Source organism: Arvicanthis niloticus, chromosome 9 (genome assembly GCF_011762505.2).
Source record: "Arvicanthis niloticus isolate mArvNil1 chromosome 9, mArvNil1.pat.X, whole genome shotgun sequence".
NCBI lineage: Eukaryota > Metazoa > Chordata > Mammalia > Rodentia > Muridae > Arvicanthis > Arvicanthis niloticus.
In genome coordinates, this window is record NC_047666.1 from 59,952,664 (window position 1) to 60,080,178 (window position 127,515).

Genomic DNA, 127,515 nt, shown 5'->3' on the forward strand with positions numbered 1-127,515 from the left:
CTTTAAGAAAGACATAAATAACACTCTCAAAGAACTTAAGGAGAGCACTGGTAGACAGATAGAAACCCTTAAAGAAGAAACACAAAAATCCCTTAAGGAATTGCAAGAAAATGCAACCAAACCGGAGAAGGAATTAAACAAAACCATGCAGGATCTAAAAATGGAAATAGAAAGAATAAAGAAATCACAAAGGGAGAATACCCTGGAGATAAAAAAAAAAACTAAAAAAAAAATCAGGAGTCATAGACACAAATATTACAAGAGATGGAAGAGAGAATCTCATGTGCAGAAGATACCATGGAAAACATTGACACAACTGTCAAAGAAAATGCAAAATACAAAAAGCTACTAACCCAAAATATACAAGAAATCCAAGACACAATGAGAAGGCCAAACCTAAGGATAATAGGAATAGATGAGGGGGAAGACTCCCAACTTAAAGGACCAGTAAATATCCTCAACAAAATTATAGAGGAAAACTTCCCTAACCTAAAGAAAGAGCTGTCCATAAATATACAAGAAGCCTACAGAACTCCAAATAGTTTAGATCAGAAAAGAAATACTTCCCGCCACATAATAGTCAAAACATCAAATGTACAAAACAAAGAAAAAATACTAAAAGCCGTAAGGGAAAAGGGCAAAGTAACATATAAAGGCAGACCTATAAGAATTACACCAGACTTCTCACCAGACACCATAAAAGCCAGAAGATCCTGGACCGATATCATACAGACCCTAAAAGAACACAAATGCCAGCCCAGACTACTATACCCAGCAAAACTGTCAATCATTATTGATGGAGAAACCAAAATATTCCATGACAAATCCAAATTTACACAGTATCTCAACACAAACCCAGCACTTCAAAGGATAATTGGTGGAAACCTCCATCACAAGGAGGGAAACTACAACCTAGAAAAAGCAGGGAAGTAATCTTCCAAAAACTATAAAAGAAGATAGCTACACAAACATATCTCCACTGCCAATAACAAAAATAACAGGAAACAACACTAATTTTTCCTTAATATCTCTTAATATCAATGGAATCAATTCTCCAGTAAAAAGACATAGACTATCAGACTGGATACATAAACAGGACCCAAAATTTGCTGCATTCAGGAAACGCACCTCTGTGGAAAAGACAGACACTACCTCAGAGTAAAAGGTTGGAAAACAATCTTCCAAGCAAATGGTCCCAGGAAACAAGTGGGAGTAACGATTCTAATATCAAATAAAATCAGTTTTCAACCAGAAGTAATCAAAAAAGATAAAGAAGGACACTTCATATTCATCAAGGGAAAAATGTACCAAGAGGAACTCGCAATTCTCAACATCTATGCCCCAAATGCAAGGGCACCCACATACATAAAAGAAACTTTACTAAAGCTTAAAGCATAAATTGCACCCTACACAATAATAGTGGGAGGTTTCAACACCCCACTCTCAGCTATGGACAGATCATGGAAACAGAAACTAAACCGAGACACAATGAAACTAACAGAAGTTATGAACCAATTGGACTTAACTGACATCTATAGAACATTTCATCCTAAAACAAAAGACTATACCTTCTTCTTAGCACCTCATTGTACCTTCTCGAAAACAGACCATATAATTGGTCACAAAACAGGCCTCAACAGATACAAAAAGATTGAAATAATCCCTAGTACCTTATCAGACCACCATGGACTAAGACTTGTCTTGGACATGGACAAAAACAACAGAAAGCCCACATACACTTGGAAACTGAACAATGCTCTACTCAATGATAACTTGGTCAAGGAAGAAATAAAGAAAGAAATTAAAGACTTTTTAGACTTAAATGAAAATGAGGACACATCATATCAAAACTTGTGGGACTCATTGAAAGCAGTACTAAGAGGAAAAATCATAGCTCTAAGTGCTCACAAAAAGATATTGGAAAGAGCATACATTAACAACTTGACAGCAAACCTGAAAGCATTAGAACAAAAAGAAGCTAGTATACCCAAGAGGAGTAGACGGCAGGAAATAATCAAACTCAGGGCTGAAATCAACCAAGTTGAAACAAAAAGAACTATACAAAATATCAACAAAACCAGGAGCTGGTTCTTTGAGAAAATCAGCAAGATAGACAAACCCTTAGCCAGACTAAACAAAGGGCGCAGAGACAGCATTCAAATTAATAAAATCAGAACTGAAAAGGGAGACATAACAACAGAAACAGAGGAAATTAAAAAAATGATCATATTCTACTAAAAAGGCCTATACTCAACAAACTTGGAAAATCTGGATGAAATGGACAATTTTCTAGACAGATACAAGGTACCAAAGTTAAACGAGGAGCAGATAAACCATCTGAACAGTTGCATAACTCCTAAAGAAATAGACACAGTCATTAAAAATCTTCCCACCAAAAAATGTCCAGGGCCAGATGGTTTCAGTGCAGAATTCTATCAGACCTTCAAGGAAGACCTACCTAATATCAATCCTCTTCAAGCTATTCCATTGAATAGAAACAGAAGGAACACTACCCAATTCGTTCTATGAAGCTACCATTATGCTCATACCTAAACCACAGAAAGACCCAACAAAGAAAGAGAACTACAGACCAATCTCTCTTTATGAATATTGATGCAAAAATACTCAATAAAATTCTTGCAAACCGAATCCAACAACACATCAAAACAATTATCCATCAAGATCAAGTAGGCTTTATCCCAGGAATGCAGGGATGGTTCAATATTTGGAAATCCATCAATGTAATCCACTACATAAATAAACTCAAAGAAAAAAACCACACGGTCATCTCACTAGACGCTGAGAAAGCATTTGACAAAATTCAACATCCCTTCATGTTAAAAATCTTGGAAAGATCAGGAATTTAAGGTCCATTCCTGAACATAGTAAAAGCAATATACAGCAAGCCAGTAGCCAACATCAAACTAAATAGAGAGAAACTTGAAGCAATCCCACTAAGATCAGGGACTAGACAAGGCTGCCTACTCTCACTTACCTAGTCAATATAGCACTGGAAGTCCTAGCTAGAGCAATTAAACAACAAAAGGAAGTCAAAGGAATACAGATAGGAAAGGAAGAAGTCAAAATTTCACTATTTGCTGATGATATGATAGTATACTTAAGTGAACCTAAAAAATTCCACCAGAGAACTCCTAAACCTGATAAAAAAAAAAAAAAAAAAAAAAAAAAACAAACTTTGGCAACATGGCTGGATATAAAATCAACTCAAACAAATCAGTAGCCTTCCTCTATTCAAAGGATAAACAGGCTGAGAAAGAAATTAGGGAAATGACACCCTTCACAATAGCCACAAATAAAATATCTTGGAGTGAATCTAATCAAGCAAGTGAAAGATCTGTATGACAAGAATTTCAAGTCTCTGAAGAAAGAAACTGAAGAAGATCTCAGAAGATGGAAAGATCTCCCATGCTCCTGGATTGGCAGGATTAACTTAGTAAAAATGGCTATCCTGCCAAAAGCAATTTACAGATTCAATGCAATACCCATCAAAATTCCAAATCAATTCTTCATAGAGATAGAAAGAGCAATTTACAAATTCATTTGGAATAACAAAAAACCTAGGATAGCGAGAAGTATTCTCAACAATAAAAGAACTTCTGGGGGAATCACCATCCCTGTCCTCTAACTGTACTACAGAGCAGTAGTGATAAAAAACTGCATGGTATTGGTACAGAGACAGACAGGACGATCAATGAATAGAATTGAAGACCCAGAAATGAACCCGCACACCTATGGTCACTTGATCTTTGACAAGGGAGCTAAATCCATCCAGTGGAAAAAGGACAGCATTTTCAACAAGTGGTGCTGGCTCAACTGAAGGTCAACATGTAGAAGAATGCAAATTAATCCATTCTTATCCCCTTGTACAAAGCTCAACTCCAAGTGGATAAAGGACCTTCACATAAAGCCAGATACACTGAAACTAATAGAAGAGAAGTTGGGGAAGACCCTTGAATACCTAGGCACAGGGGAAAACTTCCTGAACAGAACACCAATGGCTTATGCTCTAAGATCAAGAATTGACAAATGGGATCTCATCAAATTGCAAAGCTTCTGTAAGGCAAAGGACACTGTCAACAAGACAAAACGGCAACCAACCGATTGGGAAAAGATCATTACCAATCCTACATCTGATAGAGGGCTAATATTGAATATATACAAAGAACTCAAGAAATTAGAAGCCAAACAACAAAATAACCCCATTAAAAAATGGGGTACAGAGCTAAACAAAGAATTCTCAACTGAGGAAACTGGAATGGCCAAGAAGCACCTTAAGAAATGCTCAACGTGCTTAGTCATCAGGGAAATGCAAATCAAAACAACACTGAGATACCACCTCACACCAGTCAGAATAGCTAAGATCAAAAATTCAGGTAATAGTAGATGCTGGCAAGGATGTGAAGAAAGAGGCACACTCCTTCATTGTTGGTGGGGTTGCAAACTGGTACAACCACTCTGGAAGTCAGTCTGGCAGTTCCTCAGAAAATTGGACATAGCACTACCTGAGGACCCAGCTATACCACTCCTGGGAATATACCCAGAAAATGCCCCAACAAATAACAAAGACATATGCTCCACTATGTTCATAGCAGCCTTATTTATAATAGCCAAAAGTTGGAAAGATCCCAGATGCCCTTCAACAGAGGAATGGATACAAAAAATGTGGTACATTTACACAATGGAATATTACTCAGCTATTAAAAATAATGAATTTGAGAAATTCTTAGGTAAATGGATGGAACTAGAAATTATCATCCTGAGTGAGGTAACTCAATCACAAAAGAATACACATGGTATTTACTCACTGATAAGTGGAGATTAGCCCAAATTTTGAAACAACAAAGATTCAACTACCAGACGACATGAAACTCATGAAGAAGAAAGAACAAGTGAGGATGTCTAGGTGTTTCTTAGAAGGAGTAACTAAATACTCAAGGGAACAAATATGGAGACAAAGTGTGGGACAGAATCTGAAGGAGAGGTTATATGGAGACCATTCCACCTGGGTATTCATTCCATGTGTGTTACGCGCACCTCTTCTGTGTCCCCTTCGCCCGCGAATAAGGACACGGAGGCAGTAATCAGGTATCACTACAGACGAGGCTTTACTTCTTGTAACAGCAAAAGCGGAAAAGACGGAAGAAACCGGAAGAGGCTCCTTAAATACACCCTAGAGTGACGTATTCACTTCTGAATGGCTGTTCGCTCACCACCCAATATTATGCCTCAGGATTGGCAGTGACTAAGGCACGCCTATCTGCTTAGCAACTGCGCAGATAATTGTTTACATCTGGAGAAGACACGCGGCCAGCGCCATCTAGGAAATGCAAATGTGTAGCCACTGAAACAGCGGCTCACTACATCTCCCCCTGTTTAAATTATTAATATGAAACAGCCTTTTGCCGATTAAATGTAGTACCAAATAAGATTCGAACTCAAACCCGATCAAGCAAACTCCATCTTGGGGGAATAAGCGATCAAGAGCTTATAGCCCGAAGATTTTTCCTTACCCTTCCAGGTACAATGGAAACCAGTCCTCTGGGTGCACGGGCTAAGGAAATATAAAGAGAATTGACACCCATCCCTGTGCAATGGAGTATAGCTCCCAGGAGTGCGAGGGCTGTCAACCTATTATTAGGTACCACAATTATTTAGGCAAGAGCTGACTGGACTTAGACCTCTCATCTTCCCAGTGCAATGGGATGAACCCCTGGAGTGCTTAGACTGAGGGTCGCAGTCATCGGCTACTTTCCAGCCTAGATAGTCAAATTTCAGGGAGGGATGCTTGCTCCAAGGCTTGCGAGTGCTTAGGCTTTAAGCTACCTTGTCACGTTTTTGTTGGGCTTTGAGCTTATAAACCAACCATCTATGAATACTAATTCACATCATAGAGCTGTATCAAGCAGGCCTATTCCCGCTCTTTAGAAAGAAAGAAAGAAAAGAGCAGAAGACATTTAAGAAGTAAAATCTCCACAGGAAACAGGTTCCATCCGCACTCCATCAAGGCTGGAAATCCGGATTTGCAATTGCTGTTGTACCTGGTCCAACTTCCCATTCCACTTTCCTTTTAAATAAGCAGAAAGATTATGGCTTTAAGTAAATGCATCATTCACAAATCTTAGAGGTGTAACACCTGGATGTGAGGCTGTTGACACACAGCTTATTTGAGCCACATCTGTGAGCCCCTTCACATGGGCTTAGAGCCAATCAACTCTCTGATTGACCAAAGTCTTTTTTAAGTCTCCATAACGATGTACTGAGATGGGCACAAAGGTAGGCACATGCACAACCAAGGCTAGGTCTAGTGATCCATTCTAGCCTTGTGCTGAAAAGCATGTAACATTTTTACGATCCAAGGTATCAGAATTATTCTGAAGGTTGAAAAATGAAGGGTCTACACAAACCAACACCGATTGTGTAGATGTATTTCCAAAACACCTTATTAATTTTTAAATGTTATTTAAATGGCTAGAGATATTAAATCTTGTAACCGAAACATTCTGCACTTTATGAAACATATTTAACAAGACAAAGGCGGATATACCCCTTTTAAACATTTTAACAGTGGCTACAACACATAATTTAATTGTGTTGAAGCAGGGTAAATTTAAGAAAATATATATATGATTTAATTTTGGACTTGTATCCCTTTGAAAACATTAAACAGAGGTTTTAAATCCTCTTATGGTAAGCTTAAGATGAGGTTTTAGTCAAATAATATCTCTTAACAACCTTTAAAAATTACTAAGAGCAAATTAAGATTAAAAGTAAACTATTTTTCTTTGCATGTACACTCACAAGCCAGAAGATGGTGTTAGATCCCCACCACAAATGGTTGTGAGACACCACATGGCCGCTGGGAGTTTAGCCTTTATATTTTAAATTAAGTCCAGCCTTTAATGGCTGAGCTATTTCTAAAGCCAAATTGACTCAAACATAGAAAGACACTGTCTTTGAATACTTTTTTGGAGTAACAAGTATTTTAAAAATTTTAAGAGCTCGCTATATTGAAGCAATAGCTTGTAGAAAAAATTTCTTTAGAGAAATCCACTAGTAAAATATCACATATGAATAATACACACCAAAAGATTTAACCTCTTACACTTTTTGTATTAAAGCAACAAAATTTGTATAGTATATGTAAAATATAAAACATTACCCATTTTCTGAAGCAATTATTTTTTAACAAATATCGCTCCATGGGCTCTTAAACATTATGAATAAATTTATTACCTATAAACCTTTTACCTCTACCAGAAATGTAAAGGAATGGTATAAAAATATCTTTTATGTAAACATTTACTGAAATGGCAGCTGGAGAAGACAAGTTAGGCTGTATAAAACTTAAATTTGAACTTTATTTTGAATTAATTTAATAACCGATCTTTTTTGTCCCATGAGAATATCGGATAAGAGCCAATTTTATTTTCTAATAATTGTTACACATATTAAAGGAATCTAAGGCATCTTATTTTTAACAACTTTGATTATAAAGGAATTAAAATAATTTGAACCATACTCTATCAGCAGGCACAGCTATACTTATGGAGGGAAGCAGGCATAAATTTAATTTCTGCAGCATAGTCATAACCTTTAGCCCACAGACTGTTATAAAATCTTTGGGTCTTAGGTTTACCCCTCCTCTCACAAGAAACAATGAGAACAAAAGGCAAATTCCCTTAAGCACATTTCTAGGGCCTGGTCTGAAGACCCAGAACAAAAGGAAATGCTTTGCACCTGGGCTTCTACAGGCAGTCTGCATTGTCTTAATTCAAATGTAAATGCACTTAACCTCCCTCAGGCCTGTTCTCTGAGGCTTGGCTAAGCCGAATTGTGCATTTTGGCTTTTAGCTTAAAACCTTAAATTTAAACTGTAAACCTTAAAAGACACGAGTTGTATCTTTTCTCTATAAACATAGGCAAATCAAAAAATTTTTTAAACTCTCAGCTGAGCTATTGGCCGTTTAACTATGTATCTGACCATGGCCCACGGCGGTATACCCATCACCAAATGGCAGGAGAGTCAGAGCCGAAATCTTGTAATCCAGCTTCCTTCTTTCTGATCCCGCTCCTGCAGCGGTGCCTGCACCAGAGGGGGGGGGGGGGGGGGGGCCAGCGACTCCAGGCCGCGCTCCACCATGGCTCCGCCATTTTGGCTGCAGCAGCCGAGTGGGGACCCAAATTAAATTGTTTCCACCTGTGAAATAAACACAAACAGCTTCCCACCCCGGGCCACAGCAGGCCCTTAGCCAATCTTGTATCCTCTTGTTCTTACGAGGGACAATGGCTGCATGGCACCCAGCCATGACATCCTCAAAGATCATCTTTTCCATCACTGGCATTGCTTGCTCTGAGCCCGCAGGACACTCCCTGTGTGCCCGCAGCTGGAAGGCAGCTTCCCAGAGCAGACTGCCTCCCTCCTCTGTCTGCCTTTCGCGGCACGCTCCCTCGCTCTGCCGGGCTGCAAGCCGCCACACGTAGCAGAGTGCAGACGCCTCTGCAACTGGTCTGACCCAGGCCCCATCGCAGGGACTCTGTTCCCACAGCCCAAGGCGAGAAGCACGGCAGGGGACGCTCCAGCCCGAGCGAGCCGCTGGCGCCGGCCGAGGTCCGTGGGGCTGGGCTGAGTGACTTAAGATCTTTCTTAGTCTTATCTCAGAACGGCTATCCTTTGCACAAGCGGCTACTTCCTCCTCTATGCTCTCCTCCTCGGAGCTGCCCAGTTCTATGGAGTCAGGCTCCTTAATGAAGTACAGTGGGGTCCATTTGACCTCCGTTCTCTCTCCACCATCCGGTGGAGGGTCCTCAAGCTTAATGGACTCTGCAGTAGCCCTTGTTCCTTTTGAGTACTCTATCTCTCCAGGCTCTTTGGCCTGACCTCCAGGCTCCTGGGCCTGACCTCCAGGCTCCTTGGCCTGATGCCGGCTAACACTAACACACTCTGGTTCTGATAGCCTGGAGCGGACCTCTCTTGAAACCTCTTGACTTGCCCTAATAGCTGAAAGCAACGCAAACAAGAGGCTAGCTATTGCTGCGGTGGCAATGGGTGAATATCCACCCACAACGAAGGTTTCTACCCCAAGCATACCTTCCAAAGGTGACCCCGTATCCTGTAGTTTTTTAACCCGCCCCAAAACTTGGGGGGTCTTCCGCGGCACCTTGAAATTCCAGGGTTTCGGCTCCAGTTGTTACGCGCACCTCTTCTGTGTCCCCTTCGCCCACGAATAAGGACACGGAGGCAGTAATCGGGTATCACTACAGACGAGGCTTTACTTCTTGTAACAGCAAAAGCGGAAAAGACGGAAGAAACCGGAAGAGGCTCCTTAAATACACCCTAGAGTGACGTATTCACTTCTGAATGGCTGTTCGCTCACCACCCAATATTATGCCTCGGGATTGGCAGTGACTAAGACACGCCTATCTGCCTAGCAACTGCGCAGATAATTGTTTACATCTGGAGAAGACACTCTGCCAGCGCCATCTAGGAAATGCAAATGTGTAGCCACTGAAACAGCGGCTCACTACACATGTACAGTCACCAAAAATAGACACTGATATGGATGTCAGGAAGGGAAAGCTGACAGCAGCCTGATAAGGCTGTCTCATTAGGGGTCCCCCAGAGTCTGACATACCCAGAGGCAGATACTCATAGCTAACCATTAATCTGATCAAAGGTTCCCAATGGAGAAGTTAGAGAGTAAACTGAAGGAGCTTAAAGAGTTGGTGGCCTCATGAGGAGAGCGGCAATACCAACCAGCCAGAGCTCCCCAGGGTCTAAACCACCAGCCTAGGAGCGCATATGGAGAGCCACATGACTCCAGCTGTACATGTAGGGGAGGATGGCCTTGTTGGGCATAGGTGGGAGATGAGGTCAATGGTACCTTAAAGGCTGAGCACTGAGTGGGGGAGGGGATAATCTGAGGGTGGGGAGGGGGATTGGGGGGGTAGGTGGGTAAACACCCCCATAGAAGCAGGAGGAGGGGGGATGGGATAAGGGGTTCCTGGGAGGTGGGGGGAATGCAGTAAGGGGATAAAATTTGAAATGTAAATATAATATCCAATAAAAGAGGGGGAAAAAAAAGAAAAGCGGTTAGAACCAACATCCTTAATAAAAGGTCAGCCCTCTTAAAAAAAAAACATCTTGATACTAAAATTTGTTTTGAGAATTGTATATTGCAGAATGATCAGCCTTGGTGTATCTACTCAACAAGCAAGCTGGGCAGACCTGCTCAAACCTCTGAGGTCCGGGAATTCCATCTGGAGGCAGTGAAGACACAGCATCAGAGGCTTGTCAATTTGCTCCTCCCCCCACTCTTCTTCTAATATCTCAACATCCATAATCAGCTTGAAGAAGCTAATGAAGAGTCAGCGCCCATATTCCCTGGGCTTGGGGCTAAGGTCGTAAATGTTGGGCTGTCTCTCTAGGGAAAAGTGGTGGTTTTGTCAGAATAGAGAGGATTAGCTAGGGTTTATTGCATAGCCATAACCTATTAGTAGAAATCTGTATAATTAATATCAAGATGAAGATATAAATTCTTAAACTGCACCAATTTACTTTGATTACAAGTTTTATTGGTATGAGCTTCTTATTGATATGAGAGATGAATATTGTTACTCTCATAGGCATTGTACCAGTATAACACATTTAGGAATACAAGGCTTAGACCCAGTCCTTCTTTAACTTTTTTAACTGATTTGAGATGGTCAGCCTGTGAGTTAAGGGACTATAGCAAAATCATGGCTTGGAGTTTATTGTTAGGGTGTTTTCTATGTTTTATTTAGAGATAGCTGAGTGGAGTTAACAGGCAACAGTCCAGATTACCTTACATGGACAGTTGGTTTTCAAAACATCAGAAATCCACAGAATTGACATGACAAACATTTCTGTATTAATGTTCATTTTGATTAGAGACCTGTCTGCTCCTGACAGCTCCATATATTGAATTCTAAGAAGAAATTGAGCATCTTTGAAGTTACTCCAGTTGTGGTGAGACAGCCACTAGGCAAGAATTGCCTCTTCCCATCTGCAGACAAATTACTGTCCAGAAAAGGACACACTCGCAGAATAGTCTACTGATTATATCTACCTAGACAGAGCAATCAGCCCTTAATAATTCTGCAGCACTAAGGTCTGTCAGATGATCCTGGGCCAGAAGGCAGAAGAACAGATGCTCCAACGTTATGTAGTAGAGGGAGTATCCAGGTGTTCAGAGGTCTCTATAAATTGGCTAAGTTTTAGAAGCTATGCTTTGTGCTTCCCACAATTATAGTTAACTCAATCATTCTGGACTTCTGATGGGGTTGAAAACTTATAGCTTCATAGCCAATTCTGGCTATTTACCTTGAGAGAAAAGATTTGAGTGGATGGTCGTCAGCTGACATTCATCCTAAAGCCAAGGAAAAAGCCAGGTTCAGAACTAAGTGTTTTAGTTAGGAGAGAAGGCAGAGGTTCTGGCTAGTCAACAAAATGTTGGACTGGGTATGAGGACTATCTGTACCTCATGGGTACAAATTGGCATAATTATGCTCTAATTGTATTTTGAGAGAAAAGTTTCATTTTAACAGGAAGGGTGATATGTAGGAGGAGCTAAGGTGGGAGGAGTACTGAGAGGGAGAGAAGGAGTAAGAAGAGGAGGAGAAGAAGGAGAGGAGAAGCTAGGTGATGAAAGAGAGAAAGAGGGGGGAGACAGGGAGGCAGATGTTCATGTATCTCCACCAGTCAAAGATAGTTGATATATCTAGGTTGTGTAGTGGGTTACACCTCTGATTGAGCAATACCAAACTTATAAAGCCTATGATAAACATTTTTAAAACAATGTATATGTGCAAAAAGAAAAAGGGGGCATGGGATAGGGGTTTTCTAAGGGGGGAATGGGGAAAGGGGATGGCATCTGAAGTGTAAATAAAATATCTAATAAAAAATTATAAAAAAGAATAAATAAAAAACAAAAAAATAAAAACGAATATAGTTAATATTAAAAAATAAAAAATAAAAAGCTAGATTTAACTGAGATATTTAAATGGATCATAAGGGCTGAGTCTGTGTGAATGGATCACTGCTGGGGAAAGTTTAGTCTTAGATGTAATGCTGTCTTGAGTGATTAACTCAAATTCTGGGCCCCTCTGAGAGACCATTTGAAGACAGAAGGTAGCAGGCAGCTGTCTACCAAGGCTCAGCTCTTCTGTGTGGAAGGTGCTTCTAGGCAGTTACACCCTCTATAGAGAGGGCGTGTTCTGAGCACACAATGTCTTGAACAGAAAACAGAATGTGTGTCTTTCCACAATATCAGGAGTCAATGAGTAACGAATTCACAAGGTGTGGAGCTGTCAAAGGCAGGAAATGGTCAGACATTCCATTGTTAACCTCTGCTGAGGTAAGAAGCTTTGGCTAATCATATAATTTTAATTAGAAATATTAGCACTCAATCACATGTTACACAGTAAATCTGTCATCTTTCTTCCATCTTTCTTTCTTTCTTTGTATCATTTCTGCTTCCTTGCGTGCTACCTACCCATAGGTTTTACAATCACTTTACGTGCACAAGAGGACATAGAAGCCTTGAGGTTTCAGAATCAGAATAACAGAAATGCAAATGAGTCTGCAGTGACAACAGAAGAGACAGAAGCTGAAGGGAAGCTGAACACACTGGGTCTGAGTTCAGAGTTACAAATATGAAATCAAAGAAGTAAGGACAAGGTCCTGGATTAGGCAGATAGACAGACAGCAGGTCCTACAAAGAGAAATATAGGCAGATACCAGTTGATTAGGCCTTGTCAATGGCTAAACTAAACTTGTCAATAACTAAACTAAAATGAAGCCCTAAGAGAGTCAGGAGTTCTCCACCTATCCATCCCCAAAACATACACTGGAAGACAAGGTGAAGCTTTGCAGGAAATCTCTACAATTCTACAATCTTCCTCCAGTTTAACAGCTTTGTCTTCATGCAGGGCAGAGAGGCAGATCAAGCCTGATGCTTTAGATGAAAATTCATATGACAGAATGAACAGAACGTAGGAGAAGGAACTATGGCTCCAGCTTTATATGTAGGGGAGGATGGCTTTGTCAAGCATAGGTGAGAGAGGAGGTCCTTGATCCCATAAAGGCTGGATGCCCCAGTGTGTGGAAATTCTATGGCAGAGTGGTGAAAGTGGGTGGGTGGAGTCACATCCTCATAGAAGCAGGAATAGGGGGATGGGATAGGGGATTTCTGGGTGGAGGGAAATGGGGAAAGGGAATAACATTTATTATCTGAAATGTAAATAAAATATCCAATAAAAAAGAAAGAAAAGAAAATGTAAACTGAATAAACCATTTCCTTCCCCCCACCCAAAAAGAGTAAAAGAATTTTTACATGTGATATGTCCTGTGCTGTCTGATGTTTAAACACTTTGTCCTCTTAGGCAGCATCATTTGAGAAGTTAGGAAACCTTTGGATGTGAGTCTGGCTGGAGGCAGAATGGGTCCTTAGGAAATCTGGGAGACTGTCAGTGCAGTGAAACCAGTTGCCTCAGACTCTGCTGCCAGTGGAAGCAGCTGACCCCACCACCATGCTGTGCCTAGTCCTCTGAAAGCCTGTACAGGATGGTTTTGTACGTCAGCTTGATACAAGTTAGAGGCATCAGAGAAGAAGCCTCAGTTGAGAAAATGACTTCATGAGATCAGTTATTGGGCATTTTCTCAGTTAGAGACCAATGTGGGAGAGCCCAGGTCATTGTGAATGTGCCATCCCTGATCTGGTAGTCCTGGGTTCTACAAGAAAGCAGGATGAGCAAGCCATGGGAAGCAAGCCAGTAAGGAGCACCTCCCACCCCGCCATGGCCTCTGCATCAGCTCCTGCCTCCAGATTCCAGCCCTGCTTGAGTTTCTGTCCTGATAACTCCCTCTAATAATGGACTATAATCTGTAAGTGCAAGCCAAATAAACACTTTCCTTCCAAACTTGCTTTTTGGTCATGGTGTTTTATCATAGCAATAGAAACCCTGACTATGACAAAGTCTGAGCCAAATGGTCTCTACCTCTCTTGAAAAGAACTAGAGTGATAATGGGGTTTTGGTGAGCTGAGAATGTTACATGTATGCCATGTCACAAGTCGAAAGTGTGAGAAATGATAGTGGTCACCCACAGAAGGCACAGCTGGAACTGGAGCTTGTGCGCATGCTGCAGAAAGGCAGTTGATTGGCTGCAGAGGAGTTGAACTCAGACTTTGGTTCTTAGAGAATTTTATTTTTATTGTCCCTCTTTAGAACTGAACAACTGTGATCCCCACTGGCCCGAACATAATGAGTTTGCTTCCTGATGAGTTGGGGGTTTCTTGTTGTTTTGGTTTTGTACTTGGATTTTGAGTTACCGTTTATTATTTGGGTTTAGTTTGTGCATTTGCATCAGGTGTGGTTTTTTTTATTATTATTAGCATCAAGTATTTTCTATTGTTATCTCTTCATTTAATCTTTGACATTTTGGATGTTGACTTATTTCTTTACTGTAAAGCTCTTGTTAGCTGTCAAACATATTAGCTATAAAAAATAAGGACTTCAATTATGCCTTGCACTTGGATCATAACCACAGGCTTGTTCCCTCCAACTTCACCCCCATCCCAAGCCTTTTCCTATAGTGACAAATCCCCCTATCATCTTAAGAGTCCTCCCCTACCACTATGCCACTCAGGAGACAAAACATACCCTGGGGAATATTGAGGGACAGCACATTTCTTTATGGCATCACATTGTCACAGACAAGCTACGATCTTTTTGATGCCTGTAACTAAGAGGTTAAGAAAAAGGAAGTAGGTCTCATGCCTATAGGTAGAGAATAGGAGTCTGCAGTAGTTAAGTCATTGGAGAATTTAAGGGCTGTGCCAAAATGATCTCTGCCTCTCTTGAAAAGAACTAGAGAAAAGGGCCTTAAAGAAGCCTGTAGGTTCACTCTCAAGCTACATCTGGAATCCAAGTCAGCACAGAGCCCACCATTCTTGTTACTGCTGCTCTTATTAAGGTCAAAATGTCCTCCTTGTGGTTTGAATGAGAGAGATCATACCACCTGCTGTCTCTGAATTGCTTGTCTCTTGCAGGGGTGTGTTTGGAGAAGTTAATAAACACCAGAAAAGTGGAACCCAGCAGAAGGAATTGGGTCATTAGAGGCAATGGGACTTGCCAATCTCATGTAAGTAGCTGCTTCAGACCCATCTTTCCAAGTCTCCAGCCATGCCTTCCCTATTCTCTGAGAGCCTGGGAAAAAAAACAAAACCAAAAACCTGTACTATATGTTGCTTCTTCACAGAGCAATAAAAGTAACGGGGTGCTTGGAGACAGAAAGCAAAAAGATTCTTTTTGGTTGTGAAGAACCAAGGCTGGCTCATTTCTTGCTATGATCTCCTTGGCACCATTGTGAGGAAGTTCAGACCCTTCCCACTGAAGGCCAGGAAAGGGGGTGAGGGGGAGATGCTGGATCTTGTCCCCACACTATAGAGAACCTGTTGTTTGGTTGGCTACAGAGAGATTGGACTCAGACATTGGTTCTTGTAGACTTGGATATTATTGATCTCTTGACATCAGGCACTGTTGATCTGATTTGACACATAAAAATGTGTCCGGCAGGCTTCCCGACACTACTGACAACTCTCTACTGAGGAGAGGTTCTTCCGCCTTTGTCTCTAGCTACCCCCTACATTAGCAGATCCTGGCATTCCCAACTCTGATTCACTTGTCTTTGGAGCAGCTAGTTCCTTCATTGTCATAACCCTCCTTGATCTGTGATCCCACATTCCAGTAACCTTCTAGCAAGGTGATCTCATCTCAGCAAACCCTCTGGCCTGGGCCCCCCAAGATGTCTCCACCCAATTCACTAATTTCTCTTGACAGGGTCTACCACATCAGCCCAGTGCTTCAGACCCCCCCCCCGCCCCCCACTGCCTTTGTGGTGCACATCAGGCAAACCCACAATACCTTTCTTTCTTGAATCCAGTTGAATGGCCGTGAGAAGAAAAACACCACACAAACTTAGTTTAGAAACAATGGTAACTCAATCTCTGGGTGCAGCAACTAGAATCCGAATCTTGTATGACATATAAATCTAATTCCTCTGGTGGGAGACATCTACAACGGGAACCAAGAAAAAGTAAACGTCAAAAAGAAAGGCAGGGGGAGAAAATATGGGAAATGAAAGCAGCTGTATTTGTGTGTGTGCATGCAAATGCTTAATGTGCTTCGCTAAAGTATGGCAACAGCAATTACATAGCTTTTTAGATTTTCTAGAGGTTTGTCTTTGGGTTTTCTGGGGAAGGTACAATACATTTAGCAACCAGGAAGAAAGCTGAAGAAAGACTTCAAATTTACTATGATGATGTGTATGGAATAGGTAAAAGTGCCTGTAGATACTTTTAGTCTTTGGATTGTGATTAGGGCTAGGAGGATGGGTTTCATTGAAGCAGTCCTCCCTCCTGTCCAGGGGACAAAGAAAAATGAAAATGAAAGTGAGCATCCCTGAAGGGTGAGCAGGAACTCACTGCCACCCCTCCCTTCTTAGCCAGCTGAGGAGGCAGAGCTGCTGTGCTCTGCATAGGTGAGCTATGATCTAGTAGGTTCATGTCTAAGAAAATGCTTATGGGAAATGTTTGAGATTCATAACTGCAAGCAGAAATAAAAAATGTTTCAGATGAAAGATGTTTTAAAGTTGGTAAATGCAAATAAAGATATTTAAAGTTGGCAATTGCATGTTACAATGTGTAAAGCTGGTAAATGCAAGTTTAAATGTTGGAGGGTCTAAGAAGGTGTCATAATGTATATAAATGCAAATTATAGAGATGCAAGAAATGAGCTAAAGAAAAAAATGGGAAATGTGTCATAATCCCCCACACACATGCTATTGTTATTTCAAAGTTCAGAAATTTAACATTGATCAGTGCAGTTCTGATAAGCTATGGAACACTGGCAGTTTATAATCCAGTCACAAGCTGAAGATTCTAATTTCCCTTTGATTCACTTCTTAATATAAACTTAAAAATGCGTCTCATAATGCTAAAAACATCTCTGTTCAATCTGTATACCTAGCCCTCTGGATAGAGGAAAACCTGTTCTGTGCCTTTAAACCCAAACCTATGGCTTTTACTAGGTCTCAAATTTATGAGTCTACTGTTGTCTAACAGAACCCTGTTAACTATATTTTTAACATATGGATTCAATAGAACGGTGAATACTAATGTATATCCTTTTGGAAACTAAAGTTCACATAAGCTTCAGGGAATCAAGGTCCAAAGACTTGGACCCGCCTGTCACAGATCAAATGAACTCCTGATAAGTATACCTTCCTGTTCTGATCCAATCCGGCAGGTGACCCCAAATATAATTCATATAAACTAACATAAATCATACAAGCTAGAAATTATAAATATTGAAACATATATAATAACTACATGCTGGTTCACACATGCATATACATATATAACTTATTCACATTGAATATAAATTATACAAGTTAAATATGATTTATATATGTTTAATATATATCATATGAGTTATAACTTGTATACAGTAAATATAAATTGTTAGCATTAATTATTAATTATATACGTTAAATGAAAATTATATGCATTAAATATTCATATATGTTAAAACATGTATTAAATAGTTAAATCTATGTAAGTTATAATCTATTAATATACTAATTTAACATGACCTCAAGGACAGGGAATTATGGATCATGTCCATGGAGCTCTAAAAATCAGTTATGAATAAATAAAAAAGAGGAAGTTGTATGCTCCTTCACTACAAAATTTTATTTTGAATTCTTTGACCTTGGATGCCAAGGAAATCGCTGCTGCTGAGTGTCTCTGGCACCCTACAACTTGGCATACTTATGGTCAGGGTAAATAGAAAGATCTAGTTACAGTCACACTACATGGTCCTGATCCAGTATTAATATGGGCAAGAGGGCATGTTTGTGTTTCTTCACAGGATACTGAAGGAGTAGTGGCTGCCAGAGTGATTGGTAAGACATGCTGATGCTGGGACAAAGACTGATGCTGACCTTGATCTTGCAGAGTGTCCTGATGATGACAACAGGGAAGATGTATTAGGCAAAGGTTAATGACCTACCTTTGCTACATCCTTCTGTATGGTCAAGGCCAAAGGTACTTGTGACCTCTAATAATACTCGGCTGTTAGGATTTCCTTGCTGTGAGAGTAAAATGTATTTCAAATTAGTAAATTACACTGCTGTGAGTCAGGGCCTACCTTTTTGTTTTACTAGAAATAGGACCAACGCTGGCTATGTTTCTGTGCACCCTAAGACTTAGAAAAAGAATGTCTCTAAGACTGTAGTGCCAAGCATTAAGATGGGAATGCTTATATCTCAGACTAGACAAGCTGCCTTGCCTCAGGTGTTCAACCATTGCAAGACAGAAATGAGAGAGACTGTGGAACCTGCCTTTGAAAAAAATAAATCAAATGGAGAAGTTGTTTTTTTCTCAAAACACTTTATCAGTATTTGTATATACATATATATACATGTATACATATATACATACATATATGAATAATAATTAAATAATAAGATGTATTTGAAAAGCATGGGGGATTGGGAAGAGTGGGAGGAAGGAGAGAAAGGGAAAATTTATGTAAATACAATGCTCATATATGAAATTCTCAAGAAGAAATCCAGTTTTTTAAAATGTTCAACAGATTAACTAGCATTTTACAATATGAAAATAAATACTTTGAATTATAATACATTATTGTGGTTTTTATTAGTATGCTGGGTAAAATAATTTTTATTGATTTCATTTTAAACTTCAAAGTTTGTAGTGAGTTAAAATGTCCTTCAACATAATTATAGGTCATATTTATTTTCATATTGTAAAATGCAATTTAATCTGTTGAACATTTTAAAAGACTGGATTCCTTTTTGAGAATTTCATATATGAGCACTGTATTTACATAATTTTCCATTTCTCTTCTTCCTCCCACTCTTCCCAAACCCCCATACTTTTCAAATACATCTTATTATTTAATTATTGTTCATATATGTATGTATATATATACATGTATAAGTATATATGTATATACAAATATTGATAAATAAAGTGTTTTGGGAAAAAAAAGAAGTCTCACAGTGGTGAGAAACCTTTCAAATGTAATGAATGTGGAAAGGCTTTTCAACTTCCTGACCTGCTGAAGTACCATAAAACCATTCATACAGGGGAAAACCATTTGAATGCACAGAATGTGGAAAGTCCTTCAAGCTAGGTTTCTACCTTGTTGCACATAGGATTATTTGTGCAGATGTGAAACCATATGAATGTCATGAGTGTGGGAAAGCCTTTAAACATCGCTCATAATATACGCAACATCAGAAAATTTATTACCTATTTCTTGGACATTTTAGAATTCATACTGAAGAACCTAGAGTAACTCCATGTATGGCTCTGCTGCCCCCATTTTACAACAAGCCCTACATTATTTTCAGTTACAATAAAAAAAAACCACCTGGCCTTTTCTAACCCCATGTAAGACCACTGCATTAATTATTGATATAATAATTATTGATATAAGACCACTGCATTAGAGTAGCCTTGGACCTAAATTGTAAACCAAAAAAATCACATCATATTGTCAAAAGTCACATCCTAGGACTGAACCTTCATTTATGAATTCCTTTGTTATGGCCCACTGAATATCTATCTGCTTGTGATTTTGTGCTTCAAAAGGAGACTTGCTCCTGCCTTTTCAGGGTCGTAGCTGTGGGCTCCACGCCTGACCTCCATTGTACATAATCAGAAGCACTTTCCCATGATAAATAAAGTTGCTTTTTTCTTAATCTGAAAAAAAAAAAAGAATTGTAACCTTTGTTTATCTTCTTGCAACTGGTCATGCTTTGTGTTTCTTCCCTTTAAAAGACACTGAGAAAATACACTTGCTCACTGGAATGGTATTAACCAGTGGACATCTCATACCTGTCACTTGCATCTTCTTTTTACCTTTCCTATAATCATCCTCACTCACCCAGTCCTGGTTCTCACTTTGACTGACCAGCTGGCTCCAGTAGCTGTGGGTATCAGCAAGTGCTATGATGTGGAGCCTTGCTAATTAGGAGTCTGCTATGTTCACTTTACTAACTTTCAGGTAGGGAGCAGCTCTCTGAGTCAGCAAAGGCTGCCCAGCTGACAGGAAATGCAGAGGTAAAATTTAGGGAATCACTCAAGCTCATTGAGTTTCAGTCCACCGAGTATCTACTTTTGGTAGAAGATGAATCTCTGAAGCCTGGACTTAGTGTAACACCAGTGTATTTGAGTTATCTCTGCAGACAGCTGGCTATGGTCAATGGGAATATGGACATTTGTGACAGCTTATCAGTTCACATCCTTGGCTACATCTTACATGACCAAGTAAGATGTACGTCTTAGATCTTACATCTTAGCCGTGACCAAGTAGATGAAGCAGTCTGCTCCAGCCAGCCCTTATAAGAATCATGATACAATACTTCATCATAATAAGGATTTGAAACTGGATTCCATGATGCCCTGGATCATGTCCCTTTTCCTATCCACTTACTGATGAGGCCCATTCCTTCTGTTGTAATTTATGATCTGTGGCCAGGTCAAAAATATCATGATCAAGGTAAGTTTTAAGGAAAAACATCAAATTTTGAGGTACCCAGTCAAGAAATATTAGAGTATGCAACCATCATAGAGGAGAACGTGCCCACAAGAAGACATGTATGAGTCTAAAGAAGTGCTGAGACCTCATCTTTGATCCTGAAGGGTGTGTGTGTGTGTGTGTGAGAGAGAGAGAGAGAGAGAGAGAGAGAGAGAGAGAGAGAGAGAGAGAAAGGGAGAATTCACTTGGAATAGCTTTGTCCTTTGAATACTCAGAATTGGCTCATTTCCGACTAACACACCTTTTCAAAGCAGGCAGTACCTTCTAATCCTTCCTAAACAGCTTCACCAACTGGAGATCAAAGTATCAAAATCATGTATGTTAAAGGAAGTCATTTACATTTAACTCCCCCATATTGTCTGGAGACTTAGAAGACAACCCCCTTAAGGAAGCATCATATTAGCTTCTGATGTAGAATTCTCACCCTTTTGTGTGTTGCTGGCATTTACAGAGAGCAGAACTATCTCCCATGTCTCTCTTCTCATGTAGACACTTCAGAAAACCTCTAGAAGAAATGCAGAACGTCTTAGGACAGAGTTCTCAATATTCCTAATGTCGTAGCCCTTTAACACAGTTCCTCAATGTTGTGGCAACCCCCAACTATAAAATTATTTTTGTTGTGACTTCATAACTCTAATGTTGCTATTGTTATGAATCATCATGTAAATATCTATTTTCCATTGGACTTAAGTGACTCCTGTGAAAGGGCCACTGACCCCCCCCAGGGGGTCCATAACTCATAGGTTTAGAAACCCACACTGTCTTAGGAAGATATGAAAAGAGATTCTTGTGCTCCGGTTTCTTCCCAGAGAAGAGTTTTGTGTATCTGCTCCAATAGAGAACCCTTGTTTAGCTTCCCACACCCATGCTGGATGACTCATATCCACATCACAGGCTCAAAAGGGAATAAATCCTGAGCTTACCTATGCCTCAGAAAAAAAAAAAAAGATAAATATCAAGCACACTTCACAATTCTCATTGAGAAATGGAGCACACAAATCAGTGATCCGCCACATGTGACAATAAAAGTCTGACCCATGGTAGCAACCAGTCAATCGTCCCATGCCATAGCCCTTTGTCAACTGGCTCAAACAGGTGGGACCTTCAGTGTCAATGTCTTTCAGCCCCTAACTCTCCCAGACACAGTATGTCAGTGTGAACATATGTTATGGCCCAGTGCAGTGCACCATGGTGTTTAGGGAGTCTTCTGTCCATGAGCAACTTGGCCTGGAAAAGTCTGCTAAGCAAACAATGGAAGGTTTTCAGAGCCTGGCTCACAAAGATTTAGGACATGGAAGTGGAAAAGATGAAGAACTCAGGATGACAATAGTTATAAATTTTCTGTCACAGTGAGTAGTATGTAGGACAAGGTTACTTTGTCTGCTTAGTATGTAAGCAAAAAAGCTGTCATATACCTGCCCAACCCTTCTCAAGACAATGGTTACCTAATTTTATGAAATATGAGAAAAGTTAATCCCTGATATATGAGGTCACAAGACCAACTATGAATGCCCTCCATTTATACTTCCCTTCAATACTTCCTAGGCACAAAGTCTCATATGCTATGTGGCCATTCCTTGGCGCAGGACATGTTCACCCTTGTGTCCATTTCACCCAGAATTTCTATTTTTGCTATGAAAGATACAACTTTTAAAGCTAGACTCCCTGTTTCCCCAGTATTCTAAAATGACTAAAAATCAGTAATAACACATGGTGCTCCTTAGTTTGTAGACTTTTATTAGTCATACACTCTAGACAATGCAGAGACCTTATTCTACCACCAGCTTGTCTGTATCTTGTACAGAGCTGAAAAAGCATTAACCGTGGCACAATGTTTATGAACCAAATACTCCGTGGGTTAATTTAGGCTCATGAGAGAAGGCATGCATTGAGAATATAACCAGCAAAACTACCGTTCTTGTGTCATGGATGAGAGCTCACTAGACAAAACCTTCTGCAAATGGAAGGACATGAACTTAGAATTAGTAACCACATAAAAGCCTTGCATGGAAGTGGTGTGCCTATAATCACATTTCTATGGAGACAGAAGGAGCCAAATCCCTTGGGATTCCTGTGTTAGATGGTCTAACCTAATTTACAACTTTCAGCATCAATAAAAGTATCTCAGTAAGCAAGGTAAAAATGACACAAGACCTCGGTCCTATTCACAAATGAATAAACACATGCAAATGATTGAAACCACGCATAGAAATGCATACACCTGTACACAGGTATACACACACACACACACACACACACACACACCATAAATGGGTGGCATAAAATAGAGGAAAAAGAGAAAACAATTGATTAACATTTCATCTTTCTGAAATAATAGTTTTTACAAGCACCAGATACTCATGCTGCCAGAACTGAACCTGAGAGCACACTCATAAGGGGTTTATAAAGGCAAACCTCACAAGGCTATGTACTTTCTGCTTATGTGCAACCAGCCACACATCTGGCCTACATAGAGAAAAGCACACATCCTTCATGCTGTCAGGGGCAAGCAACCTCGTTTACAGGAGTGAAAACACATGATTTGTTATCTTACATAAAAAAAATCATGTAATTACAAGAATAATTCCCAGCATTTCTGGAAGTCCATCTGTCCTTGGGTAAGTGGGGCTCACAGGTTAGAAGCATTTTGTTTTGTATTTCTCTTAAGCATAATAATTTTAAACTTTTAAACATAATAGTCACCATCACAACAAAATATTCGATATTTTGTTGATAGCTTTTGTTTGTTTTCAGTATTTCTAGGAAATATATGTCTCTTAATCTACATACCTTAGACATAACCAATATTTTTAAGTTAAAATATAAAAGTACCTCATAGTTTTGTGGTGTTTTCTTTTTTCTAAACCAGGGTTTTTCTCTGTGCAAGCCCTGGCTGTCCTGAACTGGCTTGGTAGACCAGGTTGTCCACGAACTCATATGCCTGCCTCTGCCTCCCGAGATTTTGGACTAAAGGGGTGACCCATCATGTTAGGCATAAGTTTTATTTCTTTTTCATCTCTTACTTGCTTACATTACATTCATTTCTAGCATGTTCTTTCTTTTTTACATAATGCCTCAACATTATAATTGATTCAGCTTATGTTATGCCCCTCCTCAAGCCAATGTCACAGGATCTTTGCAAAAATAAACAGCCCCGTGATCTAGACTAGAAATTCTAATGTGGTTCCCAACTCATAGCTTAATATCCTTCCAGCAGAACCCAGCTACATCCCAAATACTGACACCTCCACATTTGAAGCAATCACCTTGAGTTGCACAGGTGATACGTGGCCTCCTAGTAAACTGTAGAGATAGAAGTGAACTTCTAGATGAGGTTTGTGGACTTCTGTTCTAACAATGATGGTTCAGGCACAGTGACTTGTAATGGGTGAGTTTTTGAGCTTGCCCAGTATCCAAAGTCCACTTTTTATACACAAGACCCATAAAAGTAGATACTTGGGCGGTCAGAAAAAGGAGAACTTAAAATCTCCAACCTGAACTACTCTAGTGATTCACAAGTAAGAAAAGAGAGAAACATAGATGCTTCATTCCAGAGAATGCTACTAGATTTTAAGTGAGTAGAAGCAGTGAGGTGGCAAATATCATAGAGTCATAGCATAGCCACCTACTGTGAAGATTTACTGGTCATTGGGACTGAGAGAGTCTGCTCTAATTCACACTAATAAAATTCTGTGGTCTTAATTCTTTACCAACACCATCAACAGCTCCTCTGGCACCTTTCCTGAGACTGTTGAAATTTATCTGAGTTGTTCTTAGGCAACAACTGAACACAGTGATGTTGACAGAGAGCAAATATTCTATGTTGCTATTCGTACACCTTGGGCAGAGCACTCTGTCCACACAGAGGACTCATAAATAAGTTGCTGTGGATTGGAGGACTCTGGACACAGTGCTAAGGAGAAGGACACCATAAGTCCTGTCCTCCTGTCCTCTTACTACACCATGTGGAAGGACAGACAGGCTCAGCTGTGCCTTCTTTCAATTCTTCTTGCCTTCCTGCCTTCTTCTTCCTTGCTCAATGGAGACCTGTGAGTACCTCCAAGGCCCTCTTCCATATTGTCCCTCCTCCAATCAAAAAGCTATTCCTTTCCTTTCATAGTACATTCCCCTGAAAAGTCTCTAAACTCTTTTTGCTTTTTAATTAACAAATTACTGTATATAGTTTCTTCTACTTTAGTATTACATGATTCTATGTAATCAGTTTTTCCAACTCTAAAGCGATCAATGTGTCTAAACTGAAGTGTGGTGTGATTTAGAATAGTGTTCCCTTTATTATTGAATGAGTAGTATCTTAAATACCAATGGTCAGAGACCTTCTCAGGTGTTGAATCTATTTAATCACTTTGAAAATTAGCATTCAAATTGTTAGCATTCTTGGTTGGAAATATGCAGCCTATGGTTTAACCTTGAGACAGATAAGACTTCAAGTACATCAGAACCCTGGGGATGTTTGTGCCCTAAAACAATACTCTTGTTAGGATCAAAGACCTTGGATTAAACTACCAAGAGAACTTGTTATTTGATGTCCAAAATAATCATATGATTAGGATTACATTGTTGAGTGAGGTTTTTCTGTATCTGTACTCTGAAAATACATTTAAGGTTGCAAAAATATAAAGCAAGCTAGTGATGTTTTTGCATGCTGTGATATAGAGTGACAGGCTAGATTTTGGGGGACAAAAATCTCTAATTCTCTAATAGGAAAAGGTAGAGAATTATTTCTACAGACAGCCTTAGGCACTTGCTCAAGTGTAACATAGGTAAATTATGCTAATTGAATTTCACAGTCACATTATAACTCTCAGGTTGAAGAGTACCAGAAAATAAAAACAGAGTATTGTTATTTTTTTGAAAATTTAAAAATGGTAATGAAAAATAATCATGATAAATTTTTTATGAAAAGAATAATTACTCCTCTCATATTTTCATTTAAAAAAATAAAGACATTCTGAAACTTGAGTGCTGGCTGCTTAGTGAAGTAAGGACATGCAATTTGAACCTGCCTTGGCAGTTATCCTGCTGAAGCTGATGATTGGTGAACTGATAACTGTCTTGCCACAATGCTGTGTGGCAAGCTGTGACATGTGCCACAATAACATCCTGCCATCTCAGGCTGTGGAAACACGAATGATAATGGTTACTGTGATGAAACTCCAGTTATAGACAATCAGATCTGCCATCAGCTGGCCGGAACTCCTTCCTTTCCAGGAAGTATATGGTGCTGGCCCCTTCCCAGCTCTACACTGAGACCCCTGAGAAAATCTGCCTCCATCTCTACCATCTGAATGAGACAGTGACTGTCACAGCTTCCTTGATATCTCAGTGGGGAAGGAGACAGCTGTTCGATGATCTTACAGTTGACAAGGACTTGTTCCACTGTGTTTCCTTCACTGTGAGTACTAGACACTTGTCCTGGTTTGTTTTATATACTTATGAACATGTGTGTGAATATGTATGTATCGTATCCATACATATTTCTAGAAAAGGTTAATCTAGAAGCACATTTGTGAACTCAAAACCATAGAAATTTAGAACATTTCCCCAATAAACAAAAATCTTAGATCATCCCACCCCAAAAAGAGAAGAGTCAATACTTGTGTATACACTGCTTTCCCACTGAATTTGCTCAAAAAAAGCCCACTGCGCAGGGAAAGAAAGGGCTCTCCAATCTAGAGTACTTCCTGCTAGTGAGTTAATAAACTTTGAAACAGCTCTCCAGCTAATTAGGACCATATCTCCTATGCCTGATCCTGATATCCTGAATAAGTGCTGGGTTTCTTCCTCAGAACCTATCCTCCAGACATACTTCCTACCACCATTAATGCATTATCTTTCTCTCTGCCTCAGTTTCAGAGTTAGAACTAATTTTCTTTCATTTCTTAGAGCTAACATTCAATCAGATTCTATTTACTCCACAAAAATGACTGGGTATTTTTTGCTCACAAAAACTCACATTGACTTACAGAAAAGGTTGTGCTTTTTTGCATCCTTTTTGTCCTGACACTGTTTTTTCTTCCATGTAATACTTAAACAGAAACTGATGTCCCTCCATCTCTTTCCTGTGAGGTGAAAGGAGAGAAGGTTAATGAGGTGATCTAAGAATTGCAAAAAGTTAGATGGTGAAGGGTCTCATGTTCCTGTTGTTCTCAGATCCCTAGATTCTTCTCTTCTGAAGAGGGGGAGTTTCTTGACCTGGACATCAAAGGGCCAACACATAAATTCAGCAAAAGGAATACCGTGCTTGTGAAGAACAAAGAAAGTGTTGTCTTCGTCCAGACAGATAAGTCTGTGTACAAGCCCGGACAGTCAGGTATGAAGCTCCACAGTGGGAAAAGGAATCAAGACTCCATCCTCAACATGGCATGAAGAAGGCCTGGGTCTTTGGACCTCACTAGAAAATTTCTCTCTTTCTCTTTTTCAGTTAAATTTTGGGTTGTCTCTATGGATGAAAATCTACATCCCCTGAATGAGTTGGTGAGTCTTATACCTGTGGGTATTGATGGGTTCTTCAAGACAAAATGTCAATGCAATATTCTACTTTTCAGCCCCTCTTAGGCATGAGTTGGTCTTTTTTTATATTCTGTTCTTTTGCCAGTTTATACCCGACACCCAGTTACTATTGGCCATCCTATGGCTTCCTTATATGTGAGCGTCTTTATTTTGAAGTCCATTACAGTGTAAGTATTTCTGGGTTTTCTTTATACTTTGTAGAGACTTACACTGAATAGAACCTTTTAGATTGGTCGTGTTTTTCAGTCATTTCTTTTGCAGATTTTGTTACTTTGTGCCATCCTTTAAAAATCCATTTCTAGTGTAACAGTGGTAACACAGTCTCTATTATTTTTATAACTTCATATTTAACACTTGGTTTCTTCCCTATTTTAAGAATAAAATTGCATTTCAGTCTCTTGTTCTCTGTACTTAGGCAAGTTGTGGGTATCTGTGTTAAATACCCTCTACTATGAATAGAGGCTTCTCTGATGAGGAATGTTTTATTCTATAAATATTTTTAAGGATTTTATTTGTTGTATGTATACATGAGTACACTGGTGTGTCAGACACACCACAAGAAGGCATCAGATCCCATTACAGATGGAATTGAACTCAGGACCTCTGTAAGAGCAGTCAGTGCTCTTAACCACTGAGCCATCTCTCCAGACCCTAATCTATAAATATAAAGATAAATCAGTAACAGTTATCTTAATACTAGTGAGCTCTTTTCTGGGACCTCTGATGAATGAAACCATACATTCTTGACTCTACAATGAATCCACGTGTGTGGATTTCATCTTGCACAGTTGTACTTCAGACTGTACAGTCAGACTGTGGTTGCCTACCTCCTTGACATTTGTGCTGCTATTGCACCAATGGGCATGTCTTGCCCAACCAGAGGTTCTCATAGTTTTACAGACTTCACTGCTGAGTGAGATTGACAATTAGTTTCCCCTCTGATATTATGCATAGCATCTTCCAGCTGTATTAAAGCTAGCCAGTAGGGCTGATGGTTCTGTCTGTACTGGCTTGACTGTAGAATATGAAACCCTAAATCAGACATCTAAATCATACCCTTGCCACACAAGGCACAGAGATAATTGTGTCAGGGAGGAAGGAAAAACTGTAAGAGCCAGAGGTGAATACTGTTAGAGGCAGAATAAATGCAAAGGAAAAATCCTATAAACACAGCATAACAGCTGCACATATGAACTTACAGTTGGGTTAGCATGCACAAGCACATGCAATAAATAGAAAAGCAACCTGTCATGGAGAAGGGAAATGGACATGAAATCCCACCCCCAGCTGAGGAGCTATTGTTATAACAGCTACTGGGAGAGAGTCAGTTTCCTTTTAGTGTATAGACTCTGCTAAGTTAACCATACTCACTAGAAGTCCATATATCCAAGAATATATAGATATGGAGCACAAATTGGAAATAATGGATGGAAAAAAAGAGAGAACACTAAATAAGGTATGTAGGGAAGGGAGGTAAATCTGGAAGGGGTGAATATCATCAGAAAATACTGTATAGAATTCTGAAAGAAACGCTTAAACATTACACAAAATATCAATCCACTTTTACTTAATTTCTTCTTCACAAATAAAAAATTACAGTGGACACCATTCATTAAAGATTCTAAAAATTCTGTTTATCACAATAATCTCTTGTATAATTTTATCAAGTATATATTTTTCCTTTTTTCTAAGATTTATTCTTCTCTAATAAAATCATCCTGACCACAGCCTCCCTTCCCCCTGTTCCTCCCAGTCTCCCCACAACCTCCCCTTTCCTCCAAATCTATTTCCCTTCAGAAAAAATATAGCTCTCCCAATGGTAATCAGCTGAACACAGCACAACAAGATAGAATGAGACTAGGCATAAACCCTCATATAAAGGCTGGGCTAGCAAACCCAGTACTGGGGAAAGGGTCACAAGAGCAGGCAAAAGAGTCAAAACACACCCACTTCCACACTTAGGACTCCTACAAACACCCTGAGGTAAACAAGCACAGCATGCATCCAGAGGACCTAGCACAGACCCCAGAAGGCTCCATGATTGTCATTTTGTACACCTATAGGTCACGCTTTATTGATTCTGTGGGCTACTTTCTCCTGATGTCCTTGACCCCTCCGGCTCCTGCAATCCTTCCTCCCACTCTTCTTTGGGGTTTCCCAAGCACTGCCTATTGTTTGGCTGTGGGTCTCTGCATCTGCTCCCATAAGCTTCTGGAGAAGACCTCACTGGTGAAAACTTGGTTTGGGACTGATCCTATAAGTATAGCAGGATACAATTAGGAACCATTTCATTGACTTTTTTCCCTCAGTTAATCATGTTTGGTTCTACACTTGGTCTCTGAGCCCTCTAGCATCTTGTCCCTGGTTATCCAGGCTGTATGGGGCATAGGCTTCTTTTCAAGTCTTCGACTTCAATTTAGACCAGTCATTGGTTGGCCACTTCCACAGGCTCTGAGCCACCATTGCTTCTGCACATCTTGCTGGTAGGCCAGGTGTGGATCAAAGGTTTTGTGGCTGAGTTGCTGTCCCAATCCGATCACTGGATCCTTACCTGGTTATAGAAGATGGCTCCATATCCATCATTACTAGGAGTCCTCACAAAGGTCACCCTCATAAATTCCAGATGTTTCCACTGCACTAAGTTTCCACATCACCCCCTAAATATCTCCTATTCCAGTCATCTTGTACCATATTCTCTGCCTCCTTCCCTCCCTTCCTGACCTGATCCCTCCTGTTTCCATCTCCACTCTCCCTGAGTCTGCCTACAAAATCTGTTCTGTTTTCTCTTCCCAGGGAGATCCATGCATCCTCTAGAGTCCTCCTTGTTACTTAGCCTGTCTGGGTCTGTGGGTTGAAGTATGATTACTTGTTACTTTACAGCTACTGTCTGCTTATAAGTGATATATCATGTTTGCCTTCCTGGGTCTGGATTTCCTCACCTAGGATAATTGTTTCTAGTTCCATCCTTCATTACATATACACATGTATGATTCGGCTACACAATTCCTCAGTCCCTTTACCTATCTCTGTAGATTTATGACACTGTAAGATTTCCAGTGTAGGTTGTTGTCTTAGGGTTTTATTGCTTTGTTGAAACTCCATGACTATGACAACTCTTATAAAAAAATATCTTTAAAAGACAAGAAAAAAACACAAAAGCATAGAAAACCAACATCAAAAACATAGAAAACCAACATCAAAAACATTTTATTGGGCCGGGCAGTGGTGGCGCACGCCTTTAATCCCAGCACTTGGGAGGCAGAGGCAGGTGGATTTCTGAGTTCGAGGTCAGCCTGGTCTACAGAGTGAGTTCCAGGACAGCCAGAGCTACACAGAGAAACCCTGCCTCGAAAAAACTAAAAAAAAAAACAAAAAACAAAAAACAAAAAAACCCCATTTCATTGGGACTGGCTTACAGTTTCATCATGGCATAAAACAGGCAGGCATGGTTGGTACTAGAGGAGCTGAGAGTGCTACATCTTAATCTGAAGACAGGAGACTGACACACTTGGGATAGCTTGAGCATTTGAGACCTCAAATCCCACCCACTCAGTGACACATTTCCACCACCAAGACCACATCTCCTGATAGTGCCACTCCCTATGGGCGAAATACATGAGTCTTTGGGAGACATTTCTTTTTTGGTTTTTGGTTTTTGGTTTTTTGAGACAGGGTTTCTCTGTGTAGCCCTGGCTGTCCTGGAACTCACTCTGTAGACCAGGCTGGCCTCGAACTCAGAAATCCGCCTGCCTCTGCCTCCCAAGTGCTGGGATTAAAGGCGTGCGCCACCACCGCCCGGCTTGTACCTGCTTTTTATGTAGATTCTTGGTTGAAACCTAAGTCCTTATGTCCTAACAGCCAGCACATTGCCAAATGCATCTCCCTTCCTTTGTTCACCTCCCAGGTGTATAAAACTTACAACACTTAGTTTTTAATTAATTAACTAATTAATATCCTAACCCCAGCTTCCTCTCTCCTTCTCCTCTTAGGCGGTGGGGCCTCCCCTGACTATTCTCACAGCATGGCACATCAAGTCTCTACCAGTTTAGGCTCATCCTCTCCCACTGAGGCTAGACAAGGTAGCCATGATAACTGAGCTGCCTGTTTGCTACACACTGGGGGCAGGGAGGGGCTCATTCTAGCCTCTGTATGTTGTTTGGTTCGTGGCTCAGACTCTGAGAGCTCCCAGGGGTCCACGTATGTTGGCTTTGTTGGTATTCTGTGGGGTTTGTATCAGCTTCGGGTCTTCAATCCTTCCCCCAACTCTTCTATAAGTGTTCCTGGCCTCCATCCAATACTTGGCTGTGGGTATCTGCATCTGTTTCAGTCAGATGCTGGGCAGAACCTCTCAGAGGACAGCTTCCATTTTTATTTAGGGTAAATTAGCTTCCATGAATTAATCTTTTCTTCAGAATTTCATCAACTACTCCTGGATTTGTATAAATTTTACTATCAGGTTGCACTTCTACAATCAGCCTTGGATTTGATTGACATATTAATAACATATATCTTGATTTGGAAAGACTATGAATCATTTAATAACATATATATATATATATATATATATATATATATATATATATATTCCTAATAGTTTGCAAAGTTTTTCTTAGGCCTACTGGATTTCTTTTTCTTTTTCTTTTCTTTTTTTTTTTTTTTTTTTTTTTTTTTTTTTTTTTGGTTTTTCGAGACAGGGTTTCTCTGTATAGCCTTGGCTGTCCTGGAACTCACTCGGTAGACCAGGCTGGCCTCGAACTCAGAAATCCACCTGCCTCTGCCTCCCAAGTGCTGGGATTAAAGGCGTGCACCACCACCGCCCGGCAGCCTACTGGATTTCTTAATTGAAATTAACTTATTCCCCAAATCATAGTTTTCATGAATGAATGGAGTTTATAGAATTAATAATTTGTTGCTTGCATTTTCAGTGCAATTAACATTTTTCTAAGTATCCATTACTTTTTATCACATTGATCTTGCTGAATTCACTAGTAAAAATGACTTACCTTGGATTCCAATAGGTTTTTGTGTTCTGGTTATAAAGTGGTCTTGCTACTACTGTTTGAGGTTCATTTCTCTGCCAGTTAAAGAATTAAAAGGCAGGAAAAATCTTGAGCACAGTAGGCAAAATCAGCCAGTGAAGAAGGGCTATTATTAGACGTGAGGAAACACACACACTGCAGGCACATGGGTGGGAAGACTGCAGAAGGGGATTGGGAAGTCCAGTCTCTAAGACTGGGGTCTTTAAGGATCTTTGAGATGTCTTCTTTCTTTAATTTAGCATTGATCAGTTTGATTGAAGACAGAAAGTTTAGAGCAAACTTATCCTGGTCTTGGACTTCAATGTGTCAGCCTGGTCTACTGCAGAGGTGCCCTCATATTAGAAGGCACAAGCCTATGGTAGGCCTTTAGCTATTTGTCTTAGATCAGAAGTGTGAGGAGGGAATCATAATTTCACCATTTTTATTGTTTGTTTGTGGTTCGTCTTTCTGTCAACCTACCAGGAACTGGTCTAATTTCTAGTCCCTCAGTCTGACAGGAATAATTTTACTTCTTCACTCACAGTTTTTATAACTTAGTTTTCTTTACTGGTCATATAGGCAGAGGCCTCCAGGGTTTATGTTAAAAGTTTTTCTTTCTTCACAAATTTGATTGCACTGCAGTGTCAATTGTTTTGTTTTGTTTTGTTTTGTTTTGTTTTGTTTTGTTTTGTTTTGTTTTGTTTGAGGCATGGTTTCACTATGTCATTCTGGCTGGCCTGGAATTCATAGATATTCACCTGCCTCTGCCTCCATCTCTACCTTCACTTCCACTTCTCTCCCAAGATTGCTGGTATTAAAGCATATGCCACCGTGCCAGCCTGGTTCAAGTGATGTTCTTAAAGTATGTTAAGCCAACAAGTACTTCTCTTCTGTTCCCTTGGTTCATCCTAATTTCATAAAATTCAAACTGTAGTTGGCACCTTCCTTCTTCTTCTCTTCCCCCTCGTCCTTCTCCTCTTTCTCCTCCTCACCTTCTCACCCTCCTAATTCTCCTCCTTCTTCCTCTTCTTCCTCCTCTCCCCCCTCCTCTTTTCCTCTTCCTTCTCCTCCTCAGTACTTAAAGGAGAGAATTAGAACAGGAAAGAGGTGTCTGTTCTACATACCAATTAGTTCAGAAGGTCAGGAAATAAGGCACACAGAAAATAGACGATGCCCTCCCCTCTCACTCTCCCACCCTGTCCTTTCAGCTCTCCCACACCACACAATCATCTCAGTTTCAGATTTCTGCCCCTTCCCAGTACACTGTGCTTTCATGTCTCCTACATCATGCTCTCTCCCCTGCGTGAGGGATTTCCCACCCAGGTGGCCCTCTTCTGGTTTCCTTGCTTCCACGGGTACTCCAAATTGAACACATAAATAAATGTGAGGAGCCACATGTGAGAAAGAGCACACGGCAGTTCACTCTCTGAGACTGCTTGATCTGTGTAACTTTTTTAAAGTTTTATCCATGTACCTGCAAGTTTTGTAACTTTGTTTTTTACAGATGAATAAAATTCCATTTTGAACACCTGCAACACATTGTCATCATCCGATTCATGGCTTGTTTTCCTTACTTTTAGAAATGAGTTCAACATCACTAAAATTCCCTTACAACTTCCATTGCTTGTTCCCTTATTCACTGCTAGAAGTGGCTGTGTCTTCTTTAAGCTTATGCTCACCTGAAGTAAGCTTGCCTCATGAGACAGCTGGGTTACTAGAGAACCTTAAATGACTTAGTCACTGTCTGTCTTTACTGCATACACTTCATCTGGTTGATCAGAAACACTTCACCCACCAAAGCTCTGAACATGACCCGTGGCCCTGGTCAGCAGCAACTCTCCTCTGAAGCAAGAGCACCTACTGAGCCCTTTCTTAATATTTCTTGGGCAGAGTTAGGCACTGATTTATTCTGTTGAACTGTGCTCAGGAGGTGAGTACTGACTACACAAGCTGATCCCTTAGTAGCTCATCAGACAAGGAATGGGAAGACACTGCTTGGTGTACACTGGGTGTATATGGCTTGCCCACGACACCCCCAAGTTATACATTTTAATTGGATATTTAACACGAGTAACCCCACTTCACACTAAAAATATTCCTGATTTTGACGTTAAACTTTGTAATCTTCATACTGTAAGGGCTCAGGGCAGGTGGGTCTCCCAGAACAGCAGAGAAATCTTATTGATGATGTCTATCAGAGTTCCCTCTGTGAGTCCCTGTCCATTGAGTGATGTGTATGACTCAGATAGTTCTAGAAAATATACGGAAAAGTTCTCTATGGTAGTGAATTGGCTTACAATTGACTTTGTTACTAGATAATAAGTTCATCACATTTTGGCTGAAACTCCCATCCTAAGACCTATTCTATAAATCTATTGAATTTGTTGTGCATGTGAAATTTCTAAATCAGTGGTTCTTAACCTTCTTAATACTGTGACCCTTTTATGCAGTTCCTCATGTTGTGATGACCCCCCAAACCACATTTTTTGTTATTTATTTTTTGCTACTTTATAAGTGTAATTTTGATAGTTATGAATCACTATATAAATATTTTTGGAAACAAGTTTGCCTGCTGTTCTAATCTAACATCATTTTCTTTGTGTTTCAGTTTCCTCTGGCTTACATTGAGGTAAGAAACTTAAATGTTTCATAATCAGAGAGAAATCCATCTTAAGAAAATAACCTGATATTTAAATGTTGTTAACTGGTTTCTTGTTTCCCAGTTCACCTTTATTTCTTCCTTTCCCAAAAGAATATGACCAAGCTCCCAAATGCTTCCATCACCAACACAGTGATCCTAGATGCACTGCTGTACTTAATACTTTATTGACTTAGAAAATTTACAACCTCTTTCACAGGATCCAAAAATGAACCGAATTATACAGTGGCAGGATATTAAAACAGAGAATGGGCTTAAGCAAATGTCCTTCAGCCTGGCAGCAGAGCCCATTCAGGGCCCTTACAAGATAGTGATGCAGAAACAGTCAGGACGGAAGGAAGAGCACTCATTCACCGTGATGGAATACGGTATGGATTGGGAAGACCAAAAAGAGAGAGTGGGTGTCATAAGTTTCTGGTTACCATAGGATAAATTATTTTTAAACAAACAGAGTTCCAAATGAGAAAGGCTGGGTTTCATCTGACCCTAGCTAAGGCTATCCATGTAGCAACATGGGACTTCCAGAAAGTTCTGGGGTTTTTCAGAAGCAAACTACTTGTTTGTTGTTTGTTTTTCCTATTTAAGTAGATATCTCTGTGATTTTCAGGAAGTGACATAATGTATAATCACTCAGCATTCTAATGTTATTGGGGGGGGGGACATGACTTAGTACTGGGAACTCACTATTTCTGGACAGAGACTGATCACTTAGGCAACTAGACAAGTCACTCTGCACCTGAGTGTTTCCTCTCTCTCCCAACAGTGCTTCCCAGATTTGATGTCGACGTGACAGTCCCAAATGCCATCTCTGTGCATGATGAAATACTCAGTGTGACTGCATGCGGGAAGTGAGTTACCTGCTTCTGTCCTTCTATCCTGAAGAATGTACTCAGACACGAAAAATCCCAGGGATAATGTCTTGTTGTAGAATATTTAGAAATGCTATGGTTGTGTCTTTCTCCCACTAGAATGTTTCCCCTGTGGTGTTCCTTTGTGTCCCTTACTACTCTGCATCGATTACTGTGCAATCACCATTCACTGCACATGTTGCTGATATCGGTGGATAAAATCAATTGTATGAGGCAGTTGCTGCCTCTGGAAATAGGAAGGGACCTAATAAAATCCACTGACCCATGTAAAGAGAACACAGGCACTCAATCTAGGCATCTCGCTGACCTCTTATGAGCTGACAGAAAGAGCAGAGAAACCAGAGCTCCCAGTCTGCCTCCAGAGCAAACCACTGCCACCCAAGTTTAACCTTCAGACACCTCAGTCTTCTGCTTGCATTCTGTGCCTGACAAATGAGGACATTGTACTATCACTAAAATTTCTACTGAAGTCTAGAATCATAAGAGAAGGAACTTGCAATATGTTCCTGAATCAAACAGAAGATACACACTTCAGCTCCTAGTTGCTTGTCATTACAAAGGACTTGCTCAAAAAACAAAAACAAAAAACAAAAACAAAAAAACAAAACAAAACAAAACAAAAACCATAGAACAAAGGCGCTCCCCATTCATCTCAGCCCCATGATGTAGTAGCTGAGGATCCTGGTTTGGTTACTTAATCTTTTTCAGAACCACAAAAGAGAGAAAACCATGTCTTCCATATGTTCTTAACAGTGCTAATTTTTTATTATTAATTAATTAACTTATTTATTTACATTGCAAAATCTTAATATATGCATTTAGAAAGTGTCAGGAGGTAATAATAATAAGCCATGTTTGTGTCATTATGAAACTACACAATCAGTGAGAAGACAATGGATGTCTGCTTTAGAAAGCCCTTTGGTCTCTGTGAATTTATCTTGTGACAGATATGCCTATGGGAAGCCTGTCCCAGGAGATGTAAAGATAAGCATATGCCATGAAAATCAGTACTCTGGCTCTGAGACTGAGTCTGAATGCAAAGAAGTCAACTCCCAGGTGAGTAAATCTGTTCAAAGGCCTGTTTTAAATATCTAAGGTTAACCAACAAAAAGGCAGACAGCAAAGATGAGAGGAAATGAGTACCCAGACATTGAAGGAGGATGTCTGGGACCTTGAGCTGTAGCTCAGCGATGGAACACTAGCCAGGCATCTGTGCAATCCCCAGAAGCTGCTCACTGACAAAAGTGATAATCCTGGGACCCACTACTATTAAAGGCATATCTCAACAACTTCACTTGGCCACCAAATTTATTTTGAGTATATATCTTTTGTAAGAAATAAGTTTATGAGATTTCCATATGAGTGTCATGTATTTTAACCACATTACCATGTCCCATTGCCACTGCTGCTCTTAGGTCCTTACTTTTATACGTCCTTCTCCTCTTCCTATGTTACCTTCACTACTTTTGTGCCTTATAGACTATTCTTTGAGGGTGTATTTTTATTAGCACATATAAAACATAAGTTAAATATGCTTCTTTACGATATATTCAACCACATGTATCATGTATTTGATTACCTCCTTCATTACATACCCCATTCTCTCCATCCCTTGTAGTTGCCTGCAACTATGGAAACTGGGTTCTCCTGAGAGGAAGCCTGGGAATTAATGGGAATGGACGGCGAGAAACATGGGGCCAAGACAAAGTATTCTGATCAAGGCCCGAAGTTTAATAATTTGCTTTCACATATAAAGGGGAAGCCCCACCCCCCAGAGTCTCTTCTTGGTTTAGCCCACGGGCTGGGCAAGGAGATAGCATTCCAGAAGGTGTAAAGGCTAGCTCAGCAGGCAGTCCATTCTTCTTAGCTGGGTAGCAGACTCCAAGGCGCCAGGGCTGGTAATGCAATGCATCTCAGGTCTTACTGTTTCTTGGTCTATTATGGTAAATTACTTGCAGGCCTGCTCAGGCCTGGGGGAAGGGCACAGTTCCCCCCTTAATTTTTTAAGATGGTGGTGCCAATATCTAGACAAGGCACGATATTTTATCCCGTCTAGGGTCTAGAGTGGCCAGGCGACCGTGCCTGGCTTAGGTTGGCATTTATATTACTCCTATATTACCCGTCATTGAGGAAATCATACATAGCATATTGATGTATTCCTCTGTCTTAGGTTTATAGGAGCTAAAAATTACTTCTATAATTACCTGTCATTGAGGAAAACATACATAGCATAATGATGTATTCCTCTGTCTTAGGTTTATAGGAGCTCAAAACACTTTTACCCATCATTGACTAACTGGCCATCATTGGCACACTCTTTAGACCAAGACCACATTCAGACCAAAGGACCTGTGGGCATGCACTAGATGCAGTTCTCCACAGCGATGTGTAACTGCCAGGATTAATAGCTGAGCTTGTTGAGAGCAATCCTATGTGAGGGCAATCAATCTATTTAAAATATAAGGTTCAAAGGTTAAAAGCAACATGATTATTCAAGCAATGTAGAAAATAAGGTTGGAAGTGAAAGTATTTCAGTATCTAATCCAACTGCTAATTAACAGGGATCAGACACAAGTCTAGCCACCAGGTGGGTAGCTTAGTAAAAATTATTTACTCTCCAGTAAGAATGGAGATTATATGTCAAGTTAAATCAACTGGTTGATAAAGATTTTGAGCCATCTTTATCATTAGAATCATAATTATTAGGCTCAAGATCTGTGTCCACTTGACAGACCAGTCTTTCAGGCAGCCATCAGGCTCCATTCTTTTTTTCTGAAAAATGTAGACTGACCCACAACCCCAAATTAGAACAGGATTGGGACCACACCAAGTATTATTAAGGGGTCTCTCCACAAGACCCTGGCAAATGAGTTGGAAGTAACTGGATGCCAGTGGCAATATGCTGCAGACTGACCTTTAGCATCAGTTTGCAGAAAATTTAAAACAAGACAAAATCAAGGTGTGCTTTTGGTGACCTTGTGGGGTATAATTCCCCCTTTCTAGTTTAAAAAGCCAATTTTTCAGAGTTTCTTGTAAAACCAGGGAAGAAATACCATTAGTTGTTTTTTTCACACTCAGAGAATTATGAAGATATTGAGAACAAGTTTTTGCAATTTAATTTGCACACTTTTTAGAGATGACAAATTATTGTCTCAACCTATTATTATTTTGATGCTGTAAAGCATAAGACTGTATGGCCAATTATTTGTGAAAGGCCTAGAATATGTCTAGTATACATATCTGCTCTGGCATTGTCGTGGGGTTCAGACAATCTAAAGAGCTTCTAAATGTCTTGTAAAGTTAACAAACAGTACATGTTTCTTAAATTAAGTTGTATTTTTATAAATAAAATTTGAGAATTAGCTATATCTAAAAAAGAAACAATTTTAAGCAATTATAAATCATGAGCCATATACTGGCCATGAGTATATAAATTGAAAGCTTGATTTCTCAGCATTTCAAATGGTGGCGACAACACATAATTTAATTGTGTTGAAGCAGGGGAAACTCAAGAAAATAAATATATGATTTAATTACATATATTGTCTTCTCAATAGATGAGGCATCTGTAAATATAGTAAATATAGCAAACATCTTTTCTATGGGCTGCATGCATAGTAAATTTTAGGAAATATAAAAGCATGTATAGAGAAAAACTGTAACAAATGATTATCAAATTTGTCTAAAATGTTTGCCATGTAATAGGCCAAATATCATTATTTATTAATAGCCAATTTAATTGCTATTTGGAATAAGGAATAAACCTCTTATCCAAAATGCTTTTAGAATTCTATCATATAATCTTATATTAACACTTTTATAATTTTATAATAATATGTTTAAACTTTACTTGTAGATGAAGAAAGATGATAAATCCACATTAATGGTTTCTTTTTCCAAAGGGCTGTTGTGGGCATATGAGTAGTAATAACACAAACAGCCAACAATTTATCATAGTCTATATAATCTATCTGTTGTTAACTAACAGCTTACTCTATTTTCAGCAAAACTATCTCTCATTTACAGTTAATTGTCAAGGGGAATTAGGACTTGTATCCCTTTGAAAATATCAAACAGAGGTTTAAATCCTCCTATAGTAAGCTTAAGATAAGGTTTTAGCCAATTAATATCTCTTAACAACTTTGAAAAATCATTAAATACAAATCAATTCAAAAGCAAACCATTTTCTTTTTGCATATATACTTGCAAGCCAGAAGAGGGTGCTAGATCCCACCACAAATGGTTGTGAGCCACCATGTGGTTGCTGGGAATTCAATTCTTATATTTTTAATTATAAGTCCAGCCTTTAATGGCTAAGCCATCTCTCTAGCCCCAACTATTATTAGAATTTTCTGTGTCACAATCTGTTTAGGATATAACTGAGGTCTCAAATATTGAAAAGATACTGCCTTTAAATCTTTTCTGGAGCAACAAGTACTCCAAACTTTTAAAGCTCGTTATATTGGAACAAAGGCTTGTAGAAAAACTCTTTTAGAGAAATCCACTAATAAAGTATCACTCAATGAATAATATACACTAAAAGATTTAAACTCTTAATTTTTAGCATCAAAGTAACAAATATATATATGTATATATATGCATATATATACATATATATGCATATGTGTGTGTGTGTGTGTGTGTGTGTGTGTGTACATATATATCCCCGTGGGCCAGGGCAATATATACTGGCTGAGTATATAAATTGAAACCTTGATTTTTCAGCTTTTCAAATGTTGGCTACAACACATAACTTAATTATAGGCCGACAATCTATAACCAAGACAGGTAGAACATATTTGTACCTTTAAAACCAATCAGAAACAAATTTTTCTGGCTGTGATTTCAAGATAAAAGCACCTTGTCATCGAGATTTTTCTAGGACAAACAACTCTTAGCTTCCTTATAGAATCTAAAAAACTGCTGGTCCCTTTAAAAGCAGCTTATACCGACAATCAACTTTTGGAAAGGCTTTTCCAGCTCAGCTCGACTCTTAGCTACAGGTATAAGAAAACTTATCAGCCTCTGCTCTGCATATTAAGACTGCCTTTAAAACCAAGTTAAACTAGACCAAGGGGTGGATGCGTAGCAGCTTTAACCATTTTTGTCTTTTGAACAAGAAACAGAATAACATTCATTCGGACAATGAAACAAAAAATAGACAATTGATACACATGGACATTGGCACGCCAAGGACAAACAATAAACAAAGAAGGGCAGAATTATGGTTTTCTCCTGTAGAAGCCAGAGAAAATTGCAAGACATCTCTTGAATTTTCTCCTATTTCTAGGAGAGCTCTGAAACAGCCTTTTTCTTCTTTTGCTGACACAACCCAGAGAAGACAACTGCTTTTCTGAAGCCCTTTTTCTCTCTCTCTCAAATACAAGATCTAACTCTTCATCTCTTTCCAATTCCTTCTAACCTTGCTCTTCTCACCTAAGGCAGCTCTTGGGCTGTGGGCAGATGCCTATTAGTATTCTCCTATCCCAAAATTCACTGTCACCTCCTAGATGCCCTTGCATCAGGTCAATACTTACTCAACCTAGACCGTATCCACCTTAAACACACTTCCTGCAAACACATCCATAACTTAGCTAGCATCAATGCTGTTTGTTGCTCACCAAGTGCTTGGGATACTTTTCTTCTTCCATTTTCCGTGGAGCTCTACCCAAGACAATGTTCCTCAACTGGTCTTCCATTCTCAGGTCCCAAGTTTCAGGTGCCTAGTTGTAGCTGCCTGCAGCTACAGGTAACTGGTTTCACCTGAAAGGAAGGCTGGGAATGAAAAGGGAATGGAGGGCTAGAGAAAACATGGGGCCAAGACAACGTATTCTGATCGTGGCCCAAAGTTTAATATTTTGTTTTCACATATAAAGGGGAAGCTCCAACACCAGAGTCTCTTCTCCTTTCAGCCCAATGGCTGGGTGAGGGGATAGCAGCTGACCATTAATTTTTTGTTATTGCTGCTTTCGAATTTTATTTTCACAGTTGCTGTAAATTGAACTCAGGACCTTTGGAAGAAAAGACAGTGTTCTTAACGTCTGAACCATCTCTCCAGCCCCCTGATTTTGTTTCTTAACCCAATCAACTATCTTATGTCTTTTGATTGGAGAGTTGAGGCCATTAATATTTAAAGTTATCACTAAAGGTGTATGTTGATTGCTTCCATTTTACTTTTGGTACTATTTGTGTTTAATCCTATTTTAAGTTTCAGTAATTATACTTTAGTTTGTTTTCTTTCTGTAGCCTGTTAGCTTTGCTTATTCCTCTCTTCAGTCCAAAGTAATGTTTTTAGTTTTCTTTGTAATGTTTTTAGTATTCTTTGTAGAGCTGGTTTGATGGACATGAATTTTTTATCCTGTTTATAATCTTACAGTTTTGTCAGTTTTAGGAACTTCTTGAGCCTTATCAGTTGTTTATATCCTGAGCTTTATAAGTCTTGCAAAAGTCTTAGTAAGCCTCCTACCCGGTGGAATGTTTAAATTAAGATGAAATTTCTATACAACATCATAACAATTACTTTTTTACCAGATGATCAATTGATGTGTGTGTAATAGGAAAGTCACCCATTATTATTGTACCTGGACCTATCTATCCTTTGCTCAGTATTGTTTCTTTTATGAAATGTGATATATTGACATTTTTACTCAGGTTTTTGGGGGAGGGCAGTTATTCTTTTTACTAATAGGTAGTGACAATTTTAATTCTTGTAACTAAATTTGGACTAGTCAATTTTATCATATATGAGTATTAATATTTCTATTTCTTCTCAGCTTAGATTTTTTGATTTATCCCTCCCTAGCCTTTCATTATTTGTGTGTGTGTGTGTTTCTTTTAGTCTAAGTAGCTAGCCTTTTTTTTTTTTTTTTTTTTTTTTCCACGAGTTGTATTTTATTTTCATCAATAATACAAATAATTTTCTCTAACACGGTAAACTGAGTACCCAGGTTGGTTCACAGTGAATCTTGTGTCTTCAGTCCATCCATCTTGCAAATGACTCTTCTTTCACATCACAAGGGGGTCTCAGAGATGATGGGGTGGGGAAAACCTCCTAGGCTTCTAGGAGATTTCACACCTCTTTTCTTATTCAAAGTTTCCTTTGGTTGGCAGGGTGTTCTTCTCATGCATCCCAAGTTTCTTCAGCTTGGCCTTATTGAAGCTGGCAATTTCCCCCACTGCTGGCTTGTCTGCCATTTTCTTACAACTCAAGTCTCATTCTGAGCCAGTGCTCAAGGTGCTCCCACTCTCATTGCTGCAGCAAGAGACCTAGCCTGTGTATCTTAATTAAAGTGTTAAAATCATTTATACTTAGGGTTATTGTTGATAATTATGCTTATTCTTCTGACTTCATTGAATGTTCTGGTTGGTTCACATACCATTTATCTTTTATTAACCATCACATCTGTTGCTGATTTTCTCAGTCCTGTTATGACTTGATAGCATTCATATCTTCATCCGCTTGTTTAAATTCTCTTTGAGGTCACTAGTCATTTCCAAACCTAGACTACTGGATTATTTGTCCAACATTATGACAAATTGTGTATCCTAGGATTCAGTTAGTGAAGAGCTATGCACTTTAGTACATGTCATACTACCCTGCTTGGTCATGTTTCCTCTGTTTCTTTAAGTTATTTATTTACTTTATATCCTGTCCACAGCTTCCCCTCCCTTCTCTCTTCCCAGTCCCCCTTTCTCACCTCCTCTCATCCTACCCACCTACCCTTCTTCCCTTCCACCCTGAAAAGGGAAGGCCTCCCATGGATTTCAACCAGCTTTAGCATATCAAGTTGCAGTAAGACTGGGGACATCTTCTATGAAGGCTGGACAGATGAGGCAGCCCAGAAAGGGGAAAGGGATCCAGACAAACTGACATAACAGCAGAAAACCAAAGTTGTTACAGCAATGTGATTTCAATGAAATAATGTATACTACTATGCCAACAATAATTGTAACAATGAAAATGGAGGGGAAATAAGCCGTGAAGCCAATATTTAATTAAGAACGAAATACTGATTCTGGTAACCTTTCACTGTTCAGAATAATGTCAATTCTTTCTTATGAAGACTTTTCTCACTCACAGAACCACATTCTGGCAGCTTCTAAGCACCATTTCACTCTGGAAATGGACCTCACTTTACGTACTGCCACTAAGTACCAAGCCAACAGTTTCATGCCTACTGGTAAAATGTAGCATTGACCTACATCCATGCCTGTGGTTGCTATTTTAATATTAGAAAGTAATTATTAAATCCTAATGGCATGCAAGTTAAGTGTTCCATATATTAAAATTGAGAGTTTACTTAATACTCCTTGGAAGATATCACTTAATGTTTAATTGAAAAAAATCTCTATTTTTATAAGATGATTAAGCCAAGGCAGCACTGTGACTGGTCATGATCATGACATACAACAGCCTAAGCTTATAACCCATGCTTATAACCAGAAAACCAGACACTAAGTGCTCATTTTTCTGAAAGAAGTCCTCATGTGTGGGTTTGAGTAGACCATTAATCTGACAGTGTGCCATGTTACCTTGCCTATCTCACATAGAAGCTAGACAACAATGGCTGCAGAAAAGAAGAAGTGAACATCACAGATCTCCAATTATACAGAACAAACAAAATGTATTGCACATTGCAGCTCTTACGTGTGGAGGCAACTGTTACAGAAGAAGGGACAGGTATGTGAGTAACCTAAGAATATAGAAGATGAAGCTGTGAAAACTGACATCATCTCACATCAAGATGATGCTCAAAGGATGCAGAAAGCAAGCAACTCTTTAACCAGCTTGGGCTTTCAATGTTGTCACTATTTTCTTCTTCAGGATTGGAGTACAGTAGATCCAGAACAATTAAAGTTGAAAGAAGCACAAGCAAGCTCATATTTCTGAAAGCAGATTCACACTTCAGACACAGGATTCCATTCTTTGTGAAAGTAAGGTGCATTTTGGTTCATAGATGGTCAAGCTGTAAGGTGGTACCTCAACCAAGACCATTCTGCTCAATGTTAAACGTGTCTGACATCATTGGTTGCAACACAAGTACAGCTTAGTGGTGGAGTTTGTAAATGACATGCAATTCCCATAACTAAACTGAAGACTTAGAAAGGTTATCAAGAGGCTCCAAATCTAAAACACATGCAGCAAAGTTTTTACTGATAACTATTGTACCTTAAATCCCAAAGTGTCACTGTGTTTCAATGGTCAAGCAACATGTGCTACATATCCATAACAAATCTGCACTCTCCATTAGCCTCTGTGCCCTCACAAGTTGTTCTTGTGATTGTGTCAGAGCATCTACTTCCTGTAGTTTACCCAATGGATTTGTTGATGGTTTCAAATGAATAATAGGAAAGTAGAAAGCATCTATAAAGCATCTGTTATGAAGTTAAGAATATCATACCTTTAGTCCCTATACTTTCACAGCACAGCTAAATCTGCTGGTATAGATTTCTGAAAACCAGTTTTTGCATGCTGAATTAGTTGGTACCTCTTTGGAATCTTTATATAATACTGAAACAGGGTTTTCTCTTACATTCTGTGTTGTATTTATATGCCCAGACTATACTTTTCTCTTTCAATTTAGGTCCGCCTAGTGGATATCAAAGGAGCTCCTATCCCAAATGAGCAAGTCTTCATCAAAGCACAAGAGATTAGATACACCAATGCTACCACCACTGATCAGCATGGCCTGGCAACATTCTCCATAGAGACCAGCGACATCTCAGGCCATTCCCTCAATATCAAAGTAAGTCAGAAACAAGGAGGGCATAAGACACAAGGTGAGGCTTTGCAACACCATGAACTCAACAGTGGCTAGCTTAATAAAAAAAATATTCAATGCCATACTCTCTTATTTTAGGAAAAAACACAAAAAGTTTCTGATCATTAATAAAAGTATGATCATACATTGTAAACACATTCTTAACACAATAGGTTTTTTCCATACTCTCCTTTACTTTATTTATGTTTTAAATATCTCAAGTTTAGTCAAGGATAGTTGTGTATCCTCAAATTCATTACCTCTGTGTGACATCAACACCTTCATGCTTTGTGTCTTAACTGGGTTGCAGGTGCCTTGAAAGTTATGGCTGTGATTTTTTTAGTTTTTCTTTACCACTCATTTTGTGTAACAATAATTTTTTATTATATATTCCATGGTATTTTTCTTACATTTTATCTAATCTATTAGTGAAACCTTCCGCTTCAGTTTTTATTTAGCTTATTGATCTGTTTATTTCTCAGATTTTCATTTTTTTAATGTCTTCAGAATTTTTGTTTGCTGATTTCTTGGGTAAAATCTGTAATCTCTTCCTTACTCTATTAAGCAGTGTTTGTGTGTGTGTGTGTGTGTGTGTGTGTGTGTGTGTGTGTGTGTATGTACGCACATGTGTACAATATTGTCATTAATGATTTTTAAAATTAGACTTGTAAAATTATTTGTATAATATTTTATGTGTTTCGATATTTTGAGTTTATTTATTGGAAAATTAAGAGCTTTGAGGTAAGTTATTTTTTTTTCATATTTCTTCCATTTTAATGTTGTAATTTATACATCTGTAGTGATGGCTATAAAACATCTGCTATTATAAGCAGATTTCCATGAGTAGCCCTCTTTTAAAGGCAAACTCCAGAAACATGGAAGACATTTCAATAAATTCATCAACACCAAAGCAATTCAGATGTATGGATATAATTTTAAAAAACAATAAAAAAAATAGCCACTGTTACCCCAATTCCAATGAATAGAAAATGAAAAATACAATGTAAGTTAAACAGTTAAATTTTTTTAAAGTATAGGTAAAATTTACTACTAAAGTAGAAAAAGGGAAGTCTGAGTAAAAGAAAAAAGAATTTTCACAGTCTATATAAATGAAATTGTACACTAAATAATCAGATAGCTATCAAGTAAATAATGATGTGTTTATAAAAATAGAAAGAAAGAGAATATGTTCTGTAAGTGTGTGGTGAGGTATTAGGGAAGGGGATGTCTCAGCAGGCCCATGCCAAGGCATTCCTTCCCTTGAAGGATCAGACACACTCATAGAATAGAGTTTATTTAGGGCATGGGGAAGGGAGTTAAGAGGGTAGTAGAGGCAGAGAGAGACAGAAAGTAGAGGAGTAGAGGCCAGTCATAAGCACATGGAGAGAGGGGAACTGAAGAGAAGAGAGCAAGAGAGAGAGGAGGGGGCAAGCAGCCCCATTTATAGTGGGCCAGGCCTACCTAGCTGTTGCCACTTAACTGTGGGGATGGAATTTAGACAAAATGCTAATGTTCCTCTATTTTGGTTTAATTAAAAAGAAAAATTAGAAAGAGATGATGGCAAAGCAGGAATGGTCTAACGCGCCCCCCTGAGCCTTGCATCCGTGGGAGAGAAAGCATGAGACGCAGAGATCGGGTAGTTACTGCAAAACGAGGCTTTTAATTTGTCTCACACACGTGGGAAAATGCGGAGAGGCGCGGAAGGGGAGAGCTGAGGAAGGGGTCTCGCTTAAGTACAGTCTAGAGTGACGTATTCACTTCTGATTGGCTGTTCGCTCACCACCCAATATTATGCCTCGGGATAGGCCAGTGACTTGGCGCTCTTTCTGCCTAGCAGCTGCGCAGAATAATTGTTTACTGCTGGGGAAACACGAGGCCAACGCCATCTTGTAAAATGCAAATGTGTAGCCACTGAAACAGTGGCTCACTACAGAATGGGGTTGTCATGATATCTGGCTACTTCCTGCTGGCATTGGGGGCAATGTGTCTCTAGAGAACCTAGAAGAATTGGAATGGGGGATGTTTGTCCAGTCTTGGGAGAATTGGCTGTTTCCTGTTGTCCAGGGTCTGGGGAGTCATCTGAGGATAGGTCATAAAGAACAGGTCCAGTAGAGCATCTGTGTCTGTGACAGGAGATTTGGAGGTTGCTTTTCTGTAGCTGTTCTGGATGTGCCTGGTCTTGACAAAATGTAGAGAATAAGATTAAGTATTTTTGGAAGAAAGAAAATTTTTTCTAAGGAGTACATTTGAAACCCAGAGGGATCCCACCCTTTGGAATAGGTGGTAAGTGGGAACTTCAAGCAGATGTACTTATCTGGATGGAGTCTATTTGGTCCATGAGAGGTAGATCTGAGTGGGTTTCCTGTAGCTTATAAGTTTACAAAAGAGATAACAACGTGAGTTAACAACATGAGCAGTATTTAATATGAGCATGTGTTGGATCGGATAGTGGAATGTTTTATTAGAGTTAGGTAAGTTTATAGGAACTCAGATAATATTAGGACAGTGGCATAGCAAGAAGAGGAAATATGAAGCATTTAATTGATGAAAACTGAGTTTGGGTAATGAGGTAGCAGATTACATCTGTGAAAGTTTAGCTGTCAATGTAGTCAGAAGTCTGACAAAGAGTAAACAACAATCTACTATTATATGTTATTTTAAAAAATGACAGAGTCCACTAGCCAACAGTTCTCGTGGTCTCTATTGTTTCTTGGGTAGAGTCAGTCTGGCTTTCAAGCACAGAAGACACAGAGCTTTTTCTCTGTGGATTGGAGTTGCATGACATGAGAAATGACTTACCTTGGTTTAGCCAAGTCATTTGACTCGGGGCATTTTGTTTTTTTCCACTGTGTTTTTCAGTGATCATATCACAATCCAGGCAGTATCTTCTTCTTGGTGTGTCCACATCTTCTGAGACCATCTTGGGTTAACTGTTAGAGACTTTGGGAATTCTGTCTTTCATGATCTTAAATATATTATTTGCAGACTTTTGACAACATTGAGAGCCATATCGATTGGTTACAACTGCATAATTTAATGGCAGTAGTAGAAATCTATCAAGACAGGATAGGAAAGAAAATCTTAAGTAACTTTGGCAGGTTGTGTAGGTAGAGAAAAGCACATTTTTGTATTAGCAAAGAAACATTTGGCTGAGACCAGAATAAGAAAGCTGGCAGCAGTGGCATAAGGTCATGGTGACAGAAAATGAGTTTGTCTAGGCAGGTTCAGGCCTCTGACACAAACTGAGCATGCAGGCCATGGAAACAGGTCAGGGTAGGAGCATGGATAAATAAGTGCTTGGGAAACCTTTTTCCATTTATCAGACCTCTGGCAGTATTTGTGAAGATCTCTTAAAATATATGTTCAAAGACGTCACAGCACCCATTGAAGGGTTATTGAATTATTCATATCAGGGTCCCAAGAATAGTTCAATAACCAAAAATTCCAGCCAGGCTAGAGGCCTAAGTCATCACTAAGGCCACCTAGAGGCTATACATAGTAAGTCCCAGAACAAGCAGAGTCTCCAGCAGGGGGCAGAGCAAAAACCCCCACTCTTCAGGCAAACTGGCTGAACTAATAGTTTCAGCAAGACTCAAATGAGGGAAAAGAGAAGAACGCTATGAGTCACTGCTGAGAAAGTACCAGTTTAGCAGCCATGTAGAGAGATACTGTTCTCTGTTAACTGTGAACTAGACCAAAACATCCCAATAAGTAGGGACCAGGCAGCAAAAAGGCTGACCCCTGGGCAATACAGGTGAAAACGTGGACTAAACCTTGGAGCTGGTATTCCTGAGAGAGCAGTTTATTCAGGCCTGGCCTAAAATGAGAAAGAGACTGTCTCAAAGAGAAAGAGGAATCTCACCCAAGGGAAGGAGTCCTTGAACAAGGGCCAGTGAAAGACTGAATGTCTCACATCCTCAAGGACAACACAGGAGTAGTTTCGAGCTCAAAAACTCTCCTGCTGCGACCATGAGGACATTTACTCTGTCCAGTGGGAGATTATGGGGTCTTAACAGTTCTAGTGAGCATGAATCTCTTGTGGTAACTGAGGTGGAATGCAAATCTACAAATTTTCTATATCCGAGTCACAACACCAATGATGTGTTTATAAAATGATAAAGAGAATATGTTCTGTGAATGTGTGGAGAGGTATGGGGGAAGGGAATGATGTCTCAGTGGGCCCATGCCAATCATTTCTTCCCTCTGAGGGACCAGACACACAACATAGAATAGTTTACTTAGGGCATGGGCAGGGGAGTTAAGAGGGTAGTAGAGGCAGAGAAAGGAAGAGAGAGAAAGAAAGAGTAGAGGCTAGCCATGAGCATGTGGAGAGATGTGGAAAGAAAGGGGAGAGAACGAGAGAGAGGTGGGGGAAAGGAGCCCCTTTTATAGTGGGACAGGCCTACCAGGCTGTTGCCACAGAACTGTAGGGATGGAGTTTAGACATAATGCTAACAAATAATGTACCTTGTGCTGTACCTCAAAGTGTTAACACAACTAGAACAGGAAAAACGCAAAACTGATGAAAAGAAGGAAATAATAAATATGGCTGAGAGTAATGATGGGGACCAAAGGCAACAGTAAAAACGTCCAGTGGAACCAAGGATGATTCTGAAGTCACAAAGATAAGTGAAATTCATTAGCCTGAATCTAAACCCAAAGAGAGTCAAAACCCAAATTAGCAAATTAGAGATAACTATTACAGCACATACTATGAAATCCATGGGGTTCTTAGAGAATAATCTGAACACTTTCATTCCAATAAATTTAAAAAAAAATCCAAAAAAAAAACCTAATGAATTGCTGGATATTTATATTCTACCAAAAGTGAGCCAGAAGGATATAAAAAGCCCAAATGGATCCTCAATGAGAAAAAGGATTGAAGAAATGATCAAAGGGACCCAGCACAATAAGAGCTGAGACTGGGAAGAACTCATTGCTGAACCAAACCAAACTTCACAAAAGAAATATTGTTGTAAGAAGATTCAAAAGAAAGAATGCCTCCAAAGCCATTCTATGAATCTAGAATAACCCTGAGACCAAAATTAGATGAGAACTCAGTGACAAGAAATCTTCAGACTAATTTACCCAATGGGAGTTAAAGGAAAGTCTGCATTGAAATTCTTCCCTGTCAAATTCAACTACACATTAAGCAAATCATGTACCATGATTAAACTGATTTTATAATAAGAATACACAGATGGTTTCACATTTGTAAGCTGACAACTCTAAGTGGCATATAAATTAGAATCAAGAGTTAAAATCACATGGTCATCTCAGTAGATCCAACAAAGAGTCTATATTTAAGACATCAATGACAAATGGTCAAGAAACACATGTGAAGATGCTCAGCACAGGTGACTCTTAATAAAATGCAGGCTAACACTATGCTGAGAGTTCATCTCACTCATCAAAATGGCTATCAGGAAAGCAAATGTTGGCAAGGTTATGGGAACAAAGGAACCTGTAGGCACAGCAGGGACACAGGTAAATTAGTATGACCACTAAGCTCAGAGCTTCTACATAATCCCAAAGGGAAACCAGTGTACACTACAGGTATGCCACAGTCATATACATGCCCATATGAATGAAAGCTAACATATGTTGGAGACATCTACATCCCATGGTTATCTCAACAGTTCTCAGCACAGTTGGGATATGGAGCCAACTTTAATGTCTATTGGTGGATGAGTGTTTACAGAGAATCTCTTGGTCAATGTATGGAAGCATCACCTGTCAATAAAATACTGTTAAACTATTAGCTTAGGCAGGAAACAAAGAGCTGGAAGTTCCAGTACAAAGAGAATTTCTGGGATAGAGTCAGGTGTGGGAGATTTGCCCAAACAGAGTAGAAGTAACCACAGAAAAAAGTAACAGAATAACTGAATTAGGAGCTAACGGGAGAAGCCAAGCTTTTCGACTAGACAATTATTCATAATTCAGTCATGGAATCATTATTTCTTGAACTTGGGCATAGGTGGAAAAGCCCACCATTACATAAGTAGATAGAGAAAATTAGAAATATGTGCACATTGGACTTTTACTCAGATATTTATGAGAGAATCATCTTGTCTATAGAAAAAGGAATAAATTTAGAAATTGTCAATTTAAGAAAAAAGTATGAGACTAGGAGAAATTATCCCTCATATGTCCTCCATATGTTCCCCATATGTGGAATCTAGGGAAAGAACTGGAATGAAAACAGAGAGGGTCTATGAAGAAAGATGAGAGCCAGCAGGAACATAGGATCAGGTAGTAAGCTGGATCAGTAGGCTCAGAGTACATTATTTTGCACATTCATTATGCACTAAAATCTTTGTATGTAAAAGTATTTTTATTATATAATAAATGTACAATAAATGCTTTCTTTGTCTCATAAAAATAATACACTTCCCTTTTCTCTCTTCCATGGTATAAATATTTGCCTCAATTCTGAAAATTGAGGGTGTCAGACATCAATTTATTTAACAAAATTCCCCTCCATTTTTAATAAGATGTACAAAATATTCAATCATTAAATGAGATAGGAAAATCCTCTGATTGATCACAGAAGAGAGGTTCTGCCAGCTAGACAATCTACAGCACAGTAATTTGATGTTTCTCCAGGTCCACCACAAGCAGGAAAATTCCCATTCCTTTTGCATGGAAGAAAGACATGCAGAGGCAGAGCATGTGGCCTACACTGTTAACTCCCCCAGCAAGAGCTACATCTACCTTGACACAGAGACCAGCAGCATCTTGCCCTGCAACCAGATTCACACAGTTCAGGCACATTTTATTCTGAAGGGGAAGGACTTGGGATTGCTGAGAGAGCTCCTTTTCCACTACCTGGTGAGTTCTGGCTCCACATTGGAGAAAGAAAAACATCTTTTTCTCCTGACCATGTCTCTCCTGATACATTGGATTCTAGGCTGGATATTTCTGCCTGGAATACAATAGATTCTTCCATTTCTTCTAGCACACTTAGAAGAAAGCCTTGTAAAATATAGATGTAAGCTTGGAAAATACTTTCCATTTTAGGTCATGGCCCAGGGCAGCATCATCCAGACTGGAAACCACACTCATCTCGTGGAGTCAGGAGAATGTAAGTGTCTCCCACACAGTAACATTTCTCCAACTGAGAGTCCACATGCTCACCAAGGTAATCTTACACTGAGCAACTAACAGTGCCATCTTGCTTGTGTGTCTCTGTAGACGCTCTCCACAGTAGGAACTCATGGCTGTGCCATCCAATGTATGTTCTCACTCATGACCTTCAGGAAAATGTCTCAGAGTCCCAAACTGAGTATCATTCAACATGGTGAAATATCTATTGTGAATATGTAGCACCTGAATACACACAGTACTCCAAGATACAGTCTACATGAGGAACCTATGCATTCACATACAGATAATCCTCAAGGCAAATGAGTTATCTTAGCATCTTTCCAAAAATAATCTGGAGGGTGCCAGGCTTGGTCCTTAACATTTTAGCTACACTGATTTTCATGTATTTGATTCGTTTTTATTATTTTAAAATTGTGTGTGAGGTGCACATGGATAACTATGTGCATGTCACTACAAGTATTCTGAAAGCCAGAGGTATCATATCTCCTGGATATCCTGGAGCCAGAATTACAGAGTTCTGAGCACCCTGGTGTGGGTGCTGGAAATCAAACCCGGGTCTTCTAGAAAAGCATCAAGTGATCTTAACTTCTGAACTATCTATAGCATATATATATATATATATCCTATTTTTTACTTTTAAAGACATTTTATTTATTCTTTGAAAGTTGCATATATTTATGTAATGTATTTTAATCATATCCTCTTCCCACTAATCCCTCCCCCACTCCTCCCTGCCTACCACACCAGGCCCCTTCCCTATTTTATGTCTTTTTTTTAAACTATTGAGTTCAGTTAGTGCTATCCATGATGAGGTAGTGGGCCAGCCCCTGAAACATGGACAATCTACCAGGGACTTCATCACTGAAGAGGTCTGACACTTCCTCTCCTCAGCAGCTATAAACTGTCAATAGCTCCTCAGCTAAGAGTGGGTCTTCACAAACCCCTCCCCTTCCATGCTGGAATATTGACTGGCTGGCAGTTGGTAAGGTCTTGGGCAGGGAACCATAGCTGCTGTGACTTTGTGAGTGATGTCACCCTTTCATCTTCTGGTGATATTTGCTCAGTTCAAACAAAATGTGACTCACTTGTCACTCCCTTAATGGGGCCTCTTGCACCTGCTTCTATTAAGATCCCAAGTTACCACCAAATCCTGGTAATTTCAATGCTCTGTTTTGCCATTCTTTCCTTCCCAAAGAGCACTTACCACATGCAAACACAGGTTCTATAATTTACCTTTTATTATTCATTTCTTTCCATGGCCATATCGACTTCATGGGACACAATTGAAACCATACCATATTAACAGGAGTCTCATCAAAGCTAGTGACAGTAAAACTCTTTTTTATATTGAATTAGAAACAGGACTTATTAGAAATAATTATTTGAGCACTCTAATAGCTTAAAAATTATTAATGACACTGCCTACTAGGAAGTTTTAGATGTAAACCTGTTTTCTCCATACAGTCAGAGATATCTTTCAAGTAATTTCTAGAAGTGGGAGATACTCACTGGATGCTCAACAAATTTACTGAAAAGGGGTTTCCTTGTCATTGACCAATTATAAGAACTATTTAGCTATTTAATGACATATGCAATTAGTTCTTCAACAGATAATAAGTGGGACTCATAGCACCGATTTGGAGAAGGCTTATGAACCCCTTAGGTTCACCAGAAACAACAAGACAGACTTCAGAAATGCATAAATTTCTATCAAGATATGCAAATACTGTGAAGATTGCATTGAGAAAAAGTTTAATACCAAAGATATGCTTATTATTGCCAAATGTGGCTTGCTCCTCTGAGATGATTATTAAGTTTCAGCTTCCCTAGTACCAAGTTTTCCCTCTCTGTTAGTCTTCCTTTCATCAGAATATTAAATGGGACATAAGCCAAGGTTGTCTCATTCCTTTTTATAACAGGAATATCTAACATGCTGTTTGGGATGCTAAGATGTAAAAGAGATAAGAGGTTAGCATATGACTAGCTATAAATAACCAAGATAACTTTTTACAGTGAACATCTTGGTGGAAGACATCTTTGTGATATCTTCCTGAGATCATTAGCATGCAGACAACTAACCACAGGACAGGAAGACTGTCTTCCACATAAGGACAGTCCTCCAAATCCCTGTGCTCAGTTATGTGGGTTTTCCTGTCAGTAGTCTGACCCATGACCATCTCTTCCTATTCCCTCCAGCTGCAGTAAAAGGCAGCTTTGCCTTGGAGATCCCTGTGGAGTTCAGCATGGTCCCCGTGGCTAAAATGCTCATCTATGCCATCCTGCCTGATGGAGAAGTGATAGCAGATTCTGCAAGCTTTGAAGTGGAAAAGTGTCTTCGCAACAAAGTGAGGGGTTTATTACCTACAATGTCTATTTAAAAGGGGGGAGTCTTAAGGACACAAATTTCAGATGAGGATGCTAAACCCAGTCACTAGTGTGTGCTTCAGAGGCAAAGATGTGAAAAGTACCAGAGTGCCAGATTTCAATTCACAAACCTCACACATGGTTGGAGGTTTAAGAGAGAGGAAGCAGAGAAGAAGTGGAGAGCAAGAGAGGAGAACCAAACCCTTAATAACTAATTTAGTTGTATAACTTACATTTTTATTGTATTTATCTATTTGTGCACATGTGCATGTGAATGTGCACACATGGAGAAAAGAGAACAAGTTTTAGAAGTCTGTGCTCTCCTTCCTCATGAGTCTGAGAGATCAAGCTCAGCTCAACAGGCTTGTCAGCAGGCAGCTTTACCCACTGAGCTATCTCATAGACTCTAATGTCACAGAGTCTTACATGAGACCAGTCATAGGATCCAGACCTATCAATTGTTAGTATATTTGTTTTCCCTCCAGTTCTCCATTATGATTTTTCTGTATGTGTGATAACATAATACCTTTGAATTTTATGACACAGCATATTGAATGTGTTCTGTATCATAGATCTTCAGTACCTGTTCACAAATAGTTGAAAATACATCTGTTGGTGAGCATCTGTGCTTTCCTTACTCTAGAGTAGTTAATGACATCTCTGACCTGCTGTCATCAGCCTCTTTCAATACAACCCAGTGTATGGCAGTTTGCTTCAGTGGCAGAAATGAATAGGAAGCATTGAGAGATGAAGGTGAATGGCAGATGACCTGGTAGCCACAGAGGCAGATGTAGACATATTTCCAATTAGAATGCTGATTTTTCCACCCCAGACATAAGATTCATCATGAAAAAGGTCCTTTAAAATGAGTAACTTTGTTGGGTAGTTGTGGTGTGAACCTTTAATCCCAACACACGGGAAGCAGGCAGATCTCTGAGTTCAAGGCCAGCTTGGTCTACAGAGTGAGTTCCAGGACAGCCAGGGCTACACAAAGAAACATTGTCTCAAAAACCTCACCACAGCAAGAAAGAGAGAGAGAGAGAGAGAGAGAGAGAGAGAGAGAGAGAGAGAGAGAGAGAGAATGAGAGAGTCAGAGACAGCGACACAGAAAGATAGAGACAGAGACAGAAAGACAGAGAGAGACAGAGATGGAGAAAGAGAAAGAGATAGGAAGACAGAAATGGAGAGAGGGAATAAGAAAAGGAGAGAGGCAAAGGAAAAGAAGGGGAGATGGAGAGACGGTGAAGGAGTGTAGCTTCAGGACTGAAGAGACGGCTCAGTCGGCAATAGCACTTGCTGTGCTGAATTCTGATTCCAACACTCATAAAAGCCAAGCATGGCCAGAGGATCCTATGACCCCTGTTTCCTGAGGGTAGAGGCAGAATTACTGGGACTTACCTGCTGTCAGTGTAGCTCCAGGATTATGAGGGATATTCTCAAGAGAATAAGGTAGAGAGTAAGAGCAGGGCACCCATACCCTTCTCTGGCTTCTGCTGGGTGTATGGGTACATGCACCTGCACATACATGTGCATGACAACACAGTCACATACATGAACACACACGCCAAAAATGAGCTATTTGTAAGAATTTCAGGGAGTGGAATTAGTCCTCTGCTGCTTCAGAGTTTGACTGACACATCTCCTGTCTTCCTAAATCAATTCCAGGTGAGAAAGGGGAATCAAGGAACTTCAGTTGTGTTTCTGACTGTATTCATAATCTGGAAAAACAGATGTGTGTGCAGAGTTCCAAGGTGACTCCATGTGTCAGGTTTCAGGGATGCGAGAGCAGGAACCCCACTCCCACCCCACCCCCACTCCCGCTAAGGTTGGTTTTCCATCCTGCAGGTGGACCTGAGCTTCAGCTCATCTCAAAGTCTTCCTGGCTCACAAACCCATCTGCGGGTCACAGCTTCTCCTCAGTCCCTCTGTGGCCTGAGAGCTGTGGACCAAAGTGTGGTGTTCCTGAAGCCTGAGGCTGAGCTCTCCCCTTCCTGGGTGAGTCCCCTTCAGCCTCTGTCCAAAACAGGTCAGCAGAGACCAGAAGTGACCCTGGTTCTGATAAAACAGTGATTGTTTAGCCACTAGGGCTCTGGAATGTAAAAACACTGCATTTAATGCTGACAGTGTCTCTAATGTAAAACACTGCATTTAATGCTGACAGCGTCTCTAACGGAGTTCTTCATTATAAGATCCCGAAGAACAGATGAGAAAACTTTAGCGAATAAACTGAAGACAAAGAAGGAAATAAGGCACTCTGTGAGCTGCAAACTCTGTGTGCTCTTACTGCAGCTGTCCTGCCCTAGGAGTGGCTTGTCCCCTTCAGATGCTTATGATGGAGCTTTTCAGAGTCACACTGCATGTGGGAGCCAAAGGAAACCGTTTACACAAAGAGAATCTTGCACATGTCAATGGTTCCCCAAGTAAGAAAAAATGGATATTAGAAATTTTTAATTTTAAAATGCAAGGTTCTCAACTTGTTTTGAAAATTCTCAGAAGCACAAATGAAACCATACACGATTTACACAGTCTTGCCAAGAAAATGACAGTAAAACTCTTCTTTTTATTGAATTAAAAACAGGACTTATTAGGAATTATTATATGATCACTCTAATAGTGTAAAAATTATTATTGACACTGGCTAATAGAATGTTTTAGGATGTACGGTAGATCTGTAAATTTAAAAACAAATTTTCAGTCTAGATAATGCTGGGAATTTACCAGTCTTACAATAACATGTAAATTAAACCAATATTTAATTTAAGTTTAATGATGAGATTTTATGATGCACATGTAGAAAATGCTATGGAAAGTATCCTGCTAAGATGTTTTTCTTTTTCATCTTCACTTTCCCCAAATCTATTAAACAAGAGATTTCTTGAGCAGTTATTTTTAGCTGGCAAATATATACAATTTGTTTAAAAACACAAGGGTTATTTAAAATGGGGGATGGAGTTCACTTTCTCCCTCCACCCCTCCAGCCCTCCACCCCTCTACCCCTCCACCCCTCCACTCTGCCCTCTCCATGCAATGGGTGCCTGGACTTTTAATGAGAATAGCTATGTCTTGAATATTCAGGTATTTGTAATGATCACAGTGAGTGTGTGTGTGTGTGTGTGTGTGTGTGTGTGTGTGTGTGTGTGTGTATCTTCCATGAAAGAGGGCCCTGCCTGAGCCAACCATTCAGTCAACTCAGGAACCACAATTTCAGCCAAAGCTAACTCAAGGAGAGCTCCCCAAATTACCCCCTCATCTCCTGTCTCTTACAGATATACAATCTGCCAGGTATGCAGCACAACAAATTCATCCCAAGTTCCCACCTGAGTGAAGACCAAGAACATTGTCTGATGCACAAATCAATGGTCACTGATGAGCACCGAGACTCAGTACCATATAAACAAGAGAAAAATGTCTACAGATGTGTGGAGGTAAGCTGTATTATCTATCAGCTTCCTGCTCTTGAATTATTTAGGTTTAATGAAACACTATATTAGTAAAGAATTTAAGGCTTAGACCAAGGATATGAGTCACTGGCAGACCACCCACCTTACATGTAAATCTACATCTTGGAAATTGACCAGTCTAGACTATGTTTTTCTTTTTATTTAGGAAACTGGCACAGAATGGGGGACTGACTGGTTAGTTGTTGTTGTTGTTGTTGTTGTTGATGATGGTTTTTCAAACAAGCTCTCAATATGTAGCTCTGGTTATCCTGGCTCTCTGTCAACCAGGTTGACCTCAAAGTCACAGAGATCTGTCTGCCTCTGACTCTCATGTGCTGAGATTAAAGGTGTGTGCGCCACCATGCATGGCTGTGAGTGACTTCTAAAACTAACAGCCTTGCATCAGAAAGAAGGCCTGCACATATGCCTCACTATAAATTCTATGTTCCTCACTGTACTCACTAATGAGTATGGGACACACAATTTGAGTAGGAAATCTACTTGAACATGTAAAACTATATGTAAAATATTTACTGCAAATTTTATACCTCCTTTTTTGTTTAGAATTTTGAGGTATTTCACTTGATTAATGCTTTTCTTTCTAGGATGTGGGTTTAACAGCATTTACCAACTTGAAGATCAAATATCCTCCATTTTGTTTTGACTATGACATGGTTTCAATGGCAGGTAAAATAACAAATCAGTATTTTCAGAACAAAATAAAATAAATGTAAATTATCTATTGAAGCTGGTAAAATAAAATTGTAGTGCATGTATAGCATCCAAGTAAGAGAAAAAGAATCCAACCTAACCAGAACAAAATGTGCTCAGATGTATGCTGGTACTACAAGAAAGTTAAAGGCTAGAGGTCCTTTCTTCAATGTTAAATCAAGACAAAATGCAACAATTATTGTGATACAGGATCATTGTGTGAAGTGGGAAGAACTTCTGTAGATGTGTCATGAGAGGTGAAGAGGGTTCCCTAAGCATTAGGAAGGAAAGGTAGAAAATCCAGGAACTGCAAATAAAGGTGAGGACAGGAAGAAAAAAATGCACTTATGCCAAAGGGTGTGGCACACTCATATATTAACCAATGAACCATTTAATTTTTTCCTCTTCCTCTCACCTGAGTCTATTTCAGAGTGACTGCACCATTTGCATCCCCACCAACAGTGAATGAGGGCTCCCTTTCCCTGTATCTTCTCCAGCACTTGTGGTCAGTTGTTTTGTTGACTTTAGCCATCCTGACTGGGATGAGATGGAAACTGAGTTGTTTTAATTTATATTTCCCTAATTACTAGTATAACAAACATTTCTTAACCTTTTAAAATTTCTTTGAAACTACTGTTCAGATCCACAACCCATATTTGAAGTTGAGCTGTTTCTTTTCTTGACTCTTTGGTTTTTTTAGTTCTTTATATAGTTATGTGAAAAACATTTCAGTTTTGTGAGGTCCCATTTGTCAAGTATTTACCTTGACTTCTAAGTGAATGGGTCTCATTTAGAGTCCTTGCCTACACATGTATTTTTTAGGGTTGCTGCCTATAGTTCTTCCCCTAGCAGTTTCAGGTTTCATGTTGAGGTCCTTGATGCATTCGGAATTGGTTTTTGTACAGGGTCATAGATATAGGTCTACATTCATTCTTCTGTGTGTGAGCATCCATTTTTTCCAACATTATTTGTGGAAGATGCTGTCTTTCCTCTGGTGTGTGTCTTGGCATCTATGTCAACTACCAGATGCCTGTGGTTACATGAGTGTGTTTGGGTCTTATATTTTGTTCAAGTGATCTACATGTTAATTTTTGTGCCTTTACCATGATGGTTTTATTACTATACCTCTGTAATATAACTTGAAATCATGAAACACTATTTTTATTATTATTTATATCCTAAATACTAAAATTTATTTTTATATCTGTGTTAAAATAAAATAAAACATTATTCTGACTGGACTACTTTAATTTCCCTCATACTGATTTGAAATGAAATTGAAATATCTTCACAAGTTTCTAAACACAACAGGGCCTGAGTGAGGCACTGTGACTACTCTAGACAATGGAATAATTGGACAACTATCCCTGTAGCTGTTAAGGTAATGGGTGATGAACTTAAAACACTAGAAAATACTTAATTCTTGAAGGCAAATAGAAAGACCGAGGTTGGGTTACAGGTTGTGGCTATCAGGGAAGGACCTGTAGAAATGAAGCCCTGTGTGTGTGTGTGTGTGTGTGTGTGTGTGTGTGTGTGTGTGTATGAATTTAAAAATTGGGAGAAATTTTCTATGCTTAGAAATCAGTTTGGAAATACTTAGATAAAGCACTAACTAAATCTGCATGTATACTTGTTCTTGAAACAAAAAAAGCAGAGTACAGACCCTTCATCACCAGCTTTAAATCCTACATTTCTTGTGAGTCTACATTCCTCCTAGGGGGTGCATTATAGCTGTAAGCATTCACTAACTCTCCAATATTCAACCAAAGAAAATATGCATCATGATTCCTTCCAAGTTCAACTACTCTAGGTGAGATTTCTCCTTTAACGAAGATGTTTCCCAGTCTCCTCCACAGTGAGTGATTCAATGCATTATTTCCAGTGTAACCATAATAGTGTTTAACAGTCAAGAAGAAACTGAAAATTAAGCTACACTTACATTGCAACATTATGTCCCATTGTATTCAAGTACAATTCCATTTCTTCCATTGTAACTTCATAGCACCTACTTTGGAATCTGATGATGCACTTCCTCGTGGAAGTTCTGGAAGTTTCAATTTGGTACCAAATAAAGATCCACCATCTGAAGAGCCACCACGTGGAGATCTGCCACTTAAAGATCCAGTTATTGAAACAATTCGAAAATATTTTCCTGAAACATGGATCTGGGATCTAGCCACAGTAAAGTAAGTGATTTCCATTTGAATGATTTGGTCAGGGTATAAAATTTTCATTGCTTTCTTGCATTTTTCTAATTAATTTTTATCATAAACAAAGGAAAATAGTCATTTAGAAAACTATAGCATATCAACCCATCAAATACAAAATACACGATTTTCCATCATTCCGAGAAAATGCACATAAAAGCAATCTAGTACCTTCCTGATAGTTAAAACTATTCAGGATCACCATATTGAGTAGTAAGTAAGGCAGTCTTACATGGAACAGACTATGGGATGCCTATATGGAGTAGACCATATAAGTCATAAAACTGTTCTATGATATTTTGAAGATGGGAATTCAGAGAAAACTTCAAATCTATGTTCAGATTTCCACTAATCTATGAACTTTGAGATGCTGTGGGACTGTGAGTTGAGTTAGTAGAAAGAGACTAGAGAAAGACCTTTTGTCATCTGGAGTTCTGTTTACTCTGTTCTCTTCCTATCATTCCTTTGAAGGACTCAAAGAAATGGTGTCTTGTCACACTCAGAGTTACCATCTCAGAGATAACCAATTCATGTGCTCACTTTCTGTGCTTTACTCTCCTACTCTCCCAGCTCCTCAGGAGTGGCTGAAGTGGAAATGACAGTCCCTGACACCATCACTAAATGGAAGGCTGAAGCCCTCTGCCTGTCCAATGATACTGGCCTTGGCCTCTCCTCTGTGGCACCTCTCCAAGCTTTCCAGCCCTTCTTTGTGGAGCTCTCGTTGCCCTACTCTGTGATCCGTGGAGAAACCTTCATACTCAAAGCCACTGTGATGAACTTCCTCCCTACAAGCATGCGGGTAAACATCTTTCTGAATTAAGCATGACCAGAGGGGAAGAGGGCAATTAGTGTGTGTAAATTATAACTAAGACTTAAAGGAAAAGAAGAAAGTAAGTGGGAAAGAGATTGTATTGGACCACTAAGGAATCAGTTCCAAATGCTTAAACAATTCTCAGAATCTAGCTACATATATACAGAAAAGAGTTGTTTAATAATATGGATACTACATAATATTTGCCAAAGTTTGAACAGCACATACTGTACTGACAGAAATAGGATATTCTGTATAGCCTCTGTATACAATCAAAGGACATGGTCCACATAGATATAGGAGGTTGTTGTCAGGATAAAATGGCATATTGTTTTACAATGGATTTTGCTTTTGTTTGAGGTAGGTGTATACTTCAAAATAGTAGTTAAAAATCTAGTACAGTAAATGGACTTCTGCCATCAAAATAAAACAAATATAAGTAGATACATATGTAATTATCTTCTTAATGGCTTGTGTAGATAATACATAAATGATAGCTAAATAAAGTTCTGGACAGATATGTGTGGATGAAATTTATGCAAACCTTCTGTGTCAACTTACAGGACATTTTAGACATGTTTTCCAAACACATCCTCTTCTGTTCTCTTTCTAAAACTAATTCTCTTCAGACTCTTTTGCCTACCTTCTCCCATGCATAACACCTTGTCCTTCCACAGTGACATTTATTTATTTATTTATTTATTTATTTATTTAGCTATCTACTCTTTCTTTTTCCCTGTGAGGCCACAGATGGTTGTGCAGCTGGAAGCCTCTCCTGATTTCACAGCTGTTCCAGTAGGAAAAGATCACGAGTCTTACTGCCTTGGTGCCAATGGGAGACACACCTCATCCTGGTTGGTAACTCCCAAAACTTTAGGTGAGTGAAAATTTTATAAGGGGATTCTACACAGAAAAGGTGAGTGTAGGAAGTTTCTTCAGTTACTTCCTTCTCACTGGGTCCCCAAGAGGAAGCTCACAGTCATTGCTGCTGCTGGAGTGTGCTTACACCTTCTTAAATACAAGACAGGCTCTTGAACCCTTCCTAGAACAGAGGATACCCTGCAGATCTTGGGGCTTGGTGGATGCCAGGTTCCTGGCAGATCTGAGTGTAAGCCGCCGACCTGATGGCTGACTGAAACGGAGCCGCAGATCTGTCGGCTGAGTAAAGCAGCGCCGCCGACTCAAAGTGGCTGACAGCGCTGCCGCTTTGACTGGCATTCGCACACGCCAACCACTCTGGTGCAGCAATCCAAGATGGGGGCTGCTTAGGCTCTGGTAGTAACTACCAGGCGCAGTGCACTTTGGAATTTGGCTCCAGCCCCTCCCGAACAGGGCATGCAAATGAGGTACCACTAGGGTACCACAAACCTGGCCAATCACCCCCTCCCGGGCGGGGTATGCATATGAGGCACTGCAAATTGACCAATCGTGCAACTCCATGCGCTTTGCCCCGCCCAGGGCTAAGGGTATATAAACAGTCCATTCTGGGCATTCAAGGTCTCTCCCAGAAATCTAAAAGAGTGCTTCCAATAAAGGCTGTTGAGAAGGATCCGGTTTGTCACGTCTTCCTTGCTGATCTAGTGGGGGGCGCGACACTGAGCTCAGCTCCCTGGACCCTTTGTTTCAGGGAATGTGAATTTCTCTGTATCTGCTGAAGCACAACAGTCCCCAGAGCCCTGTGATTCTGAGGTGGCCACAGTTCCTGAAACTGGGAGAAAGGACACAGTAGTCAAAGTCCTGATAGTTAAGGTGAGTAACCCTCCTCAGTCAGCAGTGTGCTGAGTCCAAAAAATGGAGCAATGTTGACTATATGTAGATGAAGAACAAAAGATAATAACACATGGCTTTGGGATAGTTCATAGTTGGCAAGCCCATGCTTTTAAACCAATATGTGTTCTGTTCTTTTATCCCTTCCTAGTCTTAAAACTGAAGCTTTCGGGGCAGGGAAGAGAATCTAAGACAGTTTATCTTCTCAAGGCTATATCTCTTTCTTCAGATTATGCCCCACCCCTTTTCTTTATTATATTTCCCTATTGCCTTCTTTTTTAATTAGCTTGCCCAAATTCTCACATGCTGAAGCCATTCCAGCCCATGGACTCACAAGTAAAGCTGTCTCTCAAAAGACAAAACAAAACAAAAAACTGTCTCCAGCAATTTTGTGTTTGTACACTAGGTATTTGATTTCTCATGTCCGATTTCCTATCTTTTTGTCCAAGCCTGAAGGAATCAAGAAAGAGCATACCCTCAGCTTACTGCTCTGCCCATCAGGTGAGAACCTTTGAAAACATCAATGAGATAGGAACTTAAGTTGCTTACTTAGAGATCATGCAGTATCCCTATCAGAAAATCAGAATAGTGTATACCTTATAACCCCTAAAACACTACAAAACTGAGACTCATAAATTAAGATCATCATTTACATGATTGAGCCCTCAAGAGTATTGTTCACCAGGGGCTTCAAGGTTCACTGTACCTCCTTTGGTTTTTAGAATTCAGAAAGTTATAGAAAAAGAATGAGTGAGAAGAGGTCACAATTGAGGTTTTCTCTAAAAAGAGGGTGTGGGAAGATAGAGAATATCTTGGGGAGTACCATATTTGTTTAGCATTAGATAAAAACAAGATTTATGTGGATAAAAAAATTTCATACATAAGCCAAGCTAAATCATGGTATGTACTTAACATTACATTTTTCTCTAGTGGTTGTCTTTATGACTTGCTCTTTTATCCCTGCTCCTCACTGGAAGCTAACCATTGCAAAGGAAATATAGCACCATACCACACAAGAGGAAACATACTGTCCCCTTTGAGGGACAAGCATAAATTTAGGGAATGTCCACTTATAATAATGACTGCATTGCCGGCACCTCTGTTAACAAGTTATTGTACTATCACTCAAAACATATTTGTCAAAAGACTAAAGAAATTAGAATAATTAATTTAATGTAAAATCCATTATTATATGAAAGTTAGCAAAAGAAATTAAGTAAAGTAAATTTTTTTGTTAAGCAGGCAAACTAATGTAACAGTTCCTAATACAGGGATTGGAAGAAAAAAATCATCTAATAATATTAAAATTCTTTAAATGTTTTTTGTGACAGAAAAAAGCCAGAATGGATGGGGTGGGTCACTGGGGATAAAGTTTTTTAAAGCCAGAGATAGGATAACAAGAGCCCTATTCTTTCCGCTGGTCAGCTCTGCTTCCCCTCATAGTTACTGATTACAATGTAATCCACCCACCATCCCTGCCATAGGAAAGCATCCATGACAGCTGCATGGAAGAGATCAGAGAGCCTCCCAAGCAACTCAGGGAAGCAGGAAGAACAAAAGCCAGCTCAGGATTTCTCCATTCCCTTATTCTGACATATGGAATGTTTAGTCACACATTGCTTTGTCTTGGGGTTCCATCCCTGTGATACAACACCATAACCAAAAGCAACTTGGAGAGCTGATCAGCTTACATGACCACAGTCCATCATGAAGTGAAGTCAGGGCAGGAATCTGGAATCAGGAACTGAAGCAGAGGCTGTGGTGTGGTGCAGCTTCCTAGCTTGCTCTGCCCTTGCTCAGTTTGCTTTCTTATACACCACAGATGGTGCACACTGGGCCAGGACCTGCCACAGCTATTATTTAAAAAGAAAAGCTTCAAGACTGGCTTACAGCCCAGTGTTAGGGAGGCATTTTCTGAATTGAAGTTCCCCATTCCCAGAAAACAATAACTAATGTCAAATTACACACAGACACGCACGCACACAAATACAGACACAGAGGCAGGATTTTCCTAAACCAAAATCTAGTCAATAACACATTTTCATGTGTTTATTAAAATAACTATTAGGGTATTGATAGAAGTGGAGGAATTCATATTACAGAGGCTCATACATTCCATTTTGGACAGATGCTTTGGTTCAAAGCAATGGGTGATGAAAGGAAAAGCTATGGAGATTGACAAGCCTGTGGTGCCAGAAAATGTAGATTTGTGATGCTTACTTCAAGATCATTTTTTCCAGGGAGGGAAGAACTCAAATCTTAAGACACAGTTCTGAAGCCACTGATCTTAGGGCACTTTAGATGTGCAGAGAACAGAGATGATCATCTACCTGTTTGTTTTGCTTATTAAGATGCTGAGGTATCAGAAAAATTGTCCCTGGTGCTCCCACCAACAGTAGTGAAAGATTCAGCCAGAGCCCATTTCTCTGTGATGGGTGAGTCAATCCATCCCTGGGAGACTTGGAACAATAGTCACTAACACTGCCCTGTCCCCACTATAATTCCAAATGTAGAGTCCAAACTACTACAGTTGATCTCTTTAACATCCTCAATACCCACTGGGTTCCAGCACACAGCATGCATAAAATTCCTTCACATCCCTGAGAAGTGATTTTATTAAAGACTTTATTTTGTTCTTGAAGATAATCTCTATTCTGATGTCATGCCTCTCACTTCCAGGTGACATCTTGAGTTCAGCTATAAAAAACACACAAAATCTTCTCCAGATGCCCTATGGCTGTGGAGAGCAGAACATGGTCCTTTTTGCTCCCAACATCTACGTACTGAAATATCTGAATGAAACACAACAGCTGACTCCGAAGATCAAGTCGAAGGCCCTCGGCTTCCTCAGAGCTGGTCAGTAAGGCTCAGAAATTCAACCTTGTTCTTGTAAATATTCTCTCTAGAAATGTCTAGAAATGGGCTTAGCATTGGAGGGGAGAGCTGAGCAATGTTCTAGGTCAGTCCTATAAGCCAGGGTATATGAGGGTCTCTCTGACTTCAGATTTACTGCCTGCCATTCTATGATGTATCCGTGTCTTCAGAACACACCCAAAGCCTTCTATTCCAGGTTATCAGAGGGAGCTGAACTACAAACACAAGGATGGCTCCTACAGTGCCTTCGGGGATCAATCTGGTCAGAGTCAAGGAAACACTTGGTAAGAAGAGTCCATTGTGTGCCAGGCCTTGTTCAACTCTTGTTCTTAACAACATCTATACAAGCATCTTATTTTATGGGAATCTAGCAGATGCCTGGACCTGAGAGGGTCATGTTTGAGGAAACGCAAGTCATAGACTGCAGGAGTAAGATTCCCTTGAGGCTCATCTGCTTGGACTCTGTGTCATGTCTTTACTGGCTTCTCTAAGCTGGGTTTTTCATTTCTCTCCAAGATCATTCATCAATAAATGTCTGCCTACACTTGGCTGAGCATCCAAAGATGCTCATAACTAAGACTTGAAAACCTGTTGCTATTCTTCATGTGACCTTGCATTGCATAAGAGTGTATTATTGACAGCTGGAAAGATGACCCAGCTGTTAACAGCACTGATTGCTCTTCCAAAGGTCCTCATTTCAATTCCCAGCAACCACATGGTGGCTCACAACCATCTATAATGGGCTCTGATGCCCTCTTCTTGTTTGTCTGAAGTAAGCAACAGTATGTTCACACAGGTAAAATGAACAAATAAATCTTTTTTAAAAAATTACCCAGTCACTTAAAAGCAAAAAAAACAGAATAAAAAGACTGTGTTATTGATGTAAATACACACAAACAACCAAGATGTGACAGAGGAAAAAGTGACTGGCATAAACTAGAAATAAACCAAGAAGTGGGACCTAATTTTCGGAGGCAGAAAACATATAGCTGGGGGTTTTTTAGGAAAGAAGATTATTCTTATCTACAAAAGCAAATCATGGGACATAGGGAAAGCCTAGGAAACAATACAAGTGTGTGAGATAAACACCAGAGGGTGCAGAATAGAAGCAGTGAGAAAGGAAAATAGGAAGCATCTGAAACCACACCTAGTGAGTGCCCATCCAAATGGACCAAGGAATGAAACACTTCTTTGGAATGGCCAGAGTCACTCTCCAGCTGTTCTTCTCAAAGACTGATTGCTCACAAGTGTGGATTATACCCCTGGAAAACCATATGTGGAGGAGCTGCCTCAGAACTAAAGCTTCATCCCCTACTCTTCTTCCCTCTCCATCAGGCTCACAGCCTTTGTGTTCAAGTCTTTTGCCCAAGCTCAAGCCTTCATCTTCATTGATGAGTTACACATCACCCAAGCCTTCACCTGGCTCTCCCAGAAGCAGAAGGACAATGGCTGCTTCCAGAGCTCTGGGTCTCTGCTGAACAATGACTTGAAGGTGATCTTTTCTGAACTGCTTATAAGCATGGTGACCTAATAACACCTTAAAGTCAGGTCATACTACCTAGGAATAAGCCTGTAGGTTGGGAATGTACTTTTTCATAATGGAGATATGAATGGGAACTTCCATTGAATACATGGATTGGCCATGAACGGGAAAGGTAGTGTTGATGGATTGTTTGCTGTATATTCTGCTGAACTCACTCCTTATTTGCAGGGAGGAGTAGATGATGAAATGACCCTGTCTGCCTACATAACCATAGCCCTTCTGGAAAGTTCACTTCCAGCCATGGTAGGTGCTATGTTGCTTTTCCAGCATCCCAAACTGGTGTAAAGCCTGTGGCTTCTATCTCTCAAACCCGAGTGGCCCCTCTCTTGTTTTTTACAATGCTTTGCATTTTTCTGATTTCATTAATGAGCATCCACTTGCTCAATGAAATCCTGGATGTGTTACAAAGATCAACCCAAAAACACAGCCTCTGATACTGTCCCTGTTAGTCTGTATCTTAAATAGAATGAAGTTTATAAAAAGGAATGGCTCCCAAAATATAGAGGAGAGGGTATAAAGACAATCAATGACAGGAATAAGATAGGAAAGATAGAAGAAAGAAAGGAAAAAAGGAAAGAAGGAAAACAGAGGGAACAGGGAAAGGATGGAGGGAAGGAGAGAGCAGGGGATGAACAGAAAGGGAGAAAAAGGGAGAGAGGGAAGGAGAGAGGGGGAGAAAGAATGCAAGTAGGAAGGTATGAAGAGGGGAGGGAAGAGGAAGTAAATGAGGGAAAGAGATAGGAAGGGAGGGAAGGAGAGGAAAGAAAGGAGAGGAAAATAAAGAAATGGGAAGAGGGATGGAGAAAGAGTGGGGAAGGAGGAGAAGGTAAGGAGAAGGAGAAGAGGGAGGATTGATTTGAAAAGCATAAACACTGCAGCCTCCATATTTGTCCCGGGATCAGCTAGGACCCTTTTGTCACATAGCTCAGTTTTTCTTGTTCTGCCAACAGCATCCCGTTGTCTCCAAAGCCCTGAGCTGCCTGGAGTCATCCTGGAAGACCATAGAGCAAGGAGGAAATGGCAGCTTTGTGTACACCAAGGCATTGATGGCCTATGCTTTTGCTCTGGCGGGGAACCAGGATAAGAGAAATGAAATCCTGAAGTCACTTGATAAGGAAGCTATAAAGGAAGGTAGGAATGTGTGTTCTCATGTTTGTCTCCATCCAGCTCCAGTGAAGGAAAATAGAAGAGCACATGGAGTGTGGAAAGAGCATTCCATGTCAGTCCCATCTCCATGGCACACTGAGGTTTCTCCTTGGGCTGCCCCATTAAGAAATGAGTCTTCTTTCTATACAAAAGCCTTCTGTTTGGTATTTTCTGATAGTGTGATCAAAATCAACAAATACATTATCACAGTAGGACACTCGCAAGTCTAACTCAGTTACAAAGGTGAATGTAGTTAAAGCCCAGCTTTTCTCTGCTATATATAAACCTAGCAGGAGCAGCAAAGACTATGAAGAACACAAAGAGGAAAGATGTGTTGACAGTTTTCTATTTTAATGGTAACTCTGACCTCACTGGGAAACTTTACTAAGTTATTCATTATGTTTGAATGCTAAACAAGTGACATTTTGTTTGAGGGAGTTAAGGAGTAAAAGAATCATGTCTGCTACTGTCCCTTCATCAGCTCTGCTAGAGCATCATTGAGGATGTAATTTAGTTAATAACTTACACATTTCTGTCCATGGTCCTTCTCAATCATGACCCATAGCAACAACTGAAGAATTTTACTGTGGATTAGTAAATATGGGGGTCTTGTGAGTGAAATTTTTAAAACCTTCTAAAACCATTTATATCTTCTTCTTTCTACATATGGACATGCAGTCATTGCCCACTCAGACTTTTCATTATTTCTCTATTTTTACCCCCAGACAACTCCATCCATTGGGAAAGACCTCAGAAACCTAGGAAATCTGAGGACACTTTGTACAAACCCCAGGCTGCCTCTGCTGAGGTAGAGATGAGCGCCTATGTCGTCCTGGCTCGCCTCACTGCCCAGCCAGCCCCAGCCCCTGAGGACCTGACTTTGTCAATGAACACCATCAAGTGGCTCACAAAGCAGCAGAATTCCCATGGTGGCTTCTCCTCCACACAGGTCAGTGGTTTTCCTTCAAAGTCCCCATGGACTTAGGGGATTTGAACAAGAGATGCAGGAACCATAAAAGGGGGAAGAGGAAAGAACAAGGATACTCTTGGATATTGTGTGTCTTGTGGAAGTGAGGAATCATGTATCCCATATAAATTGCTCTAGTTCCTGTGCCGGGCCACAGGAGTTCTCTTCAGACCTAGTGACACATGCCTATGTTGCTGAGAAATTCTAATGCAGATTTAATAATTAATATAAAACAATGGCAAAAATCCTGGAATATCCAGAATCCTAAACATAGTTCCCTCACCCTAGAACAGCATGTGGAGACCTAAGACCAAACCGATATGTCTATTGTCCTACTGACCTTAGGTACAGCTCTTTCTCTTCTCCTGACAGACTCTTCTAACCTTATTTCCGGAAGGGTAGATCACCCTTAGGTTTTCTCCAAGCTAGCCAGAGGTCCTGCTGCCCTGCTTTACCTCTTGATACTTGAAAACAACCAGGACTGTAAAGTATTCACTTTATCATCTAGACAGTATAACTCTCACAAGGTAGTATCTTCCACCTCCAAAAATATACATCTACCATAATAACTATAATTTATGTACCATGTATTCTGGACATATAAGGCAGAATTAATCTCCAGAGAATTATAGTGAAATACTAGGGTCTTCTAAAGGAAAGATACAATGTATGAAATGAAAACTTTCATGATACTAACCACCCGGCTTTGCAGTTCAGTTCTCTCCCTTTCTCCTTTCAATAGACAGTCATTGTTGTGATTATAAAACACATGCATCTGCTCTTTTTTTGGGCTCTGTTCTCAGGACAGCATCTGGAGCTCTCTGGATAAGGAAGGATCATGTGACAGAGATCCTTCCTGGAGCATGAAGTACACTTGCACAGAGCATGCCACTGAGGAGCAAGGCAGTGAAGGACAACACTAGATCATAGATTTTTGTCTATTTAATAAGACTGAATCAGGACAGGCACTTGGCCATGCTGTTTGTATGTCTTAATGACTCAGCAAGGACAAAAGCAAGTTTGTTAGAAGGAGGGAGTAAACATGGGTACTGAAGAAAGAGGGGAAAAAAAAACAATAAATGTTTGGAGGAAAATCTAATTGTATTTATATTTTCTGCTAGCTGTAGAGGGTTATTTGCATATGCTAGGATACTCTAAGGAGGAAAAACCATGTGAATGTATTTGACTCTCAAATATATTCTATATTGAAGCCTGAAATAAAGTGTAGAGCTCAAATCATTTGAGACGAACTCTCATGACAGTTTGTCACAGCTAGAATGAACTTTAGGAAGAGCTCCAGACCTTCCAAATGGATGCTATCCTAAAAGTTTTTATTCATTCCTGTCAGGACACTGTGGTGGCCCTCAATGCTCTGTCTAAATATGGAGCAGTTACTTTTTCCAGAAGCCAGAAAAATGCTTTGGTGATCATCCAATCTTCAGGGTCATTTTCCCAAAAGTTCCAAGTAGAGAACAGTAATCGCCTGTTACTGCAGCAGGTCCCATTACCAGACATTCCTGGGGGCTACACCATCAGTGTGTCGGGTGAAGGATGTGCTTATGCTCAGGTAAGATGCTGGGAAGTTGTGAGTATGCAACTGTGAGCCTCCTTCCCCAAAATGGAAAGTCTGGCTTTGCCTAACAGCACACATTGTGCTCAAATTGGGAAAATTTGATCCAAGGACACAGTGCAATTGAGGTGAAATATTTCTGTTCACTACTCCTCAGACTATGCTGAGCTACAACATGCATGTGGAGAAGCAGCAGGCTCCATTTGCTCTACGGGTACAGACAACACCTCTAACTTGTAATAATCCCAAAGGCCACGACAGCTTCCAGATCTCACTAGAAATCAGGTATGAGATAGGCATGTGTCTCTGTCTCTGTACGAGCATCTGTCTCTCTCAACTACTATAGGGCTGTCTTCCTAGAACTCTTCATGGAACAGGTTCAAAGATATCTAAAATGGGTCTCTTTATTATCATTTTGCTGTGTCTGTAAAGAAAACAAATAAATAAAAATATTGGACTTCAGCAAAATGAGCAATGAAGAATTGTAGAATTATAATTTCTAATTAATCTACTTTTAGGGTTCCTTCCTTGGCCACTATCATAATAAAATAATACATTATTTTTTCCATGAAACCTTAACATGGGTTATTCTTCTTCACCAAAAAAAAGAAAAGCCTTCCTGATCTTTTAAAATTCCATTTTTTTCTAGAAGAAAAAAGATATTCAGTTCTTCTGACACTCATCAAAAACTTCATACAAAATATAACCAGCAACAGTGTCCAACCGCAGAAACTGAAGGAATCTTGGATGGAAAGTATATATCTATAGCCTGACTTATAGTCATATATACACAAGTTTGTGTGTTTGTGTGTCTGTGTGTGTGTGTGTGTGTGTGTGTGTGTCAGCATGTGTGTATGACAAAGAACAATGTCAGCCATCAGCCCTCAGGTTCCACACATACTTGTTTTTGATATTAGGTCTCTTACCAGCTAAGCAGACTGGCAGATCCAGTGATTTTAATGCACTTTCCAGATGATATTGTTATGCAGTCTACTTATATTGACTACAAAGGCCATATATTTTTAAGATATGGACAAATCAGGCTATATCAGGAATTACTGCTGGACCTCAAAGGGGGCAAGATTCAAACTATTAAAATGACTCCTGTCCACTTCTCTGGTCTGTAGTTACACGGGGAGCCGTCCATCCTCCAACATGGTGATTGCTGATGTGAAGATGGTATCTGGTTTCATCCCATTGAAACCATCAGTGAAAAAGGTAAGCAGAGATGAGATGTTTGGATTCTCTGTATCCTCAGACTAGGAGCCTACCAACACCATCATAATTATGTCAGACCATGTCAAAGCAACGTTAGCACTCATTTAACACACTTGAAGTTGTTAAAATACTGATTGATATCAGTATGGATTGTGATAGCAGCCAGCACAGACACATAAGAAAGGAGTCTGAGTTCGCTGAGTCCACAATCTAGCTAAGATTAACTTTTAAAGTGTAATAACCTGGTCAATAATGATTCAGGGGAAAATATTATTAAATGACAAAATTGTAGATGTAATTTTAGAATTTTAAATAACAATGAAAATTAACAAGGTAAGGTTGATAACAGAGCTCAGAGAATATGGGGTAAGTACTAACAAATGGGTGACATTTTTATGTTCAACCAAAAGTTAAAAAAAAATACCTATTATTACATCAAATCATATTCAGTCAGGCCTTTAGTAGAGTAGCATTCACAAATTCCTAAATATATTTTCTTTCTTACTGGAAAGACTTCTTCCCATTCATTAAGTGAATTCAGTAACATCACCTTTTTATCACCTGCAGTCCTGCAGTTAATTTACTCCTCTCACCACCAAGGCCTTTGCCTTTTCAGTAACACAGGGGTTTTCTTTCATTTTCAGCTTGAAAAATTAGAACACGTGAGCAGAACGGAAGTGAGCAATGACAATGTCTTATTCTATCTGGATCAGGTACAGTTCCTTCTGCCTCCTTAGACATGCCGAGGTGAGCAGTCCTTGCTTGGTCTATGTAGGTCAGGTGAGGGTCCTTTCTGCCTTCTTCTACATGCCGAGGTGGACAGTCTTTCTTGGTGAGTCCATGTGGGAATCCCATAGCAGAAGAAAAGCAATTCTAAAGAAAGCTTTTCGAATTAGAGGCGTGTTCCCTCATACTACATGATACTTTGAGTTCTTTTTCTCTGGCCTGGAGACATGACTCAGCATTAACGGCACTTACTGCCCTTGCAGAAGACCAGAATTTAGTTCCCAGGAGCCATACCAACTCAAAACTGTCTGTAATTCCAGTTCCAGGGGGATCTGATTCCCTCTTCTGGGCTCTAACAGTACACACACAGACACAAACACACACACAGACACACAGACACACACACACACAGACACACACACACACATACACACAGAGAGGGGAAAGTGAGGGAGGGAGGAAGGGAGAGAGAGAAATTTGTGTGTGTGTGTGTGTGTGTGTGTGTGTGTGTGTGTGTGTGTAATTTTTAATTTTAACAAATCTTTAATTTTTTTTCTCATTGCTGGTTTTCCTGGGACTTAGCATAGAGTCCCAAATCAGAAACTCAAAGGGTTTAACCCTCACAATGGACAAAGTCAAATATCATACATTAAGGAGGAATATGGATTTTTGGATTGTTTAATGAACTGGAAGAGTTTCATATATTCTCAGAAGCTTTAACTTCAGTTCTTCAAGTCCCCAGTCTAACATCCATATCACCATATCACCATCCACGTAGGTGGGCAGTTAAGGAAGAGAGTGACTGTGGGGTTAAATGCTATCCAATGGATAACTGAGTCATGCTGAAGAAAAACACTGGCCCCTTTAGTGAGTCTGCATCATTTTTCCTCTGTTTCCCAGGTGACCAATCAGACACTGGCCTTCTCCTTCATCGTTCAACAAGACATCCCAGTAAGGAATCTAAGAAACCTGCAGCCTGCCATCGTGAAAGTCTATGACTACTATGAGACAGGTAAGCAAGAGATGGTAGTGGACCCTAAAGAAACTTGTTGTCCTTTTTGTTGTTTGTTTATTTGTTTGTTTTTTACAGTTCCTCAATACATAGCCCAGGCTGGCATAAATTCTCAGTCCTCCCAAATGCTGATATTACAGGCATATGCCATCATACCCACTATTTAGAACAATTGTTTTTTAGACACTGACCCATTATGTAGGCCAAAAAATCATTTATAAATTTTGAGTTAATTCAGCCACTCATGCCTTGTTCCTGTTTGTCCAAGCAAACATGTCCCAAATAACACAAGGGATCAAACATTTTACAAAGTGGGGTCTATAGGTTGAAAGACACACAAACCTTCTTATGAATACAGCAATGGAAAGATGAAGAGTTGTACAAATAATCACAGAAGGAATAAAAAGATGAGAGAGAATTGTAGCCTGTGTGCTCGACAGTGAAAAAAGAAAGAGAGCAAAGCCAGAGTTGGGGAACTAAATGGAGGGTTTTCTGTCAAGAGAAGAGATACATATCAAATGTTTCAGACTAGAATGATTCAAGAAATATTGAAGGGAAAGCAGAAGCATAGAACAGAATCTGAAAGGATAGATGTCTGCAGGATTGTGGCTAGTGCTCTGCTCAAACACTGTAGGAGAAGCAGACTTTGATTTTTCTCTACAGAGTAAATGATTCCGGTGTTGTTATGCATTTGTTTCTTCATTATGTGAGAAGCTGGCACATGATAGTGCCTGTGGAGGTCAGTGGGCCATTTGGGGAAATGGGTTCTCTGCTTCTGCCATGAGGATCATAAAGACTGAACTCACTGAGGTCATCAGGCATGGCAGCAAGCACCTTTCAACACTGAGCCATCTTACTGGCCCAGGGTAAATGTGTCATCCAGTGGATTCAAGGGGCAAAATTCCCTCCTTTGGTTGGTCTGATGTCCCCAGAGAGGTGACTTTTCAGCAATTATACAGGTCCTGGTTGTAGAAAGTGGTCAGTCCTAACACATCACCTGCCCTCCACAAAATCCTCTCAAAAACTCCCATTCTCAAGTTTGACTCCCATGTCTTTCAGATGACGTGGCTTTTGCTGAATACAGCAGCCCCTGCAGCTCAGGTGAGCACCTGGCATTCCTACCACAAGCCTTCCTCTGACCTCCTTCCCCTCAAAACGACCCACAACTTTTGTGAGATGAGCTCAGACAATTGTCGCTGAGTGACAGAAACACAGAAATGTGTACCTTTGGATTGGTGTACTAACCTGGAAGACTCCTCTGACTCTCTTACCAAAGTGTATGGTAGTTCATGGTAGAAAATCTGAAGGATCCCATTCTCCACCAAGGCCAGTTTGCTTTCCTGCTGAAAACCCTGCTGTCTGTGCCCAGTTAGATTATACTCACCACATGTGCTGTTTTCTTCTCTTCCCATACATTCACAGACAAACAGAATGTTTGAGATTCCTATCTGTGGACAAGGCATTCCTGGAATCCGCAGACCCAGGTGGTGATTTGTTTGTCTCTGAAATACAAATACTGAACAAGCTTGGAAAATAAATGCATAGTTCTCTAGAGTCTCTAGCTGTGATTATTTCTTCACTTAATCCATATTTCAGTTAGTGTTTTTCTCTATACCCTACATTTGAGATGAGCAGAAATGACATTTAAAGAGAAGAGCATGCATTGTGAACACGGGGAAACACTTTACAGTTGCTTCAATAAAACAGTGCTCCAAACATGAGGCATAACATGGTGGCAACCTTACCTCCACAAGAAAATCAAAATGGTGTATTAGTGAAATAGAACTATACCAAAGCAAGAAATGGTGATTCAGGCCTGCATTTAAAGCATTTCCGGGGGATGAGGCAGGAGAGTCACAAATTAAAGAATGACCCAGGCTACTTTGCAAGTGAAAAGTGAGCCAGGGCTTCATACCAAAACTATCTGTCAAAAAAATCAAAAGGCAGAGATTATGGCTTGTATGGCTTGATGGCAAAACACTTGATGACTTTCAAATCTGTGGACTCAGTTTCTAACAAAGGGAAAAGCAAGGTATACATCCAGGTAAAAACACTTTTTACAAAGAAAGAAAAAAAACAGGCCTCTAGTGCCAGGAAAATAGCTATGCTTACCTTACTGACCAGGAGGATGCCATGTTGAAGACTGCAATGATAAATCTATTAACTTATGTAATGAAAGGCATAGTGATTGAAAGCAAAATGTCCAGGATGGGGTCGGGTGTTTGAGCAGTTGTTTGGTCCCAAGCTGGTGCTGATCTACAAGGATGTAAAATCTTTGGAGTATGCGTGCTAGTTGGAAGTAGCGGTGAAGCTTAAGAATTCTAGCCTAGCCAAGTTCTGATTGCTTCCTGACCTATGAAGTATGAGAAATCCATTTCACAAGTTTTTCCATCCTTGAACCTAAACATTGCAAGATGGTGAAACCACTCTGGAAATCAGTCTGGCAGTTCCTCAGAAAACTAGACATAGCATTACCTGAGGACCCAGCTACAGCACTCCTGGGCATATACCCAGTAGATGCTCCAACATATAACAAGGACACATGCTCCACTATGTTCATAGCAGCCTTATTTATAAGAGCCAGAAGCTGGAAAGAACCCAGATGGCCTTCAACAGAGGAATGGATACAAAAAAAATGTGGTACATCTACACAATGGAATATTACTCAGCTATGAAAAACAATAAATTCAAGAAATTCTTAGGTAAATGGATAGAACTAGAAAATAGCATCCTGAGTGAGGTAACACAATCACTAAAGAACACACATGGTATTCACTCACTGATAATTAGATATTAGCCCAGAAGCTTGAAATACCCAAGAGTCAACTCACAGACCACATGAAGCTCATGAAGAAGGAAGACCAAGTGTGGGTGCTTCGGTCCTTCTTAGAAGAAGTAAAATAAAGGAGAAAATATGGAGATAAAGTGTGGGACAGAAACTGAAGGAGGGGCCATCTGCAGACCATTCATCCTGGGTATTCATCCCATGTGCAGTCACCAAAGGTAGATGCTGATGTAGATGTCAGGAAGTGCATGCTGACAGGAGCCTGATATAGCTGTCTCCTTAGAGGTCTGCAAGAGTCTGACATATTCAGAGGCAGATGCTCACAGCTAACCATTGAACTGATCAAGGCATTCCCAATGGAGGAGTTAGAGAGAAGACTGAAGGAGCTGAAAGGGTTTGTGGCTCCATGATGAGAGCAACAATACCAATCAACCAGAGATCCCCAGGGTCTAAACCACCAGCCTGGGAGCACATGGGGAGGAACTGATGGCTCCAGCTGTATATGTAGGGGAAGATGGCCTTGTCGGGCATAGGTGGGAGAGGAGATCCTTGGTCCCATGAAGGCTAGACGCTGAATGTGGGGAAATTCAAAGGTGGGGAGGTCGGAGTGGGGTGGTAGGTAGGGGCACATCGTCATAGAACCAGGAGGAGGGGGGATGGGTTAGAGGGTTCCTGGATGGGAGGGATGGGGTAAGAGGATAACATCTGAAATGTAAATAAAATATCCAATAAAAAAAAATCTGGCCCAGCCAAGTTCTGTTTGCTTCTTGACCTGTGAAGTATTAGGAATCCATTTCACAAATTTTTCCATCCTTGAACCTAAACACTCCTAGCCATTATGCTTCCATACCATAACAGGCTGGTGTCACGTGGACATTGGAACCATCAGCTGATGACCAGGTGTTTACACACATGAGCCTATGGAGATATTTGAGATTCAAGCCCTAACAGTGAGTTAGCCTGTTATTCTGGAGCCTGTGGCAAGGCAGCATGTCACAGGAGGATCCACCCACTAAAGGGTCAGAATTCAAGAGAGAGAAAGCAGAGGGCAGAATCCCATAATCCCCTCTGTGAATTATCAAGGTTTGGCTGAGGGCCAAACCTTGAACACAAGTATCCAACTGTAAAGGCCATAGTTGTTAATGTGACCTTTTCAGAGGTGATGGGGATTTAAGATCTGAATCATGTCCTCACAGGGTAGTGGGAGCTGGCTCCTCCTCACTGGCTACTGTTTTTCTTTGGTGACCATGAGGTAAGAACTTGACTTACTTTTGCTTTGGTTTGCTGTGTCCTGTGACCTCTGTGCTCCCTCAGCACAGAACCTAAAGGAGCAGGGACCATCAATCCATCAGAATGAAACTTTCCCTTTCTAAGTTCATGTGGCAGATACATGCTCCAGTAAACAAAAGGCTGTTCTAGCAGAAACAAGCAGACAGTGTTTATTCATGTCACTGTGAGACTGGGGAAATGAGTTGAGGGTAATGCATCAAGGGTCTTTATCATAGCTGTGTAATCACCTGTGTTTTTGGAGGGCAACAAATGGTGGGTGGGAAGCTTTCAACAGATCTGTCTCATGGAAACTTTGGAAGACTGGTTGTAAATATGTTCAACTTCTTTAGAACATTTGTTATTTAATTTTTAGGTAAAGCCAAAATGATTTCAGCCAATACAACAAGTTCTAGTTTTGTCTCTTAGGAGACAAAATGAAATTCTCCTAAGAGATTTTAACACTGCATCTTTTCTGAAGCCTAGCTCAGCTTCCTGTGCGAATTTTTTTAGACTCCATTTAGGTAAGAAAACAGGATGGAACACGTGTTTCCAGAGTCATTGCATATCTTTTTATGATTCTTATTAATCATTTTATTCATTCACATTTCAAATGATAACCCCCTTCTCGGTCACCCCTGTCCCATGGCCTTTGCCCTCTCCCCTTTGCCTCTATGAGGGTGTTCCTTCACCTACTCACCCACTCCCGCCTCACTCCTCTACCATCCCACTATGCTGGGGCATCAAGCCTCCCTCCCCTCTCACTGATGTCAGATATGGCCATTCTCTACTACATATGTATCTGGAGCCTTGGATCCCTCCATGTACACTCTTTGGTGGTTGGTTTAGTCCCTGGGAAATCTGAGTGGTCCAGTTAGTTGATATTGTTCTTCAAATGGGGTTTCAATCCTTTTCAGCTCCTTCAGTCCTTCCTAGAGCTCTTCCCTTGGGATCCCTGGCTCAGTCACAGGGTTAATTGTGAGCATCTGCATGTGTATGGGTCAGTTGCTCATAGAATCTTTTAAGGAACAGCCTTATCAACCTCCTGTCAACAAGCACTTCTTGACATTTGGCATCAGCAATAGTGTGGGGGTTTGGTGTCTGCAGATAGAATGGATCCCTAGGTGGGTGAATCTCATTTTGAAGTGGAATTAGGAATGGGAGACTATTCAAATTAATTAGGTTAGGTGCAGATTAGTGGGATTTTAAAGCATAAACACTATTATGAGAGACACATGGCATGTGCTGGATTCATGTCTCATATTCTGTGTGCTGTTGTTTATTATTTAATGAGTGTTCCCTATGTTTGCTCCTGTTCTGCTCAGTAGCTGACACCTCCCACCCCCATCCCCCAGCACAGTAAGGATTCATGTTTTACAATGGATTTTGCTTGTGTTAGAGGTAGGTGTATACCTCAAAATACTAGTTAAAATTCTACTACAGTAAATGTATTTCTGTCATCAAAATATAGCAAATATAAATAGACACATATATAGTCATCTCCTTAATGGTTTGTGTAGATAATACATAGATGACAGTTAAATAAAGTTCTAGACGTGTATGTGTCTAGATTACCACATGGTGGCAGCAAAAGCTAAAAATGTAAGTACTGACATTTTATTAAAACCATGCAAAAAAATAAGAAATTGGGAAAATACTCCAGTGGGTGACCCTATACCCCATGCAGACAGACAGCTCTGACTGGACTCAGTGCATGACAAAAGAGAAAGAAGAGAGAGAAGATGAAGTTTGAAAGGAACATGAGGTGGACAAGGTGATCAAAGAATAAATTAAATAAAATGACCAAAGGAAAAGAGATGGGGGAAAGGAAAATAACCATAAATGTAAAAATGTTAAAATGAAAAAGTAACTTATGAAGCGTAATGTTTTGTTCTCATTAACCCACTAAAGCCACAGTCCCAGCTTCCAGGGCAGATTTTTAAAGATTAAACTCCAATAACCAGGAAGTCTAGAGAAAAGACTAAATTTCTAATCATGTATGTGACTGATAAACTATATTTATTTCTTGGCATACATATGAGTAGACCATATACGTTTCTAGTCCCAGCTTCTAGGGCAGATTTTAAAAGATTAAACTCCAATAACCAGGAAGTCTAGAGAAAAGACTAAATTTCTAATCATGTATGTGACTGATAAACTATATTTATTTCTTGGCATACATGTGAGTAGACCATATACGTTTCTAGACATATGTATGATATAGACCAAGGCAACATCAACAGGAAAAACAGAACTAAAAAACAACAGAAGATAATTATTGGCAACCATGCTGATTAAGCCAATTAAAAATATGTGAATCCTTTTATTAACAAGTGACCAAGAGCAGACTCATGCTTCAAAGTCTCTTGGTGCCACAGCTCAGGGGAACAACATTTTTTAAAGGCAAATACCACAATTACATCAGTGTTTGATGGGGTCACAGCAACATAAGTCTTTTTGCATGTCTTAGTGGTTGTTTCAGACACCACATGACAATTATTTTTGGTGTATACTTCCTCATAGTTATTTTGGGTTTATGTTAAAAACAACACAATCATTAATAATTTTAGTTAACAGGTCTGGACCATTGTTGGGGTCATAGACAGTCTCAAAAGCATTGACAAGGAGGTGGCTACTCAGCAAAGTGGGGAGTGGAAGGCTGAGGAGGGTCAAGGCAGGAACAAAATAGAACCAGAGCAAGATGGTGTCACCTTATTGATTTTGCTAAAATGAGCAATAAAACCAAACCAAGGCCATAGCAATCCCCTCAGAAGAACTGAAGATGTAATAGATACATTTCTGAAGTCTATAGAACCTTTAGAAAAGGACTAACATAAATATCCCTCACATTGTTCCATAACTAGAGAGGGGAGGAATACCTCCTCAACTCACATGAACAGAAGGAAATGCTCAAATTAAACATTTCTACAAGTGGCATTACACTGACACCAAAACCAGATAAGAACACGGTGTAACATGCAAAAACACTTTCTTTGATGAACATCACAGATGATGAACATAGACACAAGAATAATTTTAAAATCGCTAATTTGATTTAACTTTAAAAAGGTCATATGCCAAGAACAAACTGCCTGTCATTCTGGAATGCAAAGATGGCTGACCAGTTAGTGAGTGTGCTGAAGCACATGATCATTGCAATTGGCATAAAAGCCTTTCACCAAATAGGTGTTCTCCATTATAAAAGACGTGAAGAAACTAGGAACAGAAAGAACACACCTCAGCCTCATAAAGACTCCATACATCAGACAGGCAACACTCTGCTAAATAGAGAGACATGAAGCTTTTCCTCTGACATCAAGAATGAGACAAAGACCCCTTCCCCTCCTCACCCTGATCATGATGGCCAGAGCAGACACCCAGAAGGTCTGCTCAGCCTGTGGAAAATGCGTCCCGAGATGTCCAAGTCAGGCCACTCCCCTCAGAACTGCATGTAAGATCAGTAGACCACCGCCCTATGCCCTAGAGGTACAACTGGCAGCAGAAAGTCCCCAGGGAAGACCTGGCACCCAAACCCTGCCTAAGCAGAAAACCACTCCCCTTCCACTCCTCGCCCAGATCACGGTGGCCAGAGCAGACACCCAACTGGTCTGTTCCCCTGTGGAAAACGTGTCTGGAGATATCCTAGACAGACCACTGCTATCAGAGTTGCAGCCTAGAGAAGCCACTGAACTCAGAGCAGCAGAAACCATATCCTGAGACATCTTAAAGGATCGGCTACACTCAGAGCAGCAAATACCTACCTGGCCTACTACCATGGAGACACCATATCCTGAGATATCCTAGAAAAGCCACTGTACCCAAAACAGCTGGAGCTCAGGATCATAGAGACATCTGGACCTGAGGAGCTCTGACACAACCAAGATAACTGGAAAGACAGACTCCAGTCAGAACCAGTGAGTGCAGGTAGCACTAGAGCTTACCAAATGGCGAAAGGCAAGCGTAAGAATGTAAACAACAGAAACCAAAGTTACTTGGCATCACTAGAACCCAGTTCTCCCACCATAGCAAGTCCTGAACACCACATCACACCAGAAAAGCAGGACTCAGAATTAAAATCACTTCTCATGATGATGATAGAGGACTTTAAAAAGCACATAAACAACACTCTCAAAGAATTTGAGGAGAACACATGTAAACAGGTAGAAGACCTTAAAGAAATGCAAGAAAACACAACCAAACAGATGAAGGAATTACACAAAACTATCCAGGATCTGAAAATGAAAGTAGAAACAATAAAGAAATCTCAAAGGGAGACTACACTGGAGGTAGAAAACCTAGGAGAAAGATCAGGAGTCATAGATGTAAACATCACCAACAGAATACAAGAGATAAAAGAGAGAATCTCATGCGCAGAAGATACCATGGAAAACATAGACACAATAGTCAAAGAAAATACAAAATGCAAAAAGCTCCTAACACAACATCCAGGAAATCCAGGACTGTTGTGCTAACTGGAGCCCGATGTTGGACGCCAAACTGTTGCAGCCCGTACTGCCCGTTCCGGTCCGAGGGTCAGGGTCTAGCGAGAGAGAGAGTGGGGATAAAGGGGAAGAGACGCAAAGAATGGAGACAAGACAGAGATTTTGATCAAGTCTCGTTTATTGAAGGGAATTCTGAGCTTTTTATAGGCTTTTGCCACGTGCCTTGTAGGTGCGTGGATACCACGTGCCTTGGTGTTGATATGACGTAAGCCTTACAAGCGTCTATAGCGTGGACAGCACGTGCACCACAATGCCTTGCAGGCTTGGATAGCACATGCGCCTTATAAGCATGTATGGTGTAGATAGCACGTGGACAGCACGTGAACTGCATTGCCTTGCAGGCGTGACTACCACGTGCACCTTGCAGCTGGGGCCAGTAAACAGCAACACAAAATATGTGGGATATCAAAGTGTGCTTTAGCTGTTGTAGGCTATTGAAAACCAAATCTTTCGTCAGGGTACATGGTTCCAGATGGCTGCAAAGTTGATCTAGCCGCTTTCTGCTAAAGTCGGCTCCCAACAGGTCCCCCTTTTTAAATTTTTTTTTTCAAAAGGGAAGGCTGGGAAAACTTACGGAAACCGTGTCTGTCCTAGGTTGGAATAAAGGATCCCAGCCTCCCTTTCCCGTCCTTGGATACTCAACAGCCATTGGTTGAGCTCCTGTCTTAGGATGGTGAGGCCTCCCTTCTTTTAGGGGCAAGGGTCTCGGTATGTTCTCTTATCCGTCACTGACTATCTGGCTTAGCGCGTAAGTTAGGGGTTAATCCTCATCAGTCTTGATGACAGAGGTTTTACAGTCCCCTATTTCCAGCCTGTAATAGTGGACCTGTATGGGTTTCATTTGAATAGTATCTCGTACAAAAGCCATCAGTTTGTTGAACCTTATTAACCCAAGAGACAAGAGACTTAGCAATGCCTGAACAGTCAATATAAAAGTAACACTCTTTTTTAAGGGTAACACATAACTCTCTCTATCAGAGGAGTAAAAAGTGTAAGCCTCTTCTATTCTGTTTATAAATGTTTTATATCAGAATCTAAATCTATATAAATACAAAACTGATCATAGCTTTGATCTAAAGAAAACTAAGGAAATCCCTGTTTCTGCTCTAGTCAATCTCAAACCCAAAAAACAACTATAGTAACTGTGGTAGTGGGTTTTTTCCTAATCTAAATTCCTACTAAATCTAAAATAATCTAGTTCCCCACTAAATCATAAGTCAGGGAATCAAGAGTCTAATAGAGCCACCCTGGAGATATGGGTGGTGATGTCTCCTTCAGCACTGATAACTTCCCAAGTCAGGTTTACTCGTTGATCTGTTCCAATTTGAAGGCAATTGTGAAGCATCTTCATGTTTCCTGTGAAGAAAAAATACGCTTCTCAGGGGGTTTCTCCTCCCTGGATTTGTTATTGTTGTCTATTTGTTTAATCAGTCTCTCTGGCAGCCAACGTGCAGCATCTGCAGTTTGGGAATATATGCAAACAGAACCTCTTCCCCAGATAAGCACTGGGTCTGGCCCATTCCAGGTTCCAGTTAATGGATCTTTCCAGAGGACTGTTGCAAAAATTTTTTTTTGTATCAGGATGCCAGAATCTATCTGTAGCAGATTTTCCTTCAGAATCCAAATTTAAAAAATTTAAAATGAAGAGTGCATGATGAAGGATATTTCTGGGGGATCCCTTGGTAGGGTACCATTCCCCCTTTTTAATTTTTTCAAATTGACATTTAATGGTTTGATGTGCCCTTTCTATTATATCTTGGCCCTGTGGATTATATGGAATATCCGTTTTATGTAGTATTCTCAATCTTTCACAAAATTGGTGAAAACTGGAGCTTGTATAACCTGGGCCATTGTCAGTTTTTATCTGTTTAGGCACACCCATTACAGCGATTGTAGCAAGCATATGAGCAATCACATGCTTGCTTGTTTCTCCAGTTTGTAATGTTGTATAGATGAAACCACTGTATGTGTTTACACATATATGTATATATTTTTGTGTGTCAAATTCATTATAATGAGTAACATCCATTTGTCAGATACTGTTTGGTATCAGTCCCTTTGGATTTACACCCAAATGAGGAACTGGTAAAAGTTTAACACATGATTGACATTGTTTGACAATTTGTCTAGCTTGTTCTCTGGTAATTTTAAACATAACTCTTAAGGTTTTAGAATTAAGGTGATGTAACTCATGAGCCTTTATGGCCTGATCCAAATTAGATTTTTGATCTGATAAAGTCACTGCAGCTATTCGAGTAGCTAGGTCTGTCTTGGTATTTCCTTTAGAGAGAGGAGCTGGTAGCCCAGTGTGGGCTCTCAGGTGTCCTATAAAGAATTTACACTTTCTCTTCAAAATTAATTGTTGGCACTGTAAAAACAAATCAGTTGCTTCTGAGGAATGTTTTATCTGTGCAGCAGTTTCTAACAGAGGGATAGACTGAGCTATGTATGAGCTATCTGTATAAATGTTAATGGGTTGATTTGGAAATGCTTGAAACACAGCAATAACAGCATGTAATTCAATCAATTGAGCTGACACAGATGATGTAGCAAAGGAGATTACTTGATCTTTAAAGGCATAAGCAGCTGTTTCTGATGAGGAACCATCAGTGAAAACTAGCAATGCTTTCTTGATAGGTTTATGTGTTGTATGAGATGAAAAAACAAATTCATGATGATTACAAAACTGAACCAATTTATCTGGTGGATAATGATTATCTATCTGACCAGCAAATGAGGCACATGTAATAGGCCAGACTTTAGAATTCTGCATAAGCCAATCAACCTGATGCCTTGTATAAGGTTGTACTATGACATCAGGATCTTTTCCAAAATATTTTTGACTGTTATCTCTGCCTAACATAATCATATCTGTTACAGCTGTATAGTATGGATTAAGAACCTTCTTGGGGGATGAGGGAAGATGAACCCATAATATGGGTGCAGTTTGCCAAAAAACTGCAGTAGGAGTCAGTTTAGTGTTAAAAATAAGAAAATATAAAGGCTTAGAATAATTAATATGAGTTATAAATTGGGATGAAATAGCACTCTCTACCTTCTGTAAGGCTTTTCTACCCTCCTCTGTTAGAGCCCTGTCAGATTTAGGGTCAGGATCTCCCTTGAGAATATCAAACAGAGGCTTCAATTCTCCTGTTGTAAGTTTCAAATATGGTCGTAGCCAATTAATGTCTCCCAGTAGTTTTTGAAAATCATTAAGTGTCTTAAGGGAATCAGTCCTCAGTGTGGCTTTATTATTAATAATACTTGGACCATTAATCTGAAATCCTAAATAGGTATATGGGTCTTGTAATTGCACCTTTTCTGGTGCTATTTGTAACCCTGTAGTCTGTAAAGCTGTTCTAAGATCATCAAAGCACTGGAGTATCTGTTTTCCATCTTTTCCAGCTATCAAAATATCATCCATGAAATGAATCATGTAAATTTGCTTCCACATAGTTTTAACACCCTCTATGGCAGAAGCCACAAACTTTTGGCACAAGGTAGGACTGTTAGTCATACCCTGAGGCAATATCTTCCATTGATATCTTTTCATAGGTTCTCTAAAGTTTATAGAGGGAATATTGAAAGCAAAACGTTTTTTATCATTAGGATGTAAGGGGATAGTAAAAAAACAGTCTTTTAAATCTATAACTATTTTATAATAACCTAAAGGTATGGCCACCGGTGTGGGCAGCCCAGGTTGTAAGGCTCCCATTTTAATCATGGTTGCATTAACAGCCCTCAAGTCTTGCAACAATCTCCACTTTCCTGATTTTTTCTTAATGACAAATATTGAGGTGTTCCAGGGAGAGTTACTCTCTTCCAAATGCCCTGTCTGTAATTGCTCCTGCACTAGCAACTGGGCAGCTTGTAATTTTTCAGTGGTTAGGGACCACTGATCCACCCAGACAGGCGAGTCCCCTTTCCAGGTGATGGGATCCGCACAACGTCCTAGGGGTGCAGCTGAATCAGTAGCCCCCATCAAAAATACCCCAAGCCTCTTCTTTCATTGTTACCATAAACTTCAGTAGGATGAATAATTTCATCTTCACCTTTTCCTAATCCTTTGTCTGGGAAAAGCTCAGAGTTTACCATTTGAGCCATGATTACTTCATTAGGGCTGTACATAATCAATCCCAACTGGGATAACAGATCTCTGCCCCAGAGATTAATGGGAAGGCCTGAGATGACATAGGGTTGTATATTTCCTGTATTGCCTTCGTTATCTTTCCACGTTAGCACCTTAGAGCTTTGTAGTGGATTTTGACTTTGGCCAATACCCCTTAAATTGGTTAAGGTTGGGGTCAGAGGCCAGGTAGCAGGCCAATCACTTTGTTTTAGGATAGTCACATCAGCTCCTGTGTCAACCAAGCCTTGGAATGCCTTTCCATCTAGCCAAATTGTCATCATAGGTTTTTGTTTAACTATAGGCTGTACCCAGTATGCATTAGAGGAACCAAAACCTTGATCCCCTCTTTTAGGATTTTTATATTTGTGATTAGTAGGGTATAATGGAAGTAACAATAGTTGAGCTATCCTCTTTCCTGTAGGAATGGTGACTATGTTCTGAATTGTCTGCGCCATTACCTTAATCTCACCCTGATAATCATTATCTATAACTCCAGGAAAAATTTGTAATCCCTGTATAGTAGTACTGCTTCTTCCCACTATCAGGCCAAACACATTTGGATAGAGTGGTCCAAACACTCCAGTGGGTAAAGCCTGAGGTCCCATTTCTGGGGTTAATACTGTGTGGGTGGCAGAACTGAGGTCCAGTCCTGTGCTTCCTGGTGTTGCTCGACTAAGTTCAGAAAGGGATTGGTATTTGCTGGTAGGACACTGACTGCTCCATAAGCCTGTTTTGGCTTGTGTCGGTTCGGGGCCTGGAGCTGGCCCCTGTTCCCGTTTCCCTGATCATAGAAAGGGGTGTTACCTTGTGCGTCTCTTTTAGACATACAATGACTAGCCCAATGCCTTCCACATTTGCAACGTGGGCAGAGCCCAGGCTGTTTTCTGGGCTGTCTCTGGCTTAACTCATTTTCTACTTTGCAATCTCTTGCAAAGTGTCCAGGCTTACCATATTTAAAACATGCCTTTCTGTCTTTATTTGCCAAAAAATCTCTTACAGATTTTCCTTGCATAGCAGTTGCCATAGCTAAGCCCTGTTGATAAGAGGGACCTATGTCAGAACAGAGTCTGATATACCCCATAAGGTCTGTCTTTTTCCTATAAGGTCTAATGGCCGCTTGGCAGGCAGGATTAGCATTTTCATATGCAAGTTGTTTCACATAATCTACACCTGCCTCTGCATTGCCAAAAATCCTCCCTGTTGTTGTCATTAATCGATGAACAAAGTCAGAAAATTGTTCATCAGGCCCTTGCCTGACTGCTGTTAAAGATGCACCAGGGTCTCCCTTTACTGGGAGTTTACGCCAAGCCTTCATGGCTGCATTTTGAATTTGAGCATATAAACCTGGGTCATATTGCATCTGGTTATCACTAGAAGCAAATTGCCCTTCTCCTACTAAGGCATCAAAGGACCAACCATTGCCTGCCTGAATGTTTCTCCTAGCTGTCTCTTTACAATTCTCATGATACTCTGATTTCCAAATAAGATAGTCTCCACCACTAAGAACTGTCCTCACTAACATATTCCAATCACTAGGAGTTAGCCACTCCTCTGCAACAGATTCTAAAATTGCAAGAGTAAAGGGAGCAGTGGCACCATATTGAGATACTGCATTTTTTAATTCTTTAATAATTTGAAAATTAAACCCTGTGTGATGTCTCCAAGCAACCCCTTCAGCGTCTCTGGTCTCTGATATAGGGAAAGCCTTAGCGTCTCCCTCCTCTGGCTGATCTGTAGCTGAACTAAAGCTAGAGGATAGGGACTGCCTTTGGACACCAGGTTGAGGAACATGAAAATCCGGGGGATTTTCGCAGTTAGTCTCTTGAGACCTCTTCCCTGTCCTTAATTTCTGTAACTGGTTACTTAAGCCCTGATACTCTTTTTCTAACTCTATCAGTTGTTTAAGGGTAGTAATCTTGCCCTGTAACTCCTTTTTAGGATCTACAACCATTGTCTCCATTGGGGGAGCACTTGGAGGTGGAGGCACATAGAAAGAGGGCATTTCAGCGTCATAAAATTTAACTTTCTCTTCCTCTTGGTCAGCACAGTCTGGCTCTGACAAATTGTCATCAACCTTTGGTTGTATTTTGGATTCTAACTTACGCTTCTTTTTATTTTGAACCAAAATGACAGCATTTAAGAACAAAAGCAGAAAATTAACACATGTGAGCAGCAAACAAAATCAAAACAGAGAGTTGAATTCAAGCTGACAAATTTCTTGTCCCATTTTCATTACCTTTCTCAAAACAAACCAAAACAGAGAGTTGGATTCAGGTTGACTAATTTCTTGTCCCATTTTTCTTACCTTTCTCAATGCGGCAGATTCCTGCGGCAACCAACAGATCCTTCTTCCGTAAAGTCCCTCACTGGGTCTCTCGTTCCCGCTGCCCCACGTTGGGCGCCAAACTGTTGTGCTAACTGGAGCCCGATGTTGGATGCCAAACTGTTGCAGCCCGTACTGCCCGTTCCGGTCCGAGGGTCAGGGTCTAGCGAGAGAGAGAGTGGGGATAAAGGGGAAGAGACGCGAAGAATGGAGACAAGACAGAGATTTTGATCAAGTCTCATTTATTGAAGGAAATTCTGAGCTTTTTATAGGCTTTTGCCACGTGCCTTGTAGGTGCGTGGATACCACGTACCTTATAGGTGTTGATATGACGTAAGCCTTACAAGCGTCTATAGCGTGGACAGCACGTGCACCACAATGCCTTGCAGGCTTGGATAGCACATGCGCCTTATAAGCATGTATGGTGTAGATAGCACGTGGACAGCACGTGAACTACATTGCCTTGCAGGCGTGACTACCACGTACACCTTGCAGCTGGGGCCAATAAACAACAACACAAAATATGTGGGATATCAGAGTGTGCTTTAGCTGTTGTAGGCTATTGAAAACCAAATCTTTCGTCAGGATATATGGTTCCAGATGGCTACAAAGTTGATCTAGCCACTTTCTGCTAAAGTCGGCTCCCAACACAGGACACAATCAGAAGACCAAACCTAAGGATAATAGGTATAGATGAGGGTGAAGACTCCCAACTTAAAGGGCCAGTAAATATCTTCAACAAAATTATAGAGGAAAACTTCCCTAACCTAAAGAAAGAGATGTCCTTAAATATACAGAAGCTTACAGAACCTCAAATAGATGAGACCAGAAAAGAAATACCTCCCATCACATAATAATCAAAACATCAAATATACAAAACAAAGAAAAGATACTAAAAGCAGTAAGGGAAAAAGGCAAAGTAACATATAAAGGCAGACCTATAAGAATTACACCAGACTTCTCACCAGAGACTATAAAAGCCAGAAGATCCTGGACTGATATTATACACACCCTAAGAGATCACAAATGCCAGCCCAGAATACTATACCCAACAAAACTCTCAATCACTATCAATGGAGAAACCAAGATATTCCATGACAAAACCAAATTTACACAATATCTTCTCACAAATCCAGCACTTCAAAGAATAATGGATGGGAAAGTACAACACAAGGAGGGAAACTACAACCAAGAAAGAGCAAGAAAGTAGTCTTCCAACAACCCCAAAAGAAGATAGCTACACAAACATAATTCCACCTCTAATAACAAATATAACAGGAAGCAACAATCATTTTTCCTTAATATCTCTTAATATCAATGGACTTAATTCCCCAATAAAAAGACGAAGACTATCAGACTGGATACATAAACAGGACCCAACATTCTGCTGCATACAGGAAACACACCTCCGTGACAAAGACAGACAGTACCTCAGAGTAAAAGGATGGAAAACAATCTTCAAAGCAAATGGTCCCAAGAAACAAGCAGGAGTAGCAATTCAAATATCAAATAAAATTGATTTTTAACCAGAAGTAATCAAAAAAGATAAGGAAGGACACTAGATACTCATCAAAGAAAAAATGTATCAAGAAGAACTCTCAATTCTGAACATCTATGCCCCAAATGCAAGGGCATACACATACATAAAAGAAACATTACTAAAGTTTAAAGCATACATTGCACCTCACACAATAATAGTGGGGGACTTTAACACCCCACTCTCAGCAATGGACAGATCATGGAAACAAAAACTAAGCTGAGACATAATGAAACTAATAGAAGTTATGAACCAAATGGACTTAACTGACATCTATAGAACATTTCATCCTAAAACAAAAGAATATACCTTTTTCTCAGCACCTCATGGTACCTTCTCCAAAATAGACCATATAATTGGTCACAAAACAGGCCTCAACAGATACAAAAAGATTGAAATAATCCCTTGTACCCTATCAGACCACCATGGACTAAAGCTGGTCTTTAATAATGACAAAAACAACGGAAATCCCACATACATGTGGAAAATGAACAACTCTCTTCTCAATGATGACTTGGTCAAGGAAGAAGTAAAGAAAGAAATTAAAGACTTTTTAGAATTTAATAAAAAGGAGGACACATCAGACCAAAACTTGTGGGACAGTACTAAGAGGAAAACTCATAGTTCTAAGTGCTTACAAAAAAAAAAACTGGAGAGATCATACATTAGCAACTTGACAGCAAACCTGAAAGCATTAGAACAAAAAGAAGCAAATATACCCAAGAGGAGCAGACAGCAGGAAATAATCAAACTCAGAGCTGAAATCAACCAAGTAGAAACAGAAAGAACTATACAAATATCAACAAAACCAGGAGCTGGTTCTTTGAGAAAATCAACAAGATAGACAAACCCTTAGCCAGACTAATAAAAGGGCACAGAGACAGTATCCAAATTAATAAAAATCAGAACTGAAAAGGGAGACATAACAACAGAAACTGAAGAAATTTAAAAAATCATCAGATCCTACTACAAAGGACTATACTCAACAAAATTGGATAATCTGAATGAAATGAACAATTTTCTAAACAGATACCAGGTACCAAAGTTAAACAAGGAACAGATACACCATCTAAACTGTCCTATAACCCCTAAAAAAATAGAAGTAGTCATTAAAAGTCTCCCCACCAAAAAAAGTCTATAACCAGATGGTTTTAGTGCAGAATTCTATCAGACCTTCAAGGAAGACCTAATACCAATTCTCTTCAAACTATTCCATAGAATAGAAATAGAAGGAACAATACCCACTTCGTTCTATGAAGCTACAATTACACTCATACCTAAACCTCACAAAGACCCAACAAAGAAAGAGAACACAGACCAATCTCACTTATGAATATTGATGCAAAAATACTCAATAAAATTCTCACAAACTGAATCCAAGAATACATCAAAACAATCATCCATCATGATCAAGTAGGGGTTATCCCAGGAATGCAGGCATGGTTCAATATATGGAAATCCATCACTGTAATCCACTACATAAATAAACTCAAAGAAAAAAACCACATGATCATCTCACTAGATGCTGAGAAAGCATTTAACAAAATTCAGTATCCTTTCATGTTAAAAGTATTGGAAAGATCAGGAATTCAAGGGACATACCTAAACATAGTAAAAGCAATATACAGCAAGCCAGTAGCCAACATCAAACTAAATGGAGAGAAACTTGAAGCAATCCCACTAAGATCAAGGACTAGACAAGATTGCCCACTCTCACCCTACCTATTCAATATAGTACTGGAAGTCCTAGCCAAAGCAATTAGACAACAAAATAAAGTCAAAGGGATACAAATAGGAAAAAAAAGAAGTCAAAATTTCACTATTTGCAGATGACATGATAGTATACTTAAGTGACCCTAAAACTTCCACCAGAGAACTCCTAAACCTGATAAACAACTTCAGCAAAGTGGCTGGATATAAAATCAACTCAAACAAATCAGTAGTCTTCCTATGCTCAAAAGATAAACAGGCTGAAAAAGAAATTATGGAAATGACACCCTTCACAATAGTCACAAATAATATAAAATATCTTGGAGTGAATCTAACCAAGCAAGTGAAAGATCTGTATGACAAGAACTTCAAGTCTCTGAAGAAAGAAATAGAAGAAGATCTCAGAAGATGGAAAGATCTCCCATGCTCCTGGATTGGCAGGATTAACTTAGTAAAAATGGCCATCTTACCAGAAGCAATCTATAGATTCAATACAATCTCCATCAAAATTCCAAATCAATTCTTCATAGAGACAGAAAGAGCAATTTGCAAATTTATTTGGGATAACAAAAAAAAAACAAAACAAAACAAAACAAAAAAAACAGGATAGCGAGAACTATTCTCAACAATAAAAGAACTTCTGGGGGAATCACCGTCCCTGACCTCAAACTGTACTACAGGGCAATAGTAATAAAAACTACATGGTATTTTTACAAAGACAGGCAGGAAGATCAATGGAATAGAACTGAAGATCCAGAAATGAGCCCACATACCTATGGTCACTTGATCTTTGACAAAGGAGCTAAAACCATCCAGTGGAAAATGGACAGCATTTTCAGCAAATGGTGCTGGTTCAACTAGAGGTCAACATGTAGAAGGATGCAAATCAATCCATTCATATCTCCTTGTACAAAGCTCAAATCCAAGTGGATAAAAGACCTTCACTTAAAAGCATATACACTGAAACCAATAGAAGTGAAGGTCGGAAAAACCCTCGAATACCTAGGCACAGGGGAAAAGTTCCTGAACAGAACACCAATAGCTTATGCTCTGAGATCAAGAATTGACAAATGGGACCTCATAAAACTGCAAAGCTTCTGTAAGGCAAAGGACACTGTCAATAAGACAAAACGGCAACCAACAGATTGGGAAAAGATCTTAACCAATCCTAGATCTGATAGAGGGCTAATATCCAAGATATACAAAGAACTCAAGAAATTATACTCCAGACAACCAATTAACCCTATTAAAAATGGGGTACAGAGCTAAACAAAGAATTCTCTACAGAGGAAACTCGAATGGCTGAGAAGCACCTTAAGAAATGTTCAACATCCTTAGTCATCAGGGAAATGCAAATCTAAACAACCCTGAGATACCTCCTCACACCAGTCAGAATGGCTAAAATCAAAACTCAGGTGATAAGATGCTGCCGAGGATGTGGAGAAAGAGGAACACCCCTCCATTGTTGGTGGGATTGCAAGCTGGTACAACCACTCTGGAAATCAGTCTGGCAGTTTCTCAGAAAACTTGACATAGCATTACCTGAAGATCCAGCTATACCACTCCTGGGCATATACCCAGAAGATGCTCTAATATATAACAAGGACATATGCTCCGCTAAGTTCATAGAAGCCTTATTTATAATAGCCAGAAGCTGGAAAGAACCCAGATGTCCCTCAACAGAGGAATGGATACAAAAAATGTGGTACATCTACACAATGAAGTATTACTCAGCTATTAAAAATAATGAATTTGAGAAATTTTTAGGTAAATGGATGGATCTAGAAATTATCATCCTGAGTGAGTTAACCCAATCACAAAAGAACACACATGGTATTTACTCACTGTTAAGCAGATGTTAGCCCAAAATCTTGGAATAGCAAAGACTCAACCCACAGACCACATGAATCTCATGAAGAAGGAAGACCAAGAGGGGATGCCTCAGTTCTACTTAGAACAAGTAACAAAAATGCTCAAGGGAGCAAATATGGAAACAAAACATGGGACAGAAACTGAAGGAGGGGCCATCTGGAGACCATTCCACCTGGGTATCCATCCCATGTACAGTCACCTAAGCTAGACACTGTTGTGGATGGCTGGAAGTGCATGCTGTCAAGAACATGATATAGCTGTCTCCTTAGAGTTCTGCCAGAAACTGACATATTCAGAGGACAATGCTCACAGCTAACCACCAATATGATCAAGGGTTTCCCAATGGAGAAGTTGGAGAGAAGACTGAAGGAGCAGAAAGGCTTTGTGACCCCAGGAGGAAAGCAACAATACCAACCAACCAGAACCTCCCAGGGTCTAAACCACCAGCCTGGGAGCACATAGGGAGGGACCCATGTCTCCAGTGGTATATGTAGGGGAGGATGGCCTTGTTGGGCATAGGTGTGAGAGAAGATTCTTGGTCCCATGAAAAAGGAACACAGAGTGGGGGGGGGAATGTGATGGTGGAGAGGGGGTAGTGGGAGCAGGGGGTAGGTGGGGGCACAGCTTCATAGAAGCATGAGGAGGGGGGATGGGATAGGAGGTTTCTGGGTGGTGGGAGGAATTGGGGTAAGGGGATAAAATCTGAAATGTTAATATAATACCCAATTTTTTAAAAAAAAATGAAAAAAAGAAAAAAGAAAGAAAAAATTTAAAAAGGAGATTTAATAACACAAATGGAAGGATTTAGAAATTTAGGAGGCAGTTTATGTTAATGGAAACAGCATCATAGAAACAAGAAAATCACACCCTCATAGAAGCACAAGGAGGGGGGATGGGATAAGGGGTTCCTGGGTGGTGAGGGGAATGGGGTAAGGGGATAAAATTTGAAATGTAAATATTATAACCAGTTTTTAAAAGGGGAAAAAAAGAAAAATTGTTAGAACCAACATCTTTGAACAATTCCAAACTTATAAAGCCTATGATTAACATTCTTTTTTTAAAAAATGTATAAATGCAAAAAGGAAAAGGGGGCATGGGATATGGGTTTCCTAAGGGGGGGGGGGGCAATGGGGATAGGGGATGCCATCTGAAGTGTAAATAAAATATCTAATAAAAAAATGAAAAAAAAAAAAGAAAGATAACGAGACTCTATAACACCATGTACTTCAGCTGCCTCTGCAGTTTAAAATATTCTTTGAAAATGGAAGTTATAAAATGATGGACTGGGTATTAGGACTATCTTGTACCTCACTGGTACAATTAGGAATAAGTATGCTCTAACTGTATTCTGAGAGAAAAGTTTTACTTTAACATGAAGAGTGATATGTAGGAGGAGCTAAGTGGGAAGGAGTACTGAGAGGAAGAGATGGAGTAAGGAGAGAAGACAAAGGAGAGGAGAAGCTAGGTGATGAGAGTGAGAAAGAGAGAGGGGGCATGGAGGCAGATGTTCACGTGTCTCCACCAGTCAAAGATAGTTTTTATATCTAGGTTGGGTATTGGGTTACATTTCTGATTGAGCATTACCAAACTTATAAAACCTTTGATTAACATTTAAAAAATTGTATAAAAGTAAAAAGGAAAGGGGGGCATGGGACAGGGGTTTTCTAGGGAGGGGAAATGGGGAAAGGGGATGGCATCTTAAATGTAAATAAAATATAAAATAAAATTTTAAAAAAAGAAAAAAAATAAATACTTTACTCCCTCAAAAAAAAAAGAACCAACATCTTTAATAAAATGTCAGCCCTCTAAAAAAAATTCTCTTGATACTAAAACTTGTTTTGAGAATTGTATATTGCAGAATACACAGCCTTGGTGTATCTACTCATCAAGCAAGCTGGGCAGACCTGCTCAAACCTCTGATGTCCTGGAATTCCATCCGGATTAGCTAGAATTTATTTCATAGCCATAACCTATTGGAAGAAATCTGTATAATTATTATCAAGATGAAGTTATAATTTCTTAAATGGTACAAAATTTACTTTGATTTCAAATTTAAGGTTTTCATTGGTACGAGCTTCTTAGTGATATAAAAGTGAGATGAATATTGATACTCTCATGGGCATTGTGCCTGTATAACACATTTAGGAATACAAGGCTTAGACCCAGTCCTTCTTTAACTTTTGCAACTGACTTGAGATGGTTAGCCTGTGAGTTAAGGGACTATAGCAAATTCATGGCTTGGAATTTATTGTTAGGGTGTTTTCTATATTTTATTTAGAAATAGCTGAGAGGAGTTAACAGACAACAGTCCAAATTACCTTACATAGATAGTTGGTTTTCAAAACGTCAGAAGTCCATAGAATTGACATTACAAACATTTCTATATTAATGTTCATTTTGATTAGAGACCTGTCTGCTCCTGACAGCTTTCTGTCTTGGATTCTAAGAAGAAATTGAGCATCTTTGGAGTTACTCCAGTTGTGGTGAGACAGCCACTAGACAAGAATTGCCTCTTTCCATCTACAGACAAATTACTGTCCAGAAAAGGACACACATGCAGAATAATCGACTGATTATATCTGCCTAGACAGAGTAATCAGCCCTTAATATTTCTGCATCACTAAGGTCTGTCAGATGATTCTGGGCCAGAAGGCTGAAGATTTGATGCTCCAACGTTCTGTAGTATAGGGACTGTTCAGGTGTTCAGAGGTCTCTATAAATTGGCTAAGTTTTAGAAGCTATGCTTAGTGCTTCCCATAATTTCAGTTAACTCAGTCATTCTGGATTTCTGACGGGGTTGAAAACCTATAGTCTCATAGCCAATCCTGGCTATTTATTTTTAGAGAAAAGATCTGAGTGGATGGTTTTCAGCTGACATTCATTCTAAAGCCAAGAAAAAAGCCAGGTTCAAAACTAAGTGTTTTAGTTAGGAGAGATGACAGAGGTTCTGGTTAGTCAACAAAATGATGGACTGGGTATTAGGACTATCTTGTACCTCACTGGTACAAATAGGCATAATTATGCTCTAATTGTATTTTGAGAGAAAAGTTTTATTTTAACAGGAAGGGTGATATGTAGGAGGAGCTAAGGGGGAAGGAGTACCGAGAGGAAGAGATGGAGTAAGGAGAGGAGAAGATGAAGGAGAGGAGAAGCAAGGTGATGAGAGAGAAAAAGAGAGAAAGGGGGGTCATGGAGACAGATGTTCACATGTCTCCACCAGTCAAAGATAGTTTATATATCTAGGTTGGGTATTGGGTTTCACTTCTGATTGAGCATTACCAAACTTATAAAGCTTTTGATTAACATTTTTTTAAAAAATTGTATAAAAGCAAAAATAAAAAGGGGGCATGGGATAGGGGTTTTCTAGGGAGGGGAAAGGGGAAAAGGGGATGGCATCTGAAATGTAAATAAAATATCCAATAAAAAGGGGGAAAAAAGAAAAGTACAACTGGTCCCTGAGATACCAAGGTAGCCTGGAGTCCAGCATGGGCTTTGATACACTGACAGTCACCATGGGTAGATATGAATTGCAGAGCCATATGTCTGATCTGCCAGAGGTAAGGGAAAGATTTCTGTCCCTCTGGGGAACAGAAAATCTGCTTCACAAGTTCCTGCAGGATGCTGGCTTTTATCTGTGCACCAGAAATCCTTCTGTAGTCCAACTTGAGCACAGTTCTGGTTATATGAGCTGCCTGAGACCTGACAAATATGAAGTCTCACAGTAAAGCAAACACAAATATAATTTATAAGAATGAAAATTGTAAGAACTGCAAGTAAATAAATAGGATTTTCTCACAGCAAAGTTTCCACAAAGAACTGATGGAGGGTGGGTGATTTCGGGCTCTGATAATTGAAAGTTTGCTCTGGGTCTCCTGGGTTATGTGCTGCCAAGGCAATGGGTCATTCATGAGCTTTGCACACCAAGTTCTTCCGGCTGTGGAGCCCACTGGGCACTACAGGAGTGACCAGGCAGCAGTTAGGTTTCAGACATGAACAAGAGAGCAGAGAACATGCCAATCCAGACAAGTAATCCCTTGAGAGCTTCTTAGCAAAGCAGGGCAGAGCAGGGGTCTTCCAGATGCCACTGAAAAAAGCAATTGAATCCCAAAGATCTGGGCTGGCAGGAGGGCAGGATTCTCTTCAGTATTGCCCCATAAAACCACAGGCAAGTGCTCTCAAATCCTACCTCCACAACATGCCTTCCAGCTCCACCAGAGGGCATGCTCACACCGCACTGTTTCCAGGGAGCAGTGTCCTCAGTTTTCATTGCCAATAAACCCTCTGAAGATTTTTGTCAAAGTCAACCCTCAAGTCAAGATTAACTCATAAAGACCCAGTGGTTGTCCACAGATACCCAAAGATGGAAATACGCTGAGATCTGCCACAAGAGTACTGAGGACTCAGACAGGAAATATCTGGGCTATGGTGCAGACGCCTCACTGGGGCATCCAGTAAGGATGTGATTGAGAACAGCAGCAGCCATCCCACAGCCTGCTGTTTTTCATCCTGGGAGTCACAGACCGGGACACCTATCATGGACTGTGTTCTGTCACCCCTAAGCAGCTGGCAGGCGTCACTCAGGAACCACAGAGAACGGCAGAAATGCAGCCCAACAACATCCTCTCTCTCCCAAGACTTCCAACACACAACAATGAAGCACCTTGACTTCAGACTGACTTCCTTGGAGAACCACAGCCCAGGCCCTCAGTTCAATCATGAGAAACTGAGGAAAAATGACAACAAATTATTTCTAAATGTATCCTGAGTTCCTCAAGGCTCTGAGCCATGTTAGTGGCTCCTTTTACTGGTCCTGCAGCATCTTGTCCCCTTACCATCTCAGGTTTCTGCTCCCTCCCAAACTTTTTCTCTTCTGAAGGATTCCTTCAAAAAAGCAATCTCAGCGGCTAAGGCTCTTCCTCCAGGGTTTTATTTTGATTACTTATAATTAAAACTAAATTTGTGTGTGCCATATACACAAACTACTTGACTCTCAAGCATCCAGGGAACCTCTTGTCTCTATCTCCTAATCTGATGTAGGAAAGCTGGGATTATAGACAGGTGGTACCATGTGTCTAGCTTTATCTGGGTCTCGGAATTCAGAACCTTTGTCAAAAAAAAAAAAAAAAAAAAAAAAAAAAACCCTATGTCCCATGCTTGTATAAAGAGTAAAGAGTGATTTTACAACTGAGGCATTTCTCAATGGTCCATCAAGAAAATAATTAATAGTCTTTAAAAACATAAAAGAAAAAATAGTTCTTGTCGAGAGAATTTCACTGGTGAGATCTTCCACACATTAAAGAGGAAATAACATCAACTCTCTATTATGTCTTTTAGAAAACATATGCATAGGTAATGCTTTCTAATTCGTGCCATTATTTTAGCATTGACCTGATAAGTTAGGTAAATAAGTAATATGGAAGGAAAACTAATCCATGGAATGAGCACAGATCTTGTTTGTATCAATAACAAAATACGGGCAAATGAAAACCAACATACAGCTTGTTCATCAAGATCAGGATGGATTTGTTGAAGGTGAGTAAGTTTCTTTCATCAGTTTATAACAAATCCTCCTGTTCATAAGACATGGCTTGGCAGTAAAGAGCAAGAGCTTTCTTTTCAGAGGGCATGAGCATAATATGTCTTAGAGTTTTATTGCTGTGAAGAGACAGCATGACCAATGCAACTCTTATAAAGATTTAATTTGGGCTTAAAGTTTCAGAGGTTTAAGTCCGTTATCATCATTGTGGGAAGCATGGCAACATGCAGGCAGACATGGTGCTGGAGGAGCCAGGAGTTCTACATCTTGAACTGAAGGCAGCCAAGAGGAGACTGTTTGCCACACTGAGCAGATTTTGAGCATAGGAGACCCAAAACCCACCTCCACAGTGGCACACTTACTCCAACAAGGCCACACCTACTCCAACAAGGCTACACCTTCTAATAGTGCCACTCCCCATAGGCCAAGCATTCAAACACATGAGTCTATGGGGGCCATACCTATTCTAACCACACAGTATGGTTCCCAGCATCTATATACAGCCACTCTAGCTCCAGGGTATCTGATGCTCTCTCCTGAGTTCCATGAGCACTACACACACACACACACACACACACACACACACCAAAATATGCATAAATATGAATAAAATAAGGGACTGACAAATGTCTCAGAGTTAAGAGCACTTATGGCTCTTGAAAGACCTGGGTTCAGTTCCAGCACCCATGTGGTTGCTCACAATCATCTGTAACTCCAATTCCAGGGTAGCTAATGGCCTCTTTTGTTCTAAGAGTCCACCAAGTATTGCATGTAATACAAATTTGTAATTCAGAGCACACACAAAAATAAAAATCAGCAAGTCTTTGAAAAGATAAAGTAAAACAAAGCAAATCCAAAGTCAATCCATTTAGTCAACTATATTGCTGGAAGTTTTAAAAGAAGTTGATTATAAGAGTTGGTGCAGATCTTAGGCTAGAACAAAGAAGTAATCTCAGGCAGGAATCTAAATATTAGGCTAGAACAAAGAAGTAATCTCAGGCAGGAATCTAATAGATCAAGGAAGTAGGCTTCAGACATGAAATGAACTTGGGCTAGGACAGGGAAGTAGGCTCAGTTACTTTGGTCATGCTGCTAAGCCCTTAGAGACAGTGATAATCTAAGTGTTCACGTAAATGGGTTTAATGCCTTGCTTTTTCTTTGACTATTTGTGTTTATTGTCTTGCTTGTTCCTTGACTATTTGCATCTATTATATTGCTAGACCTTCAACCTAAAAATGACATTAATACATGCATATAATTAAAATGGTATAAAAGCATAAAAGAGGAGGGGGGATGGGATAGGAGGTTCTAGGGAGGGGAAATAGGGAAAGGGTATGACATCTGTATTGTAAATAAATAAAATATCCAATAAGAAAATTTTAAAAAACAATTGCAGAAAAAAATTGAAAAATCCTGAATGTAAATTTGTTGCAAAAACTCTCAACAAGCTGGGACTAGACATTCACAACATCACAAATATCCTAAAGCAACATCATATTTAATGACAGAAACTAGGTGCTTTCTCCCAAAGACTGAGAACAGACAAACACTTTTTTCTCCACTCATACTCAGTCTCCCGTTAGAAGGCTTAGGTAGGTAGCAAGGTAGGAAGAGAAGAGAAGGCATGCACCTTGGGAAGGCAAAGAGTTCTCCCCAGACAGCAAGCTCATGTATGTTGACAGTCTCCAGGATGTATCAGATATGTTTGTGGAACAGCTAAACGATTTGATAAGGTTGTCGAATATATGGCCATATTTTAAAACCCATATTTGTTCATATATATAACAAGAAAGATCTGAAACTAATTTTTATTTTAAAAGCATTATATTTTGTGGACTATATTACATATTCCAAAAATTAGATAAATATGGTACAATAGATAAGGTATTAAGTACAGCAAATGCAAAATTATTGTGACTGAAGTGAAGAAAAGTTTGAATAAATAGAAAATTAATAAATAAAAACCTGGATTTTACTGAGATATTTAGATCGGTCATAAGGGCTGAGTCTGTGTGAATGGATCAATGCTGGGGAAAGTTCAGTCTGAGATGTAATGTTGTCTGGATGTAATGCTGTCTTAAGCGATTAGCTCAAATCCTGGGCCCCTTTGAAAGACCATTTGAAGACAGAGGGTAGCAGGCAGCTGTCTACCAAGGCTCAGCTCTTGTGTGTGGAAGGTGCTCCTAGGCAGTGACACCCTCCTAAAGAGAGGGAATGTTCTGAGCACACCTTGTCCTGAACAGAAAACAGCATTTGTGTCTTTCCACAATGTCGGAAGTTAATGAATAACCAATTCACAAGGTATGAAGGTGTCAGAGGCAGGAAATGATCGGACATTGCATTGTTAACCTCTGCTGAGGTGAGAAGATTTGGCTAATGATACAATTTTAATTAGGAATATTAGTACTCAATCACATATTACAAGTAAATCTATCATCTTTCTTTCTTTCATTCATCTATCTTTCTTTGGATCATTTCTGCTTCCTTGCTGGCTACCTATCCATAGGTTTTATAATCACTTTAAGGGCACAAAAGGACACAGAAGCCTTGAAGTTTCAGAAGCAGGATGACAGAAATGCAAATGAGTCTGCCATGACAACAGAAGAGACAGAAGCTGCAGGTAAACTGAACACACATCCTGGGTCTGAGTTCAGAGCTACAGATATGAGATCAAAGAAGTAAGGACAAGGTCCTGGACAGGCAGATAGACGGCAGGTCCTACAAAGAGGAATACAGGCAGACACAAGTTAATTAGGCCTCATCAATGGCAGGGACTAAACCAAAATGAACCCTAGGAGAGTCAGGAGTTCTCCACCTGTCCATCCCCAAAACTTGCACTGGAAGACAAGGTGAAGCTTTGCAGGAAATCTCTACAATTCTACAATCTTCCTGCAGTTTAACAGCTTTGTCTTCATGCAGGGTAGAGAGGCAGATCAGGCCTGGTGCTTTGGAAGAAAATCATATGACAAAATGAACAGAACGTAGGAGAAAGAACTATGGCTCCAGCTGTATATGCAGGGGAGGATGGCTTTGTCGAGTATGGGTCGGAGAGGAGGTCCTTGGTCCCATGAAGGCTGGATGCCCGAATGTGGCGAATTCGAGGGCAGAGTGGTGGTAATGGGTGGGTGGGTAGTTGGGTGGGGGCACATCCTAGTAAAAGCAGGAGGAGGGGGGGATAGAATAGGGGTTTCTGGTTGGGGGGAAATGGGGAAAGGGGATAACATCTGAAATGTAAATAAAATATCCAATAAAAAAAGAAAGAAGGCTCTCTTCAGTGTCTACAGAACCCTTTCCTTCCTTCGTAGTGAGCCGACTCCCAGATGTTCACCATGTCCATTCTCAAAATCCATGCCAGAGAGATCTTTGATTCCCGTGGGAATCCCACTGTTGAAGTGGATCTGTACACTGCAAAAGGTCTCTTCGGTGCCCAGTGGTGCGTCCACTGGCATCTACGAGGCCCTAGAACTCCGAGACAATAATAAGACCCGCTTCGTGGGGAAGGGTGTCTCACAGGTTGTTGGGCACATCAATAACATTATTGCACCTGCTCTGGTTAGCAAGAAAGTGAATGTTGTGGAGCAGGAGAAGATTGACCAGCTGATGATCGAGATGGATGGCACGGAGAATAAATCTAAATTTGGTGCAAATGCCATCCTGAGAGTGTCCCTGGTTGTCTGCAAAGCTGGTGCAGTAGAAAAAGGGGGTGCCCCTTTACCATCACATTGCTGACTTGGCCGGCAACCCTGAGGTCATCTTGCCATTCCCAGCTTTCAATGTTATCAACAGCGGTTCTTATGCTGGTAACAAGCTGGCCATGCAAGAGTTCATGATCCTGCCTATGGGGGCATCCTCTTTCCGGGAAGACATGCGCATTGGAGCAGAGGTTTACCACAATCTGAAGAACGTCATCAAGGAGAAGTACAGGACACCACCAATATGGGTAATGAGGGTGGATTCGCACCAAACATTCTGGAGAACAAAGAAGCCCTGGAGCTGCTCAAGACTGCAATCACAAAGGCCAGCTACACGGACCAGATTGTTATTGGCATGGATGTGGCCGCCTCTGAGTTCTACAGGTCTGGCAAGTACGACCTGGACTTCAAGTCTCCAGATGACCCCAGCAGGTACATCACACCTGACCAGCTGGCGGACCTGTACAAGTCCTTCATCCAGGACTACCCAGTGGTGTCCATTGAAGACCCCTTTGACTAGGACGACTGGGATACTTGGCAGAAGTTCACAGCTAGTGCAGGCATCCAGGTGGTGGGTGATGACCTCACAATGACCAACCCTAAGCAGATTGCCAAGGCTGCAGGTGAGAAGTCCTGCAACTGCCTCCTGCTCAAAGTGAACCAGATCAGCTCAGTTACTGAGTCTCTGCAGGTATGTAAGCTGGCCCAGTCCAATGGCTAGGGCGTCATGGTGTCCCACCGATCTGGGAGACTGAGGACACTTTCATTGCCAACCTGGTAGTGGGGCTCTGCACTGGACAGACCAAGACTAGTGCCCCTTGCCTATCTGAGAGCCTGGCCAAGTACAATCAGACCCTTAGAATCCAGGAAGAGCTGGGCAGCAAAGCCAAGTTTGCTGGCAGGTACTTCAGGAACCCCTTGGCCAAGTAAAGCATGGACTAGAGATCCTTGAGCCACCAGCTGCTTAGGTCCTCTGACCCTGATGTCATCCAGGCGGCTCAAGGCCAGCCCAGTGCTTGCCCCTCTCATGTCACTGCTTCCTTAGACATCCACACCCGACCACCAGGAACCCTGCTGGGGACCCCAGCTTTGTAATCATGTGATTGGTCTGAATCATTGTTTTTGTCACCTGACTTCCCAGCTAGTGTCTGGAGCCCTTGGAATTCCAGTGTAATCTCTAGGGTGCCTACCATCAAGACTCCCCCAGAGGTTTACATGCAAAAATAAAAGTCGCAGAAGCACATGAAAAAAAAAAAAAGAAAAGAAAGAAAAGAAAATGTAAACTGGATAAACCTTTTCCTGCCTCCCCCCAAAAAGAGTAAAAGAATTTTTACATGTGATATCTCCTGTGCTGTCTGATGTTTGCACACTTTATCCTCTCAGGCAGCATCATTTGAGAAGTTAGGAAACCTTTGGATATGAACCTGGCTGGAGGCAGAATGGGTCCTTAGGAGATCTGGGAGACTGTCAGTGCAGTGAAACCAGTTGCCTCAGACCCTGCTGCCAGTGCAAGCAGCTGAGCCCACCATCATGCTGTGCCTAGTCATCTGAAAGCCTGTACAGGGTGGTTTTGTGTGTCAGCTTGACAAAAGTTAGAGGCATCAGAGAGGAAGAAGCCTCAGTTGAGAAAATGCCTTCATGAGATCAGTTATTGGGTATTTTCTCAATTAGTGATCAATGTGGTCGAGGTTAGACCATTGTGAGTGTGCCATCCCTGATCTGGTAGTCCTGGGTTCTACAAGAAAGCAGGATGAGCAAGCCATGGGAAGCAAGCCAGTAAGGAGCACCTCCCACCCCCCCCATGGCCTCTGCATCAGCTCCTGCGTCCAGATTCCAGCCCTGCTTGAGTTCCTGTCCTGACTGCCTCTAATAATGGTCTATAATCTGGAAGTGCAAGCCAAATAAATACTTTCCTTCCAAACTTGCTTTTTGGTCATGGTATTTTATCATAGGAATAGAAACCTGACTAAGACAAAGTCTGAGCCAAAATGGTCTCCATCTCTCTTAAAAAGAACTAGAGAAAGATAATGGGGTTTTGGTGAACTGCGATTGGCACATGTATCACATGACCTCATAATCTGCCATTGTGAAAAATGATAGTGGCCACCCACAGAAGGCACAGCTGGAACTGGAGCTTGTGCGCATGCTGCAGAAGGGCAGGTGATTGGCTGCAGAGGAGTTGGACTCAGACTTTGGTTCTCAGAGAACTTTATTTTTTACTGTCCCTCTTTAGAACTGAACAACTGTGGTCCCCACTGGCCTGAATATAATGAATTTGTTTCCCAATGAGTTGGGGGTTTTTATTGTTTTGGTTTTATACCTGGATTTTGAGTTACTGTGTATTGTTTGGGAATTAGCTTCTACATTTGCTTCAGGTATTTTTTAATTATTAGCATCACCTATTTTCTATTGGTGTCTTTTCGTTGATCTTTGACATTTTGGATGTTGACTTCTTTCTTTACTTTAAAGTTCTTGTTAGCTGTAAAAAATATTAGCTGTAAAAATAAGTTCAATTATGTCTTGCACTGGATCATAACCACTGGTTTGATACTCTGCCCCACCTCCAACCCTTTCTCTCTACTGATTAATCCCCCTATCATGTTAAGAGTTCTTCCCTACCACCCTGCCACTCAGGAGACAAAACTACCTTGGGTGATCTTGAGGAACAGCATATTTTCTTATGGCATCACATTGTCACAGACAAGCTACCATCTTTTTGATGCCTGTAACTAAGAGGTTAAGAAAAAGGAAGTAGGTCTCATGCCTATAGGTAGAGAATAGGAGGTCTGTAGTAGTTAAGTCATTGGAGAATTTAAGGGCTGAGCCAAAATGATCTCTGCCTCTCTTGAAAAGAACTAGAGAAAAGGGCCTTAACAAATCTCCTGGGTTCACTCTCAAGCTACATCTCGAATCCAAGTCAGCACAGAGCCCACCATTCGTGTTACTGCTGCTCTTATTAAGGTCAAAATGTCCTTCTTAATGTTTGAATATGAGAGTCACACCACCTGCTGTCTCTGAATTGCTTGTCTCTTGCAGGGGTGTGTTTGGAGAAGTTAATAAACACCAGAACATTGGAACCCAGCAGGAGGAATTGGGTCATTAGAGGCAATAGGACTTGCCAATCCCATTTAAGCAGCTGGTTCAGACCCATCTTTCCCGGTCTCCAGCCATGCCTTCCCTGTTCTCTAGGAGCCTGCATCAAAATAATGCCTGTGTACTGTTATGTTACTTTTCTTAGAGATGTTGATTGGCTCATTTCTTGCAATGACCTCATTGGCACCTTTGTGAGGAACTGCAGACCCCTCCTCATTGTAGGCCTGAAAGGGGGAAGGGAAGGTGGATCTTGTCCTCACACTACAGAGAAACTGTTATTTGGTTAGCTGCAGAGAGGTTGGACTCAGACATTGGTTTTTGTAGACTTTGATATTATTGATCTCTTGAAAAAAAGACATTGTTAATCTGATTTGGCATCCAAAGAGTCAGTTTGTATCCTGGTTTGCTGGTTTTGATTTATATCTCAATTGATTTCTGAATTAACTAGTGGTTTTCCTTAAGTTTCTTGTTTTCTAGACCCATAAATCTATTCTTAAATAAGAAAATGAAAACATAATTCTTTGATATTTGTCAATTTAATTCTGATTTTAAATGCTTTATTAGTATGAACAAGAAGTAGACAATAAGGAATCTTATCACAGTATACACTTGGATGCATCCCCTGTACTCTTTTATCCCTAAGCTTTGATGAGATTAGTTTACCTGTCCTGATAACTATCTAGCCATGACCCCTCCTTGAAAAAACAAAAACATGCCAGCTGGGCCCTAGCATTGATCCTGATAAACTTTGGCTTTCCTAATCTCTTGGACCTTGATATGGGCAGGTTTCCTCTTTGTTGGTTTGGTTTTTGTGTTCTGTTTTTTTCTTTGGATTCACTCACTCAATTCTTTTGCCTGAAGCACTGATTTCTGCTTGTGTGGTAAATTTTATTTACTTTTCCTGTTTCAACAGTTTGTGTCTGTGTTTTCCTTTGGTTTCATTTTCTTATTTAAAACCTTATCTGTAAAGAATTTCCTTGTGACACTTCTATACATTTACATAGTGAACTTGGCTCATTATTTGTTCTGTTGGATTGCAGCAGGCCCTGACATGGGCCTGAAAGCCTCTCCTGTTTGTTAAGGTTCCAGCTACACATCCCTGGCTCTAGTTAGACTCACCTTATCTCTGGAACTGGCATGTTGCAGACAAGCAACCCTGAGTCCATTTACATTTCAGAAAAAGATAACATTTCATTTTTTTGTGGCTGAGCATGGGTCTCTTCCCTTGACCTCCTTATATGCTTGCTGTTGTCCATTTTGTGTGTGGAATTGTCCTAGGATTCTGTACTAAATCGAATATGAACATGAAACACCATCTCTATCATGTGTTGAAATTTATCTGAACTACAAAGTAATCTCATAACAGATGTACATGTGAATATTCAAGGATATTGGCACATGCATGTATGCTTGTATATGTGTGTGTGTGTGTGTTTATGGATGTATGTGTGTATATGTGTATGTGTGTGTATGTGTGTGTGTTTATAGATGTATGTGTGTGTATGTGTGTATATGTGTATGTGTGTGTGTGTGTGTTTATGGATGTATGTGTGTATGTGTGTATATGTGTATGTGTGTGTATGTGTGTGTGTTTATAAATGTATTGTATACGTCCATGTGTGCATGCACTTGTGAGCTTATGTGCTTATAGTTCTGACACCAGAGTAATACTGGCTTTGTAGGTTGTTTAGAGTTATCTTTCCTTATCCCTTTGGTGACACAGATTGAGCATTCTTCATGGCACTTTACAGCCAGTAGGTAAGACCCATAAATCTGTTGGTCTAGGCTCTCTTTGTTAGGGGAGATTATATCACCTCTTTCCATCTTGTTCCTATATTGATGTCTTCATATATTTTGTAACATCCTGAATTTGTCATCATGCCCAAAGGTTAGCAGTGGGAAGGCAGCAGGTGGTTCATATTTGATATCTCTTATCAATTCTGGTGTCTGTTTTGTGAAGTGAGAAATATCTTTCTTTCAGGATTGTCAACACTCTGGAGTACAAGTTTGTCTCATAGCCCTTAGTGTACGAATGGATTCTAACTTTTCTCTTCTGTGTCTCTCATTTCAACAATTTGTGTCTTCTGAGTGATTAATGCCAAGAGATTGTCAAATTTGCTTGTCCTATCAACTTTCCAGGTCTTTGATTCTTTGATCTTTGTTTCTGTACCCTTCCCACAGCCTGCCAGCCTGTCAGACTGAGCAGGCTGGAACTAGCTGTTTACCACAAGAGACCAAATAATAAAAGGACCTGGGAAGCTGCCTACCTTGGAGACCTGCAGTCTGCCACAGAAGTTGAGTTGAGTAGATCACCTGCTGAGCTTGCTTGAAACACCTCTGGCCTGTGATTAAGGATGCATACCCCTCACCCATGCTTCTTGTGGGGGTGGGGTCTCCCCCTTTTTATTTGATGGTCATACAATAAACTTTGAACCTTGATCAGAGAACTTTGTCCTGGATTCATCTCTTCCTGCCCTCCCACCCTTCTCCCATCCCCAGCCTCTCTTACAGGTGAACCCGGTTTGACTGTGGCTGCTGGCAGCTACAGAATGGCACCGTGAACAGGGACCTGAGGACAAGAGACCAGCTGAGGGACTTTGTCTTGTGTAGAGTTCTACAGAAAAACGGAACAAAAAGAAGAGTATCCCGCATACTTGGTAAGTAGCAAATGATTTTGATACTAGCACTAGTTATGGTTATTTGTTGAAGGTCGTGTTTGCAGGAAGTGTGTTTGTTAGGGATACAGTCTAGGTGAGATAGGCATTGGCCCAGCGTTGATTTTACCTAGGAGTTGACAACGAATTATGGGCCAGGAGAATTTCAAACGGGCAATTGCCCGCAGCTTACAAGAGCTGTTCCAGGCAGGAGGATCAGGGTTTTCAAATAGTATGTTAGAAAAATTTTTGGCAGAGATAAATTCATACTGCCCATGGTTCCCACAGGAAGGAACCTTGAATAAGAAAACCTGGGAAACAATTGGACAGGTTTTACGAACTACAAAGGCAGATCCTAACACCCTTTGCCTTTGGGAACTTGTAAAAGTTGCTATTGATAATCGAATAGATAAAGAGACCTTGGAGGTGTTAGCCACTGCCCAGGCACAGCTTGAAGAATTCCAAGAACGCCTATCAGAGAGTCCTTCTACAAGAAAGGGCACTCTCAACTCTAAATCAGAGAAGTGTAGACCTAATAAATCTCCTACAGCTCTGATAAAATAAACTGGAGATTCTGATGATGAATCAGATCTAGAGGAAGAAGCCAATTTAAAGGAAAGGGCTTCCAAACATCACGAGGATTGCCGCCCCACCCCCATGCACTTTCCACTCTACCTATGGTCCTTGATGCAGCAGAAGCTGCCCAGATGGACATGAAGGTATATAAATTAGAGATGGAAATTAAGCTGCAGAAATTGACTAATGAGCTACAGGAGTTAAAGTGTCAGTCAGGTGCGAAAAGGAACGATGATTCTGAGATATGTCAATCACTGTTAGAAAGAGCTGTGAATCCGGCCCGTAGGGATGGGCAAGATACATCTGACATGTTAGTGTTTCCTGTAGTTGATGTAATCAATCAGCAGAACAGAAGAACTAGACAATATCAGGCACTGGAGTTTAAAGTGATAAAAGAATTGAACATTTCGGTTTCTCAATACAGGCCTACGGCGCCCTTCACACAAGCTTTATTGGATACTGTGGTAGAATCAAATTTAACACCCCAAGATTGGAAAACTTTATGTCTAACGCACGCACCCTCCCGCGCACCCTCCCGTGTCCTCCCTCACCCGTGGGAGAGAAACACGAGAGACGCAATTCGGGTAGTTACTGCAAAACGAGGCTTTACTCTGAATCAGCAAACGTGGAAAACTTGGAAGGACGCGGAAGGGCTGAGACGCGGAAGGGGCCTAGCTTAAAATACACCCTAGAGTGACGTATTCACTTCTGATTGGCTGTTCGCTCACCACCCAATATTACGCCTCGGGATTGGCAGTGACTTTGGCGCGCCTTTTGCCTTTTGCAACTGCGCAGTTAATTGTTTACTTCTGGAGAAGACACGAGGCCAGCGCCATCTTGGGATGGCAGATTATACCACCGTTAACAGCGGCTTCCTACATCTCTCCCTGTTTAAATTATTAATATGAAACAGCCTATTGCCTATTAAACGCAGTACCAATCAAGATTCGAACTCAAACCCGATCAAGCAAACTCCATCTTGGGGGAATAAGCAATCAAGAGCTTATAGCCCGAAGATTTTCCCTTACCCTTCCAGGTGCGATGGAAACAAGTCCTCTGGGTGCAAGGGCTAAGGGGATGTAAAGAGGAATTGACACCCATCCCTGTGCAATGGAGTACAGCTCCCAGGAGTGCAAGGGCTGTCAACCTACTATTCAGGTACCACAGTTATTTAGGCAAGGGCTGGCTGGACTTAGACCTCTCACCAACCCAGTGCAATGGGCTGAACCCTTGGGGTGCATCGACTGAGGGTCTCAGTCAATCGGCTACTTTCTCAGCCTAAATAGTCAAATTTCAGGGGGAGATCTTTGCTCCAAGACTGCGAGTGCTTGGGCTTAAAGTGGCCTTGTCACGTTTTTGCTGGGCTCTGAGCTTACAGACCAACCCTCCATGAACACGAATCCACATCATAGGGCTGTATCAAAACAGGCCTACCTTCCCTTTTAGAAAGAAAGAAAGAAAAGGCAGAAGAAATTCAAGAAGTAAAATCTCCACAGGAAACAGGTTCCACTCGTGTTCCAACAAGGCTCGAAATCCGGATCTGCAATTGGTGTCGCACCTGGTCCAACTTCCCATTCCACTTTCCTTTTAAATAAGCAGAAAGATTATGGCTTTGAGTAAATGTATCATTCACAAATCTCAGAGGTGTAATACCTGGATGTGGGGTCGCTGACACACAGCTCATTTGAACCACATCCATGAGCTGCTTCACATGGGCTTGGAGTGAATCAACTCTCTGATTGACCAACAGGATGTCTGGAATGCATCCACTTTCTGTGGGAGGGTCAAAGCCTCAGAGGTCTTTTCTGAAATTTGAATAACAACAGTAGCTGTTGTAACTTGATTAACCATGTGTGTGTCAGCTGTCACAGCTGTAGTTGTAGAGATGGTAATAGCAGTGATAAGGGCTGCAGTTATATCAAAATCTCTCTTCTGATGGAATAAAATCAAGGTCCCAGACGTCTGAACGGGGATAGGGATCAGAGTGGTAAACTGGCTATTAGGCCTGCTTATAGAAAAAGTAGACCAGCACTGGGACATAAAGCAAGTTACATTGGTACAAGTTAGCAAAAGCAATGCCTTCTAAGAAGGCAGGGGCATAGGTTTTGGAGAAGCAGATAGGATAGCCATCTAAATTCACTATATATACTAGGAACTCGATTTAGGAGAGTCCAAATGGGAGCTGAGAGCGTCTGCAGATGAATCCTTCGGGGGGGTCTTTTTCAGGAACCACGAGTCGCCGCGTCAGTCGCTCTGGCAGCCAGAATGGATTGTCTTCTTCCTGTGGAAACACACAAACCGCTCCCTGGGATCTTATTAAAACAGGATCCGGGCCTTTCCATTGACCAGTCAAAACATCTTTCCATTTTATCATTTCTTTTGGCCTAGTTGGTTCCAGGCAATGGCGATCAGTCGCTGTATTGCCCTGACTGTCCCAATTCAGAAAGTTGAGGGTAAAAAGTGCCAGAGAAACAGTAGCTCGTGGCACCGTGGGCAGAGCTTCCTCAACTTCTTCTTTTTGTTTTATCAAATAAGTTTTAAGGGTACGGTGAGCACGCTCAATGATGCCCTGTTCCTGAGGGTTATAAGGAAGACCCGTCAGGTGTGTCACCTCCATATGGCGACAAAATTGTTGAAATTTTTGAGAAGTGTAGGCTGGCCCATTGTCAGTTTTAAGGATTTTAGGCTTTCCCCAGGCACTCCAGGCCTCGAGGCAATGTTAAATAACATGGGCCGCCTTTTCTCCAGTCAATGGAGAGGCGAACATAACTCCAAACAGGTATCAATAGAGACATGCAAATATTGTAATTTACCAAAGGATAGGATGTGAGTAACATCCATTTGCCAGATTTGTAATGGCCTGATTCCCCGAGGGTTAATCCCGGTATGGGGAACAGGTAGGAATTGACAACAGTTTTGGCATTGAGTCACGATATCTCTGGCCTCCCTTCTAGAGATGTTAAATCGACATTTTAGTGTCTCAGCTGTCACATGAAACCTTTTGTGAAAAGCTTTAGCCAAATCTAATTTTGGCGAAAGGGAAATTGCAATCAACCTTGTGGCTCGATCTGCCAGGTCATTTCCACAGGACATAGGTCCTGGTAAGCCTGAGTGAGCCCTAATATGAGTTATAAAGACAGGGAATCTACGCTTAGCCAGGGTAAGCTGAATCTTTTGAAAAACTTCTACAAGTCTGCTAGATGTCTTAATTAACCCAGCAACTTCTAATGCTTTTACTGCATTAACCACATAGAAGGAATCTGAAACAATATTTAAGGGACCTGGAAAGATTTCCAGAACCTCTGACACCACTAAGCATTCCACAATTTGAGGTGAGGTTTCATGATATTGTTTGGATGTAACCTTATCATTAACCACATAGGCACCCACTCCTGTTTTTGACCCATCCGTATAAACTACCATTCCATCTGGGAGCGGCTCCTGAGACACAATATGTGGAAATATGATAGCCTGAGTTAAGGCAAATTGTAAGATGGGATGCTTAGGATAATGATTATCTATTTGACCATTGAAGGAAGTAACTAGCACTGCCCAAACATCAGGGGTCACCGTTAATATTTGGACTTGATGGGCAGTATAAGGCACTATCAAAACCTTAGGCTCTCTTCCAAAATGAGTAACGACTGCTTTTAGCCCATGAAGGGCAAGTTGAGCAACTGCATCTGGATACCTTTCAATGATCTTTGCAGGAGAAGCATTGGGATGAACCCATAACAAGGGCCCCTCCTGCCATAATACAACAGTTGGTAAGTGTCTAGTTTTAAAAACACATAAGTCAAAGGTTTTGGTTTCATCTATGCATTTCAACTGGGCATCTTGTAAAGCATTTTCTACTACTTGCAGAGCACGGCTTGCAGCTGGTGTTAAGGCCCTCGGTGAGGAAATATGAGCATCCCCTTCTAAAATATCAAATAAAGGTTTCAGCTCGGCCGAGGGAATTTTTAAAAACGGTCTTAACCAATTTATATCACCTAATAATTTCTGAAAATCATTCAAAGTATGTAAATGGTCTCTACGAATCTCCAATTTCTGAGGAATTATCTTTTCTGGATAGATAACTGTCCCTAAAAAGGAACCAATCTCTGAAAATTGAACTTTCTCAGTAGCAACATGTAGACCCCACTGTTCCAAGGTTTTTAATAATAAGGGGTATGAGGCCTGTAAAGTACTTAAATCCTTATGACACATAATAATGTCATCTGTGTAATGGGCCAGCAACAGCGAAGGAAATTGTTTCTTAATTGGCTCGAGGGCCATTTGTACATACAGCTGACATATAGTAGGGCTGTTGGCCATGCCCTGAGGCAGAACTTTCCACTGATATCTCTTATCCGGTTCAAAACGGTTAATACTAGGTAGTGTAAACGCAAATCTTGGTCTATCTTGTGGACATAAAGAAATAGAGAAAAAACAGTCTTTAATATCTATAATTATAATTCTCCACTGCTTAGGCAAGGCAGAGAGTAAAGGCAAGCCTTGTTGCACAGAGCCAAATAGTCGCATCTGTGCATTGATGGCTCTTAAATCATGTAAAAGTCTCCACTTCCTGGATTTCTTTTTAATAACAAATATGGGTGTATTCCAGGGGGAGGTAGAAGGTTCTAAATGATCGAGCTGCACTTGTTCTTTAATTAGTTTTGTAGCAGCTTCCAATTTTTCAGAGGATAGGGGCCACTGAGGAACCCACACAGCCTCCTCTGTGAGCCAGGGTATGGGCATAGAACCCTCAGTGGCAACTAGGAAAAACCCAGGCCTTGTCTTCCCGCATTTGATTCTTGTGAGACAGGATCTAACCTTCCTTGTTTGTTCCTGCCGAGACCCTTCCCTTCTTTAAATCCCATGCTCTTCATAATGTTTACAGCTTGTGGGGAGTATTCACTAGTCAGAACTAACCCTAGGCCTTGTAAAATGTCCCTTCCCCAGAGATTGACGGGGAGAGGAAGCACATAAGGTATAAAACTTCCTGTTTGACCCTCTGGTGCCTGCCAAGTCAACGAGCGAGAACTGACTGCGGGACTGGCCTCATATCCCAATCCTTGTCGGGAATGGGATGATCTCTTTACAGGCCATGCCTTAGGCCACCAATTAGAGGAAATAATACTTTTATCCGCTCCTGAGTCCAGAATTCCAGTAAATTTCTTCCCCTCTATTGCTAACTGTAAGGTGGGTCTAGTTTTAAAATCAACCACCAGATGAGCGAAGTCAGTTCCTGAGGAACCAAGCCCGTGAGCACCTCTAAGCTTCTCAGTGGATGGAAAGCAATCATGCAAGCTTGGAAGAACAACCAACTGAGCAATCCTGTCCCCAGGGGAGATGGAGAATATACCTTGTGGGCTAGAACAGAGAACTTGAAGTCCTCCGGTATAATCCTGATCTATTACACCGGGGTGTACCACGAGCCCCTTTAAGGTAAGAGAGGATCGGCCTAAAATAAGGCCGACACTTCTCTCTGGCAGGGGGCCTCTATAATCAACCGGGATCGGCTGCACCCCCACGTGTGGCATTAATAAGACTCGGGAGGTGGAGCGGAGGTCCACTCCTGCAGAACCCCTTGTGGCTCTGCAGCGAAAAGAGTCCTCTGAGTGTTCCGAAGTGTCCCATATCTTTTGGGGCCCTGGGATCTTGGGCCCGCATATCCGTTTTTTGAAAAATTTTCTTCCTTAATGGCTGAGAGATTTGGAGGGAGGATCTGACCTTTTATATCCCTAACAGAGCGGCAATCCCGAGCCAGATGATAACCCTAGTGCACAGCTTTGATGGTATTTGATTATTTGGGCACTCTTTTTTCATATGTCCCGCCTTTCCACAGGCATAGCATTGGGCCACATGTTTTGAAGGGAATTTTCCACGATTCTGACCCTTAAGCAGCACTGCTGCCATTTCTAAGTTCGCCACTGCGAGTCCTGCGTTAGTAAGGGGACCCCCCAAACCACGGCAGACTCTTAACCAATCTTGTAGCCCCTTAGCTCTCCGAGGAGCAATGGCTGCACGGCATTCGGCTGTGGCATTTTCAAAGATCATCTGTTCTATCAATGGCATCGCCTGCTCTGGTTCCCCAAAGATTCTACCAGCTGCCTCGGTCATACGAGCCACAAAGTCAGAGAAAGACTCATTAGCTGTCTGAATTATCTTGGACAAATAAAGGTTACTGCCTTCCTTCCTAGGGAGGGACTTCCACGCCTTTACTGCAGCTGATGCTATCTGTGCGTAGACCTGCCAAGGATGAGCGGTCTGGTCATTCTCGTGTACGCCAACTCCTGCCAGCATGTCAAAAGTCCATAATTGTTGTCCCTCAGTATTTGCATTAATCCTAGCTTGTGCTTGCAATGCCTCATGCCACAAGGCCTTCCACTCTAGGTATTGGCCCATATTGTTAAGTACCGCCTTCACAGTCTCCTGGCATCATAGCAGCTGTACCTAACCTCTCCACTTGGGCTACAGTAAAATTAGCTCCAATTCCATATGCACGCACTGCCTCCGCTAATTCTTTGACCTGTCTATAGTCTACGGGGGCATAAACGTGGGCGCCTTCTGCCACTTCAAAGACCGGAAATGCAAGCTGTAGCTGTCTCTGATCTCCTGGGCTGAGAAATGAATTAGGGGCGCCGCCCGAGGCATAGGCTGGAGGCAAGGGTGGGGCTGAGGAATTCAAAGTCTTTCTTAGTCTTATCTCAGAACCGCTACCCTTTGTATAGGCAGCTGCTTCCCGCCCCAGGCTCTCTTCCTCTCCCTGCGTTAAGTCTTCCTCAGAGCTGCTAAGGTTTATGGAAGCAGGCTCCTTAATTGGGTGCGAGGGGCTCCCCCGAACTCCGGTTTCTCTTTAACAGCCAGTGAAGGTTTGTTAGCTTTAATAGGCCCTGCAGTGGCCTCTATTCCTCTTGAATATTCTTTCCTATAACCAAGCTCTCTGGCCTGTCTCTCTTGTCCAGACTTCCTTGTCTGTTTCTCTTTTCCAAACCCTATGGCTGGAGGCCGGTTGCCACATCCTGGTTCTGATAGCTTGGAGCAGACCTTTTTTGAAACCTCTCGGCTTGACCTACTAGCTGTGCTTCGGGCTGGATCCTCACAACAAAAATAGACTAAAAGCGAAAACCACATGAGCAAGAGGCCAGCTGCTGCAGCAGCGGCAGTGAATGAAAATTCAGTCACAATGAAGGTTTCCACCCCAAGCATACCTTCCACTGATATACCTTGACTTCCGCAGTTTTTAACCCATCCCAAAACTTGGGTGGTCTCCGCAGCGCCTTGAAATTCCCAGGTTCTCGACGCCAGATGTTCCGAGCACCTCCCAAATCCCTTTTCACCCTCGAATAAGGACAGGAGGCAATAATCGGGTATACTGCAAACGAGGACTTTACTTCTTGTTATGGTAAAGCGGAAAGACGGAGGAAACCGGAAGTGGCCTAGCTTAAATACACCCTAGAGTGACGTATTCACTCCTGATTGGCTGTTCGCTCACCACCCAATATTACGCCTCGGGATTGGCCAGTGACTTGGCGGTCTTTCTGCCTAGCAGCTGCGCAGTTAATTGTTTACAAGTGGGAAGACATGCGGCCAGCGCCATCTTGAAATGGAACATACTGACTGCGGCTCCCTACATTTATGTAAGGCTACTTTGTCAGGAGGAGACTACTTGCTTTGGAGCTCAGAATAGCATGAAACTTGTAAGAACTGCCATGATGAATGCTCAGGCAGGTAATCCAGACTGGGACCTAAACTTGCTTTTAGGAGAGGGTCCATATGAAGGTAATGCTAATCAGGTTGAGCTGCCTGCAGGTGTGTCCGCACAGATTGCAATGGCTGCTCACCGTACTTGGAATCAACTACCTACTAAAGGGGATCTTAGTGGGAGTTTATCCAGCATCAAGCAGGGTCCTGATGAATTATTCCAGGACTTGGTGGACAGGCTGCTAAAGGCAGCTGGTAGAATTTTCGGGGATGCTCAGTCAGGAAATCCTTTTGTTACACAACTGGCTTATGAGAACGCTAATGCAGCTTGCCGCAAGGCTATCAGGCCTTATAAAGCAAAGACAGATTTGCATGGATACATGCGTCTTTGTGCTGAAATTGGGCCCTCTTACAATCAGGGTCTGGCCATGGCTGCTGCTTTTCAAGGGACCACTATACATGCAATGCTTGCACAAAACCATAAAGAAAAAAGATGTTTTAAATGTGGAAATTCAGGTCATTTTAAAAATGAATGTCCCAAGAGAAAAGATGCAAGCAATCAATCAGGTCCCGAGTCAGAAATCTGTCTGCGAAGCAGGAAGGGTTATCATTGGGTTAAGGAGTGCAGATCTAAAACAGATAATCAGGGCCATCCCTTGTCGGGAAACAAGTTTCAGGGCCAGCCCTAGGTCCCCAAGAATCCACAGCCAACAGCTTATGAGACCATGAAGCTGTTGCCAAACCAGGAAAATCCATTTCAGAACTTATTAGAGCAACTCTTGGAAGTGCAGGACTGGACCTCAGTTCCACTACTTATATGGTGCTGATGCCAGAGTTGGGAGTTCAGATACTTCCCACAGGAGTTTTTGGGCCCTTGCCTCCAGGGACATGGGGATTACTTTTGGGCCAAAGCATGAGTATTGTAAAAAGACTGCAAATTTATCCAGGGGTCATTGATAGTGATTATGAGGGAGAAATTAAGATCATGGCTGCTTCCCCCCAGGGCATTATAATTGTGCCTACTGAGAAGAGAATTGCTCAACTTGTTTTGGTTCCATTGCATCTGTTTCCTTCCAAGTTTGTTAAGAATGAGAGAGGACAGGATTGCTTTGGTTCTTCTGATGTGTATTGGGTTCAATCTATTACTAGCAAGAGACCTAATCTTAAGTTAATAATTGAAGGAAAAACTTTTTGAAGGGCTCATGGACATAGGAGCTGATGTAACGATTATAAGAGGACAAGAGTGGCATTCAGCTTGGCCTTTGTCTGATACTCTCACTCACCTTCAGGAATTGGTTATGCCAATAACCCTAAATGGAGTTCTAAACTTCTAAATTGGAGAAATGAAGAAGGCAATTCAGGACAAATTCAGCCCTATGTCATGCCGAATTTGCCTGTCACCCTCTGGGGAAGAGATCTTTTGTCACAAATGGGTATTATGATGTATAGTCCTAATGAAGTCGTGACAAAACAAATGTTAAAACACGGATTTTTGCCTGGCCAAGGACTAGGAAAAGAAGGGCAAGGTATTAGGACTTTTGAAGCACCTGAGCCTCATTCTGACAATAGAGGTTTGGGGTATTTTCCATAATGGCCCCTGTCTTGCCTGCATCCCATGCTGATAAGATTCAGTGGCTTAATAATGTCCCAGTGTGTGTTGATCAGTGGTCTTTGTCTAAAGAAAAAATAGAAGCTGCTTCATTGCTTGTTCAGGAGCAATTAGAGGCAGGACATATAGTAGAATCTCAGTCACCTTGGAACACTCCAATATTTGTTATAAAGAAAAAATCTGGAAAGTGGCAGTTGTTATAAGATTTAAGAAAGGTTAATGAAACCATGGTACCTATGGGAGCTCTACAATCTGGGCTTCCATCTCCAGTAGCCATTCCTAAAGGGTATCATAAAATAATAGTAGATTTAAAGGATTGTTTTTTCACCATTCCCTTGCATCCTCGGTATTGCAAAAGATTTGCTTTCAGTGTTCCTTCTGTTAATTTTAAAGAGCCAATGCAAAGGCATCAATTTAAAAACAATTAGGGACAAATCAATTTAAAACAAAAGGGACAATTTAAAAACTTTAAATGATTTCCAAAAGTTGTTAGGCGATATCAATTAGCTTCATCCCTATTTAAAGCTTATGACAGGGGAAACCTTTATTTGAAACCTTTATTTGATATCCTCAAAGGGAGTGCTGATCCTACCTCCCCTCGATCCTTAAACCCAGGAGGATTGCTGGCCTTACAACAAGTAGAAAGAGCGATTGAGGAACAGTTTGTCACTTACATAGATTATTCCTTACCTTTACGGTTGTTAATTTTTAATACAACTTATACTCCTACAGGATTGTTGTGGCAAAAGGCTCCCCTCATGTGGATACATTTAAAGATATCCCCTACTATCCTGCCAAAAGCAATTTACAGATTCAATGCAATACCCATCAAAATTCCAAATCAATTCTTCATAGAGATAGAAAGAGCAATTTACAAATTCATTTGGAACAACAAAAAACCTAAGATAGCGAGAACTATTCTCAACAATAAAGGAACCTCTGGGGGAATCACAATTCCGGACCTCAAACTGTACTACAGAGCAGTAGTGATAAAAACTGCATGGTATTGGTACAGAGACAGACAGGATGATCAATGGAATAGAATTGAAGACCCAGAAATGAACCCGCACACCTATGGTCACTTGATCTTTGACAAGGGAGCTAAATCCATCCAGTGGAAAAAGGACAGCATTTTCAGCAAATGGTGCTGGCTCAACTGGAGGTCAACATGTAGAAGAATGAAAATTAATCCATTCTTATCCCCTTGCACAAAGCTCAACTCCAAGTGGATAAAGGACCTTCACATAAAGCCAGATACACTGAAACTATTAGAAGAAAAGTTGGGGAAGACCCTCAAATACCTAGGCACAGGGGGAAAGTTCCTGAACAGAACACCAATGGCTTATGCTCTAAGATCAAGAATCAACAAATGGGACCTCATCGAATTGCAAAGCTTCTGTAAGGCAAAGGACACTGTCAACATGACAAAACGGCAACCAACAGATTGGGAAAAGATCATTACCAATCCTACATCCGATAGGGGGCTAATATCAAATATTTACAAAGAACTCAAGAAATTAGACGCCAAACAACAAAATAACCCCATTAAAAATGGGGTACAGAGCTAAACAAAGAATTCTCAACTGAGGAAACTCGAATGGCTGAGAAGCACCTTAAGAAATGCTCAACATCCTTAGTCATCAGGGAAATGCAAATCAAAACAACACTGAGATACCACCTCACACCAGTCAGAATGGCTAAGATCAAAAACTCAGATGATAGTAGATGCTGGCGAGGATGTGAAGAAAGAGGAACACTCCTGCATTGTTGGTGGGGTTGCAAGCTGGTACAACCACTTTGGAAGTCAGTCTGGCGGTTCCTCAGAAAATTGGATATAGCACTACCTGAGGACCCAGCTATACCACTCCTGGGCATATTCCCAGAAAATGCCCCAACAAATAACAAAGACATATGCTCCACTATGTTCATAGCAGCCTTATTTATAATAGCCAGAAGCTGGAAAGAACCCAGATGCCCTTCAACAGAGGAATGGATACAAAAAATGTGGTACATTTACACAATGGAATATTACTCAACTATTAAAAATAATGAATTTGGGAAATTCTTAGGTAAATGGATGGAACTAGAAAATATCATCCTGAGTGAGTTAACCCAATCACAAAAGAACACACATGGTATTTACTCACTGATAAGCGGAGATTAGCCCAAAAATCTGAAACAACAAAGATTCAACTACCAGACGACATGAAGCTCATGAAGAAGAAAGAACAAGTGAGGATGCCTAGGTCTTTCTTAGAAGGAGTAACTAAATACCCAAGGGAGAAAATATGGAAACAAAGTGTGAGACAGAATCTGAAGGGGGGGTTGTAGGGAGACCATTCCATCTGGGTATTCATTCCATGGGCAGTCACCAAAAATAGACGCTGATAGGGATGTCAGGATGGGAAAGCTGACAGCAGCCTGATAAGGCTGTCTCCTTAGAGGTCCCCCAGAGTCGGACATACCCAGAGACAGATACCCACAGCTATCCATTAATCTGATCAAAGGTTCCCAATGGAGGAGTTAGAGAGTAAATTGAAGGAACCGTAAGGGCTGGTGGCCCCGTGAGGTGAGCAACAATACCAACCAGCCAGAGCTCCCCAGGGTCTAAACCACCAGCCTAGGAGCACATATGGAGAGACACATGACTCCAGCTGTATATGTAGGGGAGGATGGCCTTGTTGGGCATAGGTGGGAGAGAAGATCATTGGTACCCTGAAGGCTGAGCACTGAGGGGGGGAATCTGAGGGTGGGGAGGGGGCTGGGGGTAGGTGGGTAAACACCTTCATAGAGGCAGGAGGAGGGGGGATGGGATAAGGGGTTCCTGGGTGGTGGGGGAAATATGGTAAGGGGATAAAATTTGAAATGTAAATATTATATCCAATAAAAGAGGGGAAAAAATAGAAAAGTGGTTAGAACCAACATTCTTAATAAAATGTCAGCCCTCTTTAAAAAAAAAAAAACTATCTTGATACTAAAATTTGTTTTGAGAATTGTATATTGCAGAATGATCAGCCTTGGTGTATCTACTCAACAAGCAAGCTGGGCAGACCTGCTCAAACCTCTGAGGTCCGGGAATTCCATCTGGATGCAGCGAAGACACAGCATCAGAGGATTGTCAACTTGCTCTCCCCCCCCACTCCTCTTCTAATATCTCAATGCCCATAATCAGCTTGAAGAAGCTAATGATGAGTCAGCGCCCCTATTCCCTGGGCATGGGGACTAAGGTGGTAAATGTTGGGCTGTCTCCTTAGGGAAAAGTAGTGGTTTTGTCGGAATAGAGAGGATTAGCTAGGGTTTATTGCATAGCCATAACCTATTAGTAGAAATCTGTATAATTAATATCAAGATGAAGATATAAATCCTTAAATGGCACCAATTTACTTTGTTTACAAATTTTAAGGTTTTCATTGGCATGAGCTTCTTAGTGATATAAGAGTGAGATGAATATTGTTACTCTCATAGGCATTGTACCAGTATAACACACTTAGGAATACAAAGCTTAGACCCAGTCCTTCTTTAACTTTTTTAACTGATTTGAGATGGTCAGCCTGTGAGTTAAGGGACTATAGCAAATTCATGACTTGGAGTTTATTATAAGGGTGTTCTCTATGTTTTATTTAGAAATAGCTGAGTGGAGTTAACAGGCAACAGTCCAGATTACCTTACATGAATAGCTGGTTTTCAAAACATCAGAAATCCTTAGAATTGACATGACAAACATTTCAGTATTAATGTTCATTTTCATTAGAGACCTGTCTGCTCCTGACAGCTTCCTATATTGAATTCTAAGAAGAAATTGAGCATCCTTGGAGTTACTCCAGTTGTGGTGAGACAGCCACTAGGCAAGAATTGCCACTTTCCTTCTACAGACAAATTACTGTCTATAAAAGGACACACTTGCAGAATAGTCAACTGATTATATCTGCCTAGACAGAGTAATCAGCCCTTAATAATTCTGCAGCACTAAGGTCTGTCAGATGATCCTGGGCCAGAAGGCAGAAGAACAGATGCTTCAACGTTTTGAAGTAGAATGAGTGTCCAGGTGTTCAGAGGTCTCTATAAATTGGCTAAGTTTTAGAAACTACTATTTGTGCTTCCCACAATTATAGTTAACTCAGTCATTCTGGATTTCTGATAGGGTTAAAAACATATAGCTATTGACCTTAAGAGAAAAGATTTGAGTGGATGGTCGTCAGCTGACATTCATCCTAAAGCCAGGTTCAGAACTACATGTTTTAGCTAGAATAGATGACAGAAGAGCTGGTTAGTCAACAAAAGGATGGAGTGGGTATTAGGACTATCCTGTACCTCACTGGTACAAATTGGCATAAGTATGTTCTAATTGTATTTTGAGAGAAAAGTTTCATTTTAACAGGAAGGGTGATGTGTAGGAGGAGCTAAGGTAGGAGGAGTACTGAGAGGAAGAAAAGGAGTAAGAAGAGGAGAAGAAAGAGTGGAGAAGCTAGGTGATGAAAGAGAGAAAGAGGGGGGAGACAGGGAGGCAGATGTTCAAGTATCTCCACCAGTCAAAGATAGTTGTTATATCTAGGTTGGTCAGTGGGTTACACCTCTGACTGAACAATTCCAAACTTATAAAGCCTATGATTAATATTATTTTTTAAAAAATGTATAAATGCAAAAAGGAAAAGGGGGCATGGGATAGGGGTTTCCTAAGGGGGGTGGGGGGGCATGGGGAAAGGGGATGCCATCTGAAGTGTAAATAAAATATCTAATAAAAAAAAAGAAAAGAAAAAAATAGAAAAAATTAAAAAATAAAAAATAAAGATATCCCCTAAGCGTAACATTCTACCATATTATGAAGTGGTAGCCCATATGATTGTACTTGGAAGAAAACAGGCATTGGCATATTTTGGCAAAGAGCCAGATGTCATTATTCAGCCTTTTAATGCAGATCAGAATACTTGGTTAAAACAGCACAGTACAAATTGGTTGCTTGCTCAAATAGGATTTAATGGCATTATAGATAATCATTATCCTCCAGATAAATTGATACAGTTTTTAAATGTACATGAGGTTATATTTTCTAACATGACTTCTTTGCAGCCTCTACATGATTGTCTTTTAATCTTTACTGATGGGTCCTCTAAAGGACGAGCAGAGTATCTCTTAAATAATCAACAGGTAGTCATAGAGACACCTGGACTCTCTGCTCAAGTAGCAGAACTGACAGCAGTTCTAAATGTTTTTCAATCTGTAAATGATGCTTTTAATCTTTTTACTGATAGCTTATATGTGGCTCAGTCTGTCCCCTTGTTAGAAACTTGTGGTGTATTGCAATTCAATACTCCAGCCGGATCTTTGTTTTCACAACTACAAAACCTCATTCTTACCAGGAAAAATCCCTTTTATATTGGCCATATAAGAGCTCATTCTGGCCTTCCTGGACCTTTAGCTGCAGGCAATGATTGTATTGACAGAGCTTTAATAGGAGAAGCCTTAATTTTGGATCCTGTTGCTTTGGCTAGATGAGATCATAATAAATTTCATCTCTCTATTCACACTTTAAGGCTCCAACATAAGATCACTAAGGAGCAGGCTAGAATAATTGTAAAACAGTGTCCTAACTGCCTTACTTTATCTCTGGCTCCCCATTTAGGTGTTAATCCAAGAGGCCTTGAAAGACCCCCGAAAGGGGACCCTCACCCAAGTCCGGACCTGCACGCCCCAAGGACACATGAGAGACCTTCTTGATGCAATTGCAGAGGAGGTTTAATGATGAGGGCCCTCGGGCCAGAACATATCTCATGCAGGAGATAGAGGTTCCGACCCAGAACCCAGAAACTTGGGATATTTATGGGTAGGGGTTGGGGAGAGTGGGAAAATTTGGCGCGGTTACATATGATTGGATATTTCAAACATCAGCAACTTGCAGAAGTGGCTACGTGTGAGCTGCCAGAATGACTAGTTATTTTTGACCATGAAACCTTGGACTTCTCGAAAAGGGGGAGAGAAAAGTAAACACCAGGTAGCCCACTACTCACTTGGGCTTGTTTGGACTTGTCTGGGCACGTCCTTGCATGCCTTTTCATTTTTGGTCACCCTGCCCCTGGAAGGACTTAATATTTTATTATGACTATATTTAACAAATTGTTGGTGGTCTTTGCTGACCATGAATTTTTGTTATTGTTACAATGCTGCTTTCAAATTTTGTTCTCACAGCCTTATGCCTAATCATATTTGGCAAATGGATGTAACTCATTATGCAGAATTTGGAAAATTGAAATATATACATGTCTGTATTGACACTTGCTCAGGATTTCTTTTTGCTTCTCTATATTCAGGAGAAGCCTCTAGAAATGTAATTGATCATTGTTTACAAGTCTTTAATGCTATGGGATTACCTAAAGTCCTCAAAATGGACAATGGGCCAGCCTATACTAGAAACAACTTTATATCATTTTGTCAGGAATTTGACATTGAACATAAAACTTCAATTCCTTATAACCCAATGGGACAAGGAATTGTTGAACGTGCACATCACACTTTGAAAAACTGGCTTGTTCCCAGCGGGTCTGCACCCTTATAGAAACTGTATCCTGAGACATCCCAGAGAAGCCAGTGTCCTCAGGGAGGCAGGTAAGATCAGTCGCTCACTGCCCTACACACCAGAGCCACAGCTGGGAGTAGGAAACTCGCAGGACCCCCCAGTTACCCAAACCCCACCCCTGCAGAATTCTACTCCCCTTCTGCCCCTCTCTGGATCGCAGTAGCAGGAGCAGACACCCAGCGGGTATGCACCCTTGTGGAAACTATATCCTGAGACATCTCAGAGAGGGCAGTGTCCTCAGGGAGGCAAGTAAGGTCAGTCACGTACCGCCCTACACACCAGAGCCACAGCTGGGAGTAGGAAACTCGAAGGACCCCCCAGTTACCCAAACCCCACCCCTGCAGAATTCTACTCCCATTCTGCCCCTCTCCAGATCCCGGTGGTGAGAGCAGACACCCAGCGGGTCTGCACCCTTGTGGAAACCATATCCTGAGACATCCTAGAAAGGCCACTGACCTCAGAGCAGGGGACACCACAACCAGAGACATCCTAGAGGAGCCACGGAACACAGAGCAGCAGACACCATATCCTGAGGCATTCTAGAGGAACCACTGAACTCAGAGCAGTGAACACCTAGCTGGTCTGCTCTCAGGAAGACATCTTACCCTGAGACATCCTAGAGGAAACACTACACTCAGAGCAGCTGGAGCTCAGGATTACAGGATCACAGAGACATCTGGACCCTGAGGAGTTCTGACAAAAGCAAGATAAGTGGAAAGACAGTCTCCAGTCAGAACCAGTGAGTGAGGGTAGCACTAGAGTTAACCAAATGGTGAAAGGCAAGTGCAAGAATGTAAACAACAGTCAACACTCCTCTGCCCCTATGTGGGTCATGAGTCTCAGCCTCAGTCGACTGATCCCAAAATATACCTCTTGCTGTTGCATCAAGAATGATGTCTTGTGAGTTATTGGGGTGGCCGCGAATTCCTGAGGCTAGAGGGAGGTCCTCCCTTCATGGGGTGGGGGGGTCTTACATTTTGGTGCATGGGCCAGGAAGTTG

General features: G+C 40.6%; 2 protein-coding genes and 2 pseudogenes across 2 annotated transcripts; 3 read left to right on the forward strand and 1 right to left on the reverse strand.

Moving 5' to 3' along the window:
- Positions 1-24,577: 24,577 nt before the first annotated feature.
- On the forward strand, positions 24,578-45,827 carry LOC143433741 (murinoglobulin-2-like). Its single transcript, XM_076940956.1, has 12 exons — positions 24,578-24,719; positions 25,900-26,083; positions 26,842-27,001; positions 27,113-27,165; positions 34,828-34,848; positions 35,078-35,246; positions 35,642-35,726; positions 36,695-36,803; positions 44,301-44,427; positions 44,572-44,681; positions 45,332-45,493; positions 45,819-45,827. Exons 1-12 carry the CDS (start codon positions 24,634-24,636, stop codon positions 45,825-45,827), a joined length of 1,275 nt encoding a protein of 424 aa, XP_076797071.1. The 5' UTR covers positions 24,578-24,633.
- LOC117715148 (thymosin beta-10 pseudogene) lies at positions 42,831-42,941 on the reverse strand (annotated as a pseudogene).
- Positions 45,828-50,923: 5,096 nt separating the features above from the next.
- Positions 50,924-76,153, forward strand: LOC117715147 (murinoglobulin-1-like). The gene is made up of 25 exons (XM_076940957.1): positions 50,924-50,995; positions 52,115-52,339; positions 52,529-52,592; positions 54,812-54,960; positions 56,825-56,974; positions 58,246-58,404; positions 59,025-59,106; positions 61,133-61,316; positions 61,908-62,136; positions 62,899-63,025; positions 63,776-63,897; positions 64,365-64,416; positions 66,267-66,350; positions 66,595-66,771; positions 66,986-67,073; positions 68,125-68,281; positions 68,501-68,575; positions 69,283-69,463; positions 70,204-70,427; positions 71,794-72,012; positions 72,173-72,300; positions 73,143-73,233; positions 73,878-73,946; positions 74,860-74,971; positions 76,031-76,153. Exons 1-25 carry the CDS (start codon positions 50,924-50,926, stop codon positions 76,108-76,110), a joined length of 3,300 nt encoding a protein of 1,099 aa, XP_076797072.1. The 3' UTR covers positions 76,111-76,153.
- Positions 76,154-103,945: 27,792 nt separating this feature from the next.
- On the forward strand, positions 103,946-105,486 carry LOC117715123 (alpha-enolase pseudogene; annotated as a pseudogene).
- The last annotated feature ends 22,029 nt before the right edge of the window (positions 105,487-127,515 follow it).

Coding starts and splice junctions, on each gene's coding strand:
- LOC143433741 (XM_076940956.1), top strand. CDS start 24,634: ATGTGGAAGGACAGACAGGCTCAGCTGTGCCTTCTTTCAATTCTTCTT. Junction 35,727..36,694: donor AGTGTGACTGCATGCGGGAA/GTGAGTTACCTG, acceptor ATCTTGTGACAG/ATATGCCTATGGGAAGCCTG. Junction 44,682..45,331: donor GGATTCCATTCTTTGTGAAA/GTAAGGTGCATT, acceptor CTTTCAATTTAG/GTCCGCCTAGTGGATATCAA.
- LOC117715147 (XM_076940957.1), top strand. CDS start 50,924: ATGGCTATCAGGAAAGCAAATGTTGGCAAGGTTATGGGAACAAAGGAA. Junction 52,340..52,528: donor AGCTCCTTTTCCACTACCTG/GTGAGTTCTGGC, acceptor TTTCCATTTTAG/GTCATGGCCCAGGGCAGCAT. Junction 66,351..66,594: donor AGCCCATTTCTCTGTGATGG/GTGAGTCAATCC, acceptor TCTCACTTCCAG/GTGACATCTTGAGTTCAGCT.